The following is a 144179-nucleotide window of genomic DNA, read 5'->3' on the forward strand; positions in this document are numbered from 1 at the left end:
AGATCTACTGTCTCTATTATATTATGACAGACCAGCTAAAACTACTGTCTCTATTATATTATGACACAACCAGCTAGATCTACTGTCTCTATTATATTATGACAGACCAGCTAGATCTACTGTCTCAATTATATTATGGCAGACCAGCTAGATCTACTGTCTCAATTATATTATGACAGACCAGCTAGATCTACTGCTTCTTTTATATTATGACAGACCAGCTAGATCTACTGTCTCTAATATATTATGACAGACCAGCTAGATTTACTGTCTCTATTATATTATGACAGACCAGCTAGACATCTACAGTCTCTAATATATTATGACAGACCAGCTAGATCTACTTCTCTATTAGTATTATGACAGACCAGCTAGATCTACTGTCTCAATCATATTATGACAGACCAGCTAGATCTTCTGCCTATTTTATATTATGACAGACCAGCTAGATCTACTGTCTCAATTATATTATGACAGACCAGCTAGATCTACTGTCTCAATTATTTTATGACAGACCAGCTAGATCTACTGTCTCTATTATATTATGACAGACCAGCTAGATCTACTGTCTCTATTATATTATGACAGACCAGCTAGATCTACTGTCTCTATTATATTATGACAGACCAGCTAGATCTACTGTCTCTTTTATAATATGACAGAGCAGCTAGATCTACTGTCTCAATTATATTATGACAGACCAGCTAGATCTACTGTCTCTATTATATTATGACAGACCAGCTAGATCTACTCTCTATTATATTATGACAGACCAGCTAGATCTACTGTCTCAATTATATTATGACAGACCAGCTAGATCTACTGTCTCTTATATTATGACAGACCAGCTAGAACTACTGTCTCTATTATATTATGACAGACCAGCTAGATCTACTGTCTCTATTATATTATGACAGACCAGCTAGATCTACTGTCTCTTTATATCATGACAGACCAGCTAGATCTACTGTCTCAATTATATTATGACAGACCAGCTAGATCTACTGTCTCTATTAAATTATGACAGACCAGCTAGATCTACTGTCTCTATTATATTATGACAGACCAGCTAGATCTACTGTCTCTATTATATTATGACAGACCAGCTAGATCTACTGTCTCTATTATATTATGACAGACCAGCTAGATCTACTGTCTCTATTATATTATGAAGACCAGCTAGAACTACTGTCTCTATTATATTATGACAGACCAGCTAGATCTACTGTCTCTAATATATTATGACAGACCAGATAGATCTACTGTCTCAATTATATTATGGCAGACCAGCTAGATCTACTGTCTCAATTATATTATGACAGACCAGCTAGATCTACTTTCTCTATTATTTTATGACAGACCAGCTAGATCTACTGTCTCTCAATTATATTATGACAGACCAGCTAGATCTAATGTCTCAATTATATTATGACAGACCAGCTAGATCTACTGTCTCTTTATATTATGACAGACCAGCTAGAACTACTGTCTCTCAATTATATTATGACAGACCAGCTAGATCTACTGTCTCTATTATATTATGACAGACCAGCTAGATCTACTGTCTCTTTTATATCATGACAGACCAGCTAGATCTACTGTCTCTATTATATTATGACAGACCAGCTAGATCTACTGCATTCTTTATATTATGACAGAACAGCTAGAACTACTGTCTCAATTATATTATGACAGACCAGCTAGATCTACTGTCTCAATTATATTATGGCAGACCAGCTAGATCTACTGTCTCTATTAAATTATGACAGACCAGCTAGATCTACTGTCTCTATTATACTATGACAGACCAGCTAGATCTACTGTCTCAATTATATTATGGCAGACCAGCTAGATCTACTGTCTCAATTAAATTATGACAGAGCAGCTAGATCTACTGTCTCAATTATATTATGAAGGACCAGCTAGAACTACTGTCTCTATTATATTATCACAAATAGCTACATCTACAGTCTCTAATATATTATGATAGACCAGATAGATCTACTGTCTCAATTATATTATGGCAGACCAGCTAGATCTACTGTCTCAATTATATTATGACAGACCAGCTAGATCTACTGTCTCTATTATATTATGACAGACCAGCTAAATCTACTGTCTCTATTATATTATGACAGACCAGCTAGAACTACTGTCTCAATTATATTATGGCAGACCAGCTAGATCTACTGTCTCAATTTTATTATGACAGACCAGCTAGATCTACTCTCTCAATAATGTTACGAAAGACCAGCTAGATTTACTGTCTCTACTATATTATGACAAACCAGCTAGATCTACAGTCTCTAATATACTATGATAGACCTGCCAGATCTACTGTCTCATTTATATTATGACAGACCAGCTAGATCTACTGCCTCAATTATATTATGACAGACCAGCTGGATCTAATGTCTCAATTAAATTCTGACAGACCAGCTAGATCTACTGACTCTTATATTATGACAGACCAGCTAGAACTACTCTCTCAATTATATTATCGCACAAGCTAGATCTACTGACTCTTTTATATCATGACAGACCAGCTAGATCTACTGTCTCAATTATATTATGAAAGACCAGCTAGAACTACTGTCTCTATTATATTATGGCTGACCAGCTAGATCTAATGTCTCAATTAAATTATGACAGACCAGCTAGATCTACTTTCTCAATTATTTTATGAAAGACCAGCTAGATCTACTCTCTCAATTATATTATGGCAGACCAGCTAGATCTACTGTCTCTATTAAATTATGACAGACCAGCTAGATCTACTGTCTCTATTATACTATGACAGACCAGCTAGATCTACTGTCTCAATTATATTATGGCAGACCAGCTAGATCTACTGTCTCAATTAAATTATGGCAGAGCAGCTAGATCTACTGTCTCAATTATATTATGAAGACCAGCTAGAACTACTGTCTCTATTATATTATCACAAATAGCTACATCTACAGTCTCTAATATATTATGATAGACCAGATAGATCTACTGTCTCAATTATATTATGGCAGACCAGCTAGATCTAATGTCTCAATTAATATTATGACAGACCAGCTAGATCTACTTTCTCAATTATTTTATGACAGACCAGCTAGATCTACTGTCTCAATTATATTATGACAGACCAGCTGGATCTACTGTCTCAATTAAATTCTGACAGACCAGCTAGATCTACTGTCTCTTATATTATGACAGACCAGCTAGAACTACTGTCTCAATTATATTATGACAGACCAGCTAGATCTACTGTCTCTATTATATGATGACAGACCAGCTAGATCTACTGACTCTTTTATATCATGACAGACCAGCTAGATCTACTGTCTCAATTATATTATGACAGACCAGCTAGATCTACTGCATTCTTTATATTATGACAGAACAGCTAGAACTACTGTCTCAATTATATTATGGACAGACCAGCTAGATCTACTGTCTCAATTATATTATGACAGACCAGCTAGATCTACTGTCTCTATTAAATTATGACAGACCAGCTAGATCTACTGTCTCTATTATATTATGACAGACCAGCTAGATCTACTGTCTCAATTATATTATGACAGACCAGCTACATCTACTGTCTCAATTAAATTATGGCAGAGCAGCTAGATCTACTGTCTCAATTATATTATGAAGGACCAGCTAGAACTACTGTCTCTATTATATTATCACAAATATGCTACATCTACAGTCTCTAATATATTATGATAGACCAGATAGATCTACTGTCTCAATTATATTATGGCACACCAGCTAGATCTACTGTCACAATTATATTATGGCAGACCAGCTAGATCTACTGTCTCTATTATATGATGACAGACCAGCTAGATCTACTTTCTCAATTATTTTATGACAGACCAGCTAGATCTACTCTCTCAATTATATTATGGCAGACCAGCTGGATCTAATGTCTCAATTAAATTCTGACAGACCAGCTAGATCTACTGACTCTTATATTATGACAGACCAGCTAGAACTACTCTCTCAATTATATTATCGCACAAGCTAGATCTACTGTCTCTATTATATGATGACAGACCAGCTAGATCTACTGTCTCAATTATATTATGACAGACCAGCTAGATCTACTGCATTCTTTATATTATGACAGAACAGCTAGAACTACTGTCTCAATTATATTATGGTACACCAGCTAGATCTACTGTTTCTATTACACTATGACAGAGAAGCTGGATCTACTGTCTCAATTATATTATGGCACACCAGCTAGATCTACTGTCTCAATTATATTATGACAGACCAGCTAGATCTTCTGCTTCTTTTATATTATGACAGACCAGCTAGATCTACTGTCTCTATTATATTATCACAAATATGCTACATCTACAGTCTCTAATATATTATGATAGACCAGCTATATTTACTGTCTCTACTATATTATGACAGACCAGCTACATCTACAGTCTCTAATATATTATGACAGACAGCTAGATCTACCTTCTCTATAGTATTATGATAGACCAGCTAGATCTAATGTCTCAATCATATTATGACAGAGCAGCTAGATCTTCTGCCTATTTTATATTATGACAGACAAGCTACATCTACTGTCTCAATTATATTATGGCTGACCAGCTAGATCTAATGTCTCAATTAAATTCTGACAGACCAGCTAGATCTACTGACTCTTATATTATGACAGACCAGCTAGAACTACTCTCTCAATTATATTATCGCACAAGCTAGATCTACTGTCTCTATTATATGATGACAGACCAGCTAGATCTACGGACTCTTTTATATCATGACAGACCAGCTAGATCTACTGTCTCAATTATATTATGACAGACCAGCTAGATCTACTGCATTCTTTATATTATGACAGAACAGCTAGAACTACTGTCTCAATTATATTATGGTACACCAGCTAGATCTACTGTATCTATTACACTATGACAGAGCAGCTGGATCTACTGTCTCAATTATATTATGGCACACCAGCTAGATCTACTGTCTCTATTATATTATGACAGACCAGCTAGATCTACTGTCTCTATTATATTATGACAGACCAGCTAGATCTACTGTCTCTAATATACTATGACAGACCAGCTAGATCTACTGTCTCAATTAAATTATGGCAGAGCAGCTAGATCTACTGTCTCAATTATATTATGAAGGACCAGCTAGAACTACTGTCTCTATTATATTATCACAGATATGCTACATCTACTGACTCTACTATATTATGACAGACCAGCTACATCTACAGTCTCTAATATATTATGACAGACCAGCTACATCTACAGTCTCTAATATATTATGATAGACCTGCAAGATCTACTTTCTCAATTATATTATCGCACACCAGCTAGATCTACTGTCTCTATTATATGATGACAGACCAGCTAGATCTACTCCCTCTTTTATATTTTGACAGACCAGCTAGAACTACTGTCTCAATTATATTATGACAGACCAGATCAATCTACTGTCTCAATTATATTATCGCAGACCAGCTAGATCTACTCTCTCAATTATATTACGAAAGACCAGCTACATATACTGTCTGTCTCTACTATATTATGACAGCCCAGTTACATCTGCAGTCTCTAATATGTTATGATAGACCTGCTATGTCTACTTTCTCATTAATATTATGACAGACCAGCTAGATCTACTGTCTCAATTATATTATGGCAGACCAGCTAGATCTACTGTCTCAATTAAATTATGGCAGAGCAGCTAGATCTACTGTCTCAATTATATTATGACAGACCAGCTAGAACTACTGTCTCTATTATATTATCACAAATATACTACATCTACAGTCTCTAATATATTATGATAGACCAGCTAGATCTACTGTCTCAATTATATTATGGCACACCAGCTAGATCTACTGTCTCAATTATATTATGGCTGACCAGCTAGATCTAATGTCTCAATTAAATTATGACAGACCAGCTAGATCTACTTTCTCAATAATTTTATGACAGACCAGCTAGATCTACTCTCTCAATTATATTATGGCAGACCAGCTGGATCTAATGTCTCAATTAAATTCTGACAGACCAGCTAGATCTACTGACTCTTATATTATGACAGACCAGCTAGAACTACTCTCTCAATTATATTATCGCACAAGCTAGATCTACTGTCTCTATTATATGATGACAGACCAGCTAGATCTACTGACTCTTTTATATCATGACAGACCAGCTAGATCTACTGTCTCAATTATATTATGACAGACCAGCTAGATCTACTGCATTCTTTATATTATGACAGAACAGCTAGAACTACTGTCTCAATTATATTATGGTACACCAGCTAGATCTACTGTATCTATTACACTATGACAGAGCAGCTGGATCTACTGTCTCAATTATATTATGGCACACCAGCTAGATCTACTGTCTCTATTATATTATGACAGACCAGCTAGATCTACAGTCTCTATTATATTATGACAGACCAGCTACATCTACAGTCTCTAATATATTATGATAGACCTGCAAGATCTACTTTCTCAATTATATTATGACAGACCAGCTAGATCTACTGTCTCTATTATATGATGACAGACCAGCTAGATCTACTCCCTCTTTTATATTTTGACAGACCAGCTAGAACTACTGTCTCAATTATATTATGACAGACCAGATCAATCTACTGTCTCAATTATATTATCGCAGACCAGCTAGATCTATTCTCTCAATTATATTACGAAAGACCAGCTAGATATACTGTCTGTCTCTACTATATTATGACAGACCAGTTACATCTGCAGTCTCTAATATGTTATGATAGACCTGCTATGTCTACTTTCTCATTAATATTATGACAGACCAGCTAGATCTACTGCCTCGTATATTATGACAAACCATTTAGAACTACTGTCTCAATTATATTATGGCAGACCAGCTAGACGTACTGTCTCTATTAAATTATGACAGACCAGCTAGATCTACTGTCTCTATTATAGTATGACAAACCAGCTAGAACTACTGTCTCAATTATATTATGGCAGACCAGCTAGATCTACTTTTTCAGTTATATTATGACAGACCAGCTACATCTACAGTCTCTAATATATTATGATAGACATGCAAGATCTACTTTCTCAATTATATTATCGCACACCAGCTAGATCTACTGTCTCAATCATATTATGACAGACCAGCTAGATCTACTTTCTCAATTATATTATGGCAGACCAGCTAGATCTACTTTCTCAATTATTTTATGACAAACCAGCTAGATCTACTCTCTCAATTATATTATGACAGACCAGCTAGATCTACTGTCTCAATTAAATTCTGACAGACCAGCTAGATCTACTGACTCTTATATTATGACAGACCAGCTAGAGCTACTCTCTCAATTATATTATCGCACACAAGCTAGATCTACTGTCTCTATTATATCATGACAGACCAGCTAGATCACTGTCTCAATTATATTATGACAGACCAGCTAGATCTACTGCATTCTTTATATTATGACAGAGCAGCTAGAACTACTGTCTCAATTATATTATGGTACACCAGCTAGATCTACTGTATCTATTACACTATGACAGAGCAGCTGGATCTACTGTCTCAATTATATTATGGCACACCAGCTAGATCTACTGTCTCTATTACACTATGACAGACCAGCTAGATCTACTGTCTCAATTATATTATGGCAGACCAGCTAGATCTAATGTCTCAATTAAATTATGACAGACCAGCTAGATCTACTTTCGCAATTATTTTATGACAGACCAGCTAGATCTACTGTCTCAATTATATTAAAGCAGACCAACTAGATCTACTGTCTGTATTATATTATGACAGATCAGCTAGATCTACTGTCTCCATTGTATTATGACAGACCAGCTAGATCTGTCTATTAACTATACACTGTGGAGACTATTAACTATACACTGAGGAGAATATAAACTGAGGAGACTATGAACTATAAAACGTGGAGACTATGAACTATAAAACGTGGAGACTATGAACTATAAAACGTGGAGACTATGGGGACGAACATTTAACAAACAGAGCTAGGATCAAATCAGGCACATTGGAAGGATTGAGCATCACTAAGTAAACTTGACTGGCAGGGAGGAGGAACCATGCAGGATGGCTGGTGTTATCAATAGAAAGACCCCTCAAACTTAAACTCTTGACCTCCAAACCAGTTCCACTGTTTTTTAAAAATTGTACCCTTCTAATCAGGGCCTGATTTAGACCTGGGACACCAGGTGGGTGATTCCCCTCTGATCAGGGACTGAGTTAGACCTGGGACACCAGGTAGGTGATTCCTCTCTGATCAGGGCCTGATTTAGACCTGGGACACCAGGTAGTTGATTCCTCTCTGATCAGGGCCTGATTTAGACCAGGGACACCAGGTGGGTGCAAATAATGATCAGGTAGAAAACCAGCAGCAGCAGGCTCCGGACCACGTTGTCAGAGTTGAATATCCCTGCTCTGTACGGTGATTAGCTAGATCCCCCAATTATCACTCAGCAGGTGACAGGGGAGGGTTAGGGTTTGTGCGAGTTACAAAACTCAGCCTGACCTTTCACCTCACAGTTAAGAGTTCATTCAGGGACAGAATGTTGGGGGCATGATGTCACCAGATTAAAATAACAGCTGTTTCTTTCAAGAGAAATCCTACATGGACCCAAAATGTCTTGAATGATCAGTCACACACAACATTAAGAAAGACATCCCCTTTATTGACTGACAGATCATAGGAACAATATACTCTAGGCACAAGAACGTCACTGCTCTTTGTCTTTCTCCAGTGCTTTAATAGAATTATACACATTACTGCTGTACAACAAGCCCAACTGGTATTCTGTTCTAACAAACTGTACATGACGACATCATGCAACATGGGCACTGATCTGACCAAAAAGCTCCCCTCAAATAACAAGGCAATACAATACCTAACCCATGTGAATATCAGACCATTGTCAGACAATCTTTAATCTAGAACATAGTTGTTAAACAATCCAAAAGATACCATAAGTGTGCATTTAAGTAAAAGATAGAAATTAATTGTGAATATAATGTCCTCAGCTTCTTCAGACTAGCTTTATTCAAAACTCAAAGGCTGTGATCAATGTAGTACTATACAACGGGTGGGTCTAATCCTAATTTAAAACCAGATTCCAGCTGGTGTTTATTCCAGAAGTTACCACCGACGAAATCTATGACGTTGAAATGCCCATTTACTCTGTTCCATCTGACTGTACAATCCACTGTCTCATCAGCCCAGCCAGGCAATTTATATACTTGATCTCCACTATAAAAATCATCTCGACATTCTCATTTCTTTTAGACTAAAATGTAGTTTAACAGTGGACATTTGTATACAACTTTGTCTGTCCGACATTTTCAAGTGATTGTGTAAGCTGTGTTGTTGAGACCACATTTTCTATGCCAGGTGAAATCCCACCTCATTAGCTCATTGTTATTGATGTATCCAACTAAATGTCACTAGAAAACAGCTTAAACAAATGCAGCTACAATTGTTATTCTGTCTGCTCTGTTTGACGTGACAGTAAGTTAGCCATAGTTGGCTAGCTAGCAAGGAATAAGAACCAATAGAACGAACGACCAGTCCGCTTGGGGTAGCAACCCGAGATATGTGTCGGGACTTTATCTTATAGAAGTTTGAAAAAGTATGAATGAATTCATCGAAATAACGTTTTGAATGAAAATATGTCAATCATTATTTCAATAGGTTGGTAACCCGTTGAATAAAAGAGATATTGCCCTGGAAGCCGGTGTTAAAAGTGATTGTATTGGCTATTGGCCTAACAACACGCGTACCAATATACCCCTCCATTAAAACAGATAGGACTCTTCAGTCAAAAACAAAACTATAGCCAGCCAGTCTTCAACATACATTCCTGACAAGTCATGTTCTCTGATAAAGATCTCTACTCAATAAAACTATTAATGATGAAGTCTAATATTAATTATTTGTAATAAATTATCTTTAGCTAGGCGTGTGCATTTCCTGTTCTTGGTGAAACCTTCTAAAAGATTGAACCACCCACCAAGTAAAGGTCATTTTTATAGCGATAGATATACCTGGACAATGTGTGTCTAGTTTGAGTCAGAAGCTTTTTAACCCTGATATAGAGATATATACAAATCCTTAATATAAAAACACCTACCTACACTTCCCAACCATATGGAAGAACTAGTTAAAAATGTATTCAAATCAACATCAAGGCATCCATCTTCCTACAGGAGAACGCGGTCAGAAATACCTAATCCAAATACCTCCGGTTTCATCCCAAAAGGCACCCTTTTCCCTATATAGTGCACTACTTCAGACCAGGGCCTATAGGGCGTAGGGTGGCATTTAGTACAAATTTTCAGAATGAAACGGACTCCTCATGTTGATCAGTAATGTTCTTACATGATGTCATCATCCTATACAGCACGATGTCATCATCCTATACAGCACGATGTCATCATCCTATACAGCACGATGTCATCATCCTATACAGCACGATGTCATCATCCTATACAGCACGATGTCATCATCCTATACAGCACGATGTCATCATCCTATACAGCACGATGTCATCATCCTATACAGCACGATGTCATCATCCTATACAGCACGATGTCATCATCCTATACAGCACGATGTCATCATCCTATACAGCACGATGTCATCATCCTATACAGCACGATGTCATCATCCTATACAGCACGATGTCATCATCCTATACAGCACGATGTCATCATCCTATACAAGGTCTCTTATGCTTGGTTTGAGGAGAGGATTGGCAGACGAACATTGACTCTCTGCAGACATTAGCCAATGGCAGACAGCCTTGCTCCTCAAGTCTCCTCTTCGGGCACCAATCGCCTTCCCGGGAGGAGCTGGGGGAGGGGCTTGGCGTGGCAGGGGTGAGATGGAGAGCGGTGTAACATAAAGTACTGAGCGCAGGTTGTCAGTGGACGGAGGAGGAAGGGAGGACAGGTATTGAGGGAGGTGGCACCTCCTGGTCTCTCCTCAACAGGAGCAGTTCCCACAGCCCTTGACACTGTTCATGATCTCCTCCTGTAGTTTCTTCCTCTCCTCCTCCTTCTGGCTGAGTCTCTCTGGCTGCAGTTCCACCGGGCTGTTCTTAATGTTCAGTATCTTACTGTTCTGAGTGTTCCACAGGTCAGCATACAGAGAGCCTGGAGTAGCCAGGAGAGAGTGGTGGTCCCCTCGCTCTGCTATCTTACCCTGGTGGAGGAGGGGAGACAGAGGGGATTAAACTATTATAAAATCTAGTCAGACTAAAGTCCCATGTAAAAAGGACTTTGACACAGAATTAAGTATTGAATGGGAGACATACAGAATGAATGTTTATATCAAGTCTAGAGTGAAGAACAGCGTCAACTCTCCCTCTCCTCGTAACTGTTTCTACAGAGACTGTTTCTAACTCAGTGACTTAATGAGCCGAGACCACGGCGATGCGGCAAAACAGACCTCCTCCTCGCGACAACGACCTTCTGATCTCTCCATCTGACTGCCTCTGCTCCCGTAGGAACACAGGAAACATCAACGACTTACAGAGCGCTACGACTCACCACACGACAAGCAAACCAAGCCTCAGTCCTCTCCCCCTTTCCAGTCCCCAGCCTCTCCTATAAGTAATATTGAGGCAGCTTATTGTAATGCTTGGCCTATCCTATAAGTACGCACTAAATCATTGGTCCACATGTTACACATGAAATATATTGAGGCAAAAATGACAGAAACTAGTCTACAATTAGCAAAATAGCGACTCGAAAGGGCAAAAAATAAATCATCTAACGACACACTTAGCTGTTCTAGTGGTCTGAGGCAAATCGGTAAATAACGAGTGTTTTCAAGAGCAACTTCACTAACGATGGTTTTAACCACGGTCCTACGAAGGTTCTTAAGATGAACACAGCCTTAAGATCCTCTTAAGATCCTTTTGGGAAAAGTGTATGTGGTGCTCCTTCCTGTGTCTCTGGCCATTAAACAGTATGTGGTGCTCCTTCCTGTGTGTCTGGCCATTAAACAGTATGTGGTGCTCCTTCCTGTGTGTCTGGCCATTAAACAGTATGTGGTGCTCCTTCCTGTGTGTCTGGCCATTAAACAGTATGTGGTGCTCCTTCCTGTGTCTCTGGCCATTAAACAGTATGTGGTGCTCCTTCCTGTGTGTCTGGCCATTAAACAGTATGTGGTGCTCCTTCCTGTGTGTCTGGCCATTAAACAGTATGTGGTGCTCCTTCCTGTGTCTCTGGCCATTAAACAGTATGTGGTGCTCCTTCCTGTGTCTCTGGCCATTAAACAGTATGTGGTGCTCCTTCCTGTGTCTCTGGCCATTAAACAGTATGTGGTGCTCCTTCCTGTGTGTCTGGCCATTAAACAGTATGTGGTGCTCCTTCCTGTGTCTCTGGCCATTAAACAGTATGTGGTGCTCCTTCCTGTGTGTCTGGCCATTAAACAGTATGTGGTGCTCCTTCCTGTGTGTCTGGCCATTAAACAGTATGTGGTGCTCCTTCCTGTGTGTCTGGCCATTAAACAGTATGTGGTGCTCCTTCCTGTGTGTCTGGCCATTAAACAGTATGTGGTGCTCCTTCCTGTGTGTCTGGCCATTAAACAGTATGTGGTGCTCCTTCCTGTGTGTCTGGCCATTAAACAGTATGTGGTGCTCCTTCCTGTGTGTCTGGCCATTAAACAGTATGTGGTGCTCCTTCCTGTGTCTCTGGCCATTAAACAGTATGTGGTGCTCCTTCCTGTGTCTCTGGCCATTAAACAGTATGTGGTGCTCCTTCCTGTGTGTCTGGCCATTAAACAGTATGTGGTGCTCCTTCCTGTGTGTGTGCAGGTTGTTCTGGTGTGTGTGTGTGTGTAGGTTGTTCTGGTGTGTGTGTGTGTGTGTGTTGCAGGTTGCACCAAGACAGGGAAATGTTGGCAAAGGCCCAGATTTGGGACCTGAATGATATTCGAGGTAGAAGATTATCGTGGTTTACTAGCCAAAATCCTTAAACGTCCTCCAGTGATTTCTTTACTTTTCCTGTCGATAAATGATATCCCAAGTATGGGAACTACAGGAAAGTACTACTCCATAAAGTTGTTTATCAAAAAAATAATAATAATAATTGTTTTACCCTTCAGCGTGTGTACTTTACTGTATTTATACATGGTATTAAACAGTATGTGGTGCTCCTTCCTGTGTGGCCATTAAATTGATATCGCTTTTCAACAGGAAGAGTAATTTTGTAATTTTGTAAAGAGTAATTTTGGTATTAAACAGTATGTGGTGCTCCTTCCTGTCTGGCCATTAAATTGATATCGCTTTTCAACAGGAAGAGTAATTTTGTATTTTTTTTTTTTTTAAGTAGAAGATCGCTGGAGGACGTCTTTAAGCTCCCTCTCTGGGCGTATCACTATGAGAAGGTCTTCTTACCTTGTTGAGTACGATGATCTCGTCTGCGTCTACGATGGTGGACAGTCTGTGAGCGATGAACACCGACGTCCGGTTCTGGACCAGACCCTTCATGGAATTAAGAATGTTCTAGAAGAAGTACACAGAATCACCATGAAGTGTTAGAAATAGTTATAAAACAGCTTACAACATAGGGACATCAAGTGTTAGAAATATTTCTAGAAGGTTCCAGAACAGAGGAACATGAAATATTAGAAATGGTACACCTCCAGGCTGTGTAAGAGCTATTTGACCAAGAAGGAGAGTGATGGAGTGCTGCATCAGATGACCTGGCCTCCACAACCCATTTCAAAATCAAATTTTATTGGTCACATACAGATGTTATTGGCTGTAACGAAATGCTTGTGCTTCTAGCTCAGACAGTGCAGTAATATCTAACAAATTACACAATATATACCCAATACACACAAATGTAAGTAGGAATGAATTAAGACTTAATTAAGACTTAGACTTAATTAAGAATTAAGACACACGAACTGACTAAGATGCAGCCGAATAGTATTGTTGGATTCTGGGGTAAACTTTGAACATTGTTATACTCAGAGTATAGGCGCATCAGTTACAAATGAGACACGAGGGAGGGGGGGCACCATAATGAGACACGAGGGGCATAATGAGAAACGAGGGGGCCGCCCATAATGAGACATGAGGTGGGGGCCGCCATAATGAGACATGAGGTGGGGGCCGCCATAATGAGACATGAGGTGGGGGCCGCCATAATGAGACATGAGGTGGGGGCCGCCATAATGAGACATGAGGTGGGGGCCGCCATAATGAGACATGAGGTGGGGGCCGCCATAATGAGACATGAGGTGGGGGCCGCCATAATGAGACATGAGGGTGGGGGCCGCCATAATGAGACATGAGGGTGGGCATTATGAGACATGGGGGGCATTATGAGACATGGGGGGGCATTATGAGACATGGGGGGGGCATTATGAGACATGGGGGGCATTATGAGACATGGGGGCATTATGAGACATGGGGGCATTATGAGACATGGGGGCATTATGAGACATGGGGGGCATTATGAGACATGGGGGCGTAATGAGACATGGGGGCGTAATGAGACATGGGGGCGTAATGAGACATGGGGGCGTAATGAGACATGGGGGCGTAATGAGACATGGGGGCGGCGAGACATGGGGGGCGTTATGAGACATGGGGGGCGTAATGAGACATGGGGGCGTTATGAGACATGGGGGGCGTTATGAGACATGGGGGCGTTATGAGACATGGGGGCGTTATGAGACATGGGGGCGTTATGAGACATGGGGGCGTTATGAGACATGGGGGCGTTATGAGACATGGGGGGCGTTATGAGACATGGGGGCGTTATGAGACATGGGGGCGTTATGAGACATGGGGGCGTTATGAGACATGGGGGCGTTATGAGACATGGGGGGCGTTATGAGACATGGGGGCGTTATGAGACATGGGGGGCGTTATGAGACATGGGGGCGTTATGAGACATGGGGGCGTTATGAGACATGGGGGGCGTTATGAGACATGGGGGCGTTATGAGACATGAGACATGGGGGGCGTTATGAGACATGGGGGCGTTATGAGACATGGGGGGCGTTATGAGACATGGGGGCGTTATGAGACATGGGGGCGTTATGAGACATGGGGGCGTTATGAGACATGGGGGGCGTTATGAGACATGGGGGCGTTATGAGACATGGGGGGGCGTTATGAGACATGGGGGGCGTTATGAGACATGGGGGCGTTATGAGACATGGGGGCGTTATGAGACATGGGGGCGTTATGAGACATGGGGGCGTTATGAGACATGGGGGCGTTATGAGACATGGGGGGGCGTTATGAGACATGGGGGCGTTATGAGACATGGGGGCGTTATGAGACATGGGGGCGTTATGAGACATGGGGGGCGTTATGAGACATGGGGGCGTTATGAGACATGGGGGCGTTATGAGACATGGGGGGGCGTTATGAGACATGGGGGCGTTATGAGACATGGGGGCGTTATGAGACATGGGGGCGTTATGAGACATGGGGGCATTATGAGACATGGGGGCATTATGAGACATGGGGGCATTATGAGACATGGGGGCATTATGAGACATGGGGGGCATTATGAGACATGGGGGCATTATGAGACATGGGGGGCATTATGAGACATGGGGGGCATTATGAGACATGGGGGGCATTATGAGACATGGGGGGCATTATGAGACATGGGGAGCATAATGAAGCTTGGGAGGGGCTGAGTGCAGGGAAAACAATCGCATGTGACAGTATTGAAAAGGGACTGATAAGGGAAGAAACCGTTGAAGGCTTATATCACTTAGTTCCCTGCTTAGCAAGAATGATACAACGTTTAGAGATAAGGAGGACACTCCACCCACAGTGGAGACTCCACCCACTTCCCCCCACCATGGGGGAAGCCATGTCTTTGTTCTGAATTACAGCCGTAATGACCCTTTGGGAAGAATGAAACTTGGTTAAGCTTCTCTTGTGTCAGTGAGTTCTTTACTCTGAAAAATTAGAACTTAACAGTATAGAATACAGTAATATATATACACACTTGAGTTGGAACGCAGAGTGAAGGAAAAGCAGCCAACAAGTGCTCAGCATATGTGGGATATCCTACAAGACGTTTGGAAAAGCATTCCAGGTGAAGCTGGTTGAGAGAAAGCTTTGCACACTCTTGGCAGTCATCAAGGTGAAGGGAGGCTTTTTGAAGAAACTCAAATATAAAATATATTTTGATTTGTTTAACACTTTTTCTGGTTACTACATGATTCCATATGTTTTATTTCATAGTTTTGACGTCTTCACTATAATTCCACAGTGTAGAAAATAGTAAAAATAAAGACAAATCTGTGATATATTTGGCTGTTTCCGCTGCATAACATGTAGAAGTTGTCACTTTTCAGGTTTAGAAGAAGTGACTGCTAAATGCTAACTCCCATTCGTATAAGCTGGTTAGCATAGCTAGCATACAGAAATCGGTGGTGGTCGTCAGATGGGTAACAACGGCTGAACATGTGTTGGGGTTGACATCCATACAAGCATTATACTCCGATTTTGACTTCAACATAAACAATAGCCTAATTTTGCTGGGGGTAAATGATGAGATTCAGGACCCCCCCCCCCACACGTTTCCATGGCAATTCCATTGTTTTGGTCGAGTTCCATTGACCTCTTTACTGCATCTATTATAAATAGTTCTAGAATGTTGTGGAGAAACAGGAAGTAAAGAAAAGTACACGTAATTCAGTGTGAAACTATAACAGGACATGTGGCCTGTTCTCTCCAACTTCAGGGCAGTGAACTCTATCCCCTAACATCTACGCAGCTGATTGGTAAACAGAGTTGAGCTGCAGAAGAGACAACAGCTGATTCTGTGTGTGTGTGTGGGGGGGGTTACCTCCTCAGTGATAGAGTCCAGTGAGGAGGTAGCTTCATCATACAGCAGGATAGGAGGGTTCTTCAGTATGGCCCTGGCTATGGCCACACGCTGCTTCTCCCCACCTGAAACACACACACAGCAAGTCAATAATGCAGTCTTGACACACATGGCAACAGACAGGACAGAAAGCAAACACATACCTAGAACCAGGTGAGACTGGTAGAGATAAAAAGCCACAGTAGTAATTACACCAGTCAGACTGGTAGATATAGAAAGCCCCAGTAGTAACTACACCAGTCAGACTGGTAGATATAGAAAGCCCCAGTAGTAACTACACCAGTCAGACTGGTAGATATAGAAAGCCCCAGTAGTAACTACACCAGTCAGACTGGTAGATATAGAAAGCCCCAGTAGTAACTACACCAGTCAGACTGGTAGATATAGAAAGCCCCAGTAGTAACAGTAAGAGAAGAGCCCAGTAGAACAGCCTGGCTGTTAGGAGCCACAGAGCCTTGGACTCTGATGAACTCATGTTAACACTAGCTTCAGTCACATCCTCATCAACACTAGATACCAGACTGGAGGCCTCTCCTGGTCCCTCTACACTAGACAACTAGCTTCACAACACTAGATACCAGACTGGAGGCCTCTCCTGGTCCCTCTACACTAGACAACTAGCTTCACAACACTAGATACCAGACTGGAGGCCTCTCCTGGTCCCTCTATACTAGACAACTAGCTTCACAACACTAGATACCAGACTGGAGGCCTGTCCTGGTCCCTCTATACTAGACAACTAGCTTCACAACACTAGATACCAGACTGGAGGCCTCTCCTGGTCCCTCTATACTAGACAACTAGCTTCACAACACTAGATACCAGACTGGAGGCCTGTCCTGGTCCCTCTATACTAGACAACTAGCTTCACAACACTAGATACCAGACTGGAGGCCTGTCCTGGTCCCTCTATACTAGACAACTAGCTTCAGTCACGTCCTCATCAACACTAGATACTAGACTGGAGGCCTCTCCTGGTCCCTCTACACTAGACAACTAGCTTCACAACACTAGATACCAGACTGGAGGCCTCTCCTGGTCCCTCTACACTAGACAACTAGCTTCACAACACTAGATACCAGACTGGAGGCCTCTCCTGGTCCCTCTATACTAGACAACTAGCTTCACAACACTAGATACCAGACTGGAGGCCTCTCCTGGTCCCTCTACACTAGACAAACAGTCAGTTAGTTCTCTCTAAAGCACCGGCTGTAATTCGTTGTTTTTGGAATGGTGTTTGGAAGATTATCAAGGTTAAAGTTAAATCATTTCAAACAAAGATGATTATGGCTTTACAAGCAGTCTATTACCATGTTATCTGTCCAAAGACAGCCGTGCCAAGCATCTCCCCCGTCCCTACCTGACAGTTTGAGTCCCCTCTCGCCGACCTGAGTGTCGTATCCGTGGGGCATCCTGAGGATGGCGTCGTGGATCCCTGCCAGCCGTGCCACCTGGTACACCTCCTCTGGCGTGGCGTTGATGTTCCCGTACTGAAGGTTGTAGAAGATGGTGTTGTGGAAGAGCACTGCATCCTGGGTAGGAAGGAAGGGGTAGAGAGAGCGACAGAGCGAGCGAGAAGAGGAAACAGTACAGTCAATCAATACCGTCAGCTCAACTTGAGGAGAGGACACATCGGGAGGGGACACATCGAACAAAGAAAAACTGTTCTTTCAACATCTGTCCCCTTGTTGTGAGAGTTTACTGTTGTCCGAGTTTACTGTTGTCCGAGTTTACTGTTGTCCGAGTTTACTGTTGTCCGAGTTTACTGTTGTCCGAGTTTACTGTTGTCCGAGTTTACTGTTGTCCGAGTTTACTGTTGTCCGAGTTTACTGTTGTCCGAGTTTACTGTTGTCCGAGTTTACTGTTGTCCGAGTTTACTGTTGTCCGAGTTTACTGTTGTCCGAGTTTACTGTTGTCCGAGTTTACTGTTGTCCGAGTTTACTGTTGTCCGAGTTTACTGTTGTCCGAGTTTACTGTTGTCCGAGTTTACTGTTGTCCGAGTTTACTGTTGTCCGAGTTTACTGTTGTCCGAGTTTACTGTTGTCCGAGTTTACTGTTGTCCGAGTTTACTGTTGTCCGAGTTTACTGTTGTCCGAGTTTACTGTTGTCCGAGTTTACTGTTGTCCGAGTTTACTGTTGTCCGAGTTTACTGTTGTCCGAGTTTACTGTTGTCCGAGTTTACTGTTGTCCAATTCAACTTAATAAAGGATCAGTAAGTTCATCAAATCAAGGCAGTTTTACCTGTGGTACCACTCCTACAGCCCGTCGCAGGCTGTCCAGTCCAACGTCCCTGATGTTCTGTCCAGCGATGTAGATGTTTCCCTTCTGGGGCTCGTAAAACCGGAACAACATACGCATTATGGTGCTCTTCCTGAAACAACACAGAACCATGGTTACTATGGTGCTCTTCCTGAAACAACACAGAACCATGGTTACTATGGTGCTCTTCCTGAAACAACACAGAACCATGATTACTATGGTGCTCTTCCTGAAACAACACAGAACCATGATTACTAATGGTGCTCTTCCTGAATGTAGAGTCAATGACTTTTGGGAAATAGGACTGACATTATAAATATAGTAGAGAGAATAGACTTGCAGAGCAAAGCTAAATAAGGGTTTAAAGGTTAAAACCACAATCTGGACCGGATTAGTTAAATATAGGTTAGGACAATAAGAGGCACATTTGTACTAGAACAGATTAGTGAAGCAGCCGTCCAATTATGTACCAAGTAGAGCTGGTTAAATAAGGGTTTCTACAGAGAGATTTCACACCCACTGACCACATTTGCACGCACACCAATATCCCATTATTACTGCCATTTGGTAGGCCCTATTATAATAACTGCCGTTTGGTAGGCCCCATTATAGTGACTGCCGTTTGGTAGGCCCCATTATAATGACTGCCGTTTGGTAGGCCCCATTATAATGACTGCCGTTTGGTAGGCCCCATTACAATGACTGCCGTTTGGTAGGCCCCATTACAATGACTGCCGTTTGGTAGGCCCCATTACAATGACTGCCGTTTGGTAGGCCCCATTACACTGACTGCCGTTTGGTAGGCCCCATTACACTGACTGCCGTTTGGTAGGCCCCATTACACTGACTGCCGTTTGGTAGGCCCCATTACAGTGACTGCCGTTTGGTAGGCCCCATTACAGCGACTGCCGTTTGGTAGGCCCCATTACAGCGACTGCCGTTTGGTAGGCCCCATTACAATGACTGCCGTTTGGTAGGCCCCATTACTGACTGACTGCCGTTTGGTAGGCCCCATTACTGACTGACTGCCGTTTGGTAGGCCCCATTACTGACTGACTGCCGTTTGGTAGGCCCCATTACTGACTGACTGCCGTTTGGTAGGCCCCATTACTGACTGACTGCCGTTTGGTAGGCCCCATTACTGACTGACTGCCGTTTGGTAGGCCCCATTACTGACTGACTGCCGTTTGGTAGGCCCCATTACTGACTGACTGCCGTTTGGTAGGCCCCATTACTGACTGACATTTGGTAGGCCCTATTATAATTACTGCCATTTGGTAGGCCCTATTACTGACATTTGGTAGGCCCCTAGGAGGGGTGAGTCACTTGAGAGGGTTGAGTCACTGACGTGATCTTCCTGTTTGGGTTGGCACCCCCCTCGGGTTGTGCCGTGGTGGAGATCTTTGTGGGCTATACTCGGCCTCGTCTCAGGATGGTAAGTTGGTGGTTGAAGATATCCCTCTAGTGGTGTGGGGGCTGTGCTTTGGCAAAGTGGGTGGGGTTATATCCTTCCTGTTTGGCCCTGTCCGGGGGTATCATCGGATGGGGCCACAGAGTCTCCTGACCCCTCCTGTCTCAGCCTCCAGTATTTATGCTGCAGTAGTTTATGTGTCGGGGGGCTAGGGTCAGTTTGTTATATCTGGAGTACTTCTCCTGTCTTATCCGGTGTGTTGTGTGAATTTCAGTAGGCTCTCTAATTCTCTTTCTTTCTTTCTCTCTCTCTCTCGGAGGACCTGAGCAGTAGGACCATGCCTCAGGACTACCTGGCATGATGACTCCTTGCTGTCCCCAGTATCCCTGGCCGTGCTGCTGCACCAGTTTCAACTGTTCTGCCTGCGGCTATGGAACCCTGACCTGTTCACCAGACGTGCTACCTGTCCCAGACCTGCTGTTTTCAACTCTCTAGAGACAGCAGGAGCAGTAGAGATACTCTGAATGATCAGCTATGAAAAGCCAACTGACATTTACTCCTGAGGTGCTGACTTGCTGCACCCTCGACAACTACTGTGATTATTATTATTATTATTTGACCATGCTGGTCATTTATGAACATTTGAACATCTTGGCCATGTTCTGTTATAATCTCCACCCGGCACAGCCAGAAGAGGACTGGTCATCCTTCATGCCTAGTTCCACGTCCCAAGTTCTGACATTTGGTAAAGCCACGTCCCAAGTTCTGACATTTGGTAAAGCCACGTCCCAAGTTCTGACATTTGGTAAAGCCACGTCCCAAGTTCTGACATTTGGTAAAGCCACGTCCCAAGTTCTGACATTTGGTAAAGCCACGTCCCAAGTTCTGACATTTGGTAAAGCCACGTCCCAAGTTCTGACATTTGGTAAAGCCACGTCCCAAGTTCTGACATTTGGTAGGCCATTTGTTTGTCAACTGTAGTTAGATACATGCAGCTTCTCTCTGGTCATGCCCTATGACACCAGATGAAGTAGTGCTCACCAGAACAACATCTTAATTCTATCAATGTAACACCGGTAAAGTTGTCTTTCATTTAGATGCCGAGAGAATACGCAATAACTCCAAAACAGTGGAAATATTGGTCCTGAGAAACATGTCCAATGTCATCGGTTTGACCGGTTTTAAGGAAATGAAAAGCTGAGACAACTATGAAATATTTCTGACCAGTGCACTTCATACTACCATTTCAGACAGGTCAAGGCCTTTCTAAACGAGTACCTACCCTGATCCGCTCCCTCCTACGATGGCCACCTTCTTCCCAGCCGGCACCTGAAAGGAGACGCCCTCTAGAACCTTCTGTCCTTCCAGGTACTCAAAGTAGACATCCTCAAACCTGATGGTGGCTTCTTGAGGGGTGACGGAGAGAGAAGGGGCCAGATCTGTCTCCTAGAGTAGAGAGAAACAAGAGAGTTAGGATAGACTACTTATTACAATTTTTATAAGATCTAAGTGTGCGTTCTCTAATTCTCTCCTTCTCTCTTTCTTTCTCTCTCTCGGAGGACCTGAGCCCTAGGACCTGAGCTCCAGGACTACCTGACATGATGACTCCTTGCTGTCCCCAGTCCACCTGGCCATGCTGCTGTTCCAGTTTCAACTGACCTGAGCCCTAGGACCATGCCCCAGGACTACCTGACATGATGACTCCTTGCTGTCCCCAGTCCACCTGGCCATGCTGCTGCTCTAGTTTCAACTTCCACCTGACTGTGCTGCTGCTCCAGTTTCAACTGTTCTGCCTTATTATTATTCGACTATGCTGGTCATTTATGAACATTTGAACATCTTGGCCATGTTCTGTTATAATCTCCACCCGGCACAGCCAGAAGAGGACTGGCCACCCCACATAGCCTGGTTCCTCTCTAGGTTTCTTCCTAGGGAGTTTTTCCTAGCCACCGTGCTTCTACACCTGCATTGCTTGCTGTTTGGGGTTTTAGGCTGGGTTTCTGTACAGCACTTTGAGATATCAGCTGATGTACGAAGGGCTATATAAATACATTTGATTTGATTTGATTTGATTATAGACTAGGGGGGAGTCACAAGGAGGACAGGGGCCAGCTCCTTCGCCTGTAGAGAGACACACACACGAGGAACTAGTACTGGACTATAAGTATAGAACCTATTAGGAATACTGTGTGCAGCTGGTCAGTAATTCCAGTGTTCTAGATAGATCTTAGCTCTAGCCCAGCACAAGGTGGGCTCTGACTCAAAAGAAGTGCACTACATAGGGAATAAGGGTGCAATTGGTATGTGTTACCTTGATCTTGGTGTCAATACTGAGCAGTGTGAAGAGTGTATTCATGTCGATCAGGGCCTGGCGTGTCTCTCTGTACACGGTGCCCAGGAAGTTAAGAGGCAGAGAGAGCTGGAACAGCAGACCATTCACCATCACCAGGTCTCCTACTGTCATAGAGCCTGTCAACAACAACAGAAAGTTAAGAGACAGAGAGAGCTGGAACAGCAGACCATTCACCATCACCAGGTCTCCTACTGTCATAGAGCCTGTCAACAACAACAGAAAGTTAAGAGACAGAGAGAGCTGGAACAGCTGACCATTCACCATCACCAGGTCTCCTACTGTCATAGAGCCTGTCAACAACAACAGGAAGTTAAGAGACAGAGAGAGCTGGAACAGCTGACCATTCACCATCACCAGGACATACTTTGGTGCGAAAAGTGCAAATCAATGCCAGAACAGCAGCAAAGGACCTTGTGAAGATGCTGGAGGAAACAGATACAAAAGTATCTACATCCACAGTAAAACAAGTCCTATAATGATGTTGACATATCCTGAAAGGCCGCTCAGCAAGGAAGAAGCCACTCCTCCAAAACCGCCATAAAAAAAGCCAGACACGGTTTACTGCACATGGGGACAAAGATCGCTTTTGGAGAAATGTCCTCTGGTCTGATGAAACAAAAATATAACTGTTTGGAATGTACATTGTTATGTTTCTAGGAAAAAGGGGGAGGCTTGGAAGCCTAAGAACACCATCCCAACCGTGAAGCACGGAGGTGGCAGCATCATGTTGTGGGGGTGCTTTGCTGCAGGAGAGACTGGTGCACTTCACAAAATAGATGTCATCATGAGGAAGGAAAATTATGTGGATATATTGAAGCAAAATCTCAAGACATCAGTCAGGAAGTTAAAGCTTGGTTGTAAAATGGGTCTTCCAAATGCACAGTAATCCCAGCATACTTCCAAAGTTGTGGCAAAATGGCTTAAGGACAACAAAGTCAAGGTATTGAAGTGGCCATCACAAAGCCCTGACCTCGATCCTATAGAAAAATTTGTGGGCAGAACTGAAAAAGCGTGTGAGAGCAAGGAGGCCTACAAACCTGACTCAGTTACACCAGCTCTGTCAGGAGGAATGGGCCAATATTTACCCATCTTATTGTGGGAAGCTTGTGGAAGGCTACCTGAAATGTTTGACCCAGGTTAAACAATTTACAGGCATTCTACCAAATACTAATTGAGTGTATGTAAACTTCTGACCCACTGGGAATGTGATGAAAGAAGTAAAAGCTGAAATAAATCTCTCTCTACTATTATTCTGACATTTCACATTCTTAAAATAAAGTGGTGATCCTAACTGACCTAAGACAGGGAATTTTTACGAGGATTAAATGTTAGGAATTGTGAAAAACTGAGATGAAATGCATTTTGCGGAGGTGTATGTAAACTTCTGACTTCAAATGTATGTTGTAGGTGTTAGTTAGGGGGCAGTTAGGGTGCAGCGGGCAGTTAGGGTGCAGCGGGCCGCCCCCAGGTGGTGAGGGTAGGTAGAAACATCTGCCACGCTGATCCTCAACACTGGAGCTCCCCAGGGGTGTGTGCGCAGTCCCCTCCTGTACTCCATGTTCACAGTTAGTTAGGGTGTAGGGATTCGTTAGGGTGTAGGGATTCGTTAGGGTGTAGGGATTCGTTAGGGTGTAGGGATTCGTTAGGGTGTAGGGATTCGTTAGGGTGTAGGGATTCGTTAGGGTGTAGGGATTCGTTAGGGTGTAGGGATTCGTTAGGGTGTAGGGATTCGTTAGGGTGTAGGGGTTAGTTAGGGTGTAGGGGTTAGTTAGGGTGTAGGGATTAGTTAGGGTGTAGGGATTAGTTAGGGTGTAGGGGTAGACTGACCTGCCATGATGCCCTTGCTAGCTAGCACCATGATACCAGTGAGGCCCACACTAAAGATGGCACTCTGTCCAAAGTTGAGCATGGCCAGGGTATAGGTGGTCTTCAGGGAGGAGGACTCGTAGCTCTTCAGATAACCATCATACTTCTCTGCTTCATACTTCTCATTGTTGAAATACTGGAACAGAGAGAGAGGGAGGTAAGGTAAGATCAGGTGAGGTCAGATAGTATCGTGTGGTAGAATACTGGAACAGAGAGAGGCGGGAATTCTGAAGTGCACTTTGAACACGTCAGAATAATTGTCCACATTTACTTTCCCTCAGCCAACAAGATGAGTAACGAACAGCTAAATCACTAGCCTATGTCAATCTACTATAGTAGAAAAGTTTTGGCCACCTATTTTATTGGTTAGCTTGTGGAGAAAGAAATGGGGGGGTTTATAGAACAGACATTTAAATGGAAAACAATGATGAATATCTATCCATGTCATTGAGCAGCAGACTATTAAGGAGGAGAAGGAGAGAACGACAGAAAAGGAGAGAGAACGACAGAAAAGGAGAGAGAACGACAGAGGGAGAGAGAACGACAGAGGGAGAGAGAACGACAGAGGGAGAGAGAACGACAGAGGGAGAGAGAACGACAGAGGGAGAGAGAACGACAGAGGGAGAGAGAACGACAGAGGGAGAGAGAACGACAGAGGGAGAGAGAACGACAGAAAAGGAGAGAGAACGACAGAAAAGGAGAGAGAACGACAGAAAAGGAGAGAGAACGACAGAGGGAGAGAGAAAGACAGAGGGAGAGAGAAAGACAGAGGGAGAGAGAACAGAAAGACAGAACGAGAGGTAGAGAAAGAGAAACTGTCTCACCTTCACGGTCTCATAGTTCAGTAAAGAGTCAATGGCAGCGTTTCCTGCCTCGTTGTCTGCATTGTTCATCTCTATCCTGAACCGAGTCCTGGAGAACAAGATGGACGCCAACGTTACACAGTGGGGAAGAACTCACAGGAAAATGGTAACTTCAGCTTTTCTATACTGCTAGCTATAGCCAAGCCAACCACATATATGCCTAGTACAATGTAAACCTACAGGTAGCTAAGGTGAAGGTCATCTGTCAACAACAACAACCTTGTGGACTGTACCTCCACTGTGTGACAGCAATGGTGAAGGCTGTATACGCTCCCAGAGTACCCAGAGTCACCGCAGCAAATTCCACCCCGCATTTATAATACTGAGGAGAGACAGACACACATTTTAATATTGTAGAAAGGAGGGAAACATAATGCTGAGAAACGAGGGAGAAAGCCATCAAACTGGAGGTGGATAAAGACATAATCAAGGTATCACTTCAACGGACTAGTGGAGCTAGAACAGAAGTCAACCAACCACGTCTGAATATCCAGACTCATTATTAGACTCGCCAGGTAGGTAAACACTATTATAATATACATTACATTTCTGCCCATTTCAACATCAAATGGACTGCTGGAGAGGAAACTATTACTGTAAGACTGGTTCCTACTGCTAATGCTGCCCTTAGCTGTAAGGGAAACGGAGATGGTCCGGCCTGGTTCAACGGTACTGGTCCAGCTTCCTTTCCATATGCTAACGTGGAGAACAGTCTCCATGGCTGTGGAGTCTACACGCTCTAATGCTAACGTGGAGAACAGTCTCCATGGCTGTGGAGTCTACACGCTCTAATGCTAACGTGGAGAACAGTCTCCATGGCTCGAGTCAACACACTAATGCCGGGCATACACAACATGATTGTCTCAACGTTTTTGCAGACCCAGACAAATGTTCATGATCGGGGTGAAATCCTATAAACTTGGGCTAGGATCAGTATGCCGGAACTAGCATAGTTTGAGTGAATTTAAAAAGGAGTACAGCTGCACCATCGAGAGCATCTTGACAGGCTGCATCACCACTTGCTATGGAAATTACACCACCCTTAACCGCAAAGCGCTACAAAGGGTGGTGTGGACATCCCATCACTGGGGCCCAGCTCCATGCCATCCAGGACCTCTATACCAGGCGGTGTCAGAGGAAGGCCCGAAGAATTGCCAAAGACTCCAGCCACCCTAGTCATAGACTGTTCTCTCTGCTACCGTCCAGACCAACAGGCTCCGAGACCACTTGTTCCCCCAAGCCATGGGTTAGGGTTGGTACCGGGGCAGTGTTGGTACCGGGGAAGTGTTCGTACCGGGTTGGTACAGTGACATATCCTCCTACTCTACTGTCAAACTGACATTCACCATACATGATCATATATCCATACTGAGGCAGGGGGACTCTACCCACCAGGACAGCAGAGACCAGCCCCATCTCCAGTGCAGTGGGTCCCAGGTTGAATAGCAGAGAGGACCCCTCGCCCTCTGCCTCGCCCTCTGCCTCCTCTGCCTGGCCCCCCTGCCTCGCCCTCTGCCTCCTCTGCCTGTCTCCCCCTGCCCCCTGCCTCCCCCCCCCCCCTGCCCTCCCTCCCCCTGCCCCCTCCCCTCTGCCTCCCCTCCGCCTCCCCCGCCCCCCTGCCTCCCCCCGCCTCGCCCTCCGCCTCCCCCCGCCCCCCTCCGCCTCCCCTGCCTCTCCGCCTCCCCTCCACCCCTCCGCCTCCCCTGCCTCGCCCTCCGCCTCCCCTGCCCGCCCTCCGCCCCCTGCCTCGCCCTCCGCCTCCCCTGCCTCGCCCTCCGCCTCCCCTGCCTCGCCCTCTGCTTCACCTATTCTAGGGTTAGGACTCTACCCACCAGGATAGCAGAGACCAGCCCCATCTCCAGTGCAGTGGGTCCCAGGTTGAAGACAATGGCAGAGAGGACGAAGGAGATGCCCCTGGTGCCCCTATCAATGGCCTTTGACAGCGCCCCCGTCTGGCGGGACAGGTGGAAGCCCAGGTCCAGGCTGTGGAGGTGCAGGAACACGTTCTTGGCGATACGCCGGATGGAACTCTGGGCCACCTTCCCGAACACGGCGTTACGCAGCTCGTTGAAGAGGGCCGAACCGGCACGGGACACACCGTCTGGGAGAAGATAAAGAAGATTTCATCAGAGAGAACAGCACGCCAGCCTTTATACCAATCAGAGACAGACAAGGGGATATAGAGATCAATTGATTTGGTTGTACTTGGCAAGTCACTTCCCAGACCAGGCCAGGCTGTGTAGTAACAGAGACCATCCCAGACCAGACCAGGCCAGGCTGTGTAGTAACAGAGACCATCCCAGACCAGACCAGGCCAGGCTGTGTACTAACAGAGACCATCCCAGACCAGACCGGGCCAGGCTGTGTACTAACAGAGACCGTCCCAGACCAGGCCGGGCCAGGCTGTGTACTAACAGAGACCGTCCCAGACCAGACCAGGCCAGGCTGTGTACTAACAGAGACCATCCCAGACCAGACCAGGCCAGGCCGTGTAGTAACAGAGACCATCCCAGACCAGGCCAGACCGTGTAGTAACAGAGACCATCCCAGACCAGACCAGGCCAGGCCGTGTAGTAACAGAGACCATCCCAGACCAGACCAGGCCAGGTAGTAACAGAGACAATCCCAGACCAGACCATCCCAGATCCCAGACCAGGCCAGGCCGTGTAGTAACAGAGACCATCCCAGACCAGACCAGGCCAGGCCGTGTAGTAACAGAGACCATCCCAGACCAGACCAGGCCAGGCTGTGTAGTATCAGAGACAGTAACAGTAACAGAGTGTAGTAATAGATCCACAGACAATGCAATCACACTGCCCACTGCCCTACCCCATCTGGACAAGAGGAATAACTATTAGAGGTCGACCGATGAATTTGGGCTGATTTCAAGTTTTCATAACAAATGGGTAATGTAAATCGGTAAACGCCAATGACATTTCCACGAGGAAAGTACGTGGCAGGCTGACCACCTGTTACTCGAGAGCAGCGCCAAAAGGACCTTGTGGCTGCAATGAAAGTTGCATTAAACTTATCTTATAAAAAAACAATCAATCAATCTTAACACAATCACTAGTTAACCTAGTAATATCATCAACCATGTGTAGTTAACTAGCTTGTCCTGCGTTGCATATAATCAGTGCGGTGCCTGTTAATTTATCATCGAATCACAGCCTACCTCAACTTCGCCAAACGCGTGATGATTTAACAAAAGCGCATTCATTGCACAAAATGTACTTAACCATAAACAATGCCTTACTTAAAAACCTGCATATTTAGTTAAAAATAAATGCATGTTAGCAGGCGATATTAACTCGGGAAATTGTGTCACTTCTCTTGGGTTCAGTGCAAGCAGAGTCAGGGTATATGCAGCAGTTTGGGCCGCCTGGCTCGTTGCGAATTGTGTGTCTCCCTAACATACATCGCAATTAATTTGCCAGTATTTTACGTAAATATGACGTAACATTGAAGGTTTTGCAATGTAACAGCAATAGACTAGGGCTGCCACCCAATGTAACAGCAACTTAGGGCTGCCACCCAATGTAACAGCAACTTAGGGCTGCCACCCAATGTAACAGCAACTTAGGGCTGCCACCCAATGTAACAGCAATAGACTAGGGCTGCCACCCAATGTAACAGCAATAGACTAGGGCTGCCACCCAATGTAACAGCAATAGACTAGGGCTGCCACCCAATGTAACAGCAATAGACTAGGGCTGCCACCCAATGTAACAGGAATAGACTAGGGCTGCCACCCAATGTAACAGGAATAGACTTAGGGCTGTCACCCAATGTAACAGGAATATTTAGACTTAGGGCTGCCACCCAATGTAACAGCAACAGACTAGGGCTGCCACCCAATGTAACAGCAATAGACTAGGGCTGCCACCCAATGTAACAGCAATAGACTAGGGCTGCCACCCAATGTAACAGCAATAGACTAGGGCTGCCACCCAATGTAACAGCAATAGACTAGGGCTGTCACCCAATGTAACAGCAATAGACTAGGGCTGCCACCCAATGTAACAGGAATAGACTTAGGGCTGTCACCCAATGTAACAGGAATAGACTTAGGGCTGCCACCCAATGTAACAGCAACAGACTAGGGCTGCCACCCAATGTAACAGGAATAGACTAGGGCTGCCACCCAATGTAACAGCAATAGAATGCCACCCAATGTAACAGGAATAGACTAGGGCTGTCACCCAATGTAACAGGAATAGACTAGGGCTGCCACCCAATGTAACAGGAATAGACTAGGGCTGCCACCCAATGTAACAGGAATAGACTAGGGCTGCCACCCAATGTAACAGGAATAGACTAGGGCTGCCACCCAATGTAACAGGAATAGACTAGGGCTGCCACCCAATGTAACAGGAATAGACTAGGGCTGCCACCCAATGTAACAGGAATAGACTAGGGCTGCCACCCAATGTAACAGGAATAGACTAGGGCTGCCACCCAATGTAACAGGAATAGACTAGGGCTGTCACCCAATGTAACAGGAATAGACTAGGGCTGTCACCCAATGTAACAGCAATAGACTAGGGCTGTCACCCAATGTAACAGGAATAGACTAGGGCTGCCACCCAATGTAACAGCAATAGACTAGGGCTGTCACCCAATGTAACAGGAATAGACTAGGGCTGCCACCCAATGTAACAGGAATAGACTAGGGCTGCCACCCAATGTAACAGGAATAGACTAGGGCTGCCACCCAATGTAACAGGAATAGACTAGGGCTGCCACCCAATGTAACAGGAATAGACTTAGGGCTGTCACCCAATGTAACAGGAATATTTAGACTTAGGGCTGCCACCCAATGTAACAGCAATAGACTAGGGCTGCCACCCAATGTAACAGCAATAGACTAGGGCTGCCACCCAATGTAACAGGAATAGACTTAGGGCTGTCACCCAATGTAACAGGAAATTTAGACTTAGGGCTGTCACCCAATGTAACAGGAATAGACTTAGGGCTGCCACCCAATGTAACAGCAATAGACTAGGGCTGTCACCCAATGTAACAGGAATAGATTTAGGGCTGCCACCCAATGTAACAGCAATAGACTAGGGCTGTCACCCAATGTAACAGGAATAGATTTAGGGCTGCCACCCAATGTAACAGGAATAGACTTAGGGCTGTCACCCAATGTAACAGCAATAGACTAGGGCTGCCACACAATGTAACAGCAATAGACTAGGGCTGCCACCCAATGTAACAGCAATAGACTAGGGCTGTCACCCAATGTAACAGCAATAGCTAGGGCTGTCACCCAATGTAACAGCAATAGACAGCCACCCAATGTAACAGGAATAGACTAGGGCTGCCACCCAATGTAACAGGAATAGACTAGGGCTGCCACCCAATGTAACAGGAATAGACTAGGGCTGTCACCCAATGTAACAGCAACTTAGGGCTGCCACCCAATGTAACAGCAATAGACTAGGGCTGTCACCCAATGTAACACAATAGACTTAGGGCTGCCACCCAATGTAACAGGAATAGACTAGGGCTGCCACCCAATGTAACAGCAACTTAGGGCTGCCACCCAATGTAACAGGAATAGACTAGGGCTGTCACCCAATGTAACAGGAATAGACTAGGGCTGCCACCCAATGTAACAGGAATAGATTTAGGGCTGCCACCCAATGTAACAGGAATAGACTAGGGCTGCCACCCAATGTAACAGCAAAGGGCTGCCACCCAATGTAACAGCAATAGACTAGGGCTGTCACCCAATGTAACAGGAATAGACTAGGGCTGTCACCCAATGTAACAGCAATAGACTAGGGCTGCCACCCAATGTAACAGCAATAGACTAGGGCTGCCACCCAATGTAACAGCAACTTAGGGCTGTCACCCAATGTAACAGCAAAGACTAGGGCTGCCACCCAATGTAACAGCAATAGACTAGGGCTGTCACCCAATGTAACAGCAATAGACTAGGGCTGTCACCCAATGTAACAGGAATAGACTAGGGCTGCCACCCAATGTAACAGAATAGACTTAGGGCTGTCACCCAATGTAACAGAATAGACTAGGGCTGCCACCCAATGTAACAGGAATAGACTAGGGCTGCCACCCAATGTAACAGCAATAGACTAGGGCTGCCACCCAATGTAACAGGAATAGACTAGGGCTGCCACCCAATGTAACAGCAATAGACTAGGGCTGTCACCCAATGTAACAGGAATAGACTAGGGCTGTCACCCAATGTAACAGCAATAGATTTAGGGCTGTCACCCAATGTAACAGGAATAGACTTAGGGCTGCCATCCAATGTAACAGGAATAGATTTAGGGCTGCCACCCAATGTAACAGCAATAGATTTAGGGCTGTCACCCAATGTAACAGGAATAGATTTAGGGCTGCCACCCGTTAGATAAAATACGGAACGGTTCCGTATTTCACTGAAAGAATAAACGTTTTGTTTTCTAAATGATAGTTTCCAGATTTGACCATATTAGTGACCTATGGTTCGCATTTCTGTGTGTTTATTATATTATAATTAAGTCTATGATTTGATAGAGCAGTCTGACTGAGCGGTGGTAGGCAGCAGCAGGCTCGTAAGCATTCATTCAAACAGCACTTTCCTGCATTTGCCAGCAGCTCTTCGTAATGCTTGAAGCACAGCGCTGTTTATGACTTCAAGCCTATCAACTCCAGAGATTACATTACTATAGGGCCTATAAGAACATCCGATAGTCAAAGATATATGAAATACAAATGGTATAGAGAGAAATAGTCCTATAATTCCTATATTAACTACAACCTTAAACCTCTTACCTGGGAATATTGAAGTCTCATGTTAAAAGGAACCACCAGCTTTCATATGTTCTCATGTTCTGAGCAAGGAACTGAAACGTTAGCTTTCTTACATGGCACATATTGCACTTTTACTTTCTTCTCCAACACTTTGTTTTTGCATTATTTAAACCAAATTGAACATGTTTCATTATTTATTTGAGGCTAAATTGATTTTATTGTGTTATATTAAGTTAAAATAAGTGTTCATTCAGTATTGTTGTAATTGTCATTATTACACATACACACGCATACATAAAACTGCCGATTAATCTGCTTTTTTTTGGTCCTCCAATAATCGGTATGGGTATTACAAAAATGATAATCGATCGACCTCTAATACCAATGCTGTTAATTGAAGTTAGAAAGTTAAGTTCCTCGGTGTACACATCACTGACAAACTGAAATGGTCCATCCACACAGACAGCGTGTTGAAGAAAGCGCAACAGCGCCTCTTCAACCTCATGAGGCTGAAGAAATTTGGCTTGGCACCCAAAACCCTGACAAACTTTTACAGATGCACAATTGAGAGCAACCTGTCGGGCTGCATCACCGCCTGGTACGGAAACTTTACACAGGTGTGTATATGTTGTGAAAGTTAGATATTACTGCACTGTCCGAGCTAGAAACACAAGCATTTCACTACACCTGCAATAACATCTGCTAAACATGTGTATGTGACCAACACAATTTGATCAGCAGTCAGCACCAGAGTTAGGGAAAGGGTATCTAGTCAGTTGTACAACAACGCATTCAACTGAAATGTGTCTTCCTCTGAATCAGAGGGGTGCGGGGGGCTGCCTTAATCTGAGTTCATTAGAGCTGTTTTTATCAGCAGTCAGAGCCAGAGTTAGAGGATGGAGGCAGTCATGGGCTGACAGGAAGGACTAGACACCCAAACCCTGACCTCTATTCAAACAGAGGTTGACATGAACATCTATTCACAAGCCACAGAGTGACAGAGCAGAGAGAGTGAGCCAGAGGCAGAGCCAGAGGCAGAGCCAGAGGAGACAGAGGAGACAGAGCCAGAGGAGACAGAGGAGCCAGAGGCAACACTAGGTTTGATATACTTATAGTTTAATGGTTCCCTATCCCAGATAATCTAGAATCTGACTCCTGGACTGTGATAACAATATTCTGTTCCAAGATATTCAAAGACTTTTTTTTTGTGCCTTTCTGGTTTGTGAAGAAAAGTAGTTGGGACTTACAACCAATAAGAACAGCGGTTGCCATGGTAGCCACGGTGTTGGGGGCGTCGCTCAGGTTCAACATGTGTCCTGACAGTCCATTCAGCTCATCCACAGCATACTTAAACATGAATGGTACCATCACGTTGGTCATCTAGAGAGAGTGAGAAACAGGAGTGGTGAAAACAGGAATGTCCACTCTTCTGATGGTAGAAGCTCGGTGCAGTAAGGCTGGCTGTGTGTGGGCTTGTATTACTATCCTGATGGGGAGAACCCTGAAATTCCAGTCAGTGAAACAAGGAAAAGTCCAAACTACACAGGTAAGCAAACAGTTCCAGAAATCAGGACTGCAGATAGGATCTATAGACCTCTATATCTGTGTGGCATTCAGAAAGTAAATCAGACCACTAGACTTTAGTTATATATTTTTTACTCAATCTACACAATACCACATAATGACAAAGTGAAAACAGGTTTTCATTTTCAACATTTTTGCAAATTTATTTACTTAAGTATTCAAGACCTTTTGCTAGGAGACTCAAATTATCACCGCCTGGTACGGCAACTGCTCCGCCCACAACCATAAAAGGCTCTCCAGAGGGTAGTGAGGTCTGCAGTAACGCATCACCAGGGGGCAAACTACCTGCCCTCCAGGACACCTACACCACCCGATGTTACAGGAAGGCCATAAAGATCATCAAGGACAACAACCACCCGAGCCACTGCCTGTTCACCCCGCTATCATCCAGAAGGCGAGGTCAGTACAGGTGCATCAAAGCAGCGACCGAGACTGAAAAACAGCTTCTATCTCAAGGCCATCAGACTGTTAAACAGCCACCACTAACATTGAGTGGCTGCTGCCAACATACCGACTCAACTCCAGCCACTTTAATAATGGAAATTGATGCAAAAAATTTATCACAATGCCACTTAATGTTTAATACCCTACATTACTCATCTCATATGTATATACTGTACTCTATACCATCTACTGCATCTTACCTATGCCGTTCTGCACCATCACTCATATCTTTATGTACATATTCTTTATCCCCTTACACTTGTGTGTATAAGGTAGTTGTTGTGAAATTGTTAGGTTAGATTACTCGTTGGTTATTACTGCATTGTCGGAACTAGAAGCACAAGCATTTTGCTACACTTGCATTAACATCTGCTAACCATGTGTATGTGACAAATAACATTTGATTTGATTTAATGAACATGCACCTGTGGAACAGTCGCTAAGACACTAACAGCTTACATACGATAAGCAACTAAGGTCACAGTTATGAAAACTTAGGACACTAAAAAGGCCTTTCTACTGACTCTGAAAAACACCAAAAGAAAGATGCCCAGGGTCCCTGCTCATCTGCGTGAATGTGCCTTAGGCATGCTGCAAGGAGGCATGAGGACTGCAGATGTGGTCAGGGCAATAAATGGCAATGTTCGTACTGTGAGACGCCTAAGACAGCGCTACAGGGAGACAGGATGGACAGCTGATCGTCCTCGCAGTAGTGGGGTAACATCTCGCAGCAAGAACTGGCAAATCTGGTGCAGTCCATGAGGAGGAGATGCACTGCAGTACTTAATGCAGCTGGTGGCCACACCAGATACTGACTGTTACTTTTGATTTTGACCCCCCCCTGTTCAGGGACAATTTCTGTTAGTCACATGACTGTGGAACTTGTTCAGTTTGTCTGTTTTTGAATCTTGTTAAGTTCATATAAATATCTACATGTTAAGTTTGCTAAAAAATAAATGCAGTTGACAGTGAGAGGATGTTTATATCAAATCAAATGTTATTTGTTACATGCGCCGAATACAACAGGTGTAGAGCATACAGTGAAATGCTTACTTACAAGCCCTTAACCAACAATGCAGTTAAGAAAAAATAAGTGTTAAGTAAAATAATAATAATTGATGAGTAAAAAATAAAAGTTACAAATAATTAAAAAGAGCAGGAGTAAAATAACAGTAGTGAGACTATTTACCGGGGGGTTACCGGTTAGTTGAGGTAATATGTACATATAGGTAGAGTTAAAGTGTCTATGCATAGATAATAAACAACACAAATAAGTCTGGGTAGTCCTTTGATTTTCAGTTGAGGAGTCTTACGTCTTGAAGCTATTAAGAAGTCTTTTAAACCTAGACATGACGCTCCGGTACCGCTTGCCGTGTGGTAGTAGAGAGAACAGTCTATGACTAGGGTGGCTGGAGTCTGACAATTTTTTGGGCCCTCCTCTGACAGCACCTGGTATAGAGGTTCTTGGATGGCAGGAAGCTTGGCACCAGAGATGTACTGGGCGGTACGCACTACCCTCTGTCGTGCCTTGCGGTCGGAGGCCAATTAGTTGCCATACCAGGCAGTGATGCAACCAGGATGCTCTCGATGGTGCAGCTGCAGAACGTTTTGAGGAACCATGCCAAATCTTTGTCGTGCCCTCTTCACGACTGTCTTGGTGTGTTTTGGACCATGATAGTTTGTCGGTGATGTGGACACCAAGGAACTTGAAGCACTAAAGCCGCGTCGATGAGAATGGGGGCGTGCTCGCTCCTACTTGTCCTGTAGTCCATCTCCTTTGTTCACGTTGTGGTAGAGGTTGTTATCCCGGCACCACACTGCCAGGTCTCGGGACCTCCTCCCTATAGGCCGTCTCATCGTTGTTGGTGATTAGACATACCGTTTTTGTATCATCAGCAAACTTGGTGTCGGAGTCATGCCTAGCCATGCAGTCATAGGTGAACAGGGAGTACAGGAGGGGACTGAGCACACACCCCTGAGGGACGGTAATCATTTAGCCAGGTTACCTTCGCTATCTTGGGCACAGGGACTATGGTGGTCTGTTTGAAACATGTATAGTGGGCTCCTAAATTATTGGCACCCCTGACTGGCAATGCATAAATACTTAAAAATATATAATTATAGAGAAAGTCAAAATACCAACATGTGACAAATACTGTACTTAATGTTTCAATGGAACACACAGAAATAATGTATTGATTTAATTTTAAAAAATCAATGTGCTCCAAATAAAGGTTTGACCCTTACAGATGATTGTCAATAACTTCTACCAAAATTAAACCAGGAATAAAATTCCACTTATTTAATTTTATCTAAGTCTTAAGGGACTATATTGGGCCATTACATCACTTCCTGTTTCACTCGGGTATCAAAATGAGTTAACAGGCATGCAATATCCCTTTGCCATCCAACACCATGAAGAAAAATAAATATGGTAATGGCTACAAGAAGATCCACAAACAATTGAATATACCACTGAGCACTGTTAGGGCAATTATTTAAAAAATTAAAGATATGGAACAGTTGAAAACATCATGGGTAGAGGACGCAAGTGCAAAGAATTGCAGGCCTTGGGGTCACCAGGTTTCAAAAAGCACCTTCGGACGCCACCTTCTCAACCACAGGCTCTTTGGAAGGGTTGCCAGAAGAAAAAGACCTTTCTGACCTCATGACAGACGCTTGGAGTCAAACGTCATTTAAATTATGACTGGAAGAAGGTGCTCTGGTCCGATGGGACCAAAATGGAACGTTTTGGTCAGAAACAGCATCGGCATGTTTGGCGTCAAAACTTAGATTCATACAAGGAGAGGCACCTCATACCCACGGTGAAATATGGTGGTGGGTCAGTGATGTTTTGGGGCTGTTTTAATTCCAGAGGTCCAGGGGCGCTGGTGAAGATTGATGGCATAATGAATTCCACCAAGTATGGAGCAATTTTGGCTGACAATCTGGTTTCCTCTGCCAGAAATTACAATTACATAGCTTGTATTTTTTAAAGTATGTTTGTGTATTGCTAGTAATCACTGCTCTGATGTCCTGTTTTCGGTCATATTAGACGGTAGCAGCAGCATTATGTACAAAATTAGTTACACATTTTATTGAAAAAAATAAATAAATAGCAAAGTTGGAGCCAGTAAAACGGCAGCTATCCCCTCTGGCACCCTCTCCGTGTCTCTCTACTATGAGTGGGAATACTTGGGAAGAGATTTCAAAAATTAAAATCACTCGGAGCGGATTTCCTGGTGTATTTACAGTCTTCTTTCCAACAATGAACATTCACCAATATGTGAAGGGTTAGGAAAACCTGCTATAGAAAGGCCCCCCCTGGGATTCCTTCACATTTTATAGTGTTTCAAAGTGGGATTCAAATGGAATGGTTCTTTTTTTGTCAATGATATACAATATCGATTTTCAATCAGATTTAAGTCAAAACTGTGATTTGGCCACTCAGGAACAGTCACAGTCTTCTTGGTAAGCACTTCAGTCTAGATTTAGCTTTTTGTTGTAAGTTATTGTCCTGCTGAAACGTGAATTCCTCTCCCAGTGTCTGGTGTAAAGCAGACTGAAAGCAGGTTTTCTAGGAGTTTGCCTATGCTTAGCTCCATCCCATTTCATCCTGAAAAACTCCCCCGTCTTTGTCAATGTCAAGCATACCCATACTATGATGCAGCCACCACCATGGTTGAAAATAAAGAGGCAGTTCGTAATGTGTTGCATTTGCCCCAAACATAAGGCTCTGCATTTAGCCTAAAAAGTGTATTAATTTGTGCCTTGTTGTATACAGATGTATGTTTTGGAATATGTTTTATTCATTTAGGTCATTATTGTGGAATCACTACAATATTGTTGATCCATCCATCCTCAGTTTTCTCCCATTAGTCATTTTAAACTCTGTAGACATTTTAAAAATCACCAACGGCCTCATGGTGACTTCCTTAAGCAGTTTCCTTCCTCTCCTGCAGCTCAGTTCAGAAGGCTGAGTGCATCTGATGTGTCTGGGTGGTTTACAGGGTTTTCCCTGTTGGCTATACTCATTTCAGCTGGGTACTAGCGCCGCTAGTCAAAAGAAAGAAAAAAAATCTCTCAAGCCCTCTCCTACTTGAATTAACGTAACATAGCAGGCGTAAAAGAAACACCTGAGCAGAGATCCAACGGGTGTCAGTGGAAAAAGGAAGCTATGTTGAGAGCTGTATCTCCCCAGAAAACTGGAAGCGTCCGGTTGTGGGAAACACCGATGAGCTAGAATGAATAAGCATTGATACGACAGGAGCCTGTCAGTCACTAAGGTGACACAGAAACACTGCCAGTTTGACAGTCTGCTGTCTGTTGTGCGCGGTGGTTGAATTTGCATGTCCCATAGCCTATAATGTGTTAACGATGAGTCGAAATCCCACTTAGCCTATTGTTTTCTGGCAGGGTCATTTATTTTCCCGTCTCGCCCAGGGTCCGACATGTACACTTCTTCCTTTCCAGGTCAACATTTACCTGCTCTGTCGCGGTCTACCATTGAAAACCACTGAAAACCACACGAGTAAACATCAAGCTATTTGTATTTGAGCACAGTGCAGTCAAAACTAAGTATTTCATTTGTTTTCTATCGTAGTTTCATCAGCTGTTTTAAATTAACACGGTAAAAAAAGTGTGAACTTTCTGATAGTTGCTGGTTCCAAAATACAGAGGTCGTTACCCCGGGGGAACCTGGCTGGCTACTTTTTCTATTTGGCAGGGTACTCCATGTGGAAAACCCTGTTTAATACATCCCCCACGGCGTCATTATTAACTTCACCATGATGCTTAAAGAGAGAGATAAATGTCTGATTTGTTATTGTTACCCATTGACCAATCACTGCCCTTCTTTATGAGGCTTTCGAAAAGCACCCTGGTCTTTGTAGTTGAATCTGTGGTTGAAATTCACTACTAGACTGAGGGACCTTCCAGGTGTTGTATATATGGGGGACAGAGGAAGGGGGTAGTCATTCACTACTAGACTGAGGAAGGGGGTAGTCATTCACTGCTAGACTGAGGAAGGGGTAATCATTCACTACTAGACTGAGGAAGGGGGTAATCATTCACTACTAGACTGAGGGGACAGAGGAAGGGGTTCGTCAGGACTAGACTGAGGGACCTTCCAGGTGTTGTATATATGGGGGACAGAGGAAGGGGTTTCATTTACTACTAGACTGAGGGGACAGAGGAAGGGGGTAATCATTCACTACTAGACTGAGGGGACAGAGGAAGGCTTAGTCATTTACTACTAGACTGAGGGACAGAGGAAGGGGTAATCATTCACTACTAGACTGAGGAAGGGGTAATCATTCACTACTAGACTGAGGGGACAGAGGAAGGGTTAGTCATTTACTACTAGACTGAGGAAGAGGAAGGGGGTAGTCATTCACTACTAGACTGAGGAAGGGGTAGTCATTCACTACTAGACTGAGGAAGGGGGTAGTCATTCACTACTAGACTGAGGAAGGGGTAATCATTCACTACTAGACTGAGGAAGGGGTAATCATTCACTACTAGACTGAGGAAGGGGTAATCATTCACTACTAGACTGAGGAAGGGGTAATCATTCACTACTAGACTGAGGAAGGGGGTAATCATTCACTACTAGACTGAGGAAGGGGTAATCATTCACTACTAGACTGAGGAAGGGGTAATCATTCACTACTAGACTGAGGAAGGGGTAATCATTCACTACTAGACTGAGGAAGGGGGTAGTCATTCACTACTAGACTGAGGAAGGGGGTAGTCATTCACTACTAGACTGAGGAAGGGGTAGTCATTCACTACTAGACTGAGGAAGGGGTAATCATTCACTACTAGACTGAGGAAGGGGTAATCATTCACTACTAGACTGAGGAAGGGGTAATCATTCACTACTAGACTGAGGAAGGGGTAATCATTCACTACTAGACTGAGGAAGGGGTAATCATTCACTACTAGACTGAGGAAGGGGTAATCATTCACTACTAGACTGAGGAAGGAGTAAACATTCACTACTAGACTGAGGAAGGGGTAATCATTCACTACTAGACTGAGGAAGGGGTAATCATTCACTACTAGACTGAGGAAGGGGTAATCATTCACTACTAGACTGAGGAAGGGGTAATCATTCACTACTAGACTGAGGAAGGGGTAATCATTCACTACTAGACTGAGGAAGGGGTAATCATTCACTACTAGACTGAGGAAGGGGTAATCATTCACTGCTAGACTGAGGAAGGGGTAATCATTCACTACTAGACTGAGGAAGGGGTAATCATTCACTGCTAGACTGAGGAAGGGGTAATCATTCACTACTAGACTGAGGAAGGGGTAATCATTCACTACTAGACTGAGGGGACAGAGGAAGGTGTTCGTCAGTCACGACTAGACTGAGGGACCTTCCAGGTGTTGTATATATGGGGGACAGAGGAAGGGGTTTCATTTACTACTAGACTGAGGGGACAGAGGAAGGGGTAATCATTCACTACTAGACTGAGGGGACAGAGGAAGGCTTAGTCATTTACTACTAGACTGAGGGACAGAGGAAGGGGGTAATCATTCACTACTAGACTGAGGAAAGGGGTAATCATTCACTACTAGACTGAGGGGACAGAGGAAGGGGTAGTCATTCACTACTAGACTGAGGGACAGAGGAAGGGGGTAGTCATTCACTACTAGACTGAGGGGACAGAGGAAGGGGTAGTCATTCACTACTAGACTGAGGGGACAGAGGAAGGGGGTAGTCATTCACTACTAGACTGAGGACAGAGGAACGGGGTAGTCATTCACTACTAGACTGAGGAAGGGGGTAATCTTTCACTACTAGACTGAGGAGACAGAGGAAGGGGTAGTCATTCACTACTAGACTGAGGGGACAGAGGAAGGGGTTCGTCATTCACTACTAGACTGAGGGACAGAGGAAGGCGTTCGTCATTCACTACTAGACTGAGGAAGGGGTAATCATTCACTACTAGACTGAGGGGACAGAGGAAGGGGGTAGTCATTCACTACTAGACTGAGGGACAGAGGAAGGGGGTAGTCATTCACTACTAGACTGAGGGGACAGAGGAAGGGGTAGTCATTCACTACTAGACTGAGGGGACAGAGGAAGGGGTAGTCATTCACTACTAGACTGAGGGGACAGAGGAAGGGGGTAGTCATTCACTACTAGACTGAGGGACAGAGGAAGGCGTTCGTCATTCACTACTAGACTGAGGGACAGAGGAAGGGTTCGTCATTCACTACTAGACTGAGGGGACAGAAGGGGGTAGTCATTCACTACTAGACTGAGGGGACAGAAGAGGGTAGTCATTCACTACTAGACTGAGGGACAGAGGGAAGGGTTCGTCATTCACTACTAGACTGAGGGGACAGAGGAAGGGTCCGTCATTCACTACTAGACTGAGGGACAGAGGAAGGCGTTCGTCATTCACTACTAGACTGAGGGACAGAGGAAGGGTTCGTCATTCACTACTAGACTGAGGGACAGAGGAAGGGGGTAGTCATTCACTACTAGACTGAGGGACAGAGGAAGGGGTAGTCATTCACTACTAGACTGAGGGACAGAGGAAGGGGGTAGTCATTCACTACTAGACTGAGGGACAGAGGAAGGGGTAGTCATTCACTACTAGACTGAGGGACAGAGGAAGGGGGTAGTCATTCACTACTAGACTGAGGGACAGAGGAAGGGGTAGTCATTCACTACTAGACTGAGGGACAGAGGAAGGGGGTAGTCATTCACTACTAGACTGAGGGGACAGAGGAGGGGGTAGTCATTCACTACTAGACTGAGGGACAGAGGAAGGGGGTAGTCATTCACTACTAGACTGAGGAAGGGGTAATCATTCACTACTAGACTGAGGAAGGGGGTAATCATTCACTACTAGACTGAGGAAGGGGGTAATCATTCACTACTAGACTGAGGAAGGGGTAATCATTCACTACTAGACTGAGGAAGGGGTAATCATTCACTACTAGACTGAGGAAGGGGTAATCATTCACTACAAGACTGAGGAAGGGGGTAATCATTCACTACTAGACTGAGGAAGGGGTAGTCATTCACTACTAGACTGAGGAAGGGGTAGTCATTCACTACTAGACTGAGGGACAGAGGAAGGGGGTAGTCATTCACTACTAGACTGAGGAAGGGGTAATCATTCACTACTAGACTGAGGAAGGGGGTAATCATTCACTACTAGACTGAGGAAGGGGTAATCATTCACTACTAGACTGAGGAAGGGGGTAATCATTCACTACTAGACTGAGGAAGGGGTAGTCATTCACTACTAGACTGAGGAAGGGGTAATCATTCACTACTAGACTGAGGGACAGAGGAAGGGGGTAGTCATTCACTACTAGACTGAGGGACAGAGGAAGGGGGTAGTCATTCACTACTAGACTGAGGAAGGGGTAGTCATTCACTACTAGACTGAGGAAGGGGGTAATCATTCACTACTAGACTGAGGAAGGGGTAATCATTCACTAATAGACTGAGGAAGGGGGTAATCATTCACTACTAGACTGAGGAAGGGGTAGTCATTCACTACTAGACTGAGGAAGGGGTAATCATTCACTACTAGACTGAGGAGACAGAGGAAGGGGGTAATCATTCACTACTAGACTGAGGGACAGAGGAAGGGGGTAATCATTCACTACTAGACTGAGGAAGGGGGTAATCATTCACTACTAGACTGAGGACAGAGGAAGGGGTAGTCATTCACTACTAGACTGAGGGACAGAGGAAGGGGTAGTCATTCACTACTAGACTGAGGAAGGGGTAGTCATTCACTACTAGACTGAGGGACAGAGGAAGGGGGTAATCATTCACTACTAGACTGAGGGACAGAGGAAGGGGGTAGTCATTCACTACTAGACTGAGGGACAGAGGAAGGGGGTAGTCATTCACTACTAGACTGAGGAAGGGGTAATCATTCACTACTAGACTGAGGACAGAGGAAGGGGGTAATCATTCACTACTAGACTGAGGGACTGAGGAAGGGGTAGTCATTCACTACTAGACTGAGGGACAGAGGAAGGGGGTAGTCATTCACTACTAGACTGAGGGACAGAGGAAGGGGGTAGTCATTCACTACTAGACTGAGGGGACAGAGGAAGGGGTAGTCATTCACTACAAGACTGAGGAGACAGAGGAAGGGGTAGTCATTCACTACTAGACTGAGGGACAGAGGAAGGGGGTAATCATTCACTACTAGACTGAGGGACAGAGGAAGGGGTAGTCATTCACTACTAGACTGAGGAAGGGGGTAATCATTCACTACTAGACTGAGGGACAGAGGAAGGGGTAGTAGTCATTCACTACTAGACTGAGGGACAGAGGAAGGGGGTAGTCATTCACTACTAGACTGAGGGGACAGAGGAAGGGGTAGTCATTCACTACTAGACTGAGGGACAGAGGAAGGGGGTAATCATTCACTACTAGACTGAGGGACAGAGGAAGGGGTAATCATTCACTACTAGACTGAGGGACAGAGGGAGGGGGTAGTCATTCACTACTAGACTGAGGGACAGAGGAAGGGGTAATCATTCACTACTAGACTGAGGGACAGAGGAAGGGGTAGTCATTCACTACTAGACTGAGGGGACAGAGGAGGGGGTAATCATTCACTACTAGACTGAGGGACAGAGGAATGGGGTAGTCATTCACTACTAGACTGAGGGACAGAGGAAGGGGTAATCATTCACTACTAGACTGAGGGACAGAGGAAGGGGTAGTCATTCACTACTAGACTGAGGGACAGAGGAAGGGGGTAATCATTCACTACTAGACTGAGGGACAGAGGAAGGGGGTAGTCATTCACTACTAGACTGAGGGGACAGAGGAAGGGGGTAGTCATTCACTACTAGACTGAGGGGACAGAGGAAGGGGGTAGTCATTCACTACTAGACTGAGGGGACAGAGGAAGGGGTAGTCATTCACTACTAGACTGAGGAACAGAGGAAGGGGGTAGTCATTCACTACTAGACTGAGGGACAGAGGAAGGGGGTAGTCATTCACTACTAGACTGAGGGACAGAGGAAGGGGTAGTCATTCACTACTAGACTGAGGGACAGAGGAAGGGGGTAGTCATTCACTACTAGACTGAGGGACAGAGGAAGGGGTAGTCATTCACTACTAGACTGAGGAAGGGGTAATCATTCACTACTAGACTGAGGAAGGGGTAATCATTCACTACTAGACTGAGGAAGGGGTAGTCATTCACTACTAGACTGAGGAAGGGGGTAATCATTCACTACTAGACTGAGGAAGGGGTAATCATTCACTACTAGACTGAGGAAGGGGGTAGTCATTCACTACTAGACTGAGGAAGGGGGTAGTCATTCACTACTAGACTGAGGAAGGGGTAATCATTCACTACTAGACTGAGGAAGGGGGTAGTCATTCACTACTAGACTGAGGGACAGAGGAAGGGGTAGTCATTCACTACTAGACTGAGGGACAGAGGAAGGGGTAGTCATTCACTACTAGACTGAGGGACAGAGGAAGGGGGTAATCATTCACTACTAGACTGAGGAAGGGGGTAATCATTCACTACTAGACTGAGGGACAGAGGAGGGGGTAGTCATTCACTACTAGACTGAGGGGACAGAGGAAGGGGGTAGTCATTCACTACTAGACTGAGGGACAGAGGAAGGGGTAGTCATTCACTACTAGACTGAGGGACAGAGGAAGGGGTAGTCATTCACTACTAGACTGAGGGACAGAGGAAGGGGGTAGTCATTCACTACTAGACTGAGGGGACAGAGGAAGGGGGTAATCATTCACTACTAGACTGAGGGACAGAGGAGGGGGTAGTCATTCACTACTAGACTGAGGGGACAGAGGAAGGGGGTAGTCATTCACTACTAGACTGAGGGGACAGAGGAAGGGGTAGTCATTCACTACTAGACTGAGGGGACAGAGGAAGGGGGTAGTCATTCACTACTAGACTGAGGGGACAGAGGAAGGGGGTAGTCATTCACTACTAGACTGAGGAACAGAGGAAGGGGGTAGTCATTCACTACTAGACTGAGGGACAGAGGAAGGGGGTAGTCATTCACTACTAGACTGAGGGACAGAGGAAGGGGTAGTCATTCACTACTAGACTGAGGGACAGAGGAAGGGGGTAGTCATTCACTACTAGACTGAGGGACAGAGGAAGGGGTAGTCATTCACTACTAGACTGAGGAAGGGGGTAATCATTCACTACTAGACTGAGGAAGGGGTAATCATTCACTACTAGACTGAGGAAGGGGGTAGTCATTCACTACTAGACTGAGGAAGGGGGTAATCATTCACTACTAGACTGAGGAAGGGGTAATCATTCACTACTAGACTGAGGAAGGGGGTAGTCATTCACTACTAGACTGAGGAGGAAGGGGTAGTCATTCACTACTAGACTGAGGAAGGGGTAATCATTCACTACTAGACTGAGGAAGGGGGTAGTCATTCACTACTAGACTGAGGGACAGAGGAAGGGGGTAGTCATTCACTACTAGACTGAGGGACAGAGGAAGGGGTAGTCATTCACTACTAGACTGAGGGACAGAGGAAGGGGGTAATCATTCACTACTAGACTGAGGAAGGGGGTAATCATTCACTACTAGACTGAGGGACAGAGGAGGGGGTAGTCATTCACTACTAGACTGAGGGGACAGAGGAAGGGGTAGTCATTCACTACTAGACTGAGGGACAGAGGAAGGGGGTAGTCATTCACTACTAGACTGAGGGACAGAGGAAGGGGGTAGTCATTCACTACTAGACTGAGGGACAGAGGAAGGGGGTAGTCATTCACTACTAGACTGAGGGGACAGAGGAAGGGGTAATCATTCACTACTAGACTGAGGGACAGAGGAGGGGGTAGTCATTCACTACTAGACTGAGGGGACAGAGGAAGGGGTAGTCATTCACTACTAGACTGAGGGACAGAGGAAGGGGGTAGTCATTCACTACTAGACTGAGGGACAGAGGAAGGGGTAGTCATTCACTACTAGACTGAGGGACTGAGGAAGGGGTAGTCATTCACTACTAGACTGAGGGACAGAGGAAGGGGGTAATCATTCACTACTAGACTGAGGGACTGAGGAAGGGGGTAGTCATTCACTACTAGACTGAGGGACTGAGGAAGGGGGTAATCATTCACTACTAGACTGAGGGACAGAGGAAGGGGGTAGTCATTCACTACTAGACTGAGGGACTGAGGAAGGGGTAATCATTCACTACTAGACTGAGGGACTGAGGAAGGGGTAATCATTCACTACTAGACTGAGGGACAGAGGAAGGGGTAATCATTCACTACTAGACTGAGGGACTGAGGAAGGGGTAGTCATTCACTACTAGACTGAGGGACAGAGGAAGGGGGTAGTCATTCACTACTAGACTGAGGGACAGAGGAAGGGGGTAGTCATTCACTACTAGACTGAGGGACAGAGGAAGGGGGTAGTCATTCACTACTAGACTGAGGGGACAGAGGAAGGGGTAGTCATTCACTACTAGACTGAGGGACAGAGGAAGGGGGTAGTCATTCACTACTAGACTGAGGGACAGAGGAAGGGGGTAGTCATTCACTACTAGACTGAGGGACAGAGGAAGGGGGTAGTCATTCACTACTAGACTGAGGGGACAGAGGAAGGGGGTAATCATTCACTACTAGACTGAGGGGACAGAGGAAGGGGGTAATCATTCACTACTAGACTGAGGGACAGAGGAAGGGGGTAATCATTCACTACTAGACTGAGGGACAGAGGAAGGGGGTAATCATTCACTACTAGACTGAGGAAGGGGGTAGTCATTCACTACTAGACTGAGGGACAGAGGAAGGGGGTAGTCATTCACTACTAGACTGAGGGGACAGAGGAAGGGGGTAGTCATTCACTACTAGACTGAGGGACAGAGGAAGGGGTAGTCATTCACTACTAGACTGAGGGACAGAGGAAGGGGGTAATCATTCACTACTAGACTGAGGGGACAGAGGAAGGGGGTAATCATTCACTACTAGACTGAGGGACAGAGGAAGGGGGTAATCATTCACTACTAGACTGAGGGACAGAGGAAGGGGTAATCATTCACTACTAGACTGAGGGACAGAGGAAGGGGGTAGTCATTCACTACTAGACTGAGGGACAGAGGAAGGGGGTAGTCATTCACTACTAGACTGAGGGGACAGAGGAGGGGGGTAGTCATTCACTACTAGACTGAGGGACAGAGGAGGGGGGTAATCATTCAAAAATAATAGTGATTGACATGATTTAACAGATTGAGTCCATGTAATTTGTTAAGCCACTTTTGTAAAAATGTGTATTATTTTTTCACTTTGACATCATGGAGTATTATGTAAATCATTTACAAAAAAATGACAAATATATTTCAATCCCACATTTTAACAAAATGTGAAAAGGTTGAGATGTATACTTTCTATAAGCACGGTACCTCCAGCCAGCAGACGAGCCTCATCGGGCTACCTCATTCATCCGGGGCTACCTTACCCCCAGCCAGCAGACGAGCCTCATCGGGCTACCTCATCCATCCGGGCTACCTTACCCCCAGCCAGCAGACGAGCCTCATCGGGCTACCTCATCAGGCTACCTTACCCCCAGCCAGCAGACGAGCCTCATCGGGCTACCTCATCCATCCGGGCTACCTTACCCCCAGCCAGCAGACGAGCCTCATCCATCCGGGGCTACCTCATCCATCCGGGGCTACCTCATCCATCCGGGGCTACCTCATCCATCCGGGGCTACCTCATCCATCCGGGGCTACCTCATCCATCCGGGGGGCTACCTCATCCATCCGGGGCTACCTCATCCATCCGGGGCTACCTCATCCATCCGGGGCTACCTCATCCATCCGGGGCTACCTCATCCATCCGGGGCTACCTCATCCATCCGGGGCTACCTCATCCATCCGGGGCTACCTCATCCATCCGGGGCTACCTCATCCATCCGGGGCTACCTCATCCATCCGGGGCTACCTCATCCATCCGGGGCTACCTCATCCACCCGGGGCTACCTCATCCATCCGGGGCTACCTCATCCATCCGGGGCTACCTCATCCATCCGGGGCTACCTCATCCATCCGGGGCTACCTCATCCATCCGGGGCTACCTCATCCATCCGGGGCTACCTCATCCATCCGGGGCTACCTCACCCCCAGCCAGCAGATGTATGTATGTATGTATGTGTGTGTGGGTGTGTGTGTGTGTGTGTCCCATCAGACTACCTTAGCTCCAGCCAGCAGCCCCAGGGCGATGGCAACTCTAGCCCGTAGATCAGGCCGGTTCTTGGGCCACACGTAGGACAGCATGTTAGACAGGATGGTCCGGGAATTCACCTCCTTCAACTGCCACCAGGACACAAGAAAAACACTGTTAGATGACATAACATTGCTTATTCACATGGCTCAGTTGGTAGAGCATGGAGGTTGCAAAGACAAGGATTGTGGGTTTGATTCCCGCTGGGGCCTCCCATACACAAAAAAAAAGTCCCTTGGGATGAAAGCGTCTGCTAAAATGTCATCTGTTATCATTTAAATGTGTTCCTCCTCACTGTGATCACAGAACAGGAAGGTAAACACATGTAACGCCTCAAGGAAAAAACTTCATTTGTCCAAAACACTGACAAATAATAATAGCAACAACTCAAGAGGAAAAATGTAGATAATTTTAACAACCATTGATGACCAAGGTTTCTTTGATAAAAATATGGCAAGACAATGTGTACTGGTTGTCCAATAGGATCCTGTAGTTCTCTTTCCCAATTGGTTTGACAGACAGGGAAGGGAAAACTAGAGGCCCCTGGCCTGTAGCTGCTCTCCAGGCCCCAGGCAACCCACTGACGCCTGATGCTTGGGTTGGGGGTTTGTGTACGCCCAGGGAAACGGGGAGCAGACTGGCCATCTGTCTCCAGGTGAACACGGATCGCCTGCCTGACACTACATCTCCCAGAGGGCCGTAGGGCTGGGCAGCAGCTCAGAGATCGAAAGAGGTCTCGAGATGGACATAGTCATCAAGGGCTTCCATAATTTTAAAGTAGTCATCTGAGTGGGGATTCGAATGGTTTGGGAGCAATCAGCCAATGAATGATCAGAGCATTGTCTTCATGTTGCATTGCCTATAATTTGTAAATAGCTTTAAGCAATATATCTCTTCCATCTAGTGGCCACAATAAATTAATGACAACATCTGGTTCAGGAGTCCAGCTCTGCAGGTGCCTGTAAATAATCAATATTACCTGTGCACTTTTATTCAAAAACAAAATAGACCGCTTTAAAATAGAGATGGCCTCGATGGTGCTGCCCATGTTGTCGCAGACACCATAACGGCACAAATACAAAGATGACCCCTCTATGCTACAGACCTGTCCCCAGGAAGACCCAGAGAGCCTGTCTGACATATCTACCAGGGGGCCAAGGGGCTGCCAGCCAAGCTGAGGGGGCAGCACCACATGGCTCTCATCCCAATCCGAGAGCCAAGATGGTTGTCTTTGTCAGCCGGCTGCCACGGAGGCCTGGCTAAAGCGACAGAGCTGCTGAAGAGCAGCAACGCCAAGCTGATTATATGTAGAAATGTAGAAATGTTGAAACTGTTCATTATTGTTCGCAAAACAATGTCCTACAGGCAAGAACCCTTTACATTGCAAGAAGATACCGATATCTTCCATCTTTATAGGACAAATGTCCCAGCTTGCTGACAGCTGAAGCTAACATCAATTCACTACCCTGGTACTTTGTTTATGATAATACGCAAACTAGAGGTATCATTATTCATTTGAGACTAAATAGAATGTATTTATGCATTGTATTAAGTCAAAATAAAAAAAAATTTCATTCAGTATTGTTGTAATTGTCATTATTACAAATCTATATAAGAGGTGACTCTTTCCCTGCAGAATTGAGTTAGGAACAAATGAATCATCACCTCTTTTCTCTGTTTACATGCTGATCATGGAGCTAATAAAACAACATGCTTCTGTTATTGAACGTTTGGAGGTATTATTTTTCTTACCACATTTTTGGGGTCTGCGTTTAATCTGCCACCCGCATTTCCATGCCAACATGTCCGATCTGTCACCTGCAAATGCTGTGAACACAAACACACACACACACAATATTACAAATAGATTCTTCAGAGTTCATATTTAAACAGAATTGTTTCTGATACCAGATCTGATACCATCGTAAATGGTATAATAATGGCATAAGCTCCAATAACAATCTAAAGTACCTTTGCAGCTTCCAGTAAACGTCTGCTGTTGTCACTCCTGTTGACTGTCCATGTGGCTGTCCTCAGGTTGGGGCTCAGCTACAGAACGGGAGACACCAGGGGGGAGGAGAGAGACACCAGAGGGGAGGAGAGAGACACCAGAGGGGAGGAGAGAGACACCAGAGGGGAGGAGAGAGACACCAGAGGGGAGGAGAGAGACACCAGAGGGGAGGAGAGAGACACCAGAGGGGAGGAGAGAGACACCAGAGGGGAGGAGAGAGACACCAGAGGGGAGGAGAGAGACACCAGAGGGGAGGAGAGAGACACCAGAGGGGGAGAGAGACACCAGAGGGGAGGAGAGAGACACCAGAGGGGAGGAGAGAGACACCAGAGGGGAGGAGAGAGACACCAGAGGGGAGGAGAGAGACACCAGAGGGGAGGAGAGAGACACCAGAGGGGAGGAGAGAGACACCAGAGGGGAGGAGAGAGACACCAGAGGGGAGGAGAGAGACACCAGAGGGGAGGAGAGAGACACCAGAGGGGAGGGGAGAGACACCAGAGGGGAGGAGAGAGACACCAGAGGGGAGGAGAGAGACACCAGAGGGGAGGAGAGAGACACCAGAGGGGAGGAGAGAGACACCAGAGGGGAGGAGCCTGTTTAAGTAAAATGTACAGATCCAGACAGAAGAGAAACATTCCTTCTTGTTGACAGATACCCTCTCAGGGCTGTGAGATAAAACAGTGGCCAAAAAGCATGGAAGTTCAAACACAGCCGGTGTCAGTTGAGGTCATGGTGTACAGATAATATTTAACAGACTGCATTTAGGAGACAAGAGGTTGTGAACATAACTAAGACTATAGAGTGGAGGTAACCCTTATTGATGACCTGTGGGTCGATCCATTTTGTTTCAGCCACGACACCCACAATTTCAGCCATGACCCCCACCATTTCAACTATGACCCCCACCATTTCAGAGAGTTACGAAATATTTTCTGTAGTTAGGAATGCTGATTTATTTCTACAACATTATTTTGTTGAGATATAATTTGATTTCTGAGAAATTATACTAATTGATTGCACCCATACTGGCCATTTTAATTTATAGGATCCAAATCATATTCTATAAAATGTAGTACCCGACATCGATTTGGACCAAACTTTTTTCAAACAATGAGTAAGAGATGAGGAATCCAAAGACATGGTCAAATGCCCCTCGCGGACCCGCCACACCATCCCACTCCCACGACCGGTATACAGAATCAGATCTAACAGAGACAGACCCCCACACCATCCCACTCCCACGACCGGTATACAGAATCAGATCTAACAGAGACAGACCCCCCCACCATCCCACTCCCACAACCGGTATACAGAATCAGATCTAACAGAGACAGACCCGCCACACCATCCCACTCCCACGACCGGTATACAGAATCAGATCTAACAGAGACAGACCCGCCACACCATCCCACTCCCACGACCAGTATACAGAATCAGATCTAACAGAGACAGACCCCCCACCATCCCACTCCCACGACCGGTATACAGAATCAGATCTAACAGAGACAGACCCCCCACCATCCCACTCCCACGACCAGTATACAGAATCAGATCTAACAGAGACAGACCCCCCACCATCCCACGACCGGTATACAGAATCAGATCTAACAGAGACAGACCCCCACACCATCCCACTCCCACGACCGGTATACAGAATCAGATCTAACAGAGACAGACCCCCCCACCATCCCACTCCCACGACCGGTATACAGAATCAGATCTAACAGAGACAGACCCGCCACACCATCCCATCCCACGACCGGTATACAGTATCAGATCTAACAGAGACAGACCCCCCACCACCACGACCGGTATACAGAATCAGATCTAACAGAGACAGACCCCCCCCACCATCCCACGACCGGTATACAGAATCAGATCTAACAGAGACAGACCCGCCACACCATCCCATCCCACGACCGGTATACAGAATCAGATCTAACAGAGACAGACCCCCCACCATCCCACGGTATCCCACGACCGGTATACAGAATCAGATCTAACAGAGACAGACCCCCCCCCATCCCATCCCACGACCGGTATACAGAATCAGATCTAACAGAGACAGACCCCCCACCATCCCACGACCGGTATACAGTATCAGATCTAACAGAGACAGACCCCCCACCATCCCACGACCGGTATACAGTATCAGATCTAACAGAGACAGACCCCCCACCATCCCACGACCGGTATACAGTATCAGATCTAACAGAGACAGACCCCCCACCATCCCACGACCGGTATACAGTATCAGATCTAACAGAGACAGACCCCCCACCATCCCACGACCGGTATACAGAATCAGATCTAACAGAGACAGACCCCCCCCCCACCATCCCACGACCGGTACATAGTATCAGTTCTGAGACCAGTAGTATGGAGCTACAGCTCTGAGTATTGTTTCTTCATATAATAATGTATTCAGTTGTCAGGATGTAGAATGAGACATAAACCTGACAAACAGATTCTGACCAGTAGATGGTGCTGTTCCTGCTATAAGGTGTGATTTGTTTTTAGGATGATGACTTATGTCCCCATGGGGAAATGTTGGTTGCAGGTCTCTGCATACATGACCCATAATGGAGACAGCTTAGTACCTTAATAATAATGGTCCTCCTGGTAGTTTAACTATAACCTGACAAACAGCTGGAGGCCAGAAGATGGTCCTCCTGGTAGTTTAAGGTATATTTGTTTTTAGGATGATGACTTATGTCCCCATGGGGAAATGTTGGTGCAGGTCCTGGTAGTTTAACTATAATGTTAGGCCTAACCAGACCACTGGTCCTCCTGGTAGTTTAACTATAATGTTAGCTGGAGGCCAGAACACTGGTCCTCCTGGTAGTTTAACTATAATGTTAGCTGGAGGCCAGAACACTGGTCCTCCTGGTAGTTTAACTATAATGTTAGCTGGAGGCCAGAACACTGGTCCTCACTGGTCCTCCTGGTAGTTTAACTATAATGTTAGCTGGAGGCCAGAACACTGGTCCTCCTGGTAGTTTAACTATAATGTTAGCTGGAGGCCAGAACACTGGTCCTCCTGGTAGTTTAACTACAATGTTAGCTGGAGGCCAGAACACTGGTCCTCCTGGTAGTTTAACTACAATGTTAGCTGGAGGCCAGAACACTGGTCCTCCTGGTAGTTTAACTACAATGTTAGCTGGAGGCCAGAACACTGGTCCTCCTGGTAGTTTAACTACAATGTTAGCTGGAGGCCAGAACACTGGTCCTCCTGGTAGTTTAACTACAATGTTAGCTGGAGGCCAGAACACTGGTCCTCCTGGTAGTTTAACTATAATGTTAGCTGGAGGCCAGAACACTGGTCCTCCTGGTAGTTTAACTATAATGTTAGCTGGAGGCCAGAACACTGGTCCTCCTGGTAGTTTAACTATAATGTTAGCTGGAGGCCAGAACACTGGTCCTCCTGGTAGTTTAACTATAATGTTAGCTGGAGGCCAGAACACTGGTCCTCCTGGAAGTTTAACTACAATGTTAGCTGGAGGCCAGAACACTGGTCTGTATATCTTGGGTTGAACAGTACCTTGTGGGCTTTTGTGAAGGCTCTTGTATCATAAATGACCTCCAGACCTGACTGCTTGACCCCTAGCATCTTCATAAATGACCTCCAGACCAGACCTGAATCATTTGTATTAAGATATTCCTCTGAGAGACATTAGCATTTCCATACCAACAAATTATAAAATGTGTTAAGATACGTTCAATGAATTAGTGACAATAGAACACGGTCAACATTAAAATATTGTAGTTTCCTAAAAAAGTACAGCCTTCGTTGTCCTTTCTTATAAATCTGCACTTTACGCAGCACTTTGTTGAAGCACCTTTGGCAGCGATTACAGCCTGGAGTCTTCTTGGGTATGACGGTGCCAGGTTTCCTCCAGACTTAATGCTTGGCATTCAGGCCAAAGAGTTCAATATTGGTTTCATCAGAAACAAACAGGATGCACCTGAGCTCAATTTCAAATCTCATAGCAAAGGGTCTGAATACTTAAGTAAATAAAGTATCCGTTTTAAAAGATTTATAAATTTGCAATAATGTCTAAACACCCGTTTACCCTTTGTCTTTATAGGGTATTGTGTGTAGATTGATGAATAAGGCCGTGTAGTTGTGTAGAATAAGGCCGTGTAGTGTGTAGAATAAGGCCGTGTAGAATAAGGCTGTGTAGTGTGTAGAATAAGGGCGTGTGGAATAAGGCTGTGTAGTGTGTAGAATAAGGCCGTGTAGTGTGTAGAATAAGGTCGTGTGGAATAAGGCTGTGTAGTGTGTAGAATAAGGGCATGTGGAATAAGGCCGTGTAGTGTGTAGAATAAGGCTGTAACACAACAAACTGTGGAAAAACTCTTAATACACACACAAGGAAGAGGACTATATTAGCACCCTCTAATTGGTTGTTGATCATTGCCAGACAGCCATCTTCAAGTCTTGCATTACATTTTCAAGTAGATTTAGGTCAACACTATTCCATACTCAGTCATCAGCAATACCTTCCATATATACATATAAAGAAAAGCAAAAAGTAGGCAGAAAAACATGTTGTTTGAAAGGTGTACAAGTAACATTGAGTTACATAATCAATTTGTTGATATGCAAAAATGCTAATAAAGGTCCCTTGTCCATAGACTGCAAACACAGTGAGGAAACCAATGTAATTTTGTAATTTGGGTGAACTATCCCTGTAGCATTGAGGGAGGAAGGGTCTTCAAACTTTTTTTTCAGCTAATAGCAGGAACTGCACTATCTAGGAGGTCAGAACCTGGTAATAAGAGGATGTTGGCTGGAACATACACCCAACAACTTCAATTAGTAATGGTCTGAACAGGGGAAACAAACATTCAATTCACTGAGTACATTACAGCTCTATACTATTTATCAGACAGAACTGATCATTTATACTGGTTAACAGTTTTCAAATTACAGACATTTTTGTACATCGTCCCCTCCATTTTCGGGGTCCAAAAGCAATGGGACCAATTCACTTGTGTATTAAAGTAGTGAAAAGTTAAGAGTTTGGTCCCATATTCATAGCATGCAATGACTACAAATTCATTGATGCTTTTTATGTTTAGATTATTTTGTGCCCAATTGAACTGAATGGTAAATAATGTATTGAGTCACTTATTGTAAATAAGAATAGAATATGTTTCTAAACACTTCTACATTAATGTGGATGCTACTATGATTACGGTAATCCTGAAGGAATTGTAAATAATGATGAGTGAGAAAGTTAAACGCACAAATATCTTACTGTAGAAGTTTAGCCCAGATACATAAAGCGCCTCCATCTGACACATGTTCAGAGCCACGCTAGATAGCTAAGCAGCACAGCTGGTCACCTCATATTCCATCTGATATCTGTAAACAAGTGTTGTAACATGGAGATACGGTCGTCTGGAAAGCATAAAACTAACAAGGCCGTTTAATCTTTTTTTATTTTTTATTACTATTTCTCCCTAATAGTAAAGATAAGGTCCTTATGCTTCCAAAACCGTACAGCAAGCAATTTGTATTTGTATTTAACAAGCAATACATGTTAATGTTGAGACCGAACGTCAGGGATCTTAAAACTCCCCCCTACAGAAGACACCTTCTTCCAATGACTTATGGAACAGAGTCATGATAGAACGACCCGTGTGTCAGGAACAAATTGAACAAATTGAGACAGTGCTCCTGGTGGAAAACTCGTTTAACAACCTATAGAGATGATTTTAGGCATCAAGAGCTAGCTATGTGCCAGAACATACAGGATCCTCTTCTATATCCGTTTTGTAAAACCACCTTGACAGTGTTGTCCAACTACGATGAGTAAAGTCTGTCATCATAACAGTAGTACTAGCTGGCTTATACAACCTGGGGTGTAATAATTAGTCCAAACACTTGCAAAACGGAACATTTCTAGAGTTTCTATTGGACAAATTCAGGTAGGTCCCTCCCAGTTTCGTTCGCTTCCGTTTAAGAAACGTTTTGCGACACATTTGGCCTAATGAATACGCCAACGGTGTCTGCCAAGTTCAGCCAATATCAGTCGGTTCAAGGTTGGGATGCCCAGTCTTATCTCACGGGACATACTGTGTACTGACACTCTTTTACTCGGTCAGTTCCAAAGTAGGCAGACAGCCTAGCGGTTAAGAGCGTTGGGTCGAATCCCTGAACCGACTAGGTGAATCTGTCGATGTGCCCTTCAGCAAGACACTTAACCCTAATTACTCCTGTAAATTGTGTAAGGATAAGAACTTCTACCAAATGACAACTGTAAATGGTCAACACGTGACCCACTCACTGGAGCCCACAAACTATATACCTCGGTGACAAAAAAATAACCCAGCAAGCTACGTATGAGGTGTAACTTTGGTTAGTATTCAAAGTATATTTAGCTAGTTAGTCATGTGTCGAAATCACTTTCACCTCAACTTGCCGGATACGTCGAGTAGCAGGCAAGGCTACCAACCTAGCAAAACATCGACAGCCACGGCAATCTTGTGAAAACAGGCACCACAAGCTTGGTTAGCTTAACTTTCTGGTAGCTGACACATATTACTATAATATCACTTATACGGTCATCCCAAAACCAGATAACGTTATAACATGTTGATGTGCCCTTGTCAGCTTGTGTCGAAAGTGTGACTCTGAGAACAGTGTCCTTCTCCCCCTCACCAAATAAGTAGTCTGTTGTTTCCGTTGCTTCCCATTCGGTTTGTTACCTCCTCGCCAAACATGATAAAAACTTGTCTGTTGAAGTAAAATAGCTAATTTTCTTCTCTGTAGGTGTAAAACGCATTCCAGTGGGACCAACAGCGGAGCCATCTTACCAAAGGAAAGCGGGGTCGATAACGAACAAACTTACGTCATTTCCTATTAGAACGACCTTTGCACCCTGTCGTCATTCATTTTTTTTAAGGAATAAATTCAATAAAATCATAAAAGCTATCTATGTGGCTATTTCGAAAGATATATACCTAATTAAATAATATTTCGACGTTTTGCTTGTAATGTAGGTTTTTACTCTTCTGATTGATACGAATTGTAAACAATCACGTACTTGTGACCTTACTAAGTGTTGTGGGAATTGTCGTCATTTCCTGAAGCCAGGCGGATGTGTTGACGTCACCAACGTTGCGACACGTACGGCTCGTTGTCTGCAAATAGCGAACTTTATTCGGTTTTAACAATATACAGTGAGTACAGCAACATGCCCTGTCACAACCAGTCGTTAAATAACGTTACTACCGGCCAAGAACATAACTTAACGAAGCATGTTCGGTTCGCCGCGAGCAGTAACAGCAGCAGCGTTCCGGTGGCGCCAAGCTCTGAAGCGGTGGATGACGTCAACAAACAGCGTTTGAACGGGAACTGTCCGAATGGTGGTGGGCTCGGCCCAGATGTGTTAAACCTTGGACCTCAACTGAAACTGCTTCCTCTTAACAGTCAGATACTAGAATTACAGACCATCATCAGAGACAAGTGAGTGTTTGACTTGGTGATCATGTTTTTATTTGGCTACATAGTGTTTGAAATCAAATGTTTTTTTGTCACATGCGCCGAATACAACAGGTGTAGACCTCACAGTGAAATGCTGAATACAACAGGTGTAGTAGACCTCACAGTGAAATGCTGAATACAACAGGTGTAGACCTCACAGTGAAATGCTGAATACAACAGGTGTAGTAGACCTCACAGTGAAATGATGAATACAACAGGTGTAGTAGACCTCACAGTGAAATGCTGAATACAACAGGTGTAGTAGACCTTACAGTGAAATGCTGAATACAACAGGTGTAGGTAGACCTCACAGTGAAATGCTGTATGCAACAGGTGTAGTAGACCTCACAGTGAAATGCTGAAATCAACAGGTGTACAGTGAAATGCTGACTTACCAGCCCCTAACCAGCAATGCAGTTTAAAAAATAAGAATAAGAAATAAAAGTAACAAGTAATTAAAGAGCAGCAGTAACATAACAATAGCGAGACTATATACAGGGGGATAACGAGTCAATGTGCAGGGCACCGATTAGTCAAGGTAATTGAGGTAGTATGTACAAGTGATTATGCATAGATAATAACAGTAGCAGTGGAGTAAAAAGAGGGGGGGGCAATGCAAATAGTCTGGGTAGACATTTGATTAGATGTTCAGGAGTCTTATGGCTTGTGTGTAGAAGCTGTTTAGCAGCCTCTTGGCCCTATTTTTGGTGCTCCGGTACCGCTTGCCGTGCGGTAGCAGAGAGAACAGTGTATGACTAGGGTGGCTGGAGTCTGAACATTTTTAGGTCCTTCCTCTGACACTGCCTGGTATAGAGGTCCTGGATGGCAGGAAGTTTGGCCTCAGTGATGTACTGGGCCGTACACACTACCCTCTGTAGTGCCTTGCGGTCGGAGGCCGAGCAGTTGCCATAACAGGCAGTGATGCTCTCGATGGTGCAGCTGTTGAACCTTTTGAGGATCCATGCCAAATCTTTTCAGTCTCCTGAGGGGAATAGGTTTTGTCGTGCCCTCTTCATGACTGTCTTGGTGTGCTTGAACCATGTTAGTTTTGTGGTGATGTGGACACCAAGGAAATTGAAGCTCTCAACCTGCTCCACTACAGCCCTGTCGATGAGAAAGGGGGTGTGTTTGGTCCTCCTTTTCCTGTAGTCTACAATCATCTCCTTTGTCTTGATCAGTTTGAGGGAGAGGTCCTGGCACCGCATGGCCAGGTCGCTGACCTCCCTATAGGCTGTCTCGTCATTGTCAGTGATCTACCACTGTTGTGTCATCGGCAAACTTAATGATGGTGTTGGAGTCGTGCCTGGCCGTGCAGTCATGAATGAACAGGGAGTACAGGAGGGGCCTGAGAATGCCTTCCTGAGGGGCCCCTATGTTGAGGATCAGCATGGCAGATGTGTTGTTACCTACCCTTCCCACCTGGGGGTGGCCCATCAAGTCCAGGATCCAGTTGCAGAGGGAGGTGTTTAGTCCCAGGGTCCTTAGCTTAGTGATGAGCTTTAAGGGCACTATGGTGCTGAATGCTCAGCTGTAGTCAATGAATAGCATTCTCACATTAGTTTTCCTTTTGTCCAGGTGGGAAAGGGCAGTGTGGAGTGCAATATAGATCACACCATCTGTGTAGATCTGTTAGGGCAGTGTGCAAATTGGAGTGGGTGTAGGGTTTCTGGGATAATGTTGATGTGAGCCATGACCAGCCTTTCAAAGCACTTCATGGCTACAAACCTGAGTGCTACAGGTTGGTAGTCATTTAGGCAGGTTACCTTAGTGTTCTTGGGCACAGGGACTATGATGGTCTGCTTGAAACATGTTGGTATCACAGACTCAGACAGGGATGGGTTGAAAATGTCAGTGAAGACACTTGCCAGTTGGTCAGCGCATGCTCGCAGTACACACCCTGGTAATCTGTCTGGCCGGAGAGCATTTTTTGCTTGTAAGCAGGAATCGGGAGGATAGAGTTATGGTCAGATTTTCCAAATGGGGGGCGAGGGAGAGCTTTGTACACATCTCTGTGTGTGGGTTAAAGGTGGTCTAGAGTTAGTTTTTCCCTCCTCTGGTTGCACATTTAACATGAAGATAGACATTTGTATTAAAGTCCCCGGCCACTAGGAGTGCCGTCTCTGAGTTTTCCTGTTTGCTTATGGTGGTATACAACTCATTGAGTGCTTTCTTAGTGTCAGCATCAGTCTGGTGGTATGTAGACAGCTACGAAATACACAGATAAACTCTCTAGGTAGATATTGTGGTCTACAGCTTATCATGAGATACTCTACCTCAGGCAATACTCTACCTCTACCTCAGGCAAAACCTCAACACTTCCTTAGATATCGTGCACCAGCTGTTGTTTACACATAAGCATTAGTCCGCTGCCCCTCGTCTTACCAGACGCCGCTGTTCTATCCTGTCTTACCTTGTCTTACCAGACGCCGCTGTTCTATCCTGTCTTACCTTGTCTTACCAGACGCCGCTGTTCTATCCTGTCTTACCTTGTCTTACCAGACGCCGCTGTTCTATCCTGTCTTACCTTGTCTTACCAGACGCCGCTGTTCTATCCTGTCTTCCTGTCTTACCAGGCGCCGCTGTTCTATCCTGTCTTACCTCGTCTTACCAGGCGCCGCTGTTCTATCCTGTCTTACGTCTTACCAGGCGCCGCTGTTCATCTATCCTGTCTTACCAGTCTTACCAGGCGCCGCTGTTCTATCCTGTCTTACCTCGTCTTACCAGGCGCCGCTGTTCTATCCTGTCTTACCTCGTCTTACCAGGCGCCGCTGTTCTATCCTGTCTTAGGCGCCGCTGTTCTATCCTGTCTTACCAGGCGCCGCTGTTCTATCCTGTCTTACCAGGCGCCGCCTATCCTGTCTTACCAGGCGCCGCTGTTCTATCCTGTCTTACCAGGCGCCGCTGTTCTATCCTGTCTTACCAGGCGCCGCTGTTCTATCCTGTCTTACCAGGCGCCGCTGTTCTATCCTGTCTTACCAGGCGCCGCTGTTCTATCCTGTCTTACCAGGCGCCGCTGTTCTATCCTGTCTTACCAGGCGCCGCTGTTCTATCCTGTCTTACCAGGCGCCGTTCTATCCGCTGTTCTATCCTGTCTTACCAGGCGCCGCTGTTCTATCCTGTCTTACCTCGTCTTACCAGGCGCCGCTGTTCTATCCTGACGGTACAGCGTATAACCAGCCAGCTGTATGTTGATAATGTCGTCGTTCAGCCACAACTCTGTGAAGCATAAGATATCACAGTTGGTAGTTTAATTTTTCTCGTAGGTCATTGATTTTATTTTCCAATGATTAGCTATTAGGACAGAAGGCAAGGGGGGTTTATTCAATCGCCTATGAATTCTCAGAAGGCACCCCGACCTCCATCCTCTTTTCTTCACGCAAATGATTTGGGTTTTGTTCCCGGGAAAGCAGTATGTCAGGCTCATCTGACTCATTAAAGGAGAAACAAAAGCTTCTGCCAGTCTGTGGTGAGTAATCGCTGTTCTGAAGTCCAGAAGTTATTTTCGGTCATGAGAGACGGCAGCAGCAACATTATGTACACAATAAGTTACAAACGACGCAAAAAAAACAAACACAGAATGACAATCGGTTAGGAACATGTGAAAACATCAACCTTCTTCTCCGGCGCCGTGTGTGTGTGTACTCAACTCAGATGTGGGAGCAAGGTAACAAGATGCTGTGGCCTCAGCAGGACAAATTATGTTTGTTTGTGTTTTGCAGGACAACCAGCAGAGGGGATTTTGTGTTCTGTGCAGACCGACTGGTAAGATTCCTTTTAAGAAGTCATCAGCTAGCTAGTAACTACAGTCGTTCATTTCATGGAAAAAAGAGCATGAAGAGTTGAAACTGTTGATCTTCCTCCTCAGATCAGACTGGTGGTGGAAGAAGGACTGAACCAGCTGCCCTACTCAGAGTGCACTGTGACCACTCCTACAGGTACTGACTCTTACTCCCTAACCCCTACCCAGAGTGCACTGTGACCACTCGTACAGGTACTGACTCTTACTCCCTAACCCCTACCCAGAGTGCACTGTGACCACTCCTACAGGTACTGACTCTTACTCCCTAACCCCTACCCAGAGTGCACTGTGACCACTCCTATAGCAGAGTTTCCGTTAGCTGTTTTTATATGAATGAAATTGGCGCAGTCCAATTGTCTGTGAGAAGAAGGAAAAAAATCCCATTGTGAAATTATGTTTTATAGCTTCTTCATTGATGGAAATACCAGATGACATGCTTATCGGTCTACAGGGGCATTTGCATAATTTAGTGGAATTAAATTGGCACGTGTACAGTATATTTGTGACATGTTTTCGTTATGTATGCATCTTGTTTATCACACCGAACAGCATACAGAAACAGAGCCTTTGAGTGGAAAGTCTGTCAGACAGAGAGCTGCTGCAGCATCTGGTGGGAACTTGGACAAAGACGAGGTCAAATCATGACGTCCGTGATCTTCAGGTCGGAAACGTCAGAGCTCTAGAAAGAGGGCGGCGTTCCCGCGTTGGAATTCCTAGCAGTCCATTCAAAAATAATTTTCTCCCCGGTTGTTTTGAACATGAAATGTCAACAGACAGCATTCTTTATCATCAAATTTATTTATATATCCCTTCGTACATCAGCTGATATCTCAAAGTGCTGTACAGAAACCCATCCTAAAACCCCAAACAGCAAGCAATGCAGGTGTAGAAGCACGGTGGCTAGGAAAAACTCCCTAGAAAGGCCAAAACCTTGGAAGAAATCTAGAGAGGAACCAGGCTATGTGGGGTGGCCAGTCCTCTTCTGGCTGTGCCGGGTGGAGATTATAACAGAACATGGCCAAGATGTTCAAATGTTCATAGATGACCAGCATGGTCCAATAATAATAAGGCAGAACAGTTGAAACTGGAGCAGCAGCACGGCCAGGTGGACTGGGGACAGCAAAGAGTCATCATGTCAGGTAGTCCTGAGGCATGGTCCAAGGGCAGTATTTATGCTGCAGTAGTTTATGTGTCGGGGGGCTAGGGTCAGTTTGTTCTATCTGGAGTACTTCTCCTGTCCTATTCGGTGTCCTGTGTGAATTTAAGTGTGCTCTCTCCTCCGAGAGAGAGAAAGAAAGAGAGAATTAGAGAGAGCACACTTAAATAGCCCCCCAACACATAAACTACTGCAGCATAAATACTGGATGCTGAGACAGGAGGGGTCAGGAGGTTATCAGCACTTCACACACTACTTCGCAATGAGCTGGAGGCAGTAGGCATTTTGAAAACCTTTTTGTTTTTTACCTTTAGTTATCTAGGCAAGTCAGTTAAGAAATTCTTATTTTCAACGACGGCCTAGGAACAGTTGGTGAACTTCCTGTTCAGGGGCAGAACGACAGATTTGTATCTTGTCAGCTCGGGGATTTGAACTTGCAACATTTCAGTTACTAGTCCAACGCTCTAACCACTAGACTACCCTGCCGCCCCTCCGCTCTAACCACTAGGCTACCCTGCCGCCCCTCCGCTCTAACCACTAGGCTACCCTGCCGCCCCTCCGCCCTAACCACTAGGCTACCCTGCCGCCCCTCCGCTCTAACCACTAGGCTACCCTGCCGCCCCTCCGCTCTAACCACTAGGCTACCCTCCGCCCCTCCGCTCTAACCACTAGGCTACCCTGCCGCCCCTCCGCTCTAACCACTAGGCTACCCTGCCGCCCCTCCGCCTAACCACTAGGCTACCCTGCCGCCCCTCCGCCCTAACCACTAGGCTACCCTGCCGCCCCTCCGCTCTAACCCCTACCCCGCCCCTCCCCTAACCACTAGGCTACCCTGCCGCCCCTCCGCCCCTAACCACTAGGCTACCCTGCCGCCCCTCCGTCCTAACCACTAGGCTACCCTGCCGCCCCTCCGCCCTAACCACAGGCTACCCTGCCGGCCCTAACCACTAGGCTACCCTGCCGCCCCTCCGCCCTAACCACTAGGCTACCCTGCCGCCCCAATAATTGTTTGAAATGTGAACGTATTGAGGCATGTCTTACCTTTCTTCAAAGTAGCCTATTAGATCTATTTTCTAAATATCTAAAGGCTGTTTTTTTTCCCATCTCTGTCACATGGAATAATAATGGCTGTTTTACGGTCCCTTAATTGTGTGTTTTTTAGAGTAACTTATTTTGTACATAATGTTTCTGCCACCGTCTCTTGTGACCGAAATGAGCTTCTAGATATCAGGACAGCGATTACTCACTCACCCTGGACTGGAATACGTTTTTTAACGAGTCGGACGCGAAGGATTTACTCCAGACACCCGACAAGGCCCTCATCCCCGTCATTCACAGGAGAAAGACACGGATCCGATGGCAAGTGGGTAGTAGGCCTTTTCCATCGGTCCAGCCAACGTACAATCATTGGATAATAAAATAGACTAACTACGGGCACGTATATCCTACCAACGGGACAATAATAACTGTAATATCTTATGTTTCACTGAGTCGTGGCTGAACGACGACATGAATAACATACAGCTGGTGGGTTATACACTGTATCGACAGGATAGAACAGCAGCCTCTGGTAAGACAAGGGGTGTCGGTCTATGTATATTTGTAAACAACAGCTGGTGCACGAAATCTAAGGAAGTCTTGAGGTTTTGCTCGCCTGAGGTAGAGTATCTCATGATAAGCTGTAGACCACACTATTTACCAAAAGAGTTCTCATCTATATTCTTTGTAGCTGTCTACCACCACAGACCGATGCTGGCACTAAGACTGCACTCAATGAGTTAGGAATTTTATGAATAATGACTAAACAATATCCCCATTTTAAATAGAACTGTAACTAAGTAAACTTATACTCTGTTTTATTATACCTGATTAACAATATGAATTTGTAAGTGAGGGATTGTGGAGCCTGAAACAGGGGGTAATTAAATTAAATAAATACCATTCCAGCCAGGTTAGAGAAGACTGGAAGTGGGTTTTTTAAAGTAAAGCAGAAAGGGTGGTTGAACCGACTCCACTTAGCTCTGGGATGTTTAGATAAGGCAGTGTGTGTTTTCTTCCATTAGCTGGAACTGTCTGCTGAATGGTGATGGATGAAGACTTCAGAAGGTTTATCTAGAATGAACTTTTGAACTGTTGGAGAAAGAATATTTTATAACCTATGACGTCATATTTTGTATATAAACTGTTGTTGGTGGTTTCATGGCTGTGCGCTCCGAGAATAAATACTATTATCTATTATTGATAAGACTGGTCTCTGTCTATTTTATGCGAATAAGAATCTTACAAATTCTCATAAAATAGACTAAGTGAATTAAATTAAAGAAAACATATTGGAATTATGAAATTACAGTGACAATGAGCAGACAGGAAAATGCTCATTGAGGCGGCGCTCCTAGTGGCCGGGGACTTTAATGCAGGGAAACTGAAATCCGTTTGACCTCATTTCTACCGGCATGTTAAATGTGCAACCAGAGGGAAAATAACTCTACACCACCTTTACTCCCTCGTCCTCCACTTGGCAAATCTGACCATAATAATATCCTCCTGATTCCTGCTTACCTCACATCGTTGCATCCTCGACTTGCATGTTCATTATGAATTACCATATTCTAAATGCGATTTCTGTCATTCTGAGCACTGTGGGTGGACGCCCTAATTACACGCTGACCCCTAATCTCTACACGCTGACCCCTAACCTTTACACGCCGACCCCTTACACACTATCCACATGCTGCTGATAACATTCTGCTTCATCTCTCAATAGGACACATGTATGAAGGTGTAAAGTTTGAGAGAGGTAACTGTGGAGTCAGCATCATGAGAAGTGGTGAGTCTGGTATTCCCCCCCCTACTGAAAAAATATGTCCCCTTTTCTGCTTTTTTCATGTTATTTCACATACCTGACCTCTTTAGGGACCTGTGTCTGTCCATCCCCCAGGCGAGGCCATGGAGCAGGGTCTGAGGGACTGTTGTAGGTCCATTCGCATCGGGAAGATCCTAATCCAGAGTGATGAAGAGACCCAGGAGGCTAAGGTCTACTATGCTAAGTTCCCCCCAGACATAAACAGGAGGAAGGTGCTGCTCATGTACCCAATACTGAGTAAGTAAAAAAGATCTCTGTCAAAAGGGGAAGATATTACAGATGTCGTGAATGTTGGGTCATTTTTCCTAATCCTGGAGTTTTTTTCAGCCAGGCAAATAATGAAATTGTTGAAAAAGTTCCTGTTGTTAACATGTCGTCATTAACTGTAGACAAATACATTAGAACCAGCAGTTGATCAAATTCAGTCAGTCAAACTCCTGCAGGTTATGACAGCTTCTGGTCCCACAACACAAAAAATAGACAAAAATGACATTTGTGATGTTTTTAATAACCATTTTCCCTCAGCTGGCCACCAATTGGAAAGAATGGTTTCTGAAAATACCTAAAGTTCCACTAGAGGAGGTCCTTTATTCACTTCCTTAAGAGCATTTGAAACATTTTATGTCAATGATGGACTAAAGTGCTTTAAAAAAATAGATATAAAAACATCCACAGGATTTGATCTGATTGATCCCTTTTTCCTGTAGATTTAACGATGGCTTCTGGTGCATAAGATCTGGAGGGCCGTCCTCTCCCTTTACAAAGGTGGAGATCCTTCTGACCTAGATAACTACCAACCAATTTATAAACTCTCCTGCCTTGCAAACGTATTAGAACGACTGGCAAATTCTCAGCTAATAACTTCAAATGATATTCTTAATGTGCACCGGTCTAGTTATAGACCTGGACTGACAGTGCATTCAGAAAGTATTCAGACCATTAAAAAAAAAGAAATTGTACCTTTAATTAACTAGGCAAGTCGGTAAAGAACAAATTCTTATTTTCAATGACGGCCTAGGAACAATGGGTTTAACTGCCTTGTTCAGGGGCAGAACGACAGATTTGTACCTTGTCAGCTCGGGGATTTGATCTTGCAACCTTTCGGTTACATTACAGCCTTATTCTAAAATGGATTAAATAGTTTTTTTCCCCTCATCAAACTACATACAATACCCCATAATGACATCACAATTACCCATAATGACATCACAATACCCCATAATGACAAAGCAAAAACAGGTTTTTAGAAATTGTTGCAATAAAAATAAATAACATTTACATAAGTACTCAGCCCCTTTACTCAGTACTTTGTTGAAGCACCTTTGGCAGCAATTACAGCCTCAAGTCTTTTTGGGTATGATGCTAAAAGCTTGGCACACCTGTATTTGGAGAGTTTCTCCTATTCTCTGCAGATCCTTTCAAGCTCTGTCAGGTTGGATGGGGAGTGTTGCTGCACAGCTATTTTCAGGTCAGGTTTAAGTCTGGGCTCTGGCTGGGCTACTCAAGGACTTTCAAAGACTTGTCCTGAAGCCACTCCTGCGTTGTCTTGGCTGTGTGCTTAGTGTTGTTGTCTTGTTGGAAGGTGAATCTTCGCCCCACTCTAAGGTCCTCCGAGTTCTGGCGCAGGTTTTCATCAAGGAACTCTCTGTACTTTGCTCTGTTAATCTTTCCCTTGATCCTGACTAGTCTCCCAGTCCCTGCCACTGAAAAACATCTCCACAGCATGATTCTGTCACCACCATGCTTCACCGTAGGGATGGTGCCATGTTCCCTCCAGACTTGACGCTCGGCATTCAGGCCAAACGGTTCAATCTTGGAAATGTGCACACCTGTCTATTTAAGGTCTAGAGGTCATTCTAGAGGTCGACCGATTTAAGATTTTTTCAACGCGGATACCGATTTATTGGAGGACCCCCCCAAAAAAGCAGATACCGATTAGTCGGACGATTTTTATATATATTTGTAATAATGACAATTACAACAATACTGAATGAACGTTTTTATTTTAACTTAATATAATACATCAATAAAATCCAATTTAGTCTTAAATAAATAATGAAACATGTTCAATTTGGTTTTTGCAAAAACAGTGTTGGAGAAGAAAGTAAAAGTGTATTATGTGTAAAAACATACACAGTTGAAGTCAGAAGTTTACATACACTTAGGTTGGAGTCATTAAAACTCGTTTTTCAACCACTCCACAAATTTCTTGTTAACAAACTATAGTTTTGGCAAGTCAGTTAGGACATCTACTATGTGCATGACACAAGTTATTTTTCCAACAATTGTTCAGACAGATTATTTCACTTATAATTCACTGTATCACAATTCCAGTGGGTCAGAAGTTTCCATACACTAAGTTGACTGTGCCTTTAAAATAGCTTGGAAATTGCAGAAAATTATGTCACGTCTTTTTGCTTTATCTTGGCCAGGTCGCAATTGTAAATGAGAACTTGTTCTCAACTTGCCTACCTGGTTAAATAAAGGGGAAATAAATAAAACTAAATAAATAAAAAGCTTCTGATAGGCTAATTGACATCATTTGAGTCAATTGGAGGTGTACCTGTGGATATATTTCAAGGCCTACCTTCAAACTCCATGCCTCTTTGCTTGACATCATGGGAAAATCAAAAGAAATCAACCAAGACCTCAGAAAACATATTGTAACCTCCACAAGTCTGGTCATCCTTGGGAGCAATTTCCAAATGCCTGAAGGTACCATGTTCATCTGTACAAACAATAGTACGCAAGTATAGACACCATGGGACCACGCAGTCGTCATAACGCTCAGGAAGGAGACACATTCTGTCTCCTAGAGATAAACGTACTTTGGTGTGAAAAGTGCAAATCACTCCCAGAACAACAGCCAATGACCTTGTGAAGATGCTGGAGGAAACAGGTACAAAAGTATCTAAATCCACAGTAAAGTCTTATATCGACATAACCTGAAAGGCCGCTCAGCAAGGAAGAAGCCACTGCTCCAAAACCCCCATAAAAAAGCCAAACTACGGTTTGCAACTGCACATGGGGACAAAGATCGTACTTTTGGAGAAATGCTCTCTGGTCTGATGAAACAAAAATGTAACTGTTTGGCCATAATGACCATCGTTATGTTTGGAGGAAAAAGGGGGAGGCTTGCAAGCCGAAGAACACCATCCCAACCGTGAAGCACGGGGTGGCAGCCTCATGTTGTTGGGGTGCTTTGCTGCAGGAGGGACTGGTGCACTTGACAAAATACATGGCATCATGAGGCACGAAAATGATGTGGATATATTAAAGCATCATCTCAGACATCAGTCAGGAAGTTTAAGCTTGGTCGCAAATGGGTCTTCCAAATGGACAATGACCCCAAGCATACATCCAAAGTTGTGGCAAAATGGCTTAAGGACAACAAAGTCAAGGTATTGGAGTGGCCATCACAAAGCCCTGACCTCAATCCTATAGAAAATGTGTGGGCAGAACTGAAAAAGCGTGTGCAAGCAAGGAGGTCTACAAACCTGACTTGGTTACACCAGCTCTGTCAGGAGGAATGGGCCAAAATTCACCCAACTTATTGTGAGAAGCTTGTCGAAGGCTACCCAAAACGTCTGACCCAAGTTAAACAATTTAAAGGTAATGCTACCAAATACTATTTGAATGTATGTGAACTTCTGACCCACTGGGAACGTGATGAAAGAAATAAAAGCTGACATTCTCTACTAATTTTCTGACATTTCATATTCTTAAAATAAAGTGGTGATACTAACTGACCTAAGACAGGGAATTTTTACTACGATTAAATGTCAGGAATTGTGAAAAACTGAGTTTAAATGTATTTGGCTAAGGTGTATGTACACTTCTGACTTCAACTCTATGTAAGCTGGTGGTTCCTTTAAACATGAGTCTTCAATATTCCCAGTTAAGAATTTTTAGGTTGACGTTAATATAGGAATTATAGGACTATTTCTCTCTATACCATTTGTATTTCATATATCTTTGACTATTGGATGTTCTTATAGGCACTGTCGTATTGCCAGCCTAATCTCTGGAGTTGATAGAAGTCATAAACAGCGCTGTGCTTCAAGCATTGCGAAGAGCTGCTGGCAAATGCAGGAAAGTGCTGTTTGAATGAATGCTTATGAGCCTGCTGCTGCCTACCACCGCTCAGTCAGACTGCTCTATCAAATCATAGACTTCGTTATAATATAATAAACACACAGAAATACGAGCCTTAGGTCACTAATATGGTCAAATCTGGAAACTATCATTTAGAAAACAAACCTTTAAGTCTATCAGTGAAATACGGAACCGTAATGACCGGTACTGCTGCCAGATCCAGACGTGATGTTACCAGACTGCTGAGTAACATAATGACCCGGTACCGCTGAGTAACATAATGACCCGGTACTGCTGAGTAACATAATGACCCGGTACTGCTGAGTAACATAATGACCCGGTACCGCTGAGTAACATAATGACCCGGTACTGCTGAGAAACATAATGACCCGGTACCGCTGAGTAACATAATGACCCGGTACCGCTGCACGGTATCTCCGGTATCTTACTGAATGAAGTCTTCAGGTCTCAGACAAAATTACTCATCATGCACTTTAGCACTGAACTGTGTGTGTCTAGGTAACACAGTGTGTGTTGGTGTGTGTGTGTGTGTGTCTAGGTAACACAGTGTGTGTTGGTGTGTGTGTGTGTCTAGGTAACACAGTGTGTGTTGGTGTGTGTGTGTCTAGGTAACACAGTGTGTGTGTGTGTCTAGGTAAACACAGTGTGTGTGTGTGTGTGTGTGTGTCTAGGTAACACAGTGTGTGTTGGTGTGTGTGTCTAGGTAACACAGTGTGTGTGTCTAGGTAACACAGGTGTGTGTGTGTCTAGGTAACACAGTGTGTGTTGGTGTGTGTGTGTCTAGGTAATACAGTGTGTGTTGGTGTGTGTGTGTCTAGGTAATACAGTGTGTGTTGGTGTGTGTGTGTGTGTCTAGGTAATACAGTGTGTGTTGGTGTGTGTGTGTGTGTCTAGGTAACACAGTGTGTGTTGTGTGTGTGTGTCTGGTGTGTGTGTGTGTGTGTCTAGGTAACACAGTGTGTGTTGTGTGTGTGTGTGTGTGTGTGTGTGTGTCTAGGTAACACTGTGTGTGTGTGTGTGTGTGTGTCTAGGTAACACAGTGTGTGTGTTGGTGTGTGTGTGTGTGTGTGTGTGTCTAGGTAACACTGTGTGTGTGTGTCTAGGTAACACAGTGGTGTGTGTGTGTGTCTAGGTAACACAGTGTGTGTTGGTGTCCCAGGTACAGGTAACACAGTGATCGAGGCGGTGCAGGTGTTGATTGAGCATGGACTCCAACCCAAACACATCATCCTCCTCTCCACCAGTGTGTGTGTGTCCACAGTGTGTGTGTGTCTAGGTAACACTCTTCTCCACCCCACAGTGTGTGTGGTAGGTAACACATTATCCTCAGTGTGTGTGTGTCTCTCTCTCTTCTCCACCCCACACGGTAGGTATCACAGTGTTATCCTCCCCTCTCTCTCTCTCCTCTCCACCTGGTAGGTAACACATTATCCTCCCAGTGTGTGTGTGTCTCTCTCTCTCTCTCTCTTCTCCACCCGGTAGGTAACACATTATCCTCCTCTCTCTCTCTCTCTTCTCCACCCGGTAGGTAACACATTATCCTCCTCTCTCTCTCTCTCTCTCTTCTCCACCCGGTAGGTAACACATTATCCTCCTCTCTCTCTTCATCTCTCCAGGAGCCAAGGCCATCCTCCAAGAGTTCCCAGAGATCACCCTGCTCACCACAGAGCTGCACCCGGTCGCCCCCACACACTTTGGACAGAAGTACTTTGGCACAGAATGACAAACGCGCACACCAGACCACACCACGCCAGACCACACCACGCTAGACCACACCACCACGCTAGACCACACCACCACGCTCGCCCCCCACACCACCACGCTAGACCACACCACCACGCTAGACCACACCACGCTAGACCACACCACCACGCTAGACCACACCACGCTAGACCACACCACCACGCTAGACCACACCACCACGCTAGACCACACCACCACGCTAGACCACCACCACGCATCATGCTAGACCCAGACCGCCACGCTAGACCACACCACATCACGCTAGACCAGAATACGCCACGCTAGACCAGACTACGCCACGCTAGACCAGACTACGCCACGCTAGACCAGACTACGCCACGCTAGACCAGACTACACCACGCTAGACCAGACTACGCCACGCTAGACCAGACTACGCCAAGTTAGACCAGACTACACCAAGTTAGACCACACCACACTAGACCACACCAGACCGAACTAGAGGTCGGCCGATTTAAAGTTTTCATAACAATCGGAAATCGGTATTTTTGGACACCGATTTGGACGATTTATTTTAACACCTTTTACTTAACCTTTATTTAACTAGGCAAGTCAGTTAGGAACAAATTCTTATTTTCAATGACGGCCCAGGAACAGTGGGTTAACTTCCTGTTCAGGGGCAGAACGACAGATTTGTACCTTGTCAGCTCGGGGGATCCACTCTTGCAACCTTACAGTTAACTCGTCCAACGCAATAACCACCTGATTACATTGCACTCCACGAGGAGACTGCCTGTTACGCGAATGCAGTAAGCCAAGGTAAGTTGCTAGCTAGCATTAAACTTATCTTATAAAAAAACAATCAATCATAATCACTAGTTAACTACACATGGTTGATGATATTACTCGTTATCTAGCGTGTCCTGCATTGCATATAATCTGACTGAGCATACAAGTATCTAAGTATCTCACTGAGTGGTGGTAGGGAGAAGCAGGTGCATAAACATTCATTCAAACAGCACTTTCGCACGTTTTGCCAGTAGCTCTTCGTTGTGTGTCAAGCATTGCGCTATTTATGACTTCAAGCCTATCAACTCCCGAGATGAGGCTGGTGTAACGGCTAGCTAGTTAGCGGGGTGCGCGCTAATAGCGTTTCAAACGTCACTCGCTCTGAGCCTTGGAGTGGTTGTTCCCCTTGCTCTGCATGGGTAACGCTGCTTCGAGGGTGGCTGTTGTCGATGTGTTCCTGGTTTGAGCCCAGCGAGGAGAGGGATCGAAGCTATACTGTTACACTGGCAATACTAAAGTGCCTATAAGAACATCCAATAGTCAAAGGTTAATGAAATACAAATGGCATGGAGGGAAATAGTCCTATAATTCCTATAATAACTACAACCTAAAACTTCTTAATTAACTGGGAATATTGAAGACTCATGTTAAAAGGAACCACCAGCTTTCATATGTTCTGAGCAAGGAACTTAAACGTTAGCTTTCTTACATGGCACATATTGCACTTTTACTTTCTTCTCCAACACTTAGTTTTTGCATTATTTAAACCAAATTGTTTCATTATTGTTTTGATGTATTATATTAAGTTAAAATAAGTGTTCATTCAGTATTGTTGTAATTGTCATTATTACAAATACATTTTTTTAAATGGCCGATTAATCGGTATCGGCTGTTTTGGTCCTCCAATAATCGGTATTGGCATTGAAAAATCATAATCGGTCGACCTCCAGACCGAACCACACCAGACCAGACCGAACCAAACCAGACCAGACCAAACCAGACCAGACTGAACCAAACCAGACCAGACCAAACCACACCAGACCGAACCACACCAGACTAGACCACTCATCCCTAAGATCAGTGTGAATAAAATAAAAACTTTTGATGTGATGTTACTGAGTCCTAACTTCATTATCTACAGTATGTGTTCTTATCTGATGTGATGTTACTGAGTCCTAACCTCATTATCTACAGTATGTGTTATCTGATGTGATGCTAGTGTACATCTACCGCTGTTCCTCCCCCCTCCTACCGCGGTTCCTACCCTCCTCCCCCTCCTACTGTGGTTCCTACCCTACTCCCCCCACCTACCGTGGTTCCTACCCTCCTCCTACCGTGATCAGTTTGACACATTTATCCAGTCATGTGACTCAGGTAAACGAAGTGATTGTGTTGATCTCCTGTTGGAATGATGAATAAAACAGGAACCAGAGTAAAAGTTAATTTCAGTGTCAGTCAGTATGATGATCAGCAACATAGTACATGGAGTTAGAGCACCAGTAAACTGCTGACCCAAACACCACCTCCTCTCAGTGAAGGGAAGACGACATACTCAACATCCATGAAGCACCATCCTCTCTTCACTCTCTCCCACAGTCACAGACAATCATCAAACACAATCATTCACACAGTCACATACACAGATATGATTGTAAATGAACATTGACAGCATAAGGAACATTTTGCTGAATAGAAGAGATGAAATAACTTGTTTATGTCTGTACAGAGCAGATGTCTTAGTTGTAACAACAGCCTTATTGAATTATTTGATCATGATGTTAAACCAATGTAAATCAAATTTATTTATATAGCCCTTCGTACATCAGCTGATATCTCAAAGTGCTGTACAGAAACCCAGCCTAAAACCCCAAACAGCAAGCAATGCAGGTGTAGAAGCACGGTGGCTAGGAAAAACTCCCTAGAAAGGCCAAAACCTAGAGAGGAACCAGGCTATGTGAGGTGGCCAATGCACACAAAGGGGCATATGTATCAAGCATCTGAGTAGGAGTGCTGACCTAGGGTCAGTTCTGCCTTCCACAATACATTACATGCATAGGAGCCTGATCCTAGATCAGTTAGTTCTGCCTTCTACAACACATTACATGCACAGGAGCCTGATCCTAGATCAGTTAGTTCTGCCTTCTACAACACATTACATGCACAGGAGCCTGATCCTAGATCAGTTAGTTCTGCCTTCCAGAACACATTACATGCACAGGAGCCTGATCCTAGATCAGCAATCTGAACTGCTTGAGACAGACAGCACTAGAGAGCACAGACAGCCTACCTTGATAACAGCTTTGGCCCGGTCCAGACAAGGCCCTTAGCCCCTCCCCAAGTCTGCATCCCAAATGGCACCCTATTCCCTATACAGTGCACTAGTTTTGACCAGAGCCTTATGGGTAATGGGATGCAAACCAAGGACTGACTACCTAAGCTAAGGAGTAGGAACTAGGGTCTGCTTCTGTAGTGGAGCAGGTTGAGAGCTTCAGGTTCCTTGGTGTCCACATCACCAACAAACTATCCTGGTCCAAACATACCAATCCAGTCGTGAAGAGAGAACGACAAAACCTATTCCCCCTCAGGAGACTGAAAAGATCTGGCATGGATCCTCAGATCCTCAAAAGGTTCAACAGCTGCCCCATCCGGAGCACTGGTTGCATCACTGCCTGGTATGGAAACTACTCGGCCACAAGGCACTTCAGAGTGTTGTGCGTATGGCCCAGTACATAACTGGGGTCAAGCTTCTTGCCATCCAGGACCTCTATACTAGGCGGTGTCAGAGGGAGGCCCTAAATATGTCCAAAGACTCCAACCACCCCAGTCATAAACTGTCCTCTCTGCTACCGCACAGCAAGCAGTACCGGAGCGCCAAGTCTAGGGCCAAGAGGCTTCTCAACAGCTTCTACCCCCAAGCCATTAGACTGCTGAACATCTAATCAAATGGCTACCCAGACTATTTGCATTGCCCCCCCTCCATGCATAGTCACTTTAATAATTCTACCTCCATGTATATATTACCTTGATTAACTGGTGCCCCGTAACTCTGTACCGGTACCCCCTGTATATAGCCTCCACATTGACTCTGTACCGGTGCCCCCTGTATATAGCCTCCACATTGACTCTGTACCCCCTGTATATAGCCTCCACATTGACTCTGTACTGGCACCCCCTGTATATAGCCTCCACATTGACTCTGTACCAGTACCCCTGTATATAGCCTCCACATTGACTCTGTACCGGTACCCCCTGTATATAGCCTCCACATTGACTCTGTACCGGTACCCCCTGTATATAGTCTCCACATTGACTCTGTACCGTAACACCCTGTATATAGCCTCCACATTGACTCTGTACCAGTACCCCCTGTATATAGTCTCCACATTGACTCTGTACCGTAACACCCTGTATATAGCCTCCACATTGACTCTGTACCGGTACCCCCTGTATATAGCCTCCACATTGACTCTGTACCATAACACCCTGTATATAGCCTCCACATTGACTCTGTACCGGTACCCCCCTGTATATAGCCTCCACATTGACTCTGTACCGGTACCCCCTGTATATAGCCTCCACATTAACTCTGTACCCCCCTGTATATAGTCTCCACATTGACTCTGTACTGGTACCCCCTGTATATATCCTCCACATTGACTCTGTACCGTAATACCCTGTATATATCCTCCACATTGACTCTGTACCGGTACACCCTGTATATAGCCTCCACATTGACTCTGTACCGTAATACCCTGTATATAGCCTCCACATTGACTCTGTACCGGTACCCCCTGTATATAGTCTCCACATTGACTCTGTACCATAACACCCTGTATATAGCCTCCACATTGACTCTGTACCGTAACACCCTGTATATAGCCTCCACATTGACTCTGTACTGGTACCCCCTGTATATATCCTCCACATTGACTCTGTACCATAACACCCTGTATATAGTCTCCACATTGACTCTGTACCATAACACCCTGCATATAGTCTCCACATTGACTCTGTACCATAACACCCTGTATATAGCCTCCACATTGACTCTGTACCATAACACCCTGTATATAGCCTCCACATTGACTCTGTACCGTAATACCCTGTATATAGCCTCGTTATTGTTGCTCATTTATTTATTTTAAATATTTTGTTTATTTTAGTAAATACTTTAACACTTATTTTCATTAACTGCACTGTTGGTTAAGGGCTTGTAAGGAAGCATTTCACTGTAAGGTCTACACCTGTTGTATTCGGCGCACGTAGAGATAACATTTGATTTGGGCAGGGCAGCATCTTTACAATACAAAGGAACAACAGGTCCTAAGATGACAACAAATACATGTGGTTTTAATGGGCTTTCTCCATTCTGATTGGGCCTTAAGGGCCCTGCATATGGAATAATGATAATACATTACATTTATAGAGCTCTTTTCATTTAAAGATGTAAATCACAAAGCTATTTACATTAACAAAATACAGGCAAAAAAAACAGGCGAGAAATGAAAAGCTAGCTAGCAGCCTAGTACTATATAAGATACACAATAATACAGGAGAGGTAGAGAGACCGAGACAACAGAAGTAGAGAGACCGAGACAACAGAAGTAAGGAGACAGTGCTAGACATGGTCTTTCTCTTAAAACAATCGTGTCCTGTGACATAATATTAACGGACTTCTGTTCCCCTAACATTGTCCTTCCTCCATGGTGAACTGAAAACTCTTCCTGATATTGAGAAGGATGACGTCTAAGAAAGTTTTGGCTGCACGTTGAGGTCTTCCGTGTGTCCGATGGTCCCACAGGGTGTGTCTGCCTCCTCAGGGTACAACACCCACTGCACCGTTTATAAAGTCCATAAAGTGATCCTACTCCTCTTCGTCCATCTCTACGGTAACAGAGGGATCCCTGTCACCACCTGGAAAATACAGATTCATACAGGAACATTGTTTATTTCAAAGTTCAACCCCCCCTACACACACACACACACACACACAAAAAAACACAACAATTTCTAAGATTTGACTGAGTTACAGTCCATATGAGGAAATCAGTCAATTGAAATAAATTCATCAGGCCCTAATCTATGGATTTCACATGGCTGGGAATACAGGTATGCATCTGTTGGTCACAGACACCTTTAAAAAGAGAATACAGGTATGGGCGTGGCTCAGAAAACCAGTCAGTATCTGGTGTGACCACCTCATGCAGCACCACATCTCCTTCACAGAGTGTTGATCAGGATCCCACTCTTTAATGGCTGTGAGAAGTTGCTGGATATGGGCGGGACCTGGAACACGAGCATCCCAAACATGCTCAACGGGTGACAGGGCTGGTAAGTACGTAGGCCACGAAACTGGGACATTTTCAGCTTCCAGAAATTGTGTAGAGATCCTTGCGACATGGAGAAATGCTCACTAACAGGGTTGTAAACAAATTTATGCACAGAATTTTAGAGAAATAAGCTTGGTGTGTATGGAACATCTATTTGATTTCAGCTCCTGAAACATGGGACCAACACTTCACATGTTGCCTTTATATTCCTGTTCAGTGTGGCTTCCCCTGATAGACAGTATTATATAATTCAGAAATCTGTCAATCACAGATTGGGGGTTGACAATTTCATTTAGTACACAGAACATCAATATAAAATGCCCACATGCAACAATCTCAACAATTTTACTGAGGTACAGTTCATACTATGAAATCAGTCAATTGAAAAACTCATTAGGCCCTAATCTATGGATTTTACATGACTGGGCAGGGGTGCAACCATGGGTGGGCCTGGGAGGACATAGGCCCGCCTACTGGGGAGCCAGGCCAAGGCCCAGCCACTGGGGAGCCAGGCCAAGGCCCAGCCACTGGGGAGCCAGGCCAAGGCCCAGCCACTGGGGAGCCAGGCCAAGGCCCAGCCACTGAGGAGCCAGGCCAAGGCCCAGCCACTGGGGAGCCAGGCCAAGGCCCAGCCACTGGGGAGCCAGGCCAAGGCCAACCCACTGGGGAGCCAGGCCAAGGCCAACCCACTGGGGAGCCAGGCCAAGGCCAACCCACTGGGGAGTCAGGCCAAGGCCAACCCACTGGGGAGCCAGGCCAAGGCCAACCCACTGGGGAGCCAGGCCAAGGCCAACCCACTGGGGAGCCAGGCCAAGGCCAACCCACTGGGGAGCCAGGCCAGGCCAACCCACTGGGGAGCCAGGCCAAGGCCAACCCACTGGGGAGCCAGGCCAACCCACTGGGGAGCCAGGCCAACCCACTGGGGAGCCAGGCCAACCCACTGGGGAGCCAGGCCAATCAGAATGAGTTTTTCCCCACAAAAGGACTTTATTACAGACAGAAATACTCCTCAGTTTCATCAGCTGTCCGGGTGTCTGGTGACCGACGACCCCGCAGGTGAAGAAGCCGGATGTGGAGGTCCTGGGCTGGCGTGGTTATGTAACGGATGTGGAGGTCCTGGGCTGGCGTGGTTATGTAACGGATGTGGAGGTCCTGGGCTGGCGTGGTTATGTAACGGATGTGGAGGTCCTGGGCTGGCGTGGTTATGTAACGGATGTGGAGGTCCTGGGCTGGTGTGGTTATGTAACGGATGTGGAGGTCCTGGGCTGGTGTGGTTACACGTGTTCTGCGGTTTTGAGACTGGTTGGACGTACTGTCAAAATCTCTAAAACAATGTTGGAGCTTATGGTAGAGAAATTAACATTAAATTCTCCGGCAACAGCTCTGGTGGACATTCCTGTAGTCAGCATGCCAATTGCACGCTCTTTCAAAACTTGAGACATCTGTGGCATTGTGTTGTCTGACAAAATTGCACATTTGAGTGGCCTTTTATTGTCCACAGCACAAGGTTGAACCACCATGCAACCTAGCAGTAAATTAGGGACACCACCACCACATCATATATTCTTCCCTGATAGATATTCATCTAAGAATCGGTCCTATTGGCCTCCTTACTTATGTTGTCGTCCTCCGACTCCTCTTCCTCATCCCATTTCTCCTCATTGGCTAATAGAGAGGTTGAGGATTCACTCAGGCTCTTCAGAGGGAAGTAGTGGCCATCTCCTTGGCTGGGCAAAACAGAAACACAGACAGGGTGGGGTTAAATATCCATAGTCGGGGAAGTAAAGGCCATCTCCTTGGAAACACATATTAAAACAAATCGTATTGGTCCATACACATATTTAACAGCTGTTATTGGTCCATATTTAACAGCTGTTATTGGTCCATACACATTTAACAGCTGTTATTGGTCCATACACATATTTAACAGCTGTTGGTCCATATTTAACAGCTGTTATTGGTCCATATTTAACAGATGTTATTGGTCCATATTTAACAGATGTTATTGGTCCATACACATTTAACAGATGTTATTGGTCCATACACATATTTAACAGATGTTATTGGTCCATATTTATCAGATGTTATTGGTCCATACACATATTTAACAGATGTTATTGGTCCATATTTAACAGATGTTATTGGTCCACAGTGTCTCCTGACCCCTCCCGTCTCAGCCTCCAGTATTTATGCTGCAGTAGATTATGTGTCGGGGGGGGCTAGGGTCAGTTTGTTATATCTGGAGTACTTCTCCGGTCTTATCCAGTGTCTTGTGAATTTAAGTATGCTCTGTCTAATTATCTTTCTTTCTCTCGGAGGACCTGAGCCCTAGGACCATGCCTCAGGACTACCTGGCATGATGACTCCTTGCTGTCCCCAGTCCACCTGGCCGTGCTGCTGCTCCAGTTTCAACTGTTCTGCCTGCGGCTATGGAACTCTGACCTGTTCACCAGACGTGCTACCTGTCCCAGACCTGATGTTTTCAACTCTCTAGAGACGTCAGGAGCGGTAGAGATACTCTGAATGATCGGCTATGAAAAGCCAACTGACATTTACTCCTGAGGTGCTGACCTGTTGCACCCTCTACAACCACTGTGATTGTTATTATTTGACCCTGCTGGTCATCAATGAACATTTGAACATCTTGGCCATGTTCTGTCATTATCTCCACCCGGCACAGCCAGAAGAGGACTGGCCACCCCTCATAGCCTGGTTCCTCTCTAGGTTTCTTCCTAGGTTTTGGCCTTTCTAGGGAGTTTTTCCTATCCACCGTGCTTCTACACCTGCATTGCTTGCTGTTGTGGGGGTTTTAGGCTGGGTTTCTGTACAGCACTTTGAGATATCAGCTGATGTAAGAAGGACTTTATAAATACATGCGATTATTGGTCCGGTCACATACAGTTGAAGTCAGAAGTTTACATACACTGAGGTTGGAGTCATTAAAACTGTTTTCAACCACTCCACAAATCTCTTGTTAACAAACTATAATTTTGGCAAGTCGGTTAGGACATCTACTTGGTGCATGACACAAGTAATCTTTCCAATAATTGTTTACAGATTATTTATCTTAAATTCACAGTATCACAATTCCAGTGGTTCAGAAGTTTATATACACTAAGTTGACTGTGCCTTTAAACAGCTTGGAAATTCTAGAAAATGATGTCATGGCTTTAAAAGCTTCTGATAGGCTAATTGACATCATTTGAGTCAATTGGAGGTGTACCTGTGGATGCATTTCAAGGCCTACCTTCAAACTCAGTGCCTCTTTGCTTGACATCATGGGAAAATCAAAAGAAATCAGCCAAGACCTCAGAAATTGTAGACCTCCAAAAGTCTGGTTCATCCTTGGGAGCAATTTCCAAACGCCTGAAGGGACCACATTCATCTGTACAAACAATAGTACGCACGTATAAACACCATGGGACCACGCAGCTGTCATACCACTCAGAAAGGAGACGCGTTCTATCTCCTAGAGATGAATGTACTGTGGTGTTAAAAGTGCAAATCAATCCCAGAACAACAGCAAAGGACCTTGTGAAGATGTTGGAGGAAACAGGTACAAAAGTATCTATATCCACAGTAAAACGAGTCCTATATCGACATATCCTGAAAGGCTGCTCAGCAAGGAAGAAGCCACTGCTCCAAAACCGCCATAAAAAAGCCAGACTACGGTTTGCAACTGCAAATGGGAACAAAGATCATACTTTTTTGGAGAAATGTTCTCTGGTCTGATGAAACAAAAACAGAACTGTTTGGCCATAATGACCATCGTTATGTTTGGAGGAAAACGGGGGAGGCTTGCGAGCCGAAGACAATATCCCAACCGTGAAGCATGGGGGTGGCAGCATCAAGTTGTGGGGGTGCTTTGCTGCAGGAGGGACTGGTGCACTTCACAAAATAGATGGCTTCATGAGGGAGGAAATTATGTGGATATATTGAAGCTACATCTCAGACATCAGTTAAGTTAAAGCTTGGTCACAAATTTGTCTTCTGAATGGACCAAATGACCCCAAGCATACTTCCAAAGTTGTGGCAAAATGGCTTAAGGACAACAAAGTCAAGGTATTGGAGTGGCCATCACAAACCCTGACCTCAATCCGATATAAAGTTTGTTGGCAGAACTGAAAAAGCGTGCTAGAGCAAGGAGGCCTTCAAACCTGACTCAGTTACACCAGGTCTGTCAGGAGGAATGGCCAAGAGGAATGGCCACCCATCTTATTTTGGGAAGCTTGTGGAAGGCTACCCCAAACGTTTGACCCAAGTTAAACAATTTTAAGGCAATGCTACCAAATAATAATTGAGTGTATGTAAATTTCTGACCCACTGGGAATGTGTAATAAAAGCTGAAATTAATCATTCTCTCTACAATTATTCTGACATTTCACATTCTTAAAATAAAGTGGTGATCCTAACTGACCTAAGACAGGGAATCTTTACTAGGATTAAAATGTCAGGAATTGTGAAAAACTGAGTTTAAATGTCTTTGGCTGAGGTGTATGTAAACTTCCGACTTCAACTGTATTCAACTGCAGATGTTATTGGTCCATATTGAACAGATGTTATTGGTCCATATTTAACAGCTGTTATTGGTCCATATTGAACAGATGTTATTGGTCCATATTGAACAGATGTTATTGGTCCATATTTAACAGATGTTATTGGTCCATATTGAACAGATGTTATTGGTCCATATTTAACAGATGTTATTGGTCCATATTGAACAGATGTTATTGGTCCATATTTAACAGATGTTATTGGTCCATATTGAACAGATGTTATTGGTCACATATTGAACAGATGTTATTGGTCACATATTTATCAGATGTTATTGGTCCATACACATATTTAGCAGATGTTATTGGTCCATATTTAAGATGTTATTGGTCCATATTTAACAGATGTTATTGGTCCATACTCATATTTAGCAGATGTTATTGTGGTGGAGTGAAATTGTGTTTCTAGCTCTAACAGTGCAGTGATATCTAACAATTCACAACAATACACACAAATCTAAAAGTAATAGAAGAGAATGAAGAAAAACATGAATACGAGGACGAGCAATGTTGGAGTGGCATTGACTAACAAACAGAATACAGTATATACATATGAGAGGAGTGAAGCAGTATGTGAAAATTATCAAAGTGGCCCGTGTTCCATTATCAGAGTGGCCGGTGTTCCATTATCAGAGTGGCCGGTGTTCCATTATCGGAGTGGCCGGTGTTCCACTATCGGAGTGGCCGGTGTTCCACTATCGGAGTGGCCGGTGTTCCATTATCGGAGTGGCCGGTGTTCCATTATCGGAGTGGCCGGTGTTCCATTATCGGAGTGGCCGGTGTTCCGTTATCGGAGTGGCCCGTGTCCCGTTATCGGAGTGGCCCGTTCCCGTTATCGGAGTGGCCCGTTCCCGTTATCGGAGTGGCCCGTGTCCCGTTATCGGAGTGGCCAGTGTCCCGTTATCGGAGTGGCCGGTGTCCCGTTATCGGAGTGGCCGGTGTCCCGTTATCGGAGTGGCCCGGTGTCCCGTTATCGGAGTGGCCGGTGTCCCGTTATCGGAGTGGCCGGTGTCCCGTTATCGGAGTGGCCGGTGTCCCGTTATCGGAGTGGCCGGTGTCCCGTTATCGGAGTGGCCGGTGTCCCGTTATCGGAGTGGCCGGTGTCCCGTTATCGGAGTGGCCGGTGTTCCGTTATCGGAGTGGCCGGTGTTCCGTTATCAGTGGCCGGTGTTCCGTTATCAGTGGCCGGTGTCCCGTTATCAGTGGCCGGTGTCCCGTTATCAGTGGCCAGTGTCCCGTTATCAAAGTGGCCAGTGTTCCGTTATCAAAGTGGCCAGTGTTCCGTTATCAAAGTGGCCAGTGTTCCATTATCAGTGGCCAGTGTTCCATTATCAGTGGCCAGTGTTCCATTATCAGTGGCCAGTGTTCCATTATCAGTGGCCAGTGTTCCATTATCAGTGGCCAGTGTTCCATTATCAGTGGCCAGTGTTCCATTATCAGTGGCCAGTGTTCCATTATCAGTGGCCAGTGTTCCATTATCAGTGGCCAGTGTTCCATTATCAGTGGCCAGTGTTCCATTATCAGTGGCCAGTGTTCCATTATCAGTGGCCAGTGTTCCATTATCAGTGGCCAGTGTTCCATTATCAGTGGCCAGTGTTCCATTATCAGAGTGGCCAGTGTTCCATTATCAGAGTGGCCAGTGTTCCATTATCAGAGTGGCCAGTGTTCCATTATCAGAGTGGCCAGTGTTCCATTATCAGAGTGGCCAGTGTTCCATTATCAGTGGCCAGTGTTCCATTATCAAAGTGGCCAGTGTTCCATTATTAAAGTGGCCAGTGTTCCATTATTAAAGTGGCCAGTGTTCCATTATTAAAGTGGCCAGTGTTCCATTATTAAAGTGGCCAGTGTTCCATTATTAAAGTGACCAGTGATTCCATTATTATAGTGACCAGTGATTCCATTATTATAGTGACCAGTGATTCCATTATTATAGTGACCAGTGATTCCATTATTATAGTGGCCAGTGTTCCATTATTAAAGTGACCAGTGTTCCATTATTAAAGTGACCAGTGAGTTAATGTCTATGTATATAGGGCAGCAGCCTCTTAAGGTGCAGGGTTGAGTAACCGGGTGGTAGCCGGCTAGTGATGGCTATTTTAACAGTCTGATGGTCTTGACATTGAAAAACAGCTTCTGTCTCTCGGTCCCAGCTTTGATGCACCTGTACTGACCTCGCCTTCTGGATGATAGCGGGGTGAACAGGCAGTGGCTCAGGTGGTTGTTGTCCTTGATGATCTCTATGGCCTTCCTGTGACATCGGGTGGTGTAGGTGTCCTGGAGGGCAAGTAGTTTTCTCAACGCATCACCGGGGGCAGACCGCACCACCCTCTGGAGAGCCCTGCGGTTGCCGGCAGTGCAGTTGCCGTACCAGGATGTAATTGTGCATCTGTAAAAGTTTGTGAGGGTCTTAGGAGACAAGCCAAATTTCTTCAGCCTCCTGAGGTTGAAGAGGCGCTGTTGAGCCTTCATCACCACACTGTCTGTGTGGGTGGACCATTACAGGTTGTTAGTGATGTGTTTGTCGAGGAACTTCAAGCTTTCTACCTTCTCCACTGCGGTTCTGTCGATGTGGATAGAGGCGTGCTCCCTCAGCTCCTTCCCGTTGTTGACGTTGAGGTTATTTCCCTGGTACCACTCCACCAGGACTCTCACCTCCTCCCTGTAGGCCGTTTCGTCGTTGTTGGTAATCAAGTCTACTACTGTTGTGTCATCTACAAACTTGATGATTGAGTTGGAGGCCTGCGTGGCCACGCAGTCATGGGTGAACAGGGAGTACAGGAGGGGGCAGAGCACATACCCTTGTGGAGGTTAGCTCTCCAGGACCAGGGTTGGAGTGTAAACCCTACAGGAGGGTCTCTCTGCAGGAACAAGGTTGGAGTGTAAACCCTACAGGAGGGTCTCTCTGCAGGAACAAGGTTGGAGTGTAAAACGTACAGGAGGGTCTCTCTGCAGGAACAAGGTTGGAGTGTAAAACCTACAGGAGGGTCTCTCTGCAGGAACAAGGTTGGAGTGTAAAAAACCCTCCAGGAACAGGAGGGTCTCTCTGCAGGAACAAGGTTGGAGTGTAAACCCTACAGGAGGGTCTCTCTCCAGGAACAAGGTTGGAGTGTAAAACCTACAGGAGGGTCTCTCTCCAGGAACAAGGTTGGAGTGTAAAACCTACAGGAGGGTCTCTCTCCAGGAACAAGGTTGGAGTGTAAAACCTACAGGAGGGTCTCTCTCCAGGAACAAGGTTAGAGTGTAAAACCTACAGGAGGGTCTCTCTCCAGGAACAAGGTTAGAGTGTAAAACCTACAGGAGGGTATCTCTCCAGGAACAAGGTTGGAGTGTAAAACCTACAGGAGGGTATCTCTCCAGGAACAAGGTTGGAGTGTAAAACCTACAGGAGGGTATCTCTCCAGGAACAAGGTTGGAGTATAAAACCTACAGGAGGGTATCTCTCCAGGAACAAGGTTGGAGTATAAAACCTCCAGGAACAGGAGGGTATCTCTCCAGGAACAAGGTTGGAGTATAAAACCTACAGGAGGGTATCTCTCCAGGAACAAGGTTGGAGTATAAAACCTACAGGAGGGTATCTCTCCAGGAACAAGGTTGGAGTATAAAACCTACAGGAGGGTATCTCTCCAGGAACAAGGTTGGAGTATAAAACCTACAGGAGGGTATCTCTCCAGGAACAAGGTTGGAGTATAAAACCTACAGGAGGGTCTCTTTCCAGGAACAAGGTTGGAGTATAAAACCTACAGGAGGGTATCTCTCCAGGAACAAGGTTGGAGTATAAAACCTACAGGAGGGTATCTCTCCAGGAACAAGGTTGGAGTAGAAACCTACAGGAGGGTGTCTCTAGGAACAGGGTTGGAGTATAAACCTACAGGAGGGTAGCCCTGGGGTAGGAGCCCTCAAACTCATCTCTGGACTTTGAAGCCGTGTTTTAATTGTTCCCCTCTAATCAGGGACTGATTTAGACCTGGGACACCATGTGGGTGTAATTAATGATAAGGTAGAACAGAAAACAAGCAGTACTCTGGACCTCGTAGGGTCAGAGTTGAATTACCCCTGGTCTAGAGGATACGATGTAACGGTTAAAGCCTAGGGGTTAAGGCCTAGGGGTTAAAGGTCAGGTTAGATGAGGTAGAGGTTAGGGTTAATGGGTAGAGGATGGAGGTTAGGGGGTAGAGGTTAGGGGGTAGAGGTTAGAAAATAGAAGTTAGAAACTAGAGGTTAGGGGGTAGAGGTTAGGGTTAGAGTCTCACCTGGTGCAGATAGGCAGGAACCAGAGTCTCTTATTGTCTCCAAACACCTGCTGCAGGTTCCTCCTGATCCCCACATTGAAACCATTACGGTCTGGTCCTGTCGTGAAGACTGGAGCAGAGAACGCCTCTGGATGAGAGGAGAGAGGGAGGGGGGGTCAGAGAAGGAAAGAGGAATAGATTTCAGTGGCTGTGTTTCTCCATGAAATTGAAGACCTACATTGCTAAAGCAGCGGAGCAGCTCTTATTGCCTCAAAATGGCAGCTGTGTGTATTACCTAGTGTGGACCGGTTCTGGACGACCAGCCAGCAGTGGTAACCCAACAGGAACATGAGACTGACCAAGAACATCAAAGCCACAAACATCAGGAAGAGAACGTGGAACTTAGCGGGTCCATTTGGCAGGTCCCCCTGTAGGAGAACACACACAACACGGAGAACTACAACCGTGTAGGAGAACCTCTGCCGTTCCACAACAAACAATGTGCCTTGTGCTGAGTCAGCTTACATCAATATGTTACCATGGTTACACCAGCAGTAGGTCATGTGATCTGACTGTTGATACAGCTTACGTCAATATGTTACCATGGTTACACCAGCAGTAGGTCATGTGATCTGACTGTTGACACAGCTTATGTCAATATGTTACCATGGTTACACCAGCAGTAGGTCATGCGATCTGACTGTTGACACAGCTTAGTCAATATGTTACCATGGTTACACCAGCAGTAGGTCATGTGATCTGACTGGGGCTGTGCTTTGGCAAAGTGGGTGGGGTTATATCCTTCCTGTTTGGCCCTGTCCGGGGGTGTCCTCGGATGGGGCCACAGTGTCTCCTGACACCTCCTGTCTCAGCCTCCAGTATTTATGCTGCAGTAGTTTATGTGTCGGGGGGCTAGGGTTAGTTTGTTATATCTGGAGTACTTCTCCTGTCCTATTCGGTGTCCTGTGTGAATCTAAGTGTGCGTTCTCTAATTCTCTCCTTCTCTCTTTCTTTCTCTCTCTCGGAGGACCTGAGCCCTAGGACCATGCCCCAGGACTACCTGACATGATGACTCCTTGCTGTCCCCAGTCCATCTGACCGTGCTGCTGCTCCAGTTTCAACTGTTCTGCCTTATTATTATACGACCATGCTGGTCATTTATGAACTTTTGAACATCTTGGCCATGTTCTGTTATAATCTCCACCCGGCACAGCCAGAAGAGGACTGGCCACCCCACATAGCCTGGTTCCTCTCTAGGTTTCTTCCTAGGTAGTTTTTCCTAGCCACCGTGCTTCTACACCTGCATTGCTTGCTGTTTGGGGTTTTAGGCTGGGTTTCTGTACAGCACTTTGAGATATCAGCTGATGTACGAAGGGCTATATAAATTTGATTTGACTGTTGACACAGCTTATGTCAATATGTTACTATGGTTACACCAGCAGTAGGTCATGTGATCTGACTGTTGACACAGCTTATGTCAATATGTTACCATGGTTACACCAGCAGTAGGTCATGTGATCTGACTGTTGACACAGCTTATGTCAATATGTTACCATGGTTACACCAGCAGTAGGTCATCTGATCTGACTGTTGACACAGCTTATGTCAATATGTTACCATGGTTACACCAGCAGTAGGTCATGTGATCTGACTGTTGACACAGCTTACGTCAATATGTTACCATGGTTACACCAGCAGTAGGTCATGTGATCTGACTGTTGACACAGCTTATGTCAATATGTTACTATGGTTACACCAGCAGTAGGTCATGTGATCAGACTGTTGACACAGCTTACGTCAATATGTTTCCATGGTTACACCAGCAGTAGGTCATCTGATCTGACTAGCTCTGAACACAGTTAGTGTCAATATGTTACCATGGTTACACCAGCAGTAGGTCATGTGATCTGACTGTTGACACAGCTTATGTCAATATGTTACTATGGTTACACCAGCAGTAGGTCATGTGATCAGACTGCTGATGTAAAGCATCCATCACAGCTTACGTCAATATGTTTCCATGGTTACACCAGCAGTAGGTCATCTGATCTGACTGTTGACACAGCTTACGTCAATATGTTACCATGGTTACACCAGCAGTAGGTCATGTGATCTGACTGTTGACACAGCTTACGTCAATATGTTACTATGGTTACACCAGCAGTAGGTCATGTGATCTGACTAGCTCTGGAATGCAGTGGATAGGAGTATCTGATAAATTACTAAGGGGGTGGGAAATGGCGCCCTGTTCTCTGTGCTTCACTGTTGACCAGAGCTCTGTGGGCCCTGGACAGAGGTAGCTACTCTATAGGGAATAGGGGAGCTTTTGAGACACAGACTAAGCTGGGATGTAAAACATCCATCACCACTCACCACCCAGAAGTTGATGAAGAATCTGAAGACTGAGGCAGAGATGAACACACAGTAGACCATGGAGTAGGACAGGAAGAGGAGGAAGAACTTGTAGTTGGAGAACCCCACACAGTTATTCACCCTGAGAGAGAGTTATTCAGAGAGAGAGAGACAGTTATTCACCCTGGAGAGAGAGAGAGAGAGAGACAGTTATTCACCCTGGAGAGAGAGAGAGAGAGAGACAGTTATTCACCCTGGAGAGAGAGAGAGAGAGAGAGACAGTTATTCACCCTGAGAGAGAGAGAGAGAGAGAGAGAGACAGTTATTCACCCTGGAGAGAGAGAGAGAGAGAGAGAGAGTTATTCACCCTGGAGAGAGAGAGAGACAGTTATTCACCCTGGAGAGAGAGAGACAGTTATTCACCCTGGAGAGAGAGAGAGACAGTTATTCACCCTGGAGAGAGAGAGAGACAGTTATTCACCCTGAGAGAGAGAGAGAGACAGTTATTCACCCTGGAGAGAGAGAGAGAGACAGTTATTCACCCTGAGAGAGAGAGAGAGACAGTTATTCACCCTGGAGAGAGAGAGACAGTTATTCATTCACCCTGAGAGAGAGAGAGACAGTTATTCACCCTGGAGAGAGAGAGAGACAGTTATTCACCCTGGGAGAGAGAGAGACAGTTATTCACCCTGAGAGAGAGACAGTTATTCACCCTGGAGAGAGAGAGAGACAGTTATTCACCCTGGAGAGAGAGAGAGACAGTTATTCACCCTGGAGAGAGAGAGAGACAGTTATTCACCCTGAGAGAGAGAGAGACAGTTATTCACCCTGGAGAGAGAGAGACAGTTATTCACCCTGGAGAGAGAGAGAGACAGTTATTCACCCTGGAGAGAGAGAGAGACAGTTATTCACCCTGGAGAGAGAGAGAGACAGTTATTCACCCTGGAGAGAGAGACAGTTATTTACCATGGAGAGAGAGAGAGACAGTTATTCACCATGGAGAGAGAGAGAGACAGTTATTCACCATGGAGAGAGAGAGACAGTTATTCACCCTGAGAGAGAGAGAGAGAGAGACAGTTATTCACCCTGGAGAGAGAGAGACAGTTATTCATTCACCCTGGAGAGAGAGAGAGACAGTTATTATTCACCCTGGAGAGAGAGAGAGACAGTTATTCATTCACCCTGGAGAGAGAGAGAGACAGTTATTCACCCTGGAGAGAGAGAGAGACAGTTATTCACCCTGGAGAGAGAGAGAGACAGTTATTTACCCTGGAGAGAGAGACAGTTATTATTCACCCTGGAGAGAGAGAGAGACAGTTATTCACCCTGAGAGAGAGAGAGAGACAGTTATTCATTCACCCTGGAGAGAGAGAGAGACAGTTATTCACCCTGGAGAGAGAGAGAGAGACAGTTATTCACCCTGGAGAGAGAGAGAGACAGTTATTCACCATGGAGAGAGAGAGAGACAGTTATTCACCCTGGAGAGAGAGAGAGACAGTTATTCACCCTGGAGAGAGAGAGAGACAGTTATTCACCCTGAGAGAGAGAGAGACAGTTATTCACCCTGGACAGTTATTCAGAGAGAGAGAGACAGTTATTCACCCTGGAGAGAGAGAGAGAACAGTTATTCACCCTGAGAGAGAGAGAGACAGTTATTCACCATGAGAGAGAGAGAGACAGTTATTCACCCTGGAGAGAGAGAGAGAGACAGTTATTCACCCTGGAGAGAGAGAGAGAGACAGTTATTCACCCTGGAGAGAGAGAGAGACAGTTATTCACCCTGGAGAGAGAGAGAGACAGTTATTCACCCTGGAGAGAGAGAGAGACAGTTATTCACCCTGGAGAGAGAGAGAGAGACAGTTATTCATTCACCCTGGAGAGAGAGAGAGAGACAGTTATTCATTCACCCTGAGAGAGAGAGAGACAGTTATTCATTCACCCTGGAGAGAGAGAGAGACAGTTATTCACCCTGGAGAGAGAGAGAGACAGTTATTCACCCTGAGAGAGAGAGAGACAGTTATTCACCCTGGAGAGAGAGAGAGACAGTTATTCACCCTGGAGAGAGAGAGACAGTTATTCACCCTGGAGAGAGAGAGAGACAGTTATTTACCATGGAGAGAGAGAGAGAGACAGTTATTTACCATGGAGAGAGAGAGAGAGACAGTTATTCATTCACCCTGGAGAGAGAGACAGTTATTTACCATGGGAGAGAGAGAGTTATTCACCCTGGAGAGAGAGACAGTTATTTACCCTGGAGAGAGAGAGAGAGAGACAGTTATTTACCATGGAGAGAGAGAGAGTTATTCACCCTGGAGAGAGAGAGACAGTTATTTACCATGGAGAGAGAGAGAGACAGTTATTTACCATGGAGAGAGACAACGGACAGACCATATTAATCACCCACCATATTAATCACCCACCACGGACAGACCATATCAATCACCCACCATGGACAGACCATATTAAACATGGACGGACAGACCAGTTATTAATCACCCACCACAGACAGACCATATTAATCACCCACCATATTAAATCACCCACCACGGACAGACCATATTAATCACCCTGACGGACAGACCATATTAATCACCCACCACGGACAGACCATATTAATCACCCACCACGGACAGACCATATTAATCACCCACCACGGACAGACCATATTAATCACCCACCACGGACAGACCATATTAATCACCCACCACGGACAGACCATATTAATCACCCACCACGGACAGACCATATTAAATCACCCACCACAGACAGACCATATTAATCACCCACCACGGACAGACCATATTAATCACCCACCACGGACAGACCATATTAATCACCCACCACGGACAGACCATATTAATCACCCACCACGGACAGACCATATTAAATCACCCCCACGGACAGACCATATTAAATCACCCACCACGGACAGACCATATTAAATCACCCACCACGGACAGACCATATTAATCACCCACCACGGACAGACCATATTAAATCACCCACCACGGACAGACCATATTAAATCACCCACCACGGACAGACCATATTAAATCACCCACCACGGACAGACCATATTAATCACCCACCACGGACAGACCATATTAATCACCCACCACGGACAGACCATATTAAATCACCCACCACGGACAGACCATATTAAATCACCCACCACGGACAGACCATATTAAATCACCCACCACGGACAGACCATATTAATCACCCACCACGGACAGACCATATTAATCACCCACCACGGACAGACCATATTAATCACCCACCACGGACAGACCATATTAAATCACCCACCACGGACAGTGATGATCCATCTTCAGAACACACCTGCAACAGACAACACATGTTACTGGACAGGGTTAAGGTAAACAACTACCATTAGAAAATGTAAGAAAATTCAGCATTCAAGCAACATAAAAAGGTTATCTTCCAGCTGTGTCAACAGTCAGATCACATGACCTACTGCTGGTGTAACCATAGTAACATATTGACAGAAGCTGTGTCAAACTTTTTTTTCTTTACTTTGAGAAAACTATCAGAGATTCATTTTGGGGGTTCAAATGTCTGTCTATAGACAACAGCAGTAAACAGGTCAGATTTCAGAGTAAACAGGTCAGATTTCAGTATATACACAGCCCATTTATCAATCAGGCCCCAAGGGAAAGAAGATTATAGTAGCTGGCCAAAGTGTTTAGTCATCATCATTAACAGGACAGGTGTTGTTCTCCAGGTGTACAAGAGACACTAATGCTGTCCAATCAGATCATTGTTATCTGTACACAGACAGGGAGACGGGTATGGGTCTGTGTGTATAATGACAGCAGGGAGACTTACGTTTCACATACAGAGCAATGGTGACTGCGGTCAGGCTTCAGCACCTGGCACCGGTCACAGAACCTGATAGCTGAGGGGAGTCAGAGACAGAGAGACAGAGAGAGAGACAGAGAGAGAGAGAGAGAGAGAGAGATACAGAGAATGAGATACAGAGAGAGAGAGAACGAGACAGAGAGACAGAGGGAATGAGAGAGAAACACACAGACAGAGAGAGAGAATGAGATACAGAGAGAGAGAGAACGAGACAGAGAGACAGAGAGAGAGAGAGAGAGAGAGAGAGAACGAGACAGAGAGACAGAGGGAATGAGAGAGAAACACACAGACAGAGAGAGAGAGAGAGATACAGAGAATGAGATACAGAGAGAGAGAGAACGAGACAGAGAGACAGAGAGAGAGAGAGAGAGAGAGAGAGAGAGAGAGAGACAGAGAGACAGAGGGAATGAGAGAGAAACACACAGACAGAGAGAGAGAATGAGATACAGAGAGAGAGAATGAGATACAGAGAGAGAGAGAATGAGAGAGAGAGTCAGAGAGACAGAGAGAGAGAGAGAGAGAGAGAGAGAATGAGAGAGAGAGTCAGAGACAGAGAGAGAGAGAGAGAGAATGAGAGAGACAGAGTGAGAGACAGAATGAGAGACAGAGACAGAGAGAGAGAGAGAGAACGAGAGAGACAGAGTGAGAGACAGAATGAGAGACAGAGACAGAGAGAGAGAGAGACAGAGAGAATGAGAGAATGAGAGAATGGGAGAGAGTCAGAGAGACAGAGAGAGAGAGAGAGAGAGAGAGAGAATGAGAGAGACAGAGAGAATGAGAGAATGAGAGAGAGTCAGAGAGAGAGAGAGAGAGAATGAGAGAGACAGAGAGAATGAGAGAATGAGAGAGAGTCAGAGAGAGAGAATGAGAGAGACAGAGAGAGAGACAGAATGAGAGAATGAGAGAAACACACAGACAGAGAGAGAGAGGAATGAGATACAGAGAGAGAGAGAATGAGAGAGAAACAGAGAATGAGAGAGAAACACACACACAGACAGAGAGAGAGACAGAAAGAGACAGAGGTCATATGATCCGTCCTTATCTTCCAGACACTAACTGATAGGTACAGTCAGCTACATGTTGTAAATGTTTGATAGGAGGTTTACTAACAGGACTGGAAAAGCTTGTCTGCGTCCCAAATGGAACCATGTTCCCTGTATAGTGCACTACAAAGGGAACAGGGAGCCATTTGGGTCGCTGCTTTAGATATGAGTGGGTCACCTCCAGACGTAGCTCTCGTGAAGATGGGGAGACTCTTAGCGATGTCCACCAGAATCTGTTTCTGAGCATCAGGCCTCTCCTCCCGCTCATAACGGTCCTTGTCGGAGTACGACAGCTGGAACTGGAACCAACAACCACGTTACAATGCTCTACTAATATGAGCCTTGATGAAGCATGTGTTGTCAAATCTGAGAATGTATTGTAATGTTTTAAACATTTTATGAAACTGCATTAAATTTGATGGATCCCAGGAAGAGTAGCTTCTGCCTTGGCAGAAACTAATGGGGATCCATAATAAACCCCAGGAAGAGTAGCTGCTGCCTTGGCAGAAACTAATGGGGATCGATAATAAACCCCAGGAAGAGTAGCTTCTGCCTTGGCAGGAACTAATGGGGATCCATAATAAACCCCCAGGAAGAGTAGCTTCTGCCTTGGCAGGAACTAATGGGGATCGATAATAAACCCCAGGAAGAGTAGCTTCTGCCTTGGCAGGAACTAATGGGGATCGATAATAAACCCCAGGAAGAGTAGCTTCTGCCTTGGCAGGAACTAATGGGGACCCATAATAAACCCCAGGAAGAGTAGCTGCTGCCTTGGCAGGAACTAATGGGGACCCATAATAAACCCCAGGAAGAGTAGCTGCTGCCTTGGCAGGAACTAATGGGGACCCATAATGAATACAAATAAATGCACAGGCTTTGCATCATCTTCTGATTAGAACAGCAACATCCTATGGCTGTTATAGGCAACATTATATTCAAAAGCTTCCAGCAACATAAAAAGTTACATTAGTCAACAGGGATCATGCTTTATTAGGCTACTTGTCATAGGCTACGCATGTATATAGCCTTATTCACACAGGCAGTTTGAAGTGACTCAGATCCACTTTTTTTGCATATCTATACTTTTTCCTGCAGTCTGAACAGCCAAAAAGCACATGGAATCGAATATTTAAAGCCTAATTTCAAACCACCTTTGTAGGTGGTTTGAAATCAGATACAAATCTGATTCCTGGCCATGCGTCAAATCTGATGTTGTTGCCCTCAAGGTGGTTTTTAGACTTATTTGGCATATCTTGTTGCTTGCTACTCTGCTTTTTGATAAGAGGTTTAGCAAAACAAATACCTCCCGTATTATTGGCAACCTTACTATTTTGTTTAATTGCAAGATATATTTGTTTAATTTTGTTCAACAAAGAGACACCAACCTCGTATCCGAAGTGTTTACTAGTTAGTTGACTAGTTGACTAGTCTTCCAGTAAAGAATAAAAAAGGACTTGTCTGTCTTTCCATTGAATGTGCCCCCTCCTGTTGACTGTTAAAAATGGTTCTTCACCAACATCTTCTTCAGTGTTGTAACCAAATAATGTCTTATTATTTATTTTACAGATTTAAATCTAATGTTTTGAGAAAGTAGATCAGTTTAATACTAACATATAAATGAGTATGAATAATTTAGGTAAATTGCATATTAAATGATGTGTGGTCTGTCGCGCATTTGAATTTGACAATTTACAGCGTGTACCACAAAATGTGTAAATATATATAACTTTTTTGAAAACTCTCAAAACCTAACTTACATAAACTGCAATGAAAATCGGTGGTCAGCGAGCTAGAAGGCTGTCTTTAGTGGCAAAATGTACCGTTATTTTCCAGTCCATTTAAAATGTTGAGCTCGAGGTGATTTAATCCTCCAACCGCTAGTGTCCTAAATTAGGGGGTGTCCGATGTTGGGGGGAAATTAGCTAGCTAGCTAGTTGACTGTTGTGTCTAGCCGAAAAAGGACTCGTTTTGAAAGTTGGATCATCTTATCCTTTGAGGCTTTAAAAGTGATCCCACACTATGATTTTGAACATTCAAAGCAACTGGGAAATTTCCATGGCGAGGCATCGTTGTAACCTTCGCTTGTTACATAACTTCTGAGTGATAGGATGCAGAGCCCACGAGCACCACCACCAATCAGCCTACATCACTGCACACATGCCAGTCGTTACTATGACTTAGCATAGCCAAGTCAGCAAATGACTGTTTTCTGAACACATAAATCTGATTTGGTCACTTTGTAACTTTCTGTCTGAACAGTCAGTATTCCAAAACAGATATGGGGAGAAAAAAAAACAGAATTGAAGCATTAAGGCCTGCAGTGTGAACAAAACAAGTCTTGATGATGTCTTGCTTGGCCATGTAGGCCTACTCCAGATGGGACAAACCACCAACAATGAACTCCTACCTTCTTGCAGGGTGTGGCAGGAGGAGTGAAGATGGCCTTCCAATAGGTCCAGGAGAACATCACAAAACACACATGGAACACCAGTAGGTAGGCCACTGGAAACATAGACAGATACAACACTTAGGAAACCATCAAGCTGATATTCAAGTGTCTACAAGGTGTCAGATGACTATTCTGACCATTGATTAGGCCTATGTGTTAAAAAAAAAAATAATAACTCACCCTTCTCCAATGTGTTGCTGATAGTGACTGTGAAGAGCACACATTGGACAATTCTGAATTATTGACATGCAAACAGCAGTACTCCAACAGATATTTGGTAGCTGAAGCTGCTAACACTTGGGTTGTGAAGACAGCGAAACAACATGTTACAGTCTGACGGTGATTACTTCACACCTGTACTTACAGTAGCTCACTAACATACTGAGTCTTATCACAACATAGTTAGCTACATTCCGTAACGTTAATGGCCTTTAAATATATAGCTAGCTATTTATTTCCTAGATATGGTAGGTCAATGTAACAACAGTATAATTCGTTCACAAATGGAATTAGAAACAACAACAAAAAACACAGTACAATATGGTCTCTAGTTAGATTTATAAAGACAATTATCACGGGGGAAAAAACGCTTCCTGGTTAGCATGATGCTAGGTTTGGCTAGCAGGTTTAAAGAGCTGTTTGTGTTAGCTAGCTAGCATCGCCGACAAAAACATAACAGACAACAGTCATAATCCCCATACTTACATACACATAGCTCAAACACATAGGCGTAGTAGGACCACAGCACCACGGAGGTGATTATGAGGACAGGTATCCAGGAAAACACCCGGGCACAGCATCTCAGACCTCGGGAAAGAGCCATTGTCCATCTCCGACCAAACTGGCTCTACAATCATATTCTCAGCAGTCCGCTCCATTGAAGTCCGCTCCACCCCACTGCACTGCACTCCACCCCACTGCACTCCATTCCACTTCGTTCTACTCCATTCCACTGCTTCTTTCTTCCTTCCTCCTCCTCCTCCTCCTCCTTCTTCTTCTTCTATGGAAACGTGGCGGTCCGCAAACAATCTTTTAAATGCATTCCCCACCCACTATGCTTGAATGTATGATCAATCATTAGCTGCCCAATTCTGTACTACCATGAAAATAACATTCTAAACCAAATAAATCCCTAACTTCTACCTCCACCTCCCCCAAAACCCATTCAACTGTATCTATACCGTGCCTAAACACTCCCTTAGGATTGCTCAGCATGTCAACAGTAACATCTGTTACCCCCAATATCCTTCTGCCGTCTCCACAATAACCTTCAACCTGGCATTTCTGGTTTCCACAACCCGAGTCGTATTGATAACCTTACCAATAACAGCTATGAAGTCAACTTTATTCATTATCAAAGGGTCCTTTGACGCCACACATTCATGAGCACCAGATTTCTGAACAGGCCTTGAAACCATGCCAGGACCAGCAGAAACACCAGCCCTGACGGTAGATCCACTTACTACAGGTACATCCATGTAAGATCCATCAGTCTGACAGTAGTTCTACCAATCTGTTTTACAGGCTCTGCGTATGATACAGGATCCGTCATGATGTATCTCTGAGCCTCTCTTGCCTCTCTCTGAACCTGGCATCCACCAAATGCTGCTCTGTGTTCTCCCCTACAATTACAACACTCAAGAGAGGAGAGGAGTCATTGTTCACCATAATCATGTTCCCCTCCACACTTGGCTCATCTTTTCTTTCCTTTACGCTGAGCAGCTACATATCCCATTCTTTGGTATTTAAAACACAGCAGTGTACATGGGACAAATTCTCAAACATTGAATCTAAGGATTCTTATGTGTACTGTCCCAGCAAGACTTTCTCCAACCTCATCATCACTGAAAAGCTTTCACTTCTTCGACCCTCTTTCCAACTGATCAACCTTTTGGCCTCAATCCCTCTGCCTGCCTTCACATTGTCTTTAATGTCATCTGTGGACATAGATATTGGGACACCAGTGATGACTCCTCTCCACCTAGCATAATCCCTAGGGACATGACTTTTCATCTTCTTCCCCATGAAGCTTTTCCATTTTCAGAATCGTCTCTTGCTGAGCCTGGCTACCACACAATATTAACAATCTACCATTTCCAATGAACCAAGCTAATTTGACGTCACCTACTTCTTTATCTACTGCGTTAGTTAGTTGGGTAGAGTGTAAATGAGGCCCTGTGGTCTCATCAAACACACTCTCACCACTTTCCACTCCAATACATCACCACTCCTGCTTCCTACCTTGGTCCTCTTTATGCTTTCTTTACTAGACGCTCAACTGTTTTCTATATCATGATCTCTCTTCTTCCTGTGTCTTTCTATATCATGATCTCTCTTCTTCCTACGTCTTTCCACTACCCACCATCCCGGCCCTTGACCCCTTGACTCTTCCCACTCCATACCATCAGGACTGACACCCATTTTGTTCACATTCCAGTTCAACATTTATGACATTATCTTTCCATGTATATCACTCATTGAACCATAGACCCAAATATTTATACTTAGAAACCCTCCCCATAGGCTGTCCATACAGAAACATCTGTATAATATCAGCAACTTTCTTTATTTTTTGAGAAGAACATAGAAGACATTGCCACTGACAATTTAAAACCCCAGTCAAACATCTTTCAACATCCGCTATAGCTTGTTGAATAGATTTGATCACATGAGAGACATTCCTTCCCTTCTTCCAAATAGCTCCATCATCAGCATATAGGGAAGCCCCAACACCCCTACCTACATTCGAAAACACATCGTTAATCATAATATTGAACAAAGTAGGACTGATAGCACTGCCTTGAGGAATACCGTTGTCTACTCCATAGGCATCAGATAAAATGGATCCTATTTTAACTCTTAAATAAGAAGGCCAAAACCCAGTTATATAACCTCCCACCAATACCAAGTCTATTCATCTAAATCAGAGACCCTCTCTCTGCAAATCAAATCAAATCAAATCAAATGTATAGCCCTTCATACATCAGCTGATATCTCAAAGTGCTGTACAGAAACCCAGCCTAAAACCCCAAACAGCAAGCAATGCAGGTGTAGAAGCACGGTGGCTAGGAAAAACTCCCTAGAAAGGCCAAAACCTAGGAAGAAACCTAGAGAGGAACCAGGCTATGTGGGGTGGCCAGTCCTCTTCTGGCTGTGCCGGGTGGAGATTTTAACAGAACATGGCCAAGATGTTCAAATGTTCATAAATGACCAGCATGGTCGAATAATAATAAGGCAGAACAGTTGAAACTGGAGCAGCAGCACAGTCAGGTGGAAGTTGAAACTGGAGCAGCAGCATGGCCAGGTGGACTCTGCATAGCGTCATAAGCCTCCAACAAGACAGTCATTACTTCTTTCATGATTATAGTTTTTTTTAATGGAATCCACTTCGACATTGACTCAATAAACCTCTATGTTCCAGGAAATATGACAATCTGTTGTCTACCATCTTTTCCATCAGTTAGAGGTCAGTGCTATTCGTCTATAACTATCGGCACATGAAGTGTCGTTACCAGGCTTCACTAAAGGTAATATCACTGCTGTTTCCAACCAGAAGGTATAACCTCCTTACTCAAAATGTTATTAAATAATCCCAGGAGAACATGTATGACCTCATCAGGTAGATGAAACATGACATAGCACAACTGATCATGACCTGGGGCTATATATATATATATATATAATTTTCACCTTTATTTAACCAGGTAGGCCAGGATAAAGCGCAAGTAGGGATACTGGGGTGCAAAAGAGTAAGAGGGTAAGTGATAATATGGGGATGAGGTAGTTGGGTGTGCTATTTACAGATGGGCTGTGTACAGGTACAGTGATCGGTAAGCTGCTCTGACAACTGGTGCTTAAAGATAGAGAGGGAGATATAAGACTCCAGCTTCAGAGATTTTTGCAATTCGTTCCAGTCATTGGCAGCAGAGAACTGGACGGAAAGGCGGCCGAAGGAGGAATTGGCTTTGGGGGTGACCAGTGAAATATACCTGCTGGAGCGCGTGCTACTGGTGGGTGTTGCTAAGGTGACCAGTGAGCTGAGATAAGGCGGGGCTTTACCTAGCAAAGACTTATAGATGACCTGGAGCCAGTGGATTTGGTGACGAATATCAAGCGAGGGCCAGCCAACGAGAGCATACAGGTCGCAGTGGTGGGTAGTATATGGGGCTTTGGTGACAAAACGGATGGCAATGTGATAGATTACATCCAATTTGCTGAGTAGAGTGTTGGAGGCTATTTTGTAAATAAAACCAGGCATCCTCTACTGACGAGATGAGGTCAATATCCATCCAGGATACCCGGGCCAGGTCGATTTGAAAGGCCTGAAGTGTTTAAGGGAGCGTTTCACAGCGATGAGGGGTGGTCATTTGACCGCGGACCCAGTACGCACGCAGGCAATGAGGCAGTGATTGCTGAGATCCTGGTTGAAGACAGCAGAGGTGTATTTAGATGGCAAGTTGGTCAGGATGATATCTAAGAGGGTGCCCACGGTTACGGATTTAGGGTTGTACCTGGTAGGTTCCTTGATAATTTGTGTGAGATTGAGGGTACCTAGCTTAGATTGTTGGACGGCCAGGGTGTTAAGCATGTCCCAGTTTAGGTCACTTAACAGTACGAACTCTGAAGATAGATGGGTGGCAATCAGTTCACATATTGTGTCCAGGGCACAGCTCGGGGCTGAGGGGGGTCTATAACAAGCGGCAACGGTGAGAGACTTGTTTCTGGAAGGGTGGATTTTTAAAAGAAGAAGCTCAAATTGTTTGGGCACAGACCTGGATAGCATGACAGAACTCTGCAGGCTATCTCTGCAGTAGATTGCAACTCCACCCCCTTTGGCAGTTCTATCTTGTTGGAAAATTTTATACTTAGGCATGGAAATTTCAGGATTTTTGGTGTCCTTCCAAAGAATTCAGAATTCAGACACGGCTAGGACAGACGTTTTGGCGGAGTGTGCTAAAGCAGTGAATAAAACAAACTTAGGGAGGAGGCTTCTAATGTTAACATGCATGAATCCAAGGCTTTTACAGTTACAGAAGTCAACAAATGAGAGCGCCTGGGGAATGGGAGTGATGCTCGGGGTTGCAGGGGTTAACCTCTACATCACCAGAGGAACAGAGGAGGAGTAGGATAAGAGTACGGCTAAAGGCTAAAAGAACTGGATTCAAGGCATAATGTACAGACAAGGTTATGGTAGGATGTGAGTACAGTGGAGGTAAACCTAGGCATTGAGTGACGATGAGAGGTTTTGGACCATTCCTAATAATTCCACCATTCTGCCTAATAATTCCCCCATTCTGCCTAATAGTTCCACCATTCTGCCTAATAATTCCTCCATTCTGCCTAGTAGTTCCACCAATCTGCCTTGCCGCCTCTGCATAAGAGATTTTATTTGGGCCTCTCTGGCCTCTTGGCTTCAACCACTATGCCCCCCTCCACATTTAATTTTATATTACCTATGGACATAGATAGTGGAACCCAAGAAATGACCCCCCTCAGCTTAGCCAAAGCTCCTGTGACATGACTTGTTGTTTTCTTCACTACACTACACACGACTACAGTACACTACACACGACTACACTACACTACACTACACTACACTACACTACAGTACACTACAGTACACTACAATACACTATAATACACTACACTACAATAACCTACACTACACTACAATACACTACACTACAGTACACTACACTACAGTACACTACAGTACACAACAATACACTATAATACACTACACTACAATAACCTACACTACACTACACTACACTACAATACACTACACCACAATACACTACACTACAGTACACTACAGTACACAACAATACACTATAATACACTACACTACAATAACCTACACTACACTACAATACACCGCAATACACTACAATACACCGCAATACACTACACTACAATACACAACAATACACTACACTACACTACACTACAATAAACTACACTACACCACAATGCACTACACTACAATAGACAACAATACACCCCACTACACCACAATACACTACACTACAATAGACAACAATACACTACACTACACTACAATAGACAACAATACACTACACTACACCACAATGCACTACACTACACCACAATGCACTACACTACAATACACAACAATACATTACACTACAGTACACTACACTACAGTACACTACAATACACTACACTACAATATACAACATTACACTACACTACACTGCAATACACTACACTACAATACACTACACTACAATACACAACAATACACTACACTACATGACACTACACTACACTACACTACAATACACTACACTACACTACAATACACTACACTACACTACACTACAATGCACTACACTACACTACACTACAATACACTACACTACACTACACTACACCACACTACAATACACTACACTACAATACACTACAATAGACAACACTACACTACACCACACTACAATACACCACACTACAATACACTACACTACACTACACTTCAAATAACTACACTACAATAGACAACAATACAATACACTACACTGCAATACACTACACAAAATACACTACAATACACTACACTACACTACAATACACTACACAAAATACACTACAATACACTACACTACAATACACTACACTACACTGCAATACACTACAATACACTACAATACACTACACTACACTGAAATACAGTACACTACAATACACTACACTACAATACAATACGCTAAATTACACTACAATACACAACAATACAATACAATACGCTAAATTACACTACAATACACTACACTACAACACACTACACTACAATGCACTACACTACAATGCACTACACTACACTACACTACACCTGGCCTGTCTCCCCCTGTCTGGTACAGGTACCCAACACCACACTCCTGCCTCTCTCACAAGCTTTTGCTTGCCTCCAGAACACACACACTGTTTGGGCAAGTGACTCTGAACTTATAATGTCTAGCCCCAAGTTGTTAAATATGATTTTTTTTCTGTTTTTATTTTCCTATTTTGGTATTTGCCTCATGACTCCTGCATGCTTTGTTGACTATGAACGTCCTTGTTTTCCCAACCATGGGACAGACTATGTTTGTTCCCACACTCGGGACTCTCTATTGGTTACACAGACTTTTGGCCTCCCATCCTATTCTAACCACCTCTTTGTATTCATGTTACCTGATAAAATTACTGATCTTGTTGCTATTTAATGCACATTCAGATGTCATAAATCAACACCGCAGAGCTCTCCCTGTCCTCTTCTGTGCCTTGATTGTGTTACTGTTGATGATATCTGGAAATGTGCATGTACACCCTGGCCCATCTACAGTTGCTAGCCCCAATTCTGACTTCACTGATTTCTGCTCTCGTAAAAGCCTGGGTTTTCTGCACGTTAACATTAGAAGCTTATTACCTAAAATGGATCAATTGAAAGTGTGGGTTCACAGCTCCAATCCAGATGTGTTGGTCATTACTGAGACGTGGTTAAGGAAGAGTATTTTGAACACTGATGTTAACCTTTCTGGTTATAAGACAGATCTTCCAAAGGTGGTGGAGCGGCAATCTAAACCAAGGATCACCTTCAGTGCTCGGTTGTTCTCTCCTGGCCCCTCCCTGCCCTATGCTCTCTCCTGGCCCCTCCCTGCCCTAAGCTCTCTCCTGGCCCCTCCCTGCCCTAAGCTCTCTCCTGGCCCCTCCCTGCCCTATGCTCTCTCCTGGCCCCTCCCTGCCCTAAACTCTCTCCTGGCCCCTCCCTGCCCTATTCTCTCTCCTGGCCCCTTACACTGAGTCTGAATTTGTCCTGCTAGGTGACCTAAACTGGGACATGCTTAAACCACCTGACCAAGTCCTAAAGCAATGGAACTCCCTAAATCTTTCTCAGATTATAACCAATCCCACAAGGTTTGACTCCAAACACCCAGAAAAGGCTACTCTCCTTGATGTTATCTTCACAAATAATCCTGATAGGTATCAGTCTGGTGTTTTTTGTAATGACCTTAATGATCACTGTTTTACAGCCTGTGTTCGTAATGACTGCTCAGTGAAACGACCTGTCCTGATTTGTCATAGATGCTTGCTAAAAAACTTTCATGAGCAAGCCTTCCTTCATGAACTGGCCTCTGTAAATCGGGACAGAATTAGCTTGATCCCCTCTGTCCAAGACGCTTGGACCTTCTTTTTTGATATTTTCAGTGGTATTGTCAACAAACACGCCCACATAAAGAAAATGAGAATTAAAAACATGTTCAGCCCCTGGTTTGACCGTGATCTTGCAGAGTTACTCCACCTCAAGAATTGCATTTGGCGAAAGGCTCGGCACACACATTCTCAGGCTGACTGGCTCTCGTTCAGGCAAATGAGAAATAAGTGCACTCAGGCTATCCGGAAGGCCAAAGTTCGTTACTTTATTAAGGTTGCTGCCCCTATCATCACCAAGCCTGTCTCTGACCTTTTTAACCTGTCTCTCCTCTCTGGGGAGGTTCCCATTGCTTGGAAGGCAGCCACGGTTCGTCCTTTATTTAAAGGGAGAGATCAAGCTGATCCTAACTGTTATAGGCCTATTTCTATTTTGCCTTGTTTACCAAAAGTGTTGGAAAAACTTGTCAATAATCAACTGACTGGCTTTCTTGATGTCTATAGTATTCTCTCTGGTATGCAATCTGGTTTCCGCTCAGGTTATGGATGTGTCACTGCAACCTTACAGGTCCTGAATGATGTCACCATTGCCCTTGATTCTAAGCAATGTTGTGCTTCTATTTTTATTGACATGGCCAAATCTTTTGATACGGTAGACCATTCCATTATTGTGGACCGGCTGAGGAGCATCGGTGTCTCTGAGGGGTCTTTGGCCTGGTTTGCTAACTACTTCCCTCAAAGAGTGCAGTGTATAAAGTCAGAACATCTGCTGTCTTATCAACTGCCTGTCACCAAGGGTGTACCCCAAGGCTCAATCCTAGGCCCCACGCTCTTCACAATTTACATCAACAACATAGCTCAGGCAGTAGGAAGCTCTCTCATCCATTTATATGCAGATGATACAGTCTTATATTCAGCTGGCCCCTCCCAGGATTTTGTGTTAAACGCTCTACAACAAAGCTTTCTTAGTGTCCAATCAGCTTTCTCTGCCCTTAAACTTGTTCTAAACACCTCCAAAACAAAGGTCCTGTGGATTGGTTAGAAGAATGCCCCTCTCCCGACAGGTCTGATTACTACCTCTGAGGGTTTAGAGCTTGAGGTAGTCACCTCATACCAGTACTTGGGAGTATGGCTAGATGATACACTGTCCTTCTCTCAGCGCATATCAAAGCTGCAGGCTAAGGTTAAATCTAGACTTGGTTTCCTCTATCGTAATCGCTTCTCTTTCACCCCAGCTGCCAAATGAACCCTGATTCAGATGTCCATCCTACCCATGCTAGATTACAGAGACATAATTTATAGATTGGCAGGTAAGGGTGCTCTCGAGTGGCTAGATATCTCTTCACCATTCAGCCATCAGATTTGCCACCAATGCAACTTATAGGATACATCACTGTACTCTATACTCCTCTGTAAACCGGTCGTCTCTGTATACCTGTCACAAGACCCACTGGTTGATGCTTATTTATAAAACCCTCTTAGGCATCACTCCTCCCTGTCTGCGATATCTACTGCAGCCCTCATCCTCCACATAGATCGCCCATTCTGCCAGTCACATTCTGTTAATAACCTCTTATGGATCCCTTAAGCGTGAATCCCGCTTGAATCTCGTTAGCGGGATTGATTTGACAACATCCAGTGAAATTGTAGCGTGCTAAATTCCAACTACAGGAATATCAATATTCAACCTTCACGAAAATATAAGTGTAATACATCTTCTTGTTAATCCAGCCGCTGTGTCAGATTTCAAAAAGGCTTTACGGAGAAAGCAGACCATTCGATTATCTGAGGACAGCCGCCCCACATACAAACACATGAAAATAATTTTTCAACCAGGCAGGTGTGACACAAAAGTCAAAAATAGCCATAAAATAAATGCCTTACCTTTGAAGATCTTCTTCTTTTTGCAATCTCAAATGTCTCAGTGACACAATGAATGGTCGTTTTATTCGATGAATTCCTTCTTTATATCCCCAAAATGTCCATTTATTTGGCGCGTTTGATTCAGAAATACACCGGTTCCAACATGACTACAAAGTATCTAATAAGTTACCTGTAAACTTGGTCCAAACATTTCAAACAATGTTCCTAATCCAACCTCAGGTACCCTGAAACGTAAATAAATCAATAACATCTATGACGGAATAAACTGTTTCTAATACCCGATAAAAACAAGGTGATGCGCGCTCCAGTTCACGCGTTCCAAAACAGTAGAGTCCAGCTGGAGTGACACCTATAAAGAACAGCCCTACTTCTTAATTTCTCAAAAGAAAAACATCGAACAATTCCTAAAGACTGTTGACATCTAGTGGAAGCCATAGGAACTGCAATCTGGGCCCTAATAAATCGGGTCTCCCATAGAAAACCATTGGAAAACACAGTGACCTCAAAATGTATTTTCCCTGGATGGATTGTGCTCAGGGTTTCACCTGCCAAATCAGTTCTGTTATACTCACAGACATTATTCTAACAGTTTAGAATCTTCAGAGTGTTTTCTATCCAAATGACTAATTACTACTAATTATATGCATATCCTTTGGGCCTGAGTAGCAGGCAGTTTACTTTGGGCATGCTTTTCATCTGGATGTGAAAATACTGCCCCCTATCCCAGAGAGGTTTTAAAGGTCCCTAAAGCACACACCTCCCTGTGTCGCTCGTCTTTTCAGCTCGCTGCAGCTAGCGACTGGAACGAGCTGCAACCAACACTCAAACTGGACAGTTTTATCTCAATCCCTTCATTCAAAGACTCAATCATGGACACTCTTACTGACAGTTGTGGCTGCTTTGTGTGATGTATTGTTGTCTCTACCTTCTTGCCCTTTGTGCTGTTGTCTGTGCCCAATAATGTTTGTACCCTATTTTGTGCTGCTACCAAGTTGTGTTTCTGCCATGTTGTGTTGCTACTATGTTGTTGTCATGTTGTGTTGCTACCATACTGTGTTGTCGTGTGTTGCTGTCATGTTATGTTGTTGTCTTAGGTCTTAGGTTATTAGGTTAGGTTATGTATTGTTGCGTTGTCTCTCATATCGTGATGTGTGTTTTGTCAGGGGGCCTTTCACCTTTTGGTAGGGCGTCATTGTAAATAATAATTTGTTCTTAACTGACTTAAGTAGTTAATAAAGGTTCAATATTTAAAAACTTTAAAAAAAATGTGTTTGACATCTAGCTCTCTGTTCTGTTCATATGTTACGTGTTACTATGTTTGACAGCTTGCACTCTGCTCTGTTCAGTTCTGTTCATATGTTACGTGTTACTGTTGGACAGCTAGGGCTCTGTTCTGTTCAGTTCTGTTCATATGTTACATGTTACTGTTGGACAGCTAGGGCTCTGTTCTGTTCTGTTCATATGTTACTGTTGGACAGCTAGGGCTCTGTTCTGTTCTGTTCATATGTTACTGTTGGACAGCTAGGGCTCTGTTCTGTTCAGTTCTGTTCATATGTTACGTGTTACTGTTGGACAGCTAGGGCTCTGTTCTGTTCAGTTCTGTTCATATGTTACGTGTTACTGTTGGACAGCTAGGGCTCTGTTCTGTTCAGTTCTGTTCATATGTTACATGGTACTGTTGGACAGATAGGGCTCTGTTCTGTTCAGTTCTGTTCATATGTTACATGGTACTGTTGGACAGCTAGGGCTCTGTTCTGTTCAGTTCTGTTCATATGTTACATGTTACTGTTGGACAGCTAGGGCTCTGTTCTGTTCTGTTCATATGTTACTGTTGGACAGCTAGGGCTCTGTTCTGTTCAGTTCTGTTCATATGTTACGTGTTACTGTTGGACAGCTAGGGCTCTGTTCTGTTCAGTTCTGTTCATATGTTACGTGTTACTGTTGGACAGCTAGGGCTCTGTTCTGTTCAGTTCTGTTCATATGTTACATGGTACTGTTGGACAGCTAGGGCTCTGTTCTGTTCTGTTCATATGTTACTGTTGGACAGCTAGGGCTCTGTTCTGTTCATATGTTACTGTTGGACAGCTAGGGCTCTGTTCTGTTCATATGTTACTGTTGGACAGCTAGGGCTCTGTTCTGTTCTGTTCATATGTTACTGTTGGACAGCTAGGGCTCTGTTCTGTTCATATGTTACTGTTGGACAGCTAGGGCTCTGTTCTGTTCATATGTTACTGTTGGACAGCTAGGGCTCTGTTCTGTTCATATGTTACTGTTGGACAGCTAGGGCTCTGTTCTGTTCTGTTCTGTTCATATGTTACTGTTGGACAGCTAGGGCTCTGTTCTGTTCATATGTTACTGTTGGACAGCTAGGGCTCTGTTCTGTTCTGTTCATATGTTACTGTTGGACAGCTAGGGCTCTGTTCTGTTCATATGTTACTGTTGGACAGCTAGGGCTCTGTTCTGTTCTGTTCTGTTCATATGTTACTGTTGGACAGCTAGGGCTCTGTTCTGTTCATATGTTACTGTTGGACAGCTAGGGCTCTGTTCTGTTCTGTTCATATGTTACTGTTGGACAGCTAGGGCTCTGTTCTGTTCTGTTCATATGTTACTGTTGGACAGCTAGGGCTCTGTTCTGTTCTGTTCTGTTCATATGTTACTGTTGGACAGCTAGGGCTCTGTTCTGTTCATGTGTTACTGTTGGACAGCTAGGGCTCTGTTCTGTTCATATGTTACTGTTGGACAGCTAGGGCTCTGTTCTGTTCTGTTCATATGTTACTGTTGGACAGCTAGGGCTCTGTTCTGTTCTGTTCATATGTTACTGTTGGACAGCTAGGGCTCTGTTCTGTTCTGTTCATATGTTACTGTTGGACAGCTAGGGCTCTGTTCTGTTCTGTTCATACGTTACTGTTGGACAGCTAGGGCTCTGTTCTGTTCTGTTCATATGTTACTGTTGGACAGCTAGGGCTCTGTTCTGTTCTGTTCATACGTTACTGTTGGACAGCTAGGGCTCTGTTCTGTTCTGTTCATATGTTACTGTTGGACAGCTAGGGCTCTGTTCTGTTCTGTTCATATGTTACTGTTGGACAGCTAGGGCTCTGTTCTGTTCTGTTCATACGTTACTGTTGGACAGCTAGGGCTCTGTTCTGTTCTGTTCATACGTTACTGTTGGACAGCTAGGGCTCTGTTCTGTTCTGTTCATATGTTACTGTTGGACAGCTAGGGCTCTGTTCTGTTCTGTTCATATGTTACTGTTGGACAGCTAGGGCTCTGTTCTGTTCTGTTCATATGTTACTGTTGGACAGCTAGGGCTCTGTTCTGTTCTGTTCTGTTCATATGTTACTGTTGGACAGCTAGGGCTCTGTTCTGTTCATATGTTACTGTTGGACAGCTAGGGCTCTGTTCTGTTCTGTTCATATGTTACTGTTGGACAGCTAGGGCTCTGTTCTGTTCATATGTTACTGTTGGACAGCTAGGGCTCTGTTCTGTTCATATGTTACTGTTGGACAGCTAGGGCTCTGTTCTGTTCTGTTCATATGTTACTGTTGGACAGCTAGGGCTCTGTTCTGTTCTGTTCTGTTCTGTTCATATGTTACTGTTGGACAGCTAGGGCTCTGTTCTGTTCATATGTTACTGTTGGACAGCTAGGGCTCTGTTCTGTTCATATGTTACTGTTGGACAGCTAGGGCTCTGTTCTGTTCTGTTCATATGTTACTGTTGGACAGCTAGGGCTCTGTTCTGTTCTGTTCTCATGTTACATGTTACTGTTGGACAGCTAGGGCTCTGTTCTGTTCATATGTTACTGTTGGACAGCCAGGGCTCTGTTCTGTTCATATGTTACTGTTGGACAGCTAGGGCTCTGTTCTGTTCTGTTCTGTTCTGTTCTGTTCATATGTTACTGTTGGACAGCTAGGGCTCTGTTCTGTTCATATGTTACTGTTGGACAGCTAGGGCTCTGTTCTGTTCATATGTTACTGTTGGACAGCTAGGGCTCTGTTCTGTTCATATGTTACTGTTGGACAGCTAGGGCTCTGTTCTGTTCTGTTCATATGTTACTGTTGGACAGCTAGGGCTCTGTTCTGTTCATATGTTACTGTTGGACAGCTAGGGCTCTGTTCTGTTCATATGTTACTGTTGGACAGCTAGGGCTCTGTTCTGTTCTGTTCTGTTCATACGTTACATGATTACTCATGGAAACAGTGATGGCTCTCCTCCAGAATTCATGGGCCAGTCCCAAATGTCACCCTATTCCCTATGTAGTGCACAACCTTTGACCAGAATGGCACCCTATTCCCTATGTAGTGCACAACCTTTGACTAGAATGGCACCCTATTCCCTATGTAGTGCACAACCTTTGACCAGAATGGCACCCTATTCCCTATATAGTGCACAACCTTTGACCAGAGCTCATAGGGCCCATAGTGGTCAAAGGTAGTGCACTGTAAAGGGAATAGGGTGCTATTTAGGAGGTGACCATGCTTTGCTGGGCTGGGGCATGGTTATGTCACCATAGCTCTGTGATCACTTAAAACTAAGCTGAGCTGAGCCCACATTTGTTGAACAACAGTAAAAAAAACAACAACAACAACACTAGCCTATCGTATCCACCGTGTGTAGATGTTGCACCTGGTCACCAGCAGTGGGCGCTGCAGGACCAACCTAAACCCAAGTACCCGAGCAGCTGAACTCCCCTTATCACTGACCACGTTTACATGCACACCAATATATCCCGTTATTACTTGTGATGCTCAAGTGTTCTGTTTTTGAGTTGACGCTTATAAACATCATATCCCGTTTACAATAACCCAAATAAGCTCCTTTCAGAGTTTTAAGAAACCCGAATAAGATGCTTAGGATATGCTGATATTAGACTGGATACTGTGGCATGTAAATGCCTTTACTGTCGTTTACCGTGTTCTGCCAGGTTCAGTTAAGCATATTATCACCAAAGCATCACGACAGTATCACCATAATATACAGTACCAGTCAAAAGTTTGGACACACCCACTTTTTTCAAGGGTTTTTCTTTATTTGACTGTTTTTCTACATTGTAGAGTAATAGTGAAGACATAAAAACTATTAAATAACACATAGGTGTTCAAATCTGTCATCAAATCAAATTTATTTATATAGCCCTTCGTACATCAGCTGATATCTCAAAGTGCTGTACAGAAACCCAGCCTAAAACCCCAAACAGCAAGCAATGCAGGTGTAGAAGCACGGTAGGAGCAAAGGCCGGAACCTAGGAAGAAACCTAGAGAGGAACCAGGCTATGTGGGGTGGCCAGTCCTCTTCTGACTGTGCCGGGTGGAGATTATAACAGAACATGGCCAAGATGTTCAAATGTTCATAAATGACCAGCATGGTCGTATAATAATAAGGCAGAACAGTTGAAACTGGAGCAGCAGGGCAAAGGGTGGCTACTTTGAAGAATGTTAAAATATAACACATACTGTATTTTGATTTGTTTAACACTGTTTTTGGTTACTACATAATTCCAAGTGTGTTATTTAATAGTGTTGATGTCGTCACTATTATTCTACAATGTAGAAAATAGAAAAATAAAGAAAAACTCTTGAAAGAAGTAGTTGTGTCCAAACTTTTGACTGGTACTGTATATACTGAACAAAAATATAAACGCAACATGTAAAGTGTTGGTCCCATGTTTCATGAGCTGAAACAAAATATCACAGAAATGTTCTATACGCAAATAAAGCTTATTTCTCTCAAATTTTGTGCACAAATGTGTTTACATCCCTGTTAGTGAGCATTTCTTCTTTTCCAAGATAATCCATCCACCTGACAGGTGTGGCATATCAAGAAGCTGATTAAACAGCATTATCATTACACAGGTGCACCTTATGCTGGGGAAAATAATCCACTCTAGAATGTGCAGCTGTATCACACAACACAATGCCACAGATGTCTCAAGTTTTGAAGGAGTGTGCAATTGGCATGCTGACTGCAGGAATGTCCACCAGAGCTGTTGCCAGAGAATTTAATATGAATTTCTTTACCATAAGCTCCAACATTGTTTTAGAGATTTTGACAGTACGTCCAACCGGCCTTACAACAGCAGACCACGTGTAACCACACCAGCCCAGGACCTCCACATCTGTTACATAACCACGCCAGCCCAGGACCTCCACATCCGGCTTCTTCACCTGCGGGGTCGTCGGTCACCAGACATCCGGACAGCTGATGAAACTGAGGAGTATTTCTATTTCTGTAATAAAGTCCTTTTGTGGGGAAAAACTAATTGTGATTGGCCTGGCTCCCCAGTGGGTTGGCCTGGCTCCCCAGTGGCTGGATCTGGCTCCCCAGTGGGTTGGCCTGGCTCCCCAGTGAGTGGGATTATGCCCTCCAGGCCCAACCATGGCTGTGCCCATGTCCAGCATTGTGAAATCCATAGATTAGGCGCTAAAGAATTTATTTCAATTGACTGATTTCATTATATAAACAGTAAATCAGTAAAATAATTGAAATTGTTACATTTTGCTTTTAGATTTTTTTGTTAAGGATAGTATAACGATAGTATATAGTATCACCATAGTATCACCATAGTATTACAATATTATAGAGTATCACTATAGTATCACCATAGTATCACAATATTATAGAGTATCACCATAGTACCCCCATAGTATTACAATATTGTAGAGTATCACCATAGTATCACCAAAGTATCACAATATTATAGAGTATCACCATAGTACCACCACAGTATAGAGTATCACCATAGTATCACCATAGTATCACCATAGTATAGAGTATCACCATAGTATCACCATAGTATCACCATAGTATATTGTATCACCATAGTATCACCACAGTATAGAGTATCACCATAGTATAGAGTATCACCATAGTATCACCATAGTATAGAGTATCACCATAGTATAGAGTATCACCATAGTATCACCAGAGTATAGAGTATCACCATAGTATCACCATAGTATATCGTATCACCATAGAATCACCATAGTATATAGTATCACCATCTTATCACCATAGTATCACCATACTATATAGTATCACCATAGCATATTGTATCACCATAGTATCACCAAAGTATATAGTATCACCATAGTGTCACCAAAGTATATTATATCACCAAAGTATCACCATAGTATCACCATAGTATGTAGTATCACCATAGTATCACCATAGTATATAGTATCACCATAGTTTATAGTATCACCAAAGTATATAGTATCACCATAGGATATAGTATCACCATAGGATATAGTATCACCATAGTGTCACCATATTATATAGTATCACCATAGTATCACCATAGTATATAGTATCACCATAGTATCACCATAGATACACCATATTATTCAGTATCACCATAGTATACCATTGTATCACCATATTATATAGTATCACCATAGTATATAGTATCACCATAGTATCACCATAGTATATAGTATCACCATAGTATCACCATATTATATAGTATCACCATAGTATCACCATATTATATAGTATCACCATATTATACAGTATCACCATATTATATAGTATCACCATATTATATAGTATCACCATATTATATAGTATCACTGTAGTATCACCATAGTATATAGTATCACCACAGTATCACAATAGTATAAAGTATCACCATAGTGTCACCATAGTATCACCATAGTATATAGTATAACCATAGTATCACCATAATATCACCATATTATATAGTATCACCATATTATACAGTATCACAGTATTATATAGTATCACCATAGTATCACCATATTATACAGTATCACCATATTATATAGTATCACCATAGTATCACCATATTATATAGTATCACCATATTATATAGTATCACCATATTATATAGTATCACCATAGTATCACCATAGTCTATAGTATCACCATAGTATCACCATATTATATAGTATCACCATATTATACAGTATCACCATAATATATAGTGTCACCATATTATATAGTATCACCATATTATATAGTATCACCATAGTATCACCATATTATATAGTATCACCATGTTATACAGTATCACCATATTATAGAGTATCACCATATTATAGAGTATCACCATATTATATAGTATCACCATATTATATAGTATCACCATAGTATATAGTATCACCATAGTATCATTGTATAACCATATTATATAGTATCACCATAGTATATAGTATCACCATAGTATCACCATTGTATAACCATATTATATAGTATCACCATAATATATAGTATCACCATATTATACAGTATCACCATATTATATAGTATCACCATAGTATCACCATAGTATATAGTATCACCATAGTATCACCAGTATCACCATAGTATCACCATATTATAAAGTATCACCATATTATATAGTATCAACATATTATATAGTATCACCATAGTATCACCATATTATATAGTATCACCATATTATACAGTATCACCATAATATATAGTGTAACCATATTATATAGTATCACCATAGTATCACCATATTATATAGTATCAACATATTATATAGTATCACCATAGCATCACCATATTATATAGTTTCACCATATTATATAGTATCACCATATTATATAGTATCACCATAGTATCAACATATTATATAGTATCACCATATTATATAGTATCACCATAGTATCACCATATTATATAGTATCAACATATTATATAGTATCACCATAGTATCACCATATTATATAGTATCACCATATTATATAGTATCACCATATTATATAGTATCACCATAGTATCAACATATTATATAGTATCACCATATTATATAGTATCACCATATTATATAGTATCACCATAGTATCACCATAGTATATAGTATCACCACAGTATCACAATAGTATATAGTATCACCATAGTGTCACAATAGTATATAGTATCACCATAGTATCACCATATTATATAGTATCACCATAGTATCACCATAGTATATAGTATCACCACAGTATCACAATAGTATATAGTATCACCATAGTGTCACCATTATATAGTATCACCACAGTATCACAATAGTATATAGTATCACCATATTATATAGTATCACCATAGTATATAGTATAACCATAGTATCACCATATAGTATCACCATAATATCACCATATTATATAGTATCACCATATTATACAGTATCACCATATTATATAGTATCACCATATTATATAGTATCACCATATTATATAGTATCACCATAGTATCACCATATTATATAGTATCACCATAGTATCACCATATTATATAGTATCACCATTGTATCACCATATTATATAGTATCACCATATTATATAGTATCACCATAGTATCACCATTGTATATAGTATTACCATATTATCAGTAGTATGTAGTAGCAACATAGCATATAGTATCACCATAGTATACAGTATCACCATATTACATAGTATCACCATTATATAGTGTTACCATAGTTGCACCATAGTATCACCATAGTATCACCATAGTATATAGCATCACCATAGTATATAGTATCATCATAGATCACCATATTATACAGTATCACCATAGTATCACCATATTATATAGTATCCCATAGTATCACCATATTATATAGTATCACAATATTATATAGTATCACCGTATTATATAGTATCACCATAGTATCACCATAGTATATAGTATCACCATAGTATCACCATATTATATAGTATCACCATAGTATCACCATATGATATAGTATCACCATATTATACAGTATCACCATATTATAGAGTATCACCATATTATATAGTATCACCATATTATATAGTATCACCATATTATATAGGATCACCATATTATATAGTATCACCATTGTATCACCATTGTATCACCATATTATATAGTATCACCATAGTATCACCATATATGGTATCACCATAGTATATAGTATCACCATAGTATCACCATTGTATAACCATATTTTATAGTATCACCATAATATCACCATATTATATAGTATCACCATATTATACAGTATCACCATAATATATAGTGTCACCATATTATATAGTATCACCATAGTATCACCATATTATATAGTATCACCATATTATATAGTATCACCATAGTATTACCATATTATATAGTATCACCATATTATATAGTATCACCATAGTATCACCATATTATATAGTATCACCATATTATATAGTATCACCATTGTATCACCATATTATATAGTATCACCATAATATATAGTATCACCATATTATATAGTATCACCATAGTATCACCATATTATATAGTATCACCATATTATATAGTATCACCATATATATAGTATCACCATATTATATAGTATCACCATATTATATAGTTATCACCATATTATATAGTATCACCATAATATATAGTGTCACCATATTATATAGTATCACCATATTATATAGTATCACCATAGTATCACCATATTATATAGTATCACCATAGTGTCACCATAGTATCACCATAGTATATAGTATAACCATAGTATCACCATATTATATAGTATCACCATATTATACAGTATCACCATATTATAGAGTATCACCATATTATATAGTATCACCATAGTATCACCATAGTATATAGTATCACCACAGTATCACAATAGTATATAGTATCACCATAGTGTCACCATAGTATATAGTATCACCACAGTATCACAATAGTATATAGTATCACCATAGTGTCACCATAGTATCACCATAGTATATAGTATAACCATAGTATCACCATATAGTATCACCATAATATCACCATATTATATAGTATCACCATATTATACAGTATCACCATATTATATAGTATCACCATATTATATAGTATCACCATTGTATCACCATTGTATCACCATATTATATAGTATCACCATAGTATCACCATATGACATGGTATCACCATAGTATATAGTATCACCATAGTATCACCATTGTATAACCATATTTTATAGTATCACCATAATATCACCATATTATATAGTATCACCATATTATACAGTATCACCATAATATATAGTGTCACCATATTATATAGTATCACCATAGTATCACCATATTATATAGTATCACCATATTATATAGTATCACCATAGTATCACCATATTATATAGTATCACCATATTATATAGTATCACCATAGTATCACCATATTATATAGTATCACCATATTATATAGTATCACCATTGTATCACCATATTATATAGTATCACCATAATATATAGTGTCACCATATTATATAGTATCACCATAGTATCACCATATTATATAGTATCACCATATTATATAGTATCACCATAGTATCACCATTGTATCACCATATTATATAGTATCACCATAATATCACCATATAATATAGTATCACAATATTATACAGTATCACCATAATATATAGTGTCACCATATTATATAGTATCACCATATTATATAGTATCACCATAGTATCACCATATTATATAGTATCAACATATTATATAGTATCACCATAATATCACCATATTATATAGTATCACTATATTATATAGTATCAACATATTATATAGTATCACCATAATATCACCATATTATATAGTATCACTATATTATATAGTATCACCATATTATATAGTTTCACCATATTATATAGTATCACTATATTATATAGTATCACCATATTATATAGTTTCACCATATTATATAGTATCACCATAATATATAGTGTCACCATATTATATAGTATCACCATATTATATAGTATCACCATAGTATCACCATATTATATAGTAGCAACATATTATATAGTATCACCATAATATCACCATATTATATAGTATCACTATATTATATAGTATCAACATATTATATAGTATCACCATAATATCACCATATTATATAGTATCACTATATTATATAGTATCACCATAGTATCACCATATTATATAGTATCAACATATTTTATAGTATCACCATAATATCACCATATTATATAGTATCACCATAATATATAGTATCACCATATTATATAGTATCACCATATTATATAGTATCACCATAGTATCACCATTGTATCACCATATTATATAGTATCACCATAATATCACCATATAATATAGTATCACAATATTATACAGTATCACCATAATATATAGTGTCACCATATTATATAATATCACCATATTATATAGTATCACCATAGTATCACCATATTATATAGTATCAACATATTATATAGTATCACCATAATATCACCATATTATATAGTATCACTATATTATATAGTATCAACATATTATATAGTATCACCATAATATCACCATATTATATAGTATCACTATATTATATAGTATCACCATATTATATAGTTTCACCATATTATATAGTATCACTATATTATATAGTATCACCATATTATATAGTTTCACCATATTATATAGTATCACCATAATATATAGTGTCACCATATTATATAGTATCACCATATTATATAGTATCACCATAGTATCACCATATTATATAGTATCAACATATTATATAGTATCACCATAATATATAGTGTCACCATATTATATAGTATCACCATATTATATAGTATCACCATAATATCACCATATTATATAGTATCACTATATTATATAGTATCACCATAGTATCACCATATTATATAGTATCAACATATTTTATAGTATCACCATAATATCACCATATTATATAGTATCACCATAATATATAGTGTCACCATATTATATAGTATCACCATATTATATAGTATCACCATATTATATAGTATCACCATAGTATCACCATATTATATAGTATCACCATATTATATAGTATCACCATAGTATATTGTATCACCATATTATATAGTATCACCATAATATCACCATATAATATAGTATCACAATATTATACAGTATCACCATAATATATAGTGTCACCATATTATATAGTATCACCATATTATATAGTATCACCATAGTATCACCATATTATATAGTATCAACATATTATATAGTATATATTATATAGTATCACCATATTATATAGTATCACCATATTATATAGTATCACCATAATATCACCATATTATATAGTATCACTATATTATATAGTATCACCATATTATATAGTTTCACCATATTATATAGTATCACCATAATATATAGTGTCACCATATTATATAGTATCACCATATTATATAGTATCACCATAATATCACCATATTATATAGTATCACTATATTATATAGTATCACCATAGTATCACCATATTATATAGTATCAACATATTTTATAGTATCACCATAATATCACCATATTATATAGTATCACCATAATATATAGTATCAACATATTATATAGTATCACCATAGTATCACCATATTATATAGTATCACCATATTATATAGTGTCACCATATTATATAGTATCACCATATTATATAGTATCACCATATTATATAGTATCACCATAGTATCACCATATTATATAGTATCACCATAGTATCACCATATTATATAGTATCACCATATTATATAGTATCACCATATTATATAGTATCACCATTGTATCACCATATTATATAGTATCACCATATTATATAGTATCACCATAGTATCACCATTGTATCACCATATTATATAGTATCACCATAATATCACCATATTATATAGCATCACAATATTATACAGTATCACCATAATATATAGTGTCACCATATTATATAGTATCACCATTGTATCACCATATTATATAGTATCACCATATTATATCGTATAACCATATTATATAGTATCACCATATTTTATAGTATCACCATATTATATAGTATCACCATAGTATCACCATATTATATAGTATCACCATATTATATAGTATCACCATATTATATAGTATTACCATAGCATCACCATATTATATTGTGTTACCATAGTCTCACCATTGTATCACCATAGTATCACCATATTATATAGTATCACCATAGTATCACCATATTATATAGTATTACCATAGTATCACCATATTATATAGTATCACCATAGTATCACCATATTATATAGTATCACCATATTATATAGTATCACCATAGTATCACCATTGTATCACCATATTATATAGTATCACCATAATATCACCATATTATACAGCATCACAATATTATACAGTATCACCATAATATATAGTGTCACCATATTATATAGTATCACCATTGTATCACCATGTTATATAGTATCACCATATTATATCGTATAACCATATTATATAGTATCACCATATTTTATAGTATCACCATATTATATAGTATCACCATAGTATATAGTATCACCATATTATATAGTATCACCATATTATATAGTATCACCATATTATATAGTATCACCATAGTATCACCATATTATATAGTATCACCATAGTATCACCATAGTATATAGTATAACCATAGTATCACCATATAGTATCACCATAATATCACCATATTATATAGTATCACCATATTATATAGTATCACCATATTATATAGTATCACCATAGTATCACCATATTATATAGTATCACCATAGTATCACCATATTATATAGTATCACCATTGTATCACCATATTATATAGTATCACCATAGTATATAGTATCACCATAGTATCACCATTGTATATAGTATTACCATATTATTAGTATGTAGTAGCAACATAGCATATAGTATCACCATAGTATACAGTATCACCATATTACATAGTATCACCATTATATAGTGTTACCATAGTTGCACCATAGTATCACCATAGTATCACCATAGTATATAGCATCACCATAGTATATAGTATCATCATAGATTCACCATATTATACAGTATCACCATAGTATCACCATATTATATAGTATCCCCATAGTATCACCATATTATATAGTATCACAATATTATATAGTATCACCGTATTATATAGTATCACCCATAGTATATAGTATCACCATAGTATCACCATATTATATAGTATCACCATAGTATCACCATATGATATAGTATCACCATATTATACAGTATCACCATATTATAGAGTATCACCATATTATATAGTATCACCATATTATATAGTATCACCATATTATATAGGATCACCATATTATATAGTATCACCATTGTATCACCATTGTATCACCATATTATATAGTATCACCATAGTATCACCATATGACATGGTATCACCATAGTATATAGTATCACCATAGTATCACCATTGTATAACCATATTTTATAGTATCACCATAATATCACCATATTATATAGTATCACCATATTATACAGTATCACCATAATATATAGTGTCACCATATTATATAGTATCACCATAGTATCACCATATTATATAGTATCACCATATTATATAGTATCACCATAGTATCACCATATTATATAGTATCACCATATTATATAGTATCACCATAGTTTCACCATATTATATAGTATCACCATATTATATAGTATCACCATTGTATCACCATATTATATAGTATCACCATAATATATAGTGTCACCATATTATATAGTATCACCATAGTATCACCATATTATATAGTATCACCATATTATATAGTATCACCATAGTATCACCATTGTATCACCATATTATATAGTATCACCATAATATCACCATATAATATAGTATCACAATATTATACAGTATCACCATAATATATAGTGTCACCATATTATATAGTATCACCATATTATATAGTATCACCATAGTATCACCATATTATATAGTATCAACATATTATATAGTATCACCATAATATCACCATATTATATAGTATCACTATATTATATAGTATCAACATATTATATAGTATCACCATAATATCACCATATTATATAGTATCACTATATTATATAGTATCACCATATTATATAGTTTCACCATATTATATAGTATCACTATATTATATAGTATCAACATATTATATAGTTTCACCATATTATATAGTATCACCATAATATATAGTGTCACCATATTATATAGTATCACCATATTATATAGTATCACCATAGTATCACCATATTATATAGTATCAACATATTATATAGTATCACCATAATATCACCATATTATATAGTATCACTATATTATATAGTATCAACATATTATATAGTATCACCATAATATCACCATATTATATAGTATCACTATATTATATAGTATCACCATAGTATCACCATATTATATAGTATCAACATATTTTATAGTATCACCATAATATCACCATATTATATAGTATCACCATAATATATAGTGTCACCATATTATATAGTATCACCATATTATATAGTATCACCATATTATATAGTATCACCATAGTATCACCATTGTATCACCATATGATATAGTATCACCATTGTATCACCATATTATATAGTATCACCATAATATCACCATATTATATAGTATCACAATATTATACAGTATCACCATAATATATAGTGTCACCATATTATATAGTATCAACATATTATATAGTATCACCATAATATCACCATATTATATAGTATCACTATATTATATAGTATCACCATAGTATCAGCATATTATATAGTATCACCATAGTATCACCATATTATATAGTATCACCATAGTATCACCATATTATATAGTATCACCATATTATATAGTATCACCATATTATATAGTTTCACCATATTATATAGTATCACTATATTATATAGTATCACCATATTATATAGTTTCACCATATTATATAGTATCACCATATTATATAGTATCACCATATTATATAGTATCACCATATTATATAGTATCACCATAGTATCACCATATTATATAGTATCACCATATTATATAGTATCACCATATTATATAGTATCACCATATAGTATCACCATATTATATAGTATCACCATAGTATCACCATATTATATAGTATCACCATTGTATCACCATATTATATAGTATCACCATATTATATAGTATCACCATAGTATCACCATATTATATAGTATTACCATATTATAGTATGTAGTAGCAACATAGCATATAGTATCACCATAGTATCACCATATTACATAGTATCACATATTATATAGTATCACCATATTATATAGTATCACCATAGTATAGCATCACCATATTATATAGTATCACCATATTATACAGTATCACCATAGTATCACCATATTATATAGTATATAGTATCACCATATTATATAGTATCACCATATTATATAGTATCACCGTATATAGTATCACCATAGTATCACCATATTATATAGTATCACCAGTATTATATAGTATCACCATAGTATCACCATATGATATAGTATCACCATATTATATAGTATCACCATATTATATAGTATCACCATATTATATAGTATCACCATAATATCACCATATTATATAGTATCACCATATTATATAGTATCAACATATTATATAGTATCACCATAATATCACCATATTATATAGTATCACTATATTATATAGTATCACCATAGTATATATATACCATAGTATCACCATATTTTATAGTATCACCATAGTATCACCATATTATATAGTATCACCATATATATAGTGTCACCATATTATATCGTATCACCATATTATATAGTATCACCATATTATATAGTATCACCATAGTATCACCATATTATATAGTATCACCATAGTATCACCATATTATATAGTATCACCATATTATATAGTATCACCATATTATATAGTATCACCATTGTATCACCATATTATATAGTATCACCATATTATATAGTATCACCATAGTATCACCATTGTATCACCATATTATATAGTATCACCATAATATCACCATATTATATAGCATCACAATATTATACAGTATCACCATAATATATAGTGTCACCATATTATATAGTATCACCATTGTATCACCATATTATATAGTATCACCATATTATATCGTATAACCATATTATATAGTATCACCATATTTATATAGTATCACCATATTATATAGTATCACCATAGTATCACCATATTATATAGTATCACCATATTATATAGTATCACCATATTATATAGTATTATAGCATCACCATATTATATTGTGTTACCATAGTCTCACCATTGTATCACCATAGTATCACCATATTATATAGTATCACCATAGTATCACCATATTATATAGTATTACCATAGTATCACCATATTATATAGTATCACCATTGTATCACCATATTATATAGTATCACCATATTATATAGTATCACCATAGTATCACCATTGTATCACCATATTATATAGTATCACCATAATATCACCATATTATATAGCATATATTATACAGTATCACCATAATATATAGTGTCACCATATTATATAGTATCACCATTGTATCACCATATTATATAGTATCACCATATTATATCGTATAACCATATTATATAGTATCACCATATTTTATAGTATCACCATATTATATAGTATCACCATAGTATCACCATATTATATAGTATCACCATATTATATAGTATCACCATATTATATAGTATCACCATATTATATAGTATCACCATATTATATAGTATCACCATAGTATATATAGTATCACCATAGTATCACCATATTATATAGTATCACCATAGTATCACCATATAGTATCACCATAATATCACCATATTATATAGTATCACCATATTATACAGTATCACCATATTATATAGTATCACCATATTATATAGTATCACCATATTATATAGTATCACCATAGTATCACCATATTATATAGTATCACCATAGTATCACCATATTATATAGTATCACCATTGTATCACCATATTATATAGTATCACCATAGTATCACCATTGTATATAGTATCATATTATCAGTAGTATGTAGTAGCAACATAGCATATAGTATCACCATAGTATACAGTATCACCATATTATATAGTATCACCATATTAGTGTTATAGTATCACCATAGTATCACCATATTATATAGTATCACCATATTATATAGTATCATCATCACCATATTATAGTATCACCATAGTATCACCATATTATATAGTATCCCCATAGTATCACCATATTATATAGTATCACAATATTATATAGTATCACCATATTATATAGTATCACCATAGTATATAGTATCACCATAGTATCACCATATTATATAGTATCACCATAGTATCACCATATATATAGTATCACCATATACAGTATCACCATATTATATAGTATCACCATATTATATAGTATCACCATATTATATAGTATCACCATATTATATAGATCACCATATTATATAGTATCACCATTGTATCACCATTGTATCACCATATTATATAGTATCACCATAGTATCACCATATGACATGGTATCACCATAGTATATAGTATCACCATAGTATCACCATTGTATTATTTTATAGTATCACCATAATATCACCATATTATATAGTATCACCATATTATACAGTATCACCATAATATATAGTGTCACCATATTATATAGTAGTATCACCATATTATATAGTATCACCATATTATATAGTATCACCATAGTATCACCATATTATATAGTATCACCATATTATATAGTATCACCATAGTTTCACCATATTATATAGTATCACCATATTATATAGTATCACCATTGTATCACCATATTATATAGTATCACCATATATATCACCATATTATATAGTATCACCATAGTATATATGTATCACCATATTATATAGTATCACATAATATCACCATTATATAGTATCACCATATTATACAGTATCATAATATATAGTGTCACCATATTATATAGTATCACCATATTATATAGTATCACCATAGTATCACCATATTATATAGTATCACCATATTATATAGTATCACCATAATATCACCATATTATATAGTATCACTATATTATATAGTATCACATATTATATAGTATCACCATAATATCACCATATTATATAGTATCACCATATTATATAGTATCACCATATTATATAGTTTCACCATATTATATAGTATCACTATATTATATAGTATCACATATTATATAGTTTCACCATATTATATAGTATCACCATAATATATAGTGTCACCATATTATATAGTATCACCATATTATATAGTATCACCATAGTATCACCATATTATATAGTATCAACATATTATATAGTATCACCATAATATCACCATATTATATAGTATCACTATATTATATAGTATCAACATATTATATAGTATCACCATAATATCACCATATTATATAGTATCACTATATTATATAGTATCACCATAGTATATATTATATAGTATCACCATATTTTATAGTATCACCATAATATCACCATATTATATAGTATCACCATAATATCACCATATTATATAGTATCACCATATTATATAGTATCACCATATTATATAGTATCACCATAGTATCACCATTGTATCACCATATGATATAGTATCACCATTGTATCACCATATTATATAGTATCACCATAATATCACCATATTATATAGTATCACAATATTATACAGTATCACCATAATATATAGTGTCACCATATTATATAGTATCAACATATTATATAGTATCACCATAATATCACCATATTATATAGTATCACCATTGTATCACCATATTATATAGTATCACCATATTATATCGTATAACCATATTATATAGTATCACCATATTTTATAGTATCACCATATTATATAGTATCACCATAGTATCACCATATTATATAGTATCACCATATTATATAGTATCACCATATTATATAGTATCACCATATTATATAGTATCACCATATTATATAGTATCACCATAGTATCACCATATTATATAGTATCACCATAGTATCACCATATTATATAGTATAACCATAGTATCACCATATAGTATCACCATAATATCACCATATTATATAGTATCACCATATTATACAGTATCACCATATTATATAGTATCACCATATTATATAGTATCACCATATTATATAGTATCACCATAGTATCACCATATTATATAGTATCACCATAGTATCACCATATTATATAGTATCACCATTGTATCACCATATTATATAGTATCACCATAGTATCACCATTGTATATAGTATTACCATATTATCAGTAGTATGTAGTAGCAACATAGCATATAGTATCACCATAGTATACAGTATCACCATATTACATAGTATCACCATTATATAGTGTTACCATAGTTGCACCATAGTATCACCATAGTATCACCATAGTATATAGCATCACCATAGTATATAGTATCATCATAGATTCACCATATTATACAGTATCACCATAGTATCACCATATTATATAGTATCCCCATAGTATCACCATATTATATAGTATCACAATATTATATAGTATCATATTATATTATATAGTATCACCATAGTATATAGTATCACCATAGTATCACCATATTATATAGTATCACCATAGTATCACCATATGATATAGTATCACCATATTATACAGTATCACCATATTATATAGTATCACCATATTATATAGTATCACCATATTATATAGGATCACCATATTATATAGTATCACCATTGTATCACCATTGTATCACCATATTATATAGTATCACCATAGTATCACCATATGACATGGTATCACCATAGTATATAGTATCACCATAGTATCACCATTGTATAACCATATTTTATAGTATCACCATAATATCACCATATTATATAGTATCACCATATTATACAGTATCACCATAATATATAGTGTCACCATATTATATAGTATCACCATAGTATCACCATATTATATAGTATCACCATATTATATAGTATCACCATAGTATCACCATATTATATAGTATCACCATATTATATAGTATCACCATAGTTTCACCATATTATATAGTATCACCATATTATATAGTATCACCATTGTATCACCATATTATATAGTATCACCATAGTATCACCATATTATATAGTATCACCATATTATATAGTATCACCATAGTATCACCATTGTATCACCATATTATATAGTATCACCATAATATCACCATATAATATAGTATCACAATATTATACAGTATCACCATAATATATAGTGTCACCATATTATATAATATCACCATATTATATAGTATCACCATAGTATCACCATATTATATAGTATCAACATATTATATAGTATCACCATAATATCACCATATTATATAGTATCACTATATTATATAGTATCAACATATTATATAGTATCACCATAATATCACCATATTATATAGTATCACTATATTATATAGTATCACCATATTATATAGTTTCACCATATTATATAGTATCACTATATTATATAGTATCACCATATTATATAGTTTCACCATATTATATAGTATCACCATAATATATAGTGTCACCATATTATATAGTATCACCATATTATATAGTATCACCATAATATCACCATATTATATAGTATCACTATATTATATAGTATCACCATAATATCACCATATTATATAGTATCACTATATTATATAGTATCAACATATTATATAGTATCACCATAATATCACCATATTATATAGTATCACCATATTATATAGTATCACCATAGTATCACCATATTATATAGTATCAACATATTTTATAGTATCACCATAATATCACCATATTATATAGTATCACCATAATATATAGTGTCACCATATTATATAGTATCACCATATTATATAGTATCACCATATTATATAGTATCACCATAGTATCACCATATTATATAGTATCACCATATTATATAGTATCACCATATTATATAGTATCACCATTGTATCACCATATTATATAGTATCACCATATTATATAGTATCACCATAGTATCACCATTGTATCACCATATTATATAGTATCACCATAATATCACCATATTATATAGCATCACAATATTATACAGTATCACCATAATATATAGTGTCACCATATTATATAGTATCACCATTGTATCACCATATTATATAGTATCACCATTGTATCACCATGTTATATAGTATCACCATATTATATCGTATAACCATATTATATAGTATCACCATATTTTATAGTATCACCATATTATATAGTATCACCATAGTATATAGTATCACCATAGTATCACCATTGTATAACCATATTATATAGTATCACCATAGTATATAGTAACACCATAGTATCACCATTGTATAACCATATTATATAGTATCACCATAATATCACCATATTATATAGTATCACCATATTATACAGTATCACCATAATATATAGTGTCACCATATTATAAAGTATCACCATATTATATAGTATCAACATATTATATAGTATCACCATAGTATCACCATATTATATAGTATCACCATATTATACAGTATCACCATAATATATAGTGTAACCATATTATATAGTATCACCATAGTATCACCATATTATATAGTATCAACATATTATATAGTATCACCATAGTATCACCATATTATATAGTATCACCATATTATATAGTATCACCATAGTATCAACATATTATATAGTATCACCATATTATATAGTATCACCATATTATATAGTATCACCATAGTATCACCATAGTATATAGTATCACCATAGTATCACCATATTATATAGTATCACCATAGTATCACCATATTATATAGTATCACCATATTATACAGTATCACCATATTATAGAGTATCACCATATTATATAGTATCACCATAGTATCACCATAGTATATAGTATCACCATAGTATCACAATAGTATATAGTATCACCATAGTGTCACCATAGTATCACCATAGTATATAGTATAACCATAGTATCACCATATAGTATCACCATAATATCACCATATTATATAGTATCACCATATTATACAGTATCACCATATTATATAGTATCACCATATTATATAGTATCACCATATTATATAGTATCACCATAGTATCACCATATTATATAGTATCACCATAGTATCACCATATTATATAGTATCACCATTGTATCACCATATTATATAGTATCACCATATTATATAGTATCACCATAGTATCACCATTGTATATAGTATTACCATATTATCAGTAGTATGTAGTAGCAACATAGCATATAGTATCACCATAGTATACAGTATCACCATATTACATAGTATCACCATTATATAGTGTTACCATAGTTGCACCATAGTATCACCATAGTATCACCATAGTATATAGCATCACCATAGTATATAGTATCATCATAGATTCACCATATTATACAGTATCACCATAGTATCACCATATTATATAGTATCCCCATAGTATCACCATATTATATAGTATCACAATATTATATAGTATCACCGTATTATATAGTATCACCATAGTATCACCATAGTATATAGTATCACCATAGTATCACCATATTATATAGTATCACCATAGTATCACCATATGATATAGTATCACCATATTATACAGTATCACCATATTATATAGTATCACCATATTATATAGTATCACCATATTATATAGGATCACCATATTATATAGTATCACCATTGTATCACCATTGTATCACCATATTATATAGTATCACCATAGTATCACCATATGACATGGTATCACCATAGTATATAGTATCACCATAGTATCACCATTGTATAACCATATTTTATAGTATCACCATAATATCACCATATTATATAGTATCACCATATTATACAGTATCACCATAATATATAGTGTCACCATATTATATAGTATCACCATAGTATCACCATATTATATAGTATCACCATATTATATAGTATCACCATAGTATCACCATATTATATAGTATCACCATATTATATAGTATCACCATAGTTTCACCATATTATATAGTATCACCATATTATATAGTATCACCATTGTATCACAATATTATATAGTATCACCATAATATATAGTGTCACCATATTATATAGTATCACCATAGTATCACCATATTATATAGTATCACCATATTATATAGTATCACCATAGTTTCACCATATTATATAGTATCACCATATTATATAGTATCACCATTGTATCACAATATTATATAGTATCACCATAATATATAGTATCACCATATTATATAGTATCACCATAGTATCACCATATTATATAGTATCACCATATTATATAGTATCACCATAGTATCACCATTGTATCACCATATTATATAGTATCACCATAATATCACCATATAATATAGTATCACAATATTATACAGTATCACCATAATATATAGTGTCACCATATTATATAGTATCACCATATTATATAGTATCACCATAGTATCACCATATTATATAGTATCAACATATTATATAGTATCACCATAATATCACCATATTATATAGTTTCACTATATTATATAGTATCAACATATTATATAGTATCACCATAATATCACCATATTATATAGTATCACTATATTATATAGTATCACCATATTATATAGTTTCACCATATTATATAGTATCACTATATTATATAGTATCACCATATTATATAGTTTCACCATATTATATAGTATCACCATAATATATAGTGTCACCATATTATATAGTATCACCATATTATATAGTATCACCATAGTATCACCATATTTTATAGTATCAACATATTATATAGTATCACCATAATATCACCATATTATATAGTATCACTATATTATATAGTATCAACATATTATATAGTATCACCATAATATCACCATATTATATAGTATCACTATATTATATAGTATCACCATAGTATCACCATATTATATAGTATCAACATATTTTATAGTATCACCATAATATCACCATATTATATAGTATCACCATAATATATAGTGTCACCATATTATATAGTATCACCATATTATATAGTATCACCATATTATATAGTATCACCATAGTATCACCATATTATATAGTATCACCATAGTATCACCATATTATATAGTATCACCATATTATATAGTATCACCATATTATATAGTATCACCATTGTATCACCATATTATATAGTATCACCATATTATATAGTATCACCATAGTATCACCATTGTATCACCATATTATATAGTATCACCATAATATCACCATATTATATAGCATCACAATATTATACAGTATCACCATAATATATAGTGTCACCATATTATATAGTATCACCATTGTATCACCATATTATATAGTATCACCATATTATATCGTATAACCATATTATATAGTATCACCATATTTTATAGTATCACCATATTATATAGTATCACCATAGTATCACCATATTATATAGTATCACCATATTATATAGTATCACCATATTATATAGTATTACCATAGCATCACCATATTATATTGTGTTACCATAGTCTCACCATTGTATCACCATAGTATCACCATATTATATAGTATCACCATAGTATCACCATATTATATAGTATTACCATAGTATCACCATATTATATAGTATCACCATTGTATCACCATATTATATAGTATCACCATATTATATAGTATATAGTATCACCATTGTATCACCATATTATATAGTATCACCATAATATCACCATATTATATAGCATCACAATATTATACAGTATCACCATAATATATAGTGTCACCATATTATATAGTATCACCATTGTATCACCATATTATATAGTATCACCATATTATATCGTATAACCATATTATATAGTATCACCATATTTTATAGTATCACCATATTATATAGTATCACCATAGTATCACCATATTATATAGTATCACCATATTATATAGTATCACCATATTATATAGTATTACCATAGCATCACCATATTATATTGTGTTACCATAGTCTCACCATTGTATCACCATAGTATCACCATATTATATAGTATCACCATAGTATCACCATATTATATAGTATTACCATAGTATCACCATATTATATAGTATCACCATTGTATCACCATATTATATAGTATCACCATATTATATAGTATCACCATAGTATCACCATTGTATCACCATATTATATAGTATCACCATTGTATCACCATATTATATAGTATCACCATAATATCACCATATTATATAGTATCACCATATTATATAGTATCACCATATTATATAGTATCACCATAGTATCACCATTGTATCACCATATTATATAGTATCACCATTGTATCACCATATTATATAGTATCACCATATTATATAGTATCACCATAGTATCACCATTGTATCACCATATTATATAGTATCACCATTGTATCACCATATTATATAGTATCACAATATTATATAGTATCACCATATATATGTCACCATATTATATAGTATCACCATATTATATAGTATCAACATATTATATAGTATCACCATAATATCACCATATTATATAGTATCACTATATTATATAGTATCACCATAGTATCAGCATATTATATAGTATCACCATAGTATCACCATATTATATAGTATCACCATAGTATCACCATATTATATAGTATCACCATATTATATAGCATCACCATAGTATCACCATATTATATAGTATCACCATATTATATAGCATCACCATTGTATCATCATATTATATAGTATCACCATAGTATCACCATATTATATAGTATCACCATATTATATAGCATCACCATAGTATCACCATATTATATAGTATCACCATAGTATCACCATATTATATAGTATCACCATATTATATAGCATCACCATAGTATCACCATATGATATAGTATCACCATAATATATAGTATCACCATTGTATCACCATATTATATAGTATCACCATATTATATCGTATAACCATATTATATAGTATCACCATATTTTATAGTATCACCATATTATATAGTATCACCATAGTATCACCATATTATATAGTATCACCATATTATATAGTATCACCATATTATATAGTATTACCATAGCATCACCATATTATATTGTGTTACCATAGTCTCACCATTGTATCACCATAGTATCACCATATTATATAGTATTACCATAGTATCACCATAGTATATAGTATTACCATAGTATCACCATGGTATATAGTATCACCATAGTATCACCATTGTACCAGCATAGTATATAGTATCACCCATATTATCACCATTGCATATAGTATCACCATAGTATCACCATAATATTTAGTTTCACCTTAGTGTATAGTTTCACCTTAGTGTATAGTATCACCATAGTATATAGTATCACCATAGTATATAGTATCACCCATATTTTCACCATTGTATATAGTATCACCATAGTATCACCATAATATTTAGTATCACCTTAGTGTATAGTTTCACCTTAGTGTATAGTTTCACCTTAGTGTATAGTATCACCTTAGTGTATAGTTTCACCTTAGTGTATAGTATCACCATATATATTATCACCATAGTGTATAATTTCACCATATTATATAATATATATTATATAGTATTACCATAGTATATAATTTCACCATAGTATATAATATATATTATATAGTTTTACCATAGTATATCATTTCACCATAGTATATAATATATATTATATAGTATTACCATAGTATATAATTTCACCATAGTATATAATATATATATTATTTAGTATTACCATATATATAATTTCACCATAGTATATAATATATATTATATAGTATTACCATAGTATATCATTTCACCATAGTATATAATATATATTATATAGTTTTACCATAGTATATCATTTCACCATAGTATATAATATATATTACATAGTATTACCAAAGTGTCACCTTTGTTGTTCATATGGGAGAAGTTATAGTTTAAATATTAACTCAAGTCTGGATACTGACTGTAGGCCTCATGTAGATTGTTGTACTATTAACAGCTGTAGAATTCATTGTTTCTTGCATTAAACAGGAGTGGGGAAATATGATTTATTTAAGCATGAGAAAATGTGAATGTGCGCTGAAGGACTGTGTTGTGTAGCCTAAACGTCAGCGATGTAAAAGCTGACAGTATTTCACTTTCAACCACATAAAATGTTTCCATGACGAACTGCAATACTTTTAGAAACATGTTGGACTGTTTTCACAGCTTTCCATTTCCTGACAACTGATAAGCAAACTGTTGTCATTTGGATGTTTTGCTCAGAGAATCTCCCTGGTCCCTAAGAGAATCTCCCTGGTCCCTAAGAGAATCTCCCTGGTCCCTAAGAGAATCTCCCTGGTCCCTAAGAGAATCTCCCTGGTCCCTAAGAGAATCTCCCTGGTCCCTAAGAGAATCTCCCTGGTCCCTAAGAGAATCTCCCTGGTCCCTAAGTGTCTGCATCTGCGAGAGAAGCAGAAACAACAAAAGTAGATTGTTGATTTATTCTGTCAATTCATGACAATGTTCTGGTGAGCAAGTCTTAATTTGGTATTCTAGAGAATGAAGTACTCACAGAAGAGAAGTGTAGCGAATTACAGACAAGTTGACCTACAAATAGCCTTCAAAATGTCACAAATTATATCGAAATGAGGTTTAAAACTTTTTGTCCTGCACCCCCATGTCAAAAAATTATTTTGGGCATCCCTGATCAAATTATGACTATTTAGTTTATACATGGATACATGGATACATGGATACATGGATACATGGTTACATGGATACATGGATACATGGATACATGGATACATGGATACATGGATACATGGATACATGGATACTCATGAGCAGGATATGAAAGGTAAATGTAAACAGCTTATTCTGAATTAAGACCTTAAAGGGGCGTATGAGTTATTATGTGGAGTACTATGGGCATGTAAACCTGGTCACTGCTACTCATTCAAGCTGACTCCCAAAAGGTACACTGTTCCCTATAAAGTCCACGACCTTTGGTCAGAGCCCAGGGATCTTCAAACAGCTTCCCAACCATCTCCTGTCTCGTCCTCCATCTAAGATGGACTGGGTTCTGGTCATTCATGTATTCAGGTGTGTTTCTGCTCCTATACAGTTGTGAAAGAACAATCATTCTATCCCTCATGTCTAGCTTTTGCATGCAATTTAATTAAGTTACTTCAGGTATCAGCAAAGTTGCTTGAAGTGATGTCACACCTGCAACTGCAACTCAAATTGTTACTTTGTGTTACTCTCACCCTAAAATGATTGTTGCTTTGTGTAACCTCAGCCTAAAATGATTGTTGCTTTGTGTAACCTCAGCCTCAAATGATTGTTGCTTTGTGTAACCTCACCCTAAAAGGATTGTTGCTTTGTGTAACCTCAGCCTAAAATGATTGTTGCTTTGTGTAACCTCAGCCTCAAATGATTGTTGCTTTGTGTAACCTCACCCTAAAATGATTGTTGCTTTGTGTAACCTCACCCTAAAAGGATTGTTGCTTTGTGTAACCTCAGCCTCAAATGATTGTTGCTTTGTGTAACCTCACCCTAAAAGGATTGTTGCTTTGTGTAACCTCAGCCTGAAATGATTGTTGCTTTGTGTAACCTCACCCTAAAAGGATTGCTCTTTGTGTAACCTCAGCCTAAAATGATTGTTGCTTTGTGTAACCTCAGCCTCAAATGATTGTTGCTTTGTGTAACCTCAGCCTCAAATGATTGTTGCTTTGTGTAACCTCAGCCTCAAATGATTGTGCTTTGTGAAATAGATGTTGGTAGGTATCACTGGCCATTATGGAGTCCAGATCAGACCAGCTAAAAGGTTCTGATGTGACTTTGGGAACTTGGAACAAAACAAGCCCAACAAAGGAATCCCTAATAAATGACCTCTACTGTTCCAGTCATTGGAAAATCAGTGGAAAGGCTGAGTGTTCTGTTCTGTTCAGGCCTGCCATTCTCATCTTTACTGTGTTAATCTCTCATCCCTCTCTCCAACTCCCTCTCCCACACCCAACCCCCCTCTCTCTCTCTTCCTCCTTTCTCCCTCTCTCTAGCCCCCCTCTCTCTCTCTCTCTTCCTCCTTTATCCCTCATTCCCTCTCTCTCCCTCCATCAATATCTCTCTCTCTCGCTCTCTTTCTCTCTCTCTATACCTCCATCTCTCCCTCTCTCTCTCACTCTTTCTTCCTCCATCTCTCCCTCTCTCCAGAGTGATGTTTCTTTTGTTCCTTTTGTTGTTGTAGATTTATGATCTTCCGTCATCTTCCGTCGTTGCCGTCCAACACGATGCATAGCAACCGCAGTAACAACCATCCTATTACAGAGGGCTGTGAAAGTGTTCATCATGTCTAGGGACGCCAGAGTCACTGGAGCATTTAACCATGGAGCTATAGCTGAGGCCCAGCCCTCTATCCCAGCCTGACGGTCTGGGGCATTTAACCATGGAGCTATAGCTGAGGCCCAGCCCTCTCTCCCAGCCTGATGGTCTGGAGCATTTAACCATGGAGCTATAGCTGAGGCCCAGCCCTCTCTCCCAGCCTGATGGTCTGGAGCATTTAACCATGGAGCTATAGCTGAGGCCCAGCCCTCTATCCCAGCCTGATGGTCTGGAGCATTTAACCATGGAGCTATAGCTGAGGCCCAGCCCTCTATCCCAGCCTGACGGTCTGGAGCATTTAACCATGGAGCTATAGCTGAGGCCCAGCCCTGTACCTCAATCTCGATCTCAAACCAGATCCCAGCCACAACCCTCTACCCCAATGCCAACCCAGCCTCTACCCCAACCACAACCCTCTACCCCAATGCCAACCCAGTCTCTACCCCAACCCAGCCTCTACCCCAACCCCAACCCAGCCTCTACCCCCCAACCCAGCCAACCCAGCCTCTACCCCAACCACAACCCTCTACCCCAATGCCAACCCAGTCTCTACCCCAACCCAGCCTCTACCCCAACCCCAACCCAGCCTCTACCCCAACTCTAGCCTCTACCCCAACCCCAACCCAGCCTCTACCCCAACCCCAACCCCAACCCCAACCCAGTCTCTATCCCAACCCCAACCAAGCCTCTACCCCAACCACAACCCTCTACCCCAACCCCAACGCCAACCCAGACTCTACCCCAACCCAGCCTCTACCCCAACCCCAACCCAGCCTCTACCCCAACCCAGGCTCTACCTCAACTACAACCCAGTCTCTTCCCCAACCCTCTACCCCAACGTCAACCCAGTCTCTACCCCAACCCAGTCTCTACCCCAACCCCAACCCTCTACCCCAACCCCAACCCAGTCTCTAACCCAGCCACAACCCTAGCATCTACCCCAACCCAGCCTCTATCCCAACCCCAACCTAGCCTCTACCCCAACCACAACCCTAGCCTCTACCCCAGCCACAACCCTATCTCTACCCCAACCCCAACTCAGCCTCTACCCCAGCCACAACCTTGCCTCTACCCCAATCTCAACCCAGCCTCTATCCCAGCCACAACCTTGCCTCTACCCCAACCCCAACCCAGCCTCTACCCCAACCCCCCAACCCAACCTCTACCCCAACCCCCCCAACCCAGCCTCTACCGCAGCCACAACCTTGCCTCTACCCCAACCCCAACCCAGCCTCTACCCCAACCACAACCCAAGCCTCTATCCCATCCCCAACCCAGCCTCTACCCCAACCCCAACCCAGCCTCTACCCCAACCCCAACCCCAACCCCAACCCCAACCCAACCCAGCCTCTACCTCAATCACAACCCAGCCTCTACCCCATCCCCAACCCCGTCTCTACCCCAACCCCAACCTAGCCTCTATCCCAACCCCAATTCCAACCCAGACTCTACCCCAACCCCAACCCAACCCAGCCTCTACCCCAGCCACAACCCAACCCTAACCACAACCCAGCCCTCTATCCCATCCACAACCCAGCCTCTACCCCATCCCCAACCCAGCCTCTACCCCAACCACAACCCAGCCTCTACCCCAACCACAACCCAGCCCTCTATCCCATCCACAACTCAGCCTCTACCCCAACCCAGCCTCTACCCCAACCCAGCCTCTACCCAACCTAGCCCTATATCCCAACCACAACCCAGTCTCTACACCAACCCAGACTCTACCCCAGCCCCAACCACAACCCAGCCTCTACACCAACCCAGACTTTACCCCAAACCAGACTCCACCCCAACCCAGACTCTATCCCAGCCCCAACCACAACCCAGCCTCTACACCAACACAGACTTTACCCCAACCCAGACTCTACCCCAACCCAGACTCTACCCCAGCCCCAACCACAACCCAGCCTCTACACCAACCCAGACTTTACCCCCCCAACCCAGACTCCACCCCAACCCAGACTCTATCCCAGCCCCAACCACAACCCAGCCTCTACACCAACCCAGACTTTACCCCAACCCAGACTCTACCCCAACCCAGACTCTACCCAGCCCCAACCACAACCCAGCCTCTACACCAACCCAGACTCTACCCCAACCCAGACTCTACCCCAGCGCCAACCACAACCCAACCTCTACACCAACCCAGACTCTACCCCAACCCAATCCTATATCCCAGCCCCAACCCAGTCTCTACCCAAATCTAGACTCTACCCCAGCCCTATACACCAGTCTCCACCCCAGACCTAATACCAATCCAATCTTATACCCCAGCCCCAACCCAGCCTATACCCCAACCCAGCCTATACCCCAACCCAGCCTAAACTCCAACCCAGCCTATACCCTGGCCACAACCCAGCATCTACCCCAGACCCAATCCTAACCCAGCCTCTACCCCAGACCCAATCCTAACCCAGTCTCTACCCCAGACCCAATAACCCAGCCTCTAACCCAGCCTCTACCCCAGACCCAATCCTAACCCAGTCTCTACCCCAGACACAATTGTAACCCAGCCTCTACCCCAGCCCCAACCCCATCCCAGCCCTATGCCCAAGCCCCAAGCCCAAGCCCAACCCCTAACCTAGACCCAATCCAGACTCTACCCCAGACCCAATCCTGACCCAGCCTCTACCCCAGACCCAATCTAGTCTCTACCCCACCCCAAGTCTGACAGTCCTGGAGCATTTAACTATGGATCTACAAACTGTGAGGGTTAAACAAAGGGGCTGTGACAGCCCTATCCCAGCATGATGGCCCTATCCCAGCATGATGGCCCTATCCCAGCATGATGGCCCCATCCCAGCATGATGGCCCTATCCCAGCATGATGGCCCTATCCCAGCATGATGGCCCTATCCCAGCATGATGGCCCTATCCCAGCATGACGGCCCTATCCCAGCATGATGGCCCTATCCCAGCATGACGGCCCTATCCCAGCATGATGGCCCTATCCCAGCATGACGGCCCTATCCCAGCATGACGGCCCTATCCCAGCATGACGGCCCTATCCCAGCATGACGGACCCATCCCAGGCCTGGTGATCAGAGGGGAGGAGCCACGGGCGGTTGGAGTTGGTGAAGACTGGGGGTGTGGAGGGGTGAGGGGGATATGGAGGGGATGAGGGGGATATGGAGGGGTGAGGGGGTATGGAGGGGTGAGGGGGATATGGAGAGGTGAGGGGGATATGGAGGGGTGAGGGGGATATGGAGAGGTGAGGTGGGATATGGAGGGGTGAGGTGGGATATGGAGGGGTGAGGGGGATATGGAGGGATGAGGGGGATATGGAGGGGTGAGGGGGATATGGAGTGGAGTGGTGAGGGGGATTCTACACCTGCTTGGCTTGCTGTTTGGGGTTTTAGGCTGGGTTTCTGTACAGCACTTTGAGATATCAGCTGATGTACAAAGGGCTATATAAATACATTTGATTTGATTTGATATGGAGGGGGATATGGAGGGGTGAGGGGGATATGGAGGGGTGAGGGGGATATGGAGGGGTGAGGGGGATATGGAGGGGGATATGAAGGGGGATATGGAAGGGTGAGGTGGATGTGGAGTGGTGAGGGGGATATGGAGGGGTGAGGGGGATATGGAGGGGTGAGGGGGGGGATATGGAGGGGTGAGGGGGATGGATGGAGTGGTGAGGGGGATATGGAGTGATGAGGGGGATATGGAGGGTGAGGGGGATATGGAGTGGGGATATGAAGGGGGATATGGAGGGGTGAGGGATATGGAGGGGTGAGGTGGATGTGGAGTGGTGAGGGGGATATAAAGGGGGATATGGAGGGGTGAGAGGGGGATATGGGGGGGGATACAGAGGGGGATATGGAGTGGTGAGGGGGTATGGGGGGGGATATGGAGTGGTGAGGGGGATATGGAGGGGTGAGGGGGATATGGGGGGATACAGAGGGGGATATGGAGGGGTGAGGTGGATGTGGAGGGGTGAGGGGGATATGAGGGGGGACACAGAGGGGGATATGGGGGGATACAGAGGGGGATATGGAGGGGTGAGGGGGATATGAGGGGGGGGATACAGAGGAGGATATGGAGGGGTGAGGTGGATGTGGAGTGGTGAGGGGGATATGGAGTGGTGAGGGGGATATGAAGGGGGATATGGAGGGGTGAGGGGGATATGAAGGGGGATATGGAGGGGTGAGGGGGATATGGAGGGGATACAGAGGGGGATATGGAGGGGTGAGGGGGATATGGAGGGGTGAGGTGGGATATGGAGGGGATACAGAGGGGATATGGAGGGGTGAGGGGGATATGGAGGGGTGAGGTGAGTTGCTACACTGACCTCTGATGCACGTGTTCCTTGTTGTTCACTTTCTTTATTCTCTCTCTTCCTCCCTCTCTCACATGCTGTTATTCCTCCTGCCCCTTCCCTCCCCCCTTCTCTTTCTCTGAGGCGGTGGTGGCGACTGTAGCAGGGTGATGACAGCTTCTCTCTCTCTCTCTCCTCTGTTCACTACAAACAGGGAGCGGCCACCTTGCCATCCGTCAGCACAGCAGCCAACCCACACCATTACAAAGACATTGTGACTAGCAAAATAGTAACAGCCTTTTAATCAAAACATTTAGACAGACAAACCCCTCATCTGGAGAGAGTGCAGGTTGAGGCTGCTCCCTCCCCTGAGTGTGTGTGTGTGTGTGTGTTGCGTGTGTGTTGCGTGCACGCGTGTGTGTGTCTGTGTGTCTGTGTGTGTGTGTCTGTGTGTGTGTGTGTCTGTGTGTGTGTGTGTGTGTGTTGCGTGTCGCATTCCAGTCAGTCCTGATGGCGGCAGCAGCAGCAGTGCAGTGTGGGTAAGCAGACAGCAGGGTCATGTGAAGAGGAAGAGGGAGATAGACATGATAACAAATTACTCCACCACAGCAGAGACAAGACTAACAGTCTGCTGAGAGGCACACAAACCTTTCAGTCTGGTCTCTCTCGTTCGGTCTGGTAGATGAACAGGCTCTTAGAGCTGTGGGTTGGACCACTGTGGGTTGTCTGGTAGATTAACAGGCTCTCTCCTCTCTCTCTCCTCTCTCTCTCCTCTCTCTCCTCTCTCTCCTCTCTCTACTCTCTCCTCTCTCTCTACTCTCTCCTCTCTCCCTCCTCTCTCTCCTCTCTCTACTCTCTCCTCTCTACTCTCTCTCTCTCTCTCTCCTCTCTCTCTCCTCTCTCCACTCTCTCTTCTCTCTCTCCTCTCTCTCTCCTCTCTCTCTCTCTCCTCTCCTCTACTCTCTCCTCTCTCCTCTCTCTCCTCTCTCTCTCTCTCTCTCTCTCTCTCCTCTCTCTCTCTCTCTCTCTCTCTCTCTCTCTCTCTCTCCTCTCTCTCTCTCCTCTCTCTCTACTCTCTCCTCCTCTCTCTCCTCTCTCTTCGTTCAGTCTGCTAGATAAACGATAAACAGGCTCTCTCCTCTCTCTCCTCTCTCTACTCTCTCCTCTCTCTCTACTCTCTCCTCTCTCTCTTCTCTCTCTTCGTTCAGTCTGCTAGATAAACAATAAACAGGCTCTCTCCTCTCTCTCCTCTCTCTCTACTCTCTCCTCTCTCTCTACTCTCTCCTCTCTCTCTACTCTCTCCTCTCTCTCTTCTCTCTCCTCTTTCTCTACTCTCTCCTCTCTCTCCGTTCAGTCTGCTAGATAAACGATAAACAGGCTCTCTCCTCTCTCTCCTCTCTCCTCTCTCCTTGGAGCAGGATATGGGCCTGGTGTTTTCTGCATTACCCTTAGATGGAGAATACAGGCTGGTAGCTGGAGAATGAGGCAGTGTCACAAATGGCATCCTATTCCCTAAATAGAGCCCTATGGACCCAGAGCCCTATGGACCCAGAGCCCTATGGACCCAGAGCCCTATGGACCCAGAGCCCTATGAACCCAGAGCCCTATGAACCCAGAGCCCTATGAACCCAGAGCCCTATGGACCCAGAGCCCTATGGACCCAGAGCCCTATGCACCCAGAGCCCTATGGACCCAGAGCCCTATGAACCCAGAGCCCTATGAACCCAGAGCCCTATGAACCCAGAGCCCTATGGACCCAGAGCCCTATGGACCCAGAGCCCTATGAACCCAGAGCCCTATGAACCCAGAGCCCTATGGACCCAGAGCCCTATGGACCCAGAGCCCTATGAACCCAGAGCCCTATGGACCCAGAGCCCTATGGACACAGAGCCCTATGAACCCAGAGCCCTATGGACCCAGAGCCCTATGGACCCAGAGCCCTATGAACCCAGAGCCCTATGGACCCAGAGCCCTATGAACCCAGATCAACAGTTGTGCACTATTTAGGGAATAGGGTGCCATTTGTGACATAGGCTAAAGCGTGATAGCATTCCCATAGCATTCCCATTGCATTCCCATAGCATTCCCATTGCATTCCCATAGCATTCCCATTGCATTCCCATTGCATTCCCATAGCATTCCCATAGCATTCCCATTGCATTCCCATTGCATTCACATAGCCTTCCCATTGCATTCCCATTGCA

At 42.2% G+C, this 144179-nt stretch overlaps 3 protein-coding genes across 4 annotated transcripts; 1 reads left to right on the forward strand and 2 right to left on the reverse strand.

Moving 5' to 3' along the window:
• Window positions 1-8689: 8689 nt before the first annotated feature.
• LOC112229402 (iron-sulfur clusters transporter ABCB7, mitochondrial-like) lies at window positions 8690-57555 on the reverse strand. Its single transcript, XM_042303515.1, has 16 exons — window positions 57368-57555; window positions 50658-50735; window positions 50439-50513; window positions 48656-48775; window positions 33672-33804; window positions 27492-27760; window positions 25893-25981; window positions 25621-25708; window positions 24758-24932; window positions 22889-23046; window positions 21860-22023; window positions 19149-19278; window positions 18268-18439; window positions 16869-16972; window positions 13436-13543; window positions 8690-11235 (listed from the first exon to the last, which is right to left on the reverse strand). Exons 1-16 carry the CDS (start codon window positions 57515-57517, stop codon window positions 11017-11019), a joined length of 2232 nt encoding a protein of 743 aa, XP_042159449.1. The 5' UTR covers window positions 57518-57555; the 3' UTR covers window positions 8690-11016.
• Window positions 57556-57797: 242 nt separating this feature from the next.
• Window positions 57798-71974, forward strand: LOC112229403 (uracil phosphoribosyltransferase homolog). Its single transcript, XM_042303516.1, has 8 exons — window positions 57798-58174; window positions 61912-61954; window positions 62058-62127; window positions 65912-65974; window positions 66086-66247; window positions 71286-71359; window positions 71468-71492; window positions 71743-71974. The coding sequence occupies exons 1-8, from the start codon at window positions 57903-57905 to the stop codon at window positions 71847-71849; spliced, it is 816 nt and encodes a 271-aa protein (XP_042159450.1). The 5' UTR covers window positions 57798-57902; the 3' UTR covers window positions 71850-71974.
• Window positions 71975-76940: 4966 nt separating this feature from the next.
• On the reverse strand, window positions 76941-97368 carry zdhhc15b (zinc finger DHHC-type palmitoyltransferase 15b). Of its 2 annotated transcripts, XM_042303517.1 has the most exons (11): window positions 97160-97365; window positions 96635-96661; window positions 96413-96507; window positions 94184-94304; window positions 92930-92999; window positions 92390-92422; window positions 89102-89222; window positions 87024-87156; window positions 86750-86876; window positions 79561-79673; window positions 76941-77530 (listed from the first exon to the last, which is right to left on the reverse strand). In XM_042303517.1, the coding sequence occupies exons 1-11, from the start codon at window positions 97275-97277 to the stop codon at window positions 77481-77483; spliced, it is 1008 nt and encodes a 335-aa protein (XP_042159451.1). In that variant the 5' UTR covers window positions 97278-97365; the 3' UTR covers window positions 76941-77480. The 2 variants fall into 2 exon arrangements, with proteins under 2 accessions (XP_042159451.1, XP_042159452.1); XM_042303518.1 differs by lacking the exon at window positions 79561-79673 and having other exon boundaries at window positions 97160-97368.
• Between the last annotated feature and the right edge of the window lie 46811 nt (window positions 97369-144179).

Source organism: Oncorhynchus tshawytscha, linkage group LG21, assembly GCF_018296145.1.
Source record: "Oncorhynchus tshawytscha isolate Ot180627B linkage group LG21, Otsh_v2.0, whole genome shotgun sequence".
NCBI classification, from domain to species: Eukaryota; Metazoa; Chordata; class Actinopteri; order Salmoniformes; family Salmonidae; genus Oncorhynchus; species Oncorhynchus tshawytscha.

Coding starts and splice junctions, on each gene's coding strand:
- zdhhc15b (XM_042303517.1), bottom strand. CDS start 97,277: ATGGCTCTTTCCCGAGGTCTGAGATGCTGTGCCCGGGTGTTTTCCTGG. Junction 94,305..96,412: donor CTGCCACACCCTGCAAGAAG/GTAGGAGTTCAT, acceptor TGTTGGTTCCAG/TTCCAGCTGTCGTACTCCGA. Junction 86,877..87,023: donor CCAGAACCGGTCCACACTAG/GTAATACACACA, acceptor CCTCTCATCCAG/AGGCGTTCTCTGCTCCAGTC.
- LOC112229403 (XM_042303516.1), top strand. CDS start 57,903: ATGCCCTGTCACAACCAGTCGTTAAATAACGTTACTACCGGCCAAGAA. Junction 71,360..71,467: donor AACCCAAACACATCATCCTC/CTCTCCACCAGT, acceptor GTGTGTGTGTGT/CTCTCTCTCTTCTCCACCCC. Junction 71,493..71,742: donor TCTCTTCTCCACCCCACACG/GTAGGTATCACA, acceptor TCATCTCTCCAG/GAGCCAAGGCCATCCTCCAA.
- LOC112229402 (XM_042303515.1), bottom strand. CDS start 57,517: ATGGCTCCGCTGTTGGTCCCACTGGAATGCGTTTTACACCTACAGAGA. Junction 25,982..27,491: donor GGCTGGTCTCTGCTATCCTG/GTGGGTAGAGTC, acceptor GTCTCTCCTCAG/TATTATAAATGCGGGGTGGA. Junction 25,709..25,892: donor ATTGCTGTCACACAGTGGAG/GTACAGTCCACA, acceptor CTTGTTCTCCAG/GACTCGGTTCAGGATAGAGA.